The sequence below is a fragment of the Pseudopodoces humilis genome, chromosome 4 (genome assembly GCF_049639895.1).
Source record: "Pseudopodoces humilis isolate 2021_Gansu_Grassland_sample_001 chromosome 4, ASM4963989v1, whole genome shotgun sequence".
NCBI lineage: Eukaryota > Metazoa > Chordata > Aves > Passeriformes > Paridae > Pseudopodoces > Pseudopodoces humilis.
The window spans coordinates 20,513,601-20,652,517 of record NC_142203.1 but is presented as its reverse complement, the minus strand read 5'-3'; the positions used below and the strand labels follow the sequence as shown (position 1 = coordinate 20,652,517).

Genomic DNA, 138,917 nt, shown 5'->3' with positions numbered 1-138,917 from the left:
GGGAATAACTGGGAATAACTGTCCCACCGCATACACTGTTTGACCTTGTCTTTGCTGCCCTTGATCTTTCTGCAGGGTTTCTTTGGTTTGTGAATACACAAGGCGAAAGCTGGACCTTAGTGAGGTTAAGACTGAAATGTCCCTACTGATCTCCTTAAGATCTGGTGTTCTCCCTGCTGGGAATCACTTGAAGTTCTTGATTCTCCTCTTGAGCTTTTGTGTCTTTTAACAGTGTAAAGAGTAAAAACACACTACAGAATCTTGGGAAAATGTGAAATGCAAAAATACATAAATATTGGCATTTAGTAGTGAGATTCTAAACAGATGACCACTTTGTGCAACCTTTTGTTTCAAAAAAGCTTGCTTTATTCATGTCTTCAGTACCCTGAGTTTCATTATTTGTAGCTTGAAGGTTAGATATTTGGTTTTCTATTTTTCTTTTTTTCCTTTTTTGGTACAGTTTTCATTTGGTGAAAGACATTTTGTGACAGCTAATGTTGCTGTCACATCTCCTGTACAGTGCAGAACATTGCCTTTCACTTCAGTGATCTGATATAACCTCTTACTTGGTGAGGGAAATATATACTGACAGTATATATCCTTTTTCACAAGATATTAGTAGAGATGTTTTCATTTATTAAATTCAGGTTTTATTTGGCTTTTGGTGTTATTTTGGTTCCAGCTGAAAGTATCATAACTAGTTGATTCTAAAGTAAAAGTCAACTGTTATTAGATCCTTCAGGTTTGCAAATTAACAATGAACAGACTTTTAAAATTTCCATTCAATTACAGGGTTTTACATTCATTTCACGTAACTGAGTGTCGTGGTTTTAAACCAATAACTAAGAAAATTACTTATTTCTTGCTGTGAGATATGGATTAGAACAAGAGCAAAACAGGCATAAAACTTAAAAGGGAAAAAAAAGAAAGTTTATTGACAAACTACAATAAGAACACCAGAATAAACTTCCAGAAAAACCTTTTAATCCCCTGTCTACCCACTATTCCCTTGTTCACATGACAAAAGAGACAAAACCTTTGGAACTTTGATGGTTAAAACAGTCCCAATTCTTGCTACAGTCTTTTCACCAGTCTTTATAGAGAAACAGAAGTTTCTTCCTGTTAATTTATGGAGTTTCTCACAAGAAAAACTATTTTTGTTATAGTTTTCCATTGCTCTAATGTTAGCTGCCCAGAGCTGCTGTTATTAGAGCCCACTCCTCCCATTTTCACATCACTCTCAAGTGTGTATGGGCCATGAGTCTAGGGATGGGATTTTTAAGGATAAGTTATTCAAAGGCAAAAAGTCTTCTTCATCTGTTTCTGTGAGCATCACTAGAAAACAGTTTTCTCATTGCCTCTCAAGGCTTCAAATCTTCCAGCACTTCACTGTACCATAATTACTCTACTTTTTTACTCAAAATTTACACTTTGAACACTCTATTCCTCCCTATTTACTGTCATGAATTAAAGGAGTGTTTTCAAGACCTTATTGTCCATTTCCATAGTTTTAACAGAAAGATATTTCAGCTTAATTAAAGCATCTTCTTAATTCTCTACCTTTTCTGAAGCTCCTTTTCTTTCCTGTCACTGGTAGTTTATAAAGTCTCTTTTCATGTTGATCACTCTCTTTTCTCTGTCTGGATAAAAAGATTAATCCGCAAGTCTCATCTGGGAAATGAAAGAGTTAAAATCTTGCCCAGGCTGTTGTAGGTAGTTCTGTGGCCTCGGCCGGTGCAGGAGCTGGAGCCGTCTGCGATGGAAAGCTCCTCATGGCTGCTCTGAAGAGTGTAGTCGCCGCGCCCAGCCCGCTGCAGGTCCAGAGCCCCTCTCCTTCTTCACTCAGCAGTCTCCAGTGAATCCAGCCACAGCAAAAAACCTGCAGCCGAGCCAGAGATCGGCTCGGCCCGGCCCGGCCGGAGCCCGGAGAAAACCCCCTCCACAGGGCCCGCATCCCCCGGCCGGGAGACGCTGGGCCCAGCCCAGTCCCCGCCCGGCCGCATGGGCTGGGCAGGGAACGGGAGGCCTGAAGCTCTGCCGCCCTTCCCAGCCAGGAAACAAAGAGAACCAAGAGAGCTCTGGTTTTACACTTTAAGGTAGGGTTCACAAGTTGATCCCACTTTTCAATGGCCTAAACTGCTGTCAATTCTCAGCAATGACCGATAATTGGTCAGGAGAAAAGACGCCAGGCAGATCCCAGCAACTTAAACTTTCTTAAAGGTAAAGTAACTCCATGACACTGAGATTAAAGTTACTTTTGAAGAAAATTATGAAAGGGCTGCTAGATAGTACATTAACTTTCCTCTCCTTCCCCATGTGTTTATAAAATACTCTGTGATCCCTGATGCCTGAGGATGCTGAGCTGGACTCTTATCTCTTGAGAGAGACAGGCAGGTCTGCCCATCACTTTCCAGCAGGTTGCTCTCAGGATACAGCACCACAGGAGAGCTGGGAGAGCCAGAAGGGCTGCTCTGGCATGGAGCTGCTGTGCAAAATATCCACTGGTGGATTCCACAGTGCATGGCTGAGAGTGATCTTGTTTGGCAAGTAGAAGTCCTGTCCTGCTGCAAATGCTAAATAGTGATGGTTTCCAGATGCATGAGTCAGTTTTCACATGTCATCAGTTTCATGTGCACAGGGTACTTTTTGTGACACGGTGCAGAAGTCAATATCCTGGAAATGAGCAAGCCTGGCTCTCTCCACTGGTACAAAGATGCCGTCTGGTTGGTCAGTTCTTTGTGTAGACATGGGAAACTCCATCTGGCCTTGGAGAAGTTCTGCTGACAGCTCACCTGCTGGCACTGAACTCTGACTGGGCTGCTGATGCAGCCTATATTTCAAGCCTGTTACTTATAATTCACATGACCAGCTGTTGCAAAATTCATTATGCAGTATTATCTACCAGAATGTATTTGTCCTTTATATGTAAATTCTGAATTATTTAGTAAGCTTATTTATTCTTTATAAACTGTGAATTTCATGTTGAGCATAAAAACACATGCTATTCTTCTTTAGTTTACTCTGAAATGTAAAGTCACATGTAAATAAATATGCAGACTCCATATTTACATAATGAATTGTAATACTGCCAGTCTATTCCAATAAAGAATATTCTTTTATAAGCTTTGAACTCTCTGGGGTATTTCAGATGGCATGTGGTTTCCATACCAAGCTTAAAAGGGTGACACTCTATACATGTCCCTAAGACACTTATCTGAGGTATAATGAAATCACTTTACTTTTCATGTTTATATCAAGAGCTTGGATATGTATGTTACCAAATTCAGTATCAACATATCTTCATAAATCTATTGCATACAGACATTCATATTTAGGCCTTTAAAATGGCCTGAGATACTCAAGGGCTAGCCTAGGGAGAAAAAAAAAAAAAAAAAAAAAAAAAGTGCTTTTATGCTATTATTTCAACCTCTTACCTCTTTAAGGTTGCACATGGCTAGGTTTTAACCTCTTAGGAGGATGATTGAGCTTTTGACAGAGGATTGGTTTTTCCTTATGCCTGTACACAGACTTAAGCAGATGGCCTTTCAAGTGTTGGGAGAGAAAACCACAAAACACAAAAGCCCATTGTTCTTTCCAGTTGCAGTGGAACTAACAATTTTATTCTCGAATGCATACACCCCTCCTTATCTCACAGCAATTTTGTAAGGTAGTCCTGTATTTTGTTCTTTTGCCAGAGTTTTCATGATATGCAACTGACAAGTTGTTTCTTTTTCTGGTTGCTACATTTCATTATCAGAGTTCGCATTCATACATAGAAATGCAGGGTTTCTGAACTGTCAGGCATACTTGCATTTACAGTATTAATATTAGCTTTTTTTTATAATGTTTTTATTCCACAAGTCGGGAAGAGATATAAAGAGCAATCAAATGAAGGAGTGTTCATCTGTGTGTTAATGCACATCCATTCTGCCATTCAATGGCATATTCATAATGTTCTAGAAACATAAAATTTAACAATTTTTTTAAAAAAGGTGCTAAGACAAATGAAGTGTTTCAGCCTGATGGTAGATTCTCTGTTGGCTGTTATATGCTGAGTAGAAATGGCATTCCAGTTATTGATTTTGAGTGGAACAAACAAACAAAAAAACAAGGCTTGAAAAAAGCTATTAAAATTGCTGTCTTTCTCATCACTTGAACACCTGTATGTCAGCTATTTTTTCTTTATAGGGTAATAAAGTGTGTTTTTATAGGAGAGAATGGTCTTGAAATGACCTCCATTTTATAAACAAAAAATCGTAAGATTTTTTAACATAGTTGTGAACAGGAAATAAAATGTACACACGCACATTTCAAAACATATTAAAGGGTGCTGGTTGTTCCAGCACCAGACTTCATCTGTTTTGCAACTAAAGAAAATAGTTTTTTACCAGATTTAAAAACAAAGCACACACAATTTCCTTGTTTAAAGATTGTTAAGAGTGTAAAGTGTCACTGTGTTTTATGAACACTGTGACTTTCCTGAAACAGCATGTGGGTTTGTAGTGTACACTGTTTAATCTGCCCAAGAGCAATATTGCTTTCTCGTGACTCTTCTTCTACCACATATTGTACACTCCACCTCAATGGACTGATTTTATTTACTGCTGAGTCAATATTTACCACTCTGCTACTGCATGCAGTAGTTTTAATCCCTGTCTGAGCAACTGAATGGTACCAGGAGCTTTTTAAAGCTTTAGGCTTTAATCCTGTCACAATCATCGAGTTGCTAGTGAAAGTTAAGGATGCTCAACACCCCAAAGTACTAGAATGCCTTGGTTATTATTGTTTATTACTTGTATTGCAATAGCACTGGAGGACTTGATTAAGCAACGGGGAAATACTTTGAGGCAGGGTATATATAAAACCTAGAAGCTGCTTTTTTTCCACAGTGTTTTTCTAAACCCATGGAACAAGTTGTTGGATTATTTTTTTCACTGCATGTGTGAACAGACGGGGTCCAGTTATACCAGATGCATACACCTGAGAAGGAGCCAAACGAAAGAGGAAATATGAGGGAAATGACATTAAAACAGCCATCAAGAAGCTGGTGTCCTCTGCTTTGATAAGCTAAATAATTTTATATATAGAGACTCCAGACAGGCCTGTTTCAGTCTTTCTTCTGCAAATCAGTATATGGCTTCTTAAGCAGTTTATTCTGACAAGTTCTCAGCAGTGATTTAAAAGCACAAAACCTGCTTCAGCTATATAGATATTAAAATACCAACAGGACAAATGAAAAACAGCTGTTCAAGTCTTTCTTCTGTAAATACAGGTAGCTCACATGTAAAAAATTTTATCACCTTGGAGTAGACTGTCAGCTGTGCTGTAAAGACACTGTCCTTAAACACATTTTGGAAGAAGAGAAAAAAATTTAACTTCTGCAATTCCAGTGTCTTATTCTGTATGTTAACTGCAGAATTTCCATTGCAAAGACCACTGTGACTCAGTAGCACTGCTAAATAAATAGTAGTGCTGTAATTAATCTAATGTATAGGAATTGTTGCTTGCATTTAATATCAAGTACATCATATCTATTTTTTCTGGGGGACTTTGCAAAGAAAAAAGGTAACAAATACAGTCATGTGGTAAGATAGAAGCATGGTATATATTCTGGTTTGCATTTTCAGCTTACTCTATATTCTTTCTAAATAAAAATAGAGAGCCCCAGTCTTGCCCCAGGAAGAGAGAGAAATAAAATTGATAGCAATCCTATACAATCTATAATTAGAGCCTGTGTTTAAATATACTATTCTAGAGAGGAAAATAATTAATCAGGCAACTAAATAAATAAATAATCAGCATTAGAAAGCCTAAAACTGGCAGTTCCATCTGGAAAATTGTTTCCTGCTCTTGAGGTCCACAGAAACATCAACCAGTCCTATTTACCTCATTGCAAGTAAATGTGTGCCTCTGTCTGTATGGCTTTTTGTGTAAGAGAAACAGACCATGAATCCCCACCAATGCATGCTATTTGGCATGTTTTCAGCATGCATAGCGATCAGCAACGATTACTTGAAATATGGAGAGATGTGAATGCTTAATTATGTAACTGCTAGATGATTCAAACAATGCATGAACCCTTGGATGACAAGATTTTCATCATTCTAAGAATTCAGAGTACTTTTATATTACATAAAAAATACTATCTAACATAAAATATAATTTTTCACAAGATGCAGCGCTACAGTTTTTGCATTAATACCAAGTGACTATTTGACAGAACAATATTTAATTACTTTAATGTGCTATATAATAAGCAACAGAAAATGCAAAACAAAATGTGAAAACTGTTAAAATCATCAATTTAGGTTTTACCATAGGTAAGATTCATTGTGACAAAGGTAATTTTCCATTGAATGATTGATGTACATGTAAATAAAAATAACTGTTCTCAGGAAAGTTCCAGTTAGTATTATGTCTTGGTTTCTGTACTGCTTGTGCAGTTTTAAAACTGTCATCTTCAATAACTTACAAAACTGTTAGGAAAAGCAAGGTTCCAACCAAAAACATTAAAACCCCCAAGAACTCTTTAACAGAGGACATAAATATTTCTTGGGGAAAAAAAACCCCAACAAATTAATTTCTCACATTTCATTATCTGTGACTTCCATGTTAATTCTAAACTTGTTTTATATCTGACTTTCAATTTATGGACCTCCAAATTCAATGCTATCACAGAACTCTTTTTTTATGAAGCTCCTTTTCACAAGGACCATAAAACCATTTTAAATTTGGGAAAAAGTAATTGTTATCAGGGTGTTTTGCATAATATTCTACCAAAAATAATCTGAATTTGAAGAAATTTAAAGTTTCATAAAAGAGAGAAAAATTACTAGATATGCTGCCCAATTTTATATTGCTTACTTGTCCAACAACAGGAAGGAAAATGGAAAGTAAGGAGTAATGCAAATCATTAACTAAATATATCAGCTGTCAGTTTTATTACATTTTGAGAAATCTAATAAGAAAAATATCTACAAATAGCTTCATTTGTTCCCAAGACAAGTGATCTAATTTTGGCCAAGTGTGCATTTTATTCATCGATGGCAAAAAGTGGGAGATGGATCTGGAAATTTTTCAAACCCTTTCATAGATACTAAATATACAAAAAATAAGAACCTGATCATCTTTTATGTAAATTGGAAAAGTGATGTCTGATTTGGTGTGTGAAATTGATGGATATAGAAGTACATAAATATTGGTGGAACAATTTACCCCTCAATATATCTGTGCATTTGCTAATGGAGTGTTTTCAGAAGCTCACTTGTGCCCTCTGAAGATGTTATTTGGTTGCCCGTTAATTGCAAATATTTAGCAAAAGCTGCCCTAAGAGCATCTCGCAAGAGAAAGCAGACAGGACTAAATTAACTAAGCAGAGATCGAAGTGTGTCATTTCTCACTCATTACCACTGTTAAGTGAAATATGTGGGCCCATGGCCCAAGATGCTTGGGACACTAAATTTATTCACAGGTGCCCTTATTAGGATGTAAGTTTTTACAGACTTACCTTCTAGTGCTTTTTTGATAGGTGCCACTGCAGCAGGAGGCAGCTGCATAACCTGCCTGTCATGTCTGTTCAGGCTCATGTGCAGCTTCATTTGTTGCTTCTTTCAATCTCTTTACAAATGTGCCTTGGGCACAGGACAAATCTGGTGGTCTGTAGACTGATACAAGTCAGATTATTTTACAGTTAGCGGCTCTCCATTAAAAGATGCCTTTTAACACTTCCCTGCCTCTACATAAAAGAGTGCAAATGCACATGCTGAGCACCTGAAGATTGTGTAAATACATGTCTCCAGTAATGTCATTGCTCATTCATACACTTCTCTGACTTTGCAGTAAATGCATCACACAATAAAATGTCTGTTGTGCTGTAGTAAACAAGCTGTGTGCAAATCAGGGTAATCTGAGGATAAACCTTTACAAGCTACCTATGGACTCATCACCTTTGCTCATATCAGCACACACTTTTTCACATACACTGTTTTCATAATTTTACGCCTGAGAAGGACACACAAAATCGACACACATAGCTACTTTTTCTCTGCTTCATAGTTTTGGGTAGCAGCACCATAATAAAGACCTCTGCTATACATGATCACACAGATACACAACAGGAAAATCAGTGTCAGATGCAGCTCAATCTACCAAAAATTCTAAAATGTGCAACATTGTGTAATATGGTGCAGCTGAAACCTATATTAACTGCAGTATTTGTGTTGTTTGCCTGTTACGTGGCTTTTCTACCACCATTGAATAGACACAGTACTGCTGCTTTTGTCATTTTTTCTTTTCATGAGGATGTCACCTCAGTTGGCCTGAACCTGCATGAGATAAATTCCTTCCAGCCTATTTCCCACTCTTCACTGAAGTGAATGCTGATTTTTTTACTGTTCTCAGTAGGAAGTCTATTGAGACATCTTTTTGTTTTATCTCACAGAAGTTCTTATATAGTCTTTGGGTTGCAGTGTTGCAACATGGAACATCAAATTCCTCTGTGCTTCAGATGATACTAGTAATGGGAAATTACAGGGTGTGATTATTTTAGGTCTGTTCAGCAAGGTACTTCCAAGTCCTCAAATACAAGTTCTGCTGGTTTCAGCAGTTAAACCATGACACAAGTTTATATATGCACAGAATTACTACTATTACAAAAATACAATTTTCTATATTAGTTTTATATTTTAGATTTTATTATTTTTCTCCACTGAATTTTCAGTCTTTACAAGAGGAATATGGGTATCTTTTAAGTTCCTGAGGAAGCAGGGCCATAGCTGGACTCACAGTTCAAATGGGACTCCACAGCAGATGGGAGAGACTTGGATGTCATCCAGGGAGGATAGGCCATCGGCTCCCAGACTGTTCCACTGTGCTTCATACTTCAGGGCTGGTTCAGCCTGGGCAAGGGGGGCCCTTGGGAGCAACCTAAGAGCAACTGTTAGTGCCTATGAGGGACTGTCAGAAACAGGGATCTTCTCAGTGGGGCACAGTGAACAGGTGAGGGGCAGGAGAGGCTGAGACTGGCCATTTGGAAACCTTTCCTCAGGAGGGCAGATGAGCAGCAGCTCAGACTATCCAGGGGTTTGCAGGCTCCCTCCCTCCCTGTGCAGCTTGTTCTGGCCCCGTACCTGACACTGCCAGCAGCAATGCTGGGCACCTCCTGAGCTCTCTCCTCATCTGGATTATCTTGTGGTACTGTGGTCCTTTGAACCTAGTTGTTGTTCACTCCTAACATTGGTGAGCCTATCCTTGACATCAAAAGAAAAATATTTAACTTTGCATTTTCATATTATGGTCTTCTATTTGGCAAGCATTTTCTATATTTACCAACTTGAAAACGCTGAAGAACCCATCCAACAGTGTGTTTGATGGATCAGATCCCCAAGGGGTACTTCTCTATTCTGCTTCTCTCGTCTTCTTCTCTCTTCTCACTTCTTATCTTTTCTGATCACTGCAGTTGCTGACTCCTTTTTCTATGTGAGAGCTAGTAGAAACAGATTTCTACCCTTGTTCCACCTACTGTTTACTTTGCTGTTAGATGTTCTTCCTTCATATTGCCCATGAAGGAAAGGGAAGAAATGCAGTTTTTTCCTGAAAGACTTCAATTAAAAAGCTTGTGTTCCTCTGTAACAGTACCACACAGTGTTGTGCACTTAAATTTAATCTCAATGTTTTTAATTAAATTGGCTCAATTTTTTACTTTTTTTTTTTTTTTGCCGTCTTTTTAAAATAAATCTTTCTGGCTACTATTTGATGTAGCAATGTGTCTGATCAACTTAGGCCATAGTGTGCTCCAGCCAAACCATCTGTAGAATTTCTTATCAGACCCTCTGGAATTTGTCAAGGTTGCTGAGACATAAATTGTTCTAAAATAAGAAAGAAGAGGCTGAGAAACAGAAAAACATAACCAGATAACAGGGCGGTAAGACACCTGGACTGTGACCAATCATATAGCCTGAGAATTGCGTGCTGAACGCATGGACATGATAGAGGCACCAATCAAGTAGTGCATGATCATGTGAACAGTAGTTTTAGAATCTAGAAATAAGTGCATAATGTGGCTTCTGTAAAATCATATTTGTTCATTCAGAGGTCCTGAGCTCCCACAATGTGATGTTAATTAACAGCTCTCCTGGAGATGGTCTATATTTTAAGGCACAGCTCTGCATAGCCAAGCTATGATCCTTTGACAAAGGCTAAACTCAAAGGAAAAGCTGCTTGTTCTTTTATTATTGCACTTCCCAGAAAACAGTGTAGTGGTTAGTGTCTGTGAATATATGTTTCTCAATTAACTCTTCTAACCTCCACTTTATTTTAAGAATCATGACCAACTATGATGAGCTGTTAGTAGACACATCTATTATAATATTTTATCTATGACAAATGCAGATTTATGGTATGCTGTGATATGATTCATTATTAGAATTTCTGCCAATGTAATTTCATCCTAATGACACAATATCATAACATCATCTTTGCTGGAATGTACACACTTCAGGGTTCAGCTTCAGCATGTCCAGAAATTCATTTGTCCACTTTATTAATTTTTACAGGTTCATACTTCACATATTTTTCTTCCCTCTTTTAAAATTGGTTGTACCATGTGACCTCCATAGATTTTTATCAAGCCTGCTGTAATACTTGCACCGACATAATTTTATTACCTTGAGTAGAAAGTCATCAGTGATATGTATGTCGAATTGAGCTGGTAATAAGAGGCCCATTGTATACTTTCCTGGCTGGTTACTGGGACTTAAAGAGTTTCTGCAATGTCCTATCTTTTGCTGCAAATTCATTCCTCATTCTTTCTGAGACTGGATGATCTAGGGAAATTACTTAGGTATAAGTAATCTATTTGACAATTGTCGAATACTTTTCAAAGAATTCATCTTATTAGATGCCTCACCAATCTTTAATTCCAAGTTTGTATCCTATTATTGAATCACAGAGTACTACCTGGGAGAAAAAGACCCAGTCCCTGTAATTTGGGAGGCATACCCACTTATGCCACCTTTCAAATGGATACTGTGAATTTCTAATTTGCTTCTGTCATGAAGAATATCTCAAAAGGAATTTAATTTTATTATCTCCAAGCACCACAGTGTACTTACTGTACTTGTTGTATCTTTTCTCTCTAACATTTCTAGCCAACTTCATTATTTCAGCTAAGACTCCCAGAAAGCTTAATACATGTTAGTCTGTATCTTCTACCTGTCTTTTCCGCACTTTGAATTCTTGATTTCAATTGCAGTATAATATAAAGTAGTATAATTAATATAAATATGATGAAAATAATGAAGTGTGTTTGAATAATTATTTTAAATTCAGTTTTAAAAGAATTGTCAGAGAACTCCCCTCCTTGTTGCAGTCTGGTGTGAAATCTTTTTTTTCAAAAGAAGGTTTCCCTAGGAATGTAGTTATCCTTATGTTCTGCTTACTGTCTATAAAGCCTCACTGATTGCATTCTCATCCTTGTTTGTTAAAAACTCCAGAAATATTCAAGAAAATGGATAGCTTCTGTGAGTTTTCTTTCTCCTTGGATCCAGCTTGTTTAAAACCTTGTGGCCTTTTCCCCACAATTTTGCAGCATTTTAAGTTTCAAGCCTTCTAATTCAGAATCACAGAATAGTTAGGGTTGTAATGGTCCTTTAGAGACCATTACATTAGGTTGTAATGTAACCTTTAGAGATCAACTAGTCTGACCCTCACAAATTTCATTACTTTTCATCCCATCCCAGAGAATCATCAGGTTGGAAAAGAACTTTGAGATCATCAAGTTCAACCCATGACCTAACTACCAGGTCTTGGTCTTGGAAAGAAAATTATGCCAGCAGGTCCTTTGGGATTCACTGCTCCCACTGATATCAAAGCTGCCTCTGATTCTCCAGAGAATATTCTCATTCCTGAAGTGTCTGTCCAACACCACGTTCTGATTTACCAGACAATGCTGTAAAATGCAAACACACGTCCAGGGTGTTCCTTAAGCAGTGAATTACCCTACAGTAGTGACATAGTCCCTGCCTCCTCTGTCCTTATGATATTTTTAATTGTTTTGCTGTCCTGGCATCTACAGTACTGTATAATACACCCTCCTTTCCTCTTCCCTATCCCTCTTACACAGCCTCATGACTAAAATCAGCTACACTAAAATCACTACTACATTTGGTGTCCACATAAAGACAGCTCTATTTAGGTGTGTAAGTACAATCCATCACACCATTTAGCCTCTGCACGGTTTGATGTCTATACAGGAATCCATCATTCTTCTAAGAAAATCCCTGTTGTTACTTGTTGCAAAGCAAGAGGGTTTTTGTAGACTGGCTGAAATCATGTTAAAGTTGCAGGTGAAAGATAATAGATGCCATGTCCTTGCCCTAGGAAGTACATTGCAGGGCCATCATATCTACATTATGTCAAGGCTTCTACTGACATAAATATGTTAGGCATTGATCTTGCCTACTACATTATCTATCAAGCAGATGGTAAAGTAACACAAATACATTGACACTACCACAACAATTTACTGTGCAAGGCAATGAACTACACATTTCGGTTATTTAGAACTGCTCAAAACTTTTGCTAGAATGCAAAATTTCTTGAAGAAAAAAGAAACCAGTCCAATCTAAGGAAAATAATTTGATCAGGGTCTGGAAAAGCATTAAAATCAGGGTATTAAGAAGGAAACTGTCTGCTCAGCAAAATAATAATATTCCTAAAATTAATAAGGGAGTTTATTTTTATTTCCTCTGATTGCCAGCTACTGGAAGAAAGTATGTTTTACCTGACAGTACTTTCTTTTATGTAAAACAATCCTTTGTAGGGGACAGAAATCCATGGACTTCAATTTTAACTTGTTTAAATGTCTGCTGCCATTAAGGATATTGCTGGCATTATGAAAGGTTAGCAAGTATATGCCAGAGTAAGCACAATGATCAGAACCAAAGCAAAAACAGAATTCCAGGACCCAAGATGCAGAGGTAACTAAGGGGAATATTTATGCGTTATGCACCATTGCTAACATTTTGTCTAAAAAATATCCTAGTTGTTTATGTGGATCCATTTAACAATTCAGCCTTAACCAGTAGAATAAATACAAACTATCAGAATGGCCATGATAGATGCTGTATATCATGGAGTGTAAGACAGGGACAAGAAGCAGTAACTAATAGCAGGTTTGAGACATCTACACAGTTAGATGCAAAGCAAGAGAAGTGAGTTGGAGCATCCAAGAAAGGTCCTGTCCAGGACCAGGAAGCACCCTGACTCAATCCACTTACTGCACCCTTGCTAGCACAGAGGCAAAAATTATCTCCTTTGCTGTACACTGTGCTAAGGCACAGTTTTGTTCAAAGTTCCTTCTGCTGGAAATGAATGTCTCATTAATGCAGCTTTCTTTCCATGTCATATACTATTGTCTTCTCTTACTACACAGGATGAACTGTTGTTTCCTCAATTGGCCCTCTAACATTTTACTGTGATACGTCTCCAACTATAGGATACATATCACAGTAGGACATGTTGTCTAGTCTAGTCTTAGAGTAGCATGGCAGATATTCAGATACACTATTTAATACTAGTTTAGTGTTTGATCTATAGATCAAATCCAGGAAAACAGCGCTGCATGAATGCTGCTTTGGAAGAAGAAAGCTTTTCTGACTTACTGTATTCTTCCACATCTTTCAATCATTTTCTTAAACAGTCTAAAGAGGAAAAATCCTCACATTTTATGGAATAATTTTGTTACTTTCTTGTTCTTTACAAGAAGACTCAGCTGAATCTCCTGTGCTATTGCTGTCACCTGAGGCTTTTACTCCACCTGCTGCAGTCATGTCTGGAAGACTGTATTTGTAGAACCAGAAAAAACAAATCCTATAGAATATATTGTACATCCAGTCTGTGAAACTGCCCAACCTGAGCAGTGGCAAGATTTTGCAAAGCACATGGACATGAGTAAAGTTGCCTGACATTTCCCCTTTGCATTGTCGTATTTTCCAAATGACCAAAACATCTTGGATTTAAAGAGAGAGGTACTTCTGCTCTTCTTGAGAGGTGCATTCTTTTAACCAATAAATCATCTCTGTTAGTTCCATATGCCCTTCTGATAGAAGAAAAAAGAGCACAAGCTGAATGTTATATTGCAGGACAGGTACAGTTTAGACTTCTTTCATCCATCCTTAAAAGCTTCTTAATTCACTGTTCATTAAGGGCAGAAGTAATTCAGTGATTTTACTGGGGGAGTTAAAGAACAGGCAACCGTTTCTAGACAAGTGGAACCTGTCTCCTTTGACCACCTAGGGTAGGGCATACAATTACTGACAATGGAACAAGAAACACTAAAAAATACTGTAATTATGGCATTTGACCAGCTTTCCAACCAGAGATCTGTGAAACTTGGCACCCAAGTCATAATTTTCTTATGGCTTTGAAATGATTTGCTGAATGCAAAGCTTTAAAATTGAGTGGAAAAGGAGGTTCATTCTGACATCTCTAAATGCCCTGTAAAGGTACAGCTGATTGGAACATTGACTTCTAGAGGTCTTAAATAAAAACTCAAAGATTTCCATCAGTATTCTGAATAGTGCACCTTTTTCTCTCCCTGTAACAAGCCACATCTACATCAGCAGCACAAGCAGAGAAAGTGAATTCTCTGAATTCCAAGAGACACGTAACGTACAGGAGTCTCCACTGGGTAGTCCTGGAAACAGAAGCTTTATGGTTTAATTCTAAAGCTATAAAGCTCTGGAGAACACATTGACCCTTGCCTACCTTTACTACTTCATAGGCAATCTCTCATCTACCTATTTCAATCTCCATCACTGAAGTTGACCTGTTTTGTTTTACATCTGCTCTTTGTATTTCCAACTGCATTTTACAGTTTGTCCTGGGGTGACTTTATGATACTGGTATCCCCAATCGTCTGGTTTATGTTATATATTAAGTTCTGCACCTTTAAGACTGGCTTTGAGAGCAAGAGAGGGGGAAGAAGAAGCGCGCAGTTTGTGTTAAGGAAAAACATCACTCCCACACATCTCGCTCCTGGACTGTGGTGTCTGCAGCACGGACAGACAGCGGGACAGAGCTTCTCTCTGGCTTTTAGTTAGTTTTAGCTAGCTGAGGCAGAGGAGTTCACTGGACCTTTGTTTGTTTTTTTCCCAATTTTCTTGGATCTGTGCAAGCCTGCTCTGGACTCAACACCCAGCCAAACCCCGGGAGCTCACGCCTGTGGCCCACCGGGGCCTGGGCCTCGGCACTTTCCAGCGCCGGAGGGACTGATAAGGGACTGAGCGAGCCGAGCTACACCACATGAAAAGGACTTTTCTTCCTAGACTTGCCATCCCATCGAACAGCAAGAGGTTTTATTATTTAATATTACTCAATTTCTGTTAAATAAACAGCTTTTTCCACTTCTCTCTAAGGAATTTTTTTTCTTTTCCCGGACCAGTTAGTGGGGAGGGGCATTTCCCTGGGGAAATCCCCATTTGGAGTTTTCCTTCCTAATTTGCCCTAAACTAAGACACAGTTACAAAATATACACAGCATAACAAGATTATACAATTACAACTACACTTGTCTCTATACAGTGCATAGGTTTTAATTTTTGAATATGACTTTAGTTAAGGACTTTGAAATTTGTATGAAGGTCTCAGTTACCTCTTACTGTAATGTGCTCCAAGTCATCTGAGTTGCAATTACAGGCTGCAACTACAGGCTTAGTGATTGGAATTAACTGTTATTAGCCCTGTGTCATGAGTGAAGCCATGATGTCAGAAGCCATTTGAAGTTACCAAACTTTCAAATCAGTGAAGTAATGACTGTTTGAAAATGTGTTTACACCTTAAAAATATTTGGTTTTTTCTTCTATGAAAAAAGCAAATGAACGTGAGTGATCTGTCACATGATTTATTTCACTTACCTCAGATGTTCAGTCTAAGCTGTTTCAAAAGAAGATGACTCATGTGACCTCATGGAATAACTTTATGAAGTTCCATGTGACTTTCTTATGCAACATGAGAGATCTACTTGCAACAGACAAAACCAAAAGGAACTGAGAAGGCAGTTTTTACAAGCATAAAAGCAACCAGACTCATTAGCTGAATTTGGCTACCAAACTATAATTCAGTGTATTTTTCCAGACTGATTTCTTCACATCTTTTGCAACCTGCCCATAACAGTGAAACAAAGAATTGAGTATGCAAAGGTTTTCCAACTCAGCAAAGCCTTGTGAGTTTTGTGCTGGCAGGGAGCACAGCCCAAGCAGCAGCCTGGCAGGTTATTTCACAGCACACTGTGGCACAGGTGAGATGAACACTGCAGCAGCAGAGCAACGGGAAAGCAAGAGTGGCAGCTTGCAAAAGGAAGGGTGACAGGAAAAAAACACAAGTGAAGCTGCCATGAAGAGTTATTTTTAGCTGGCAATACCTGCATATATTGTCATATGCTCTTCCAGTATATTAGGACTGTACTCATCCCAGGGCTGGCCCACACCAAGACAGCAACTGGTGACCAAGGCCAACATCTGCATTTTTTCTGGTCTTTCACTTTTTCATTGACAATAGAGAGCTGAATGGAAAGCTGGACATTTTCCCCCTCCTCATTTTTTCCATCAGCATTCTTATGCCAGCATCAGTGTCTGGCTGGTCACAGGGTAAACCTAGTCTATCTATCTGAGAGGAAAACAGAGAAAGGAAAATGCAGAGTGGCTGTGTGGGCACATGGGGACTTGTGTTAGCACCAGGCAAGATGGGGAGCATGGGAAGGTGGGCAAGATCATCACCTTCACCAGCTCTGACAATTTATGTGCACCTTCAAGTTGTTTGTTGCATTTAGAAATATGCTGCAATTTTTAAAGTTTGCCGAATATATGCAGGCTTGAACAACACGCTCATTTGAGCTTGATGGAAATTGGCTGGAGGCAGCCTGCAGCAGCATTGTCTAACACCTGCTACCCTGCCAGCACTCACCAATTTCTGAGCTGGAACAAGTGAACATTGTTTCATGAGAATCAAATATGTCCATGTTTGTTTACAGTTCTCGCTAGGAGAAGGAATTGTTAATCCACCAGTAAAACTGACTACTTGATCAGGGACTAATATCTGCAGAGCCATTGGCTTCTACCCACCAAATGCAGAATGCTGAACTCCCAGCACAGGTAGACTGCAAACAGCCATACAAGCACTACAGTTTTTATTAAATTCATTTGCAAGTGGATATCTTTCTGTATAATTAGAAACATTTTATAGTAACAAATGCAACCAAAATGTTCAAAAGCTGCCTCTCAATAATGTCTGCTGGCATAACTGTATTTGTGCCAAAGGCTTAGGGCTCTGCTAGTTTATCTGTGTGAAGTAAACACTGTAAAATGCACTTGCAAGTGATGAATGGTAACACAATTACCACAAGTGTGCAGCTGCAGACCAACTTTTGGCCTCCTCAAGGTTTCTCTCTTCAAAGTGAGGCTAACATAAGCCACCTAGGCTAACCTGGGTGAAACTTGAAAAGCAATGTTCCAGTTTGTAGTGTTACTTGTCCTAGTCCAGTACTTCCCATATTCCTAGAAGAAAAATATAACAGTATAAGTACCTTTGTATAACTTCACTGAAATTAATTCCAATGCAGATTCGCTAGAAGGTTTCAACGTTTTAAGACCAAGTAAAGCAATAAGGTCCTACCCATATTATTCTCTTCACTATTATTTTTTTCAAAATGGCTGGTAATCATCCTGAAGGGAGAAAGAGACAGAACACTTCCTGGTATTAACAATGTGTGAAAACATGTAAGCCAGTGGTTTTGAGATGCAGTAGTTACCTTGCAAAGTCACACCCTGATTATTTCATTGTAACTCATCTGTGCTGTTATGCCAAAAAAGAAAAGTGTATGTTCAGGAGACAGCATGAGACAGCTGGGATGGAATGTTATTTTGAGCTATTTTCTCACACAAAAATAGTTCCTTACTGCACATTCTTATAGGGTATCTGCAAGTTGTGGGGGCAAATTTCAATGGAAAAACATTATTATCTCCTAAATCCTGTGATTCTGGTAAATAAATAAGGCTATGGAAAGTAACTCTTTCATTGGCAAATACGTAGAAGAGAGGTGCTAAAGAACAAGCTCTGCAGAGGACTTTTCATCAAGAAGAATAAAGGCATAATACTGCTGCAAAGAATTTTGGACAAGATTGCACAGATTTTAATTCTTAGTTCAACAGAAAAAAAACACAAAGGAAGAATAAGCAACAAACTGTGTTTCTATTGCTGCTGCTGTTTCTTTATTTTATATAAAGGATATTTCCAAACCCCTTGTGGGAGGAGAAGGATAGAGATAGTGCTGAAGGTGGTCTTGTCCTGATAAATTGCAGCTGTGTTGATTACCAAAGAGTGGGAACAGCCTTGTCCTCACAGCTGTGTCCAACAAGGATGGGAGTTATGGAAGAGTGGGTTAGTTGGTCAGGAGTTGGAGTCAGTTGGCCATGCTGTGAGGAGGACCAAGTGTGTTGGATGCCATAGCAGGGCTGAGATGCGTGCCGAGAGTCCATCTACCACCCCAGTCCTGCTTTAGGATTTATCTGTAGCACGGATTTTTGGGGATACTGTTTCAAAACAGTGCTTCCAGTTCCAAAACTGATCTGTTAGACTCTTATAATTTGGCTTCAAGCATTTGATCTTGCTCAGTCTGAGTCTGTGCCAAAACCAAAGAATCCCACCTGGCCTGTAACTCTGAGTTATTAAAAGGTTCAGTGCCCATCTAGGTATCAACTCCCACCGCAAGACAGGGGTCTTGCTGTGAGCGTTGCGCACCTAGGGCAACTCTCACATCTAATTACCATTTTCCTATAACCAACAGCTCACCTGGATAAATGTTCCAGATATCAGAAGCTTCGCCAGTCTACATTTCCTGTGGCTTACCTGGAGCATCAGCTCTGGGTGCCAAATTCGGGTCCAGACCCCTTCTGCGGCTTCCCTTGCTGCTCTCTAGTCCTGCAGAGCTCTGCTCCCCCCATCCATTGCCCAATGGGTTTGTTACACACACATCGAGGTCTAGCAGATGTCATTGCTGGAGCAGATACAATACAAAGCATATCCTTAAAAAACTTCATCCTAGTATTTTTACTGTACCCATACCTAGCATATTTAAACACTTCTGATTCCATAGTGCACTTCATCTTATTGGCCATCATCATACTACCTTTAAAGTCCATCAGTGGAAGCACTGTTTTGAGACAGCATCCCCAAAAATCCATGCTACAGATAAATCCTAAAGCAGGACTGGGGTAGCAGACCATCTCAGCCCAACTACAGCATCCAGCACACTTGGTCCTCCTCACAGCACGGCCAACTGACTCCAACTCCTCCTTGACCAACTAACCCTACTCTTCTATAACTCTATAACTTCTATAACACAGCTGTGAGGACAAGGCTGTTCCCATTCTTTGGTAATCAACACAGCTGCAATTTATCAGGGGCAAGACTACCTTCAGCACTATATCCTTCTCCTCCCACAGCCCCCAGTAGTAATTAAAATAGCTGAAATGAATTATCCTTTTCTCAAGTCATTTGCTGTCAGTATTTACAAAGCAGTGACTTATGAATGACAGACAAATCCGAAGACTTTAAACATGATGAGTAATGTCTGAAGCACATAGGTTCAGCAGATTGGGAGACAACATTATGCACCGTATATAATTGCTACACTGTTCTTGCCATGTAATCAGATTTTTAGTACTGGATGGTTAAATCCTTGTCACTGTTTTTTTTTGATTCCTTCGTTCTATTCTTTTCTTTTGGTTTTTTTTGGTTGTGGTTTTTTTTTTTTTGTGTGTGTTCTGTTTCAGTTTTTTGTTTGTTTGTTTTGTTTTGCTTGTTTTAGTTTCTATTTTTTGTTCCCTGAAATGCAATCCTTAGCTGCCCAAGCAAACAGCTAAGATGGGGTACTTTACTCCCATCCTTTGTGTTGCAAATCTGTTATAGTACAGCATCTTCTAGAATAGAGACAGTCAAGGCAATTTTTTCCCTTAAGTCTCACAGTATCTCTGTGCATGTGTAAAAATACAGTACCTCCAGCAATAGTCACCAAGTCCTTGGTGGGAAGTTGGGGAAGATTATTCTGGGCAGCTTTCTTATCTCACTAAAACATTCTTTTTCCTTCAAAAAGGCCTGTCTTGGGAAACAAGTGGGCTGACAAATCAGGTTGGTATATGCTTAGGTCAAACAAAAAGCAAGCTCTTCCCCAAAACTCAACAGTTCCTGGTTTTGAGACGCCTCCACACTTCTCCTACACTGAGCTCTATTTCCACCCTGAGTGGTATTTACCAACATTGCTCTGCAGCCCCCATATCTAACATACTGTCTTCCATATTGCACGTGGGCACATGTGTTCGCACATGTTGCCGGCTTAGAAGGTGCTTTGTGGGTACCATTCTGCTATACAAACACCAAGATGTTTGTCTGTCTTCTGTTGTGAGGCAATGAGGCAGAATCACACAACAAACATAAGCATCATCCTTCTTTTTCATGGCAGCCTTTGTACAAGCATCTCTCAGCTCACCTGTCTCCAAACTTGCTCCCCCTGGTGTTGCCGCTGAAGATGAATAGATCACACGGACACAGGTCGAGGTGTGGTGAAAGGAAGAGAGAGTTTATTTTTCCTCCCAGGATTTATAGACTTCTTACCATGGCCAGGGATTGGATGGTCAGGGTAACACTTTCTCACTGCACTGGCCATGAGAAATGGCCATCACAAGACGTGTAACAGAAAGAATGTACACATATCTATGTTTACAGTTACTGTCCTGGGAAAGTCCTTAGAAAACTATGTTAGCAAGCTCAGAAGCTGAGTTTTCAGGGCGACACCCTGGCTCACATTTCTCAGTGCCAGTCAGCTCTGCAGGTCCATCTGTGGTGCCCTGAGGCAGCAGTTTAGCTCAGCATGGCTTCCAAACTCCCAGATCCCACCACAGTTATGCAGACTGTGCCCCTCGCTGACACCACTGACTGTGCAGTAAGACAGCTCAGGCAGCCCCTCCAGCTTGGACAAGGACAGGGATGGACAGGAAACATGAACCACAGATACCTGAATTCAACATTTGTGAGCTGCCATGGAAGAACATTCTATACGAGGACACAAAGAAAACAAAAGAAAAAATATAATGTATCCAGCAGGATTTCAAATTACTTATGCTGGTATTTGAAACTCTGAGTCAAACCAGGCAGTAGAAACATGTGACTTGGAATTAAACTGGGTAAAGCTGCCTGGAAACTACACCTGCTATTTGAATATGCTTCTTTGAGAACTGCTATCCTGACAGCTTTTTCATATCTCTCAAAATAAATGTATATTAAATTTGAAGTTCTTGGCAGGTAAGTGATTTTTGGTGACTTGTAGCAGTGGGAAATTTAATTTGTTCTTACTCAGTAAGGGCTAGCCCTAAAATAAAATAAATACTAAATCCTAGAATAAAAGAGAAACAGTTTATATAAAGATGCAGAAATTGGAAATGCAGAAGAATGGTACTTTCCACAAAATTTAATGGATTTTCCACACTAAGTGAGTCACTAGACACGTGACCATTTATTATCCCAAAAAGGGAACAGTGCAGTACATCAAATGTATTAAGTGCAAGCAAGAAGCTCCCAGTCACACCATCATTCAGGTCTGTGAATTTACAAATTGCAAACATTGGTCCAAGGAGATGCTGCAAATTTCTCAGGTTTCTAATATGATGGTGGATGTGTTAATTTGCACTCAAGTCTGCACATTAAATACTCAAGCTATTCATGCATTAAAAAGACAGTGTGAACATAAATACCTATTAGCCCGCAAAGGATTATCAAGATCTGCCATAAAATGTATTTTACTTTTCATCTTAGACTTAAATACTCAGTCATTTTTCCTCTTAAATGCCTCTTTATTCAAACAAGATGTTTTGGCTAAAAAATAATGCTTCCGATATTTAAAAATTAGTATTTAGTCTCAGATTTGTAGTTCTTTGGCCCTTAGTGGGAGAAGATGCTTTGAAACAACACAGGTATAGCAAACGCTAGCTCTGTTTAAAAAAATTAAAATGCTAAGGCTCAGCTGGCTTTTAATCCCTTCTACTGTTGTTGGTGGTTCAGAACAGCAGTGTTTTGCTAACAGGAACCCTCTGCCCTCAAGCCTAGCTTTTAGTCATGGTCAGGTTATCCTAGTCTGACTTCGTGTTTCCATTTTCCTTCAGTTTCACCTGACTCATTTTGCTCTTCAGATATACACATATGGAGAAAAGCATCCTCTCTCTGCTGAACCTCTCCACATTCACTGCCACATTCACCCCCTTCCTTGGCAACAAAACTACTTCACACCAAGTTACTGTTACATTTATTTTAGGCACCTATATGCAGACCTATTTTCTTCTTTTGTGTGGTCCAGAACAGATTACAATGGTTTACTTTTTTTTGTAAGCTGATTATACTTAGCAGAGCAGATAAAAAATTCAAGTCTTTGAAGACATGTGGAAAGCTGTGAAGGCATATCCAGGCTGCTGCTGGTAGCCCTGCCTGGGGATCCTTCCCAGTAATATGGAACCAGGAAAGTAGTAATTAATACTTCTTGTCCTGCCCACTACAGCTGTGATCCTTCTAATAATAGGCCTAAATAAGCTGTTTGTAGGTTATAACAATTTACCTCATGATGTGGCTTTCAGTTTAATAAAAAATTTTCAGCCTTCCCCACCACCCACATTAGTATCCCTGTCCTAAATTAGGTGGCCTGTAATACCAAGAAATAGATAGCTTTATAATTTAGAATTTGCATAGTGGCATTTTCCCTTTTACCTAGGATTTTTTTTCCTGTTTCTCTGGTTTTTTTTTTGTTTGTTTGTTTTGTTTAATTTACAATGCATAAGTATATAGCCAGCTTCAGAATCAGTGGTCTCTGATTTTGTTTTTCATATCTTGTGAGGAAAATGTATTTTAATAGCTACACAAGAAAATTAGTGTATGTGTACCTTGAGCTACAAATATAAAAGTACAGTACAAAAACATACAACTTAAAAGCAAAACTACGCAAATATTTTGCATGAATCTAATACCAGGAGGCCTGAATTACATCAAATGGCCCTGATGATTGTAAATACGCAAACACAATACAGTTTATTTTGGATACAGAACAGAAAACAGGAAATAATACAACCGGCCCACTCATCTGCTGATGCTAATTTCAGGAGAGGATCTCATTTGTGGAAATTTACTGGCTGCTGTATTTCAATAGATTTCTAATGTAAACTGCAACAACTTTGGAGCTGAATTTCATTGTACTGTGTAGTGAACTCCAACAGATTCAGCTTATTAACATATCTACCTTAATGATCACAGTATGACTTCCATTTTGTCTTGTGCTGCAGAAACTCTCCTGGAGTTGTGTAAGCCCAGGAGAGGGCATAAGGAATCTATAGCATGGGAAGTCCTGAACACCTACTCTGCAGCACTTGGAATAAAACATCAATTTAAGTGGTAAGACGATTACTTAACAACCATAAGTTTGACGCAGAGCGGGGCGCTGTCCCCTCCAGGCCTGAGCTATTTGTCGGTCTCTCGGCGGTGCCGGTACCCTTGAGGTGAGAGCGGTGGCAGGGGCGAGCAGGAGTTCCCGGTTCCTGGTTCCCCGTTCCCGGTTCCCCGTTCCCGGTTCCCGGTTCCCCGTTCCTGGCGGGATGAGGCTCACCCTGTCCCGGTCTCGGTCCCGGTTCTGGTCCCGGTCCCGGTCCCGGCACTGCCCGGGAAGGCCCAGCGGCTCCGCGCGACCGCCGCGTGCCGGCAGCGCCGCCTGCCGGTCGCTCCTCGCTGCGCAGCGCGAGCGGCTGGCATTGGCACCGCCCCAGTGGGCGGGGCTCCACCTGCGTTTCGGGCGCTCCCATTGGATGAGTCCCGGGAAGGGGCGGTGGCGCTTCCTCACGTGAGCGGGGCCGCGCTCTCTCCTCCCCGCTGGTGCCCCCTGGCGGTGGGCGGCCTCGCGGTCTCGCCACGCCGGCATGGAGGGGAGCAGCGGCGGGGCGGATCCGGGCCCAGCCACGGCCCCGGGCGGGGAGGGCGAGGGCTGCGAGGGGCTGTGGGAGCTGCCGGTGGAGCGCTGCGAGAGGCGGCCCGTGTGCGGGCGCTGCAGGTGACGCGGGCGTGGGGCCGCGGAGGTGCCGTGGGGCCAGTGGGTCCCGCCCCGCTCGCTGTGAGGCGGCGCTGAGGCCCCTGGCGGGCGCGGGTCGGTGTCTCGGTAGGGACTGGGTCGTCCTCAGTGACCCCCTCACGGAGCGAGTCGGTGTGAGCTGGGTTGCGCTCGCCCTGTGCGCCTTCCAGCGCATCTCACAGTCATGGAACGGGTCAGGCTGGGAGGGATGGCAAGGGGTCGGTCATCTGGTCCTGTGGCCGTGCTGCAGCAGGGCCATCCCACACGGCAAAGGATTGCACCTAGATGGTTCTTGGATATTCCCAGTGACGGAGACTCCACAACCTCTCTGGACAATCCGTGCCAGACAAAGTAGAGATGTTCTTCCTCGTGTTCAGGTGGAACTTCATGTGCATCAGTTTGTGCCTGTTGTCCTGCAGCCGTCATATCCTAAAGGCGTGTACACACCTCTTGTGTAGCAAAACCACGACTTAACTCTGAATTAACTTAACATGAATTAACTCTGTTGTCCGAGGAGTGGGTAAATATGGTGGGGAATACCTAGAGGCTCAACTTAAAGAGGGTGCTACACCTTTTCTCTGTATGGTCACCTTCGAAAAGCAAAGAGGATGGGGGAGATTTGTCCCCTCAGTGCCATGCAGTGAGGCATGTGGGGCTTCAGTATGGCAGTATTTGGTGCTTTGTCAAAAGTAAATGAGAAACTTCAGCTAGTTTTGAAATCCATTCAAGCGCTGGTTAATACAACTTGTTAATTCAGGTATCTTTTTGAAGCAGGCAGTGACTTACAGAAATACCTCACAACCTGATTTTATGCTTATGTAGGTATGTCCTTTTAGTGAAGTGAGTGCAGGTTCCTGAACTGAAATGTCTGTGCATAACTGTCAAGGAAAAAAGGCTTCTCAGCACCTCTACTCATTCATCTGTTCCTGGTCATTGTGTGAATTGAGTGGAAAGGCATGTGATTTTGCTAACTGTGTAGTTGTAGTGTCTTTCAAGGGTCAGAGTTTGGGAGCTTATTGCGGGTGAGTTTCCTCTATGTAAGTTGTAATAAAAAGTATGTATTGTGCATGTCATATTTTTTGTAAGTGATCACTATTGGAAAAAGTAGTCATAAGCAATAGTTGATGCTCAGAAATGAAAACCAAGCAGATGAGTGACACTTGCCTTTTGTTGCGCTCTTTTTCTCCAGTGACTTACAGCCCAAAAAACTTCTCGAGCTGGATGTGGTTTTGTATCTAATGCCCCCTAGTAAATATAGGGTTTTTTTTGGGATGTGAATTTCTCCAGTCTTGCTTAAACCCATGTAAATTCCATGTATCAGCAACATCTGACTAGTAAAGACACAGCATAGGCCTACAAACCACAGTGGGGAAGAATTGCCTTTTAGTTTATTTTGTCTGTGGCTTTCACCTTCCTCCCTTGCACATTCCAGGTGTGAGCAAGCCAGCTGGAGATTTATACCTTGGTTTATGTCATTCCTTACTGAGCATTTTAATGTTGAGTTATTTTAAAATGCCTGTTGAGTACTGCTGTTATTGTATGTTTTGTTAGTGTGCTTCACAATATCTACTTTAGTTCCTTCAATTTTGAACAGATTCTCAGATGAGTCCTGTACAAAAATGGTTTCTAGAATAGGTATCTCTCTGTTTTCTTTCATAGTAAACGTGATGCAAAGTATTTATTCAGCTTTTCATTACCATGAGGAGTATTACAACACCAGCTTTCTAAAGAGCTGTGGATGAATTATGTCTCTTGTGAGGAGCATGGGAACAGTGAGCACAGAAACGGAAAGAAATGTAGGGGCAGAGAAACCAAGGAGGTGAAAAGACCACAGAGCTACTTTTTAAGAAAATTGTTGTTTTGGTTTTTTTTTGTGGTGGTGACAATGCAAGAATAAATTGTAGTACATTCAGTGCATTTTTTTGCACTATATCCCCTCCATGGTATTCTTCAGGATTATAGCTAAATTTTGCTTTTCATTGATCATTGCATTCTATGTAATGTGACTTGGAGTCAAAGTGGGTAAGGCTAAGGTGCCTCCTGGGAAACAATATTACTCTTAACAGTATCATATTGGTTGGGGCCAGGTATATTTAATTGACTTCCTCAATTTTCTGCACTCCAGATTTTTGTTGTAAGGTACCTTAATGGATGTGATTTAGGTCTTAATTCAGTACAAAAGCATGGAAGATTGGGTTCTCTTTAGTATCATTTGGTGATTCCTCAGAGGAGCTGACTGCAGGTTCTGATTTTTTTTTAGATATGCCAAGATAGCTGATTGACAACTTGCTAACAAGTGCTCAGTCAGTCAAGATGTGAAATAGAAATGTGGGAGTAAGGTACATAAATTTCCCTTTTGGATAATGTGAATGACACTTGAGTGTCCTGAAGGAACAGGATGTTTCTAAGTGTTACATGTTTGAGACTTTATATTGCCTGTGGGGCTGATGGGGAAAACATTAGCATTTGGAATAGCTTGTGATGGAGAATTTGAATGAAATAATGTAATACAATTTTACATTTTGAAGGTTTGTTTATGTAAGTGCCAGTTAAAAGGAAAAGTGTAAAATGATCCTGCTTATGTTTGGTGTTTGAGATGGCAAGGAGCTGATGCAAATGAGGTATGTGCAGTTGACTGTTTTATTATTTGGGGGAGAATTTAATACATAGTCTGTTTGCCTAAACCAAAAGGTTAATGATGATAAACTTTGAATTGATAACTTCTTAAGGTTTGCATAGCTAACTAAAGTATTCTACTTGCTTTCAGAAGTTCAAGCCCCACACCCAAACATTTAAATAGGAGAATAGCTTAATATAGTTTCCAAGTTGCTGTTAGCTAGAAAAACAAAATAAGCAGGCCCCACAACTGAAGTAACGTAGGACAACAATTCGATTTTGTGGTGTGACACTGATAGCAATTTAACATTTTGAAATTGTGTCTTTCTGTGGGTCAAATTTCACTGTTTTCTAGATACATGGTGTTCTGTTAGGGAAAAAGCTTTTCAGTAGTTCAAGGCCCATGAATACACAATTGACTTCTTGCCACAAATCTTGACTGTACATGTGTGGAAAATTCCATTGTTATAGGAGAACTTCTGGGAAATATTTTCAGGAGAAATTATGACTTTAAACTGTGAGTATTATGTGTCATCTCTGGACATTGCTAGGTCTCTTGTAGGCCATCACAAATATGCACTGGTAACAGTCCTGTATATTTGCAGGACAGGTTTATGTTGTGAAGTTGGGTTAACAACAACTGGTTTCTCAGTTCTACTATTATATATACTGTGTTGCTGTATATGTATTTCAAGGGTGGGGGGCCTCTTGAGATCATCTTGAGTCCAGACCCCTGCTGAAGCAGAGCCAGCTAGAGAAGGTTGCCCAGGACTGTGTCCAGATGGGTTTTGAATATCTCCAAGGATGGAGACTCCACAACCGTTCTGGGAATTTCTTCCAGTGTTTGACTCCATTTGTGTTTAGATGGAGTTTCATAGTTTAGTTGTGTGTTTTGCCTCCTGCCCTGATACTGGGTGCTCTTCAGAAGAGCCTGGCTTCATCTTCATTCCCTCCCATCAGTCATTTATATATAGGTATAACATCCTCCTTAGCCTTCTCTTTTCCAGGACAAAGAGTCCAAGTTCTCAGCCTCTTCTCATACAAAAAGCTCCAGTCCCTTAGTCATCTTTAGCTGTGTGCTGGACCTACTCCAGTAAGCTTGTTATTTTCTGGGAAGCTCAGATTTGGACCCAACACTCCAGATGTGTCCTTAGTAGTGTCGAGTAGAGAGGAAGGATCACCTCTCTTGACCTCCAGGCAGTGGTGTTAAATGCAGCCCAGTTTCCTATTGATGGCCTTTGTGTCCAGGGCAGGGACAGTTTGCTGGCTCATGATTAGCCTTTCTGCCATTTCCTTCTCTACAGAGTTGTTTTCCAGCTAGCTCTTCGGTTCCAAAGAGTGTATTGGTGCCTGGGGCTTTTACTCTTATGCAGGACTTTGCATTTACCTGTGTTGAAACTTCATGAGGTTCCTTCAAGCCCATTTCTCCAGCCTGTAAAGGTCTGTCCTGCCAGAAGCCAATATTCGCAGATAGGGTTCTTCTAGATATGTACTGTCTAAGTTACCCTAGAAGGGAACACGTGGGTTGAACCCAGCTCAAACCTTTTGCACTTTTTGAAGTTAATTTTGTGTTTGTTCAGCTTTTGTACTATGCTAAGACGTGTGAATATTTTTTCCATGCTGGTCTGGCTGGGTCAGGGAGATAATAGTCTCTATTGATTTTCTTAGTGGAGGCCATTTACACAAACAATTGATCTACAGAGCAGTTTATCTAAAGCAAAGGCCACCCTCCAGTCCCCTTTGTGTTGAAATAAGTCCAGCTTCCTTTGTGATAGCCAGGGTAACTTCCTACATTTTTTTCTGAACTTTTTCCTGAAAGGGTTCATTTATTATCTTTCACACCTTTGGATGGCCACACTGCCATGTATTAGCCACCCCTATAAGCTATGAGCTTACTGAGGGTGCCAGCATACAGGTCAGTTATGAAGAGCTTAAATGGTGTTGGCCTCAGTGTCAATGTCTGGGCTACTTCACTAGCAGCTTGCCTCCCTCCAGCTGGACTTTATCCCACTGGTCATGTCCTCAGCACCTGGCTGTTGAGCCAGTTCTTCTCACTATCACTTTATTCAGATGGTACTTTATCAGCTTGTCTAGGAGGATGAGATACTATTAAAAACGAGATTCACTTAATAAATTATAAAAAGTTTAATATAAACAAAAGACAATTAGGAGACAAAAGAAATAAAGCAAAGGGTTAAAATGGCCTGGTGCCCTGGCGGGTTGCCAGGAACACACCTGGTATCTTGGGAATACTCTTTTTATCCCCTCCTGCTGTAAAGGTTTAATGCATATTCAAAGCATGTCCCCTGCCTAGTTCTGCCTTCTTAGAATACGCTTTTGCACAATTTTTATTTTCTGCTGGTCAGCACTATTTTTGCTGGTCATCATTATTCTTGCTGATGAGCATTATTTTGGAGTTTGGTTTCCTTTCTTCTGCAAAGGAAGGTTTCCTTTCTTCTGGTCATTGTTGATAACAGTCCGGGCCCGTCATCCTTCCTTTGAGGGCGGCTGGGCTTCATATCTTCCGCTGATAACAGTTTGGGCTCTATTGTTCTCCTGATAACAGCTTGGGCCCCACTGTCTTTGCCCTCTGGGGTTTTTTTGCTTTGTACCTAGGAAATTCTTCTAAGCTTCAAACTTGTTAACAAGAAAAAAAGTACATACATAGCTAAAAAGTATTTAACATATAATATTCATCTTAATACTTGCGAAAGCCAATATCACAATATAATTTATAACAATACTGTCAGAAGAATTACCAAAGCTGAGGTGAGCATTTACTGCTTTCCTCTCATCCACCAAGGTAGTCACCTCATTATAGAGGACCATCAAAGTTGATCAAATAGGATTTTTCCCTTTGTAGATACATCCAACTACTCTCAATACCCTTTTTTTCTTTTGTTTGTTTAAAAATTATTTCCATGAGGATTTTCTCATCTTTCTCCCCAGGGTTTGATGTAAGGCTGACTGACCTACACTTGCCTGGACCTTTTTGCAAAGAGGAGTGACATTTGCCTTTTTTCAGACCTCAGCAACCTCTCTTGTTATCTGGATATCATCGAAACTGTCCTTGTAATAGTGTCAATCAGCTCCCTTAACGTGCAAGAATGCTCCAAAAAGGATCCATCGCATGGCAAGACTGAGTGACGGTAGCAGCACTGCTGTGATTCCCCTGCAGATCATGGTGAAGCCATGTGAAGTGGGCTGTCCACCCACAGCTCATGGAAATCCGTGGTGGAGCAGTGCTCCATCTGCAGTTCTTGGAGAACTCCACACCAGAGCAGGTGGATGCCCAAAGGAGGCTGTGGTCTTGTGGGAAGTATGGCTGGAGTAGACCCCTGGTAGGACCTGTGGACCCATAGGGCAAGGAACCTGCATGGGAGCAGGTTTGTTGGTACGACTTGAGACCTTGTGGAAGGGACCTACACTGGTTCCAGTTCATGAAAAACTGCAGCCAGGGGTAGGAGTTGTGTTGGAGAAGTTCATGGAGGACTGTCTCCTGTGGGAAGGGACACTGGATCGAGGGAAGACTGTGAGGAGTCCTCCCCTGACAACACTGCTGGGGAAGAGTGGGTGGAGAAACGGAGTGAAGTTGAGGCTGGGAAGAAAGGAGGTGTGAGGGGAAGGTGCTTTTAGGATTTGTGTTTTGTTCTTGTTACTCTACTCTGATTAATAATAAATTAAACCCATTTCTCTAAGTTGGGTGTTCGCCTGCTAAGGTAGTTGGTGAGTAATCTCTCCCTGTCCTTGTCTCGTCCCATTAATCTTTCATTATATTTTCTCCCCTGTTCAGCTGAGGAGGGAAGTGCTAGAGACTTTGGGGGGCATGTGGCACCTATCCAGGGTCAATCCACCGCAGATAGTAAAGAGACAATGACAAATATGAGATCTGTCAGAAGAGCACAAGTAGCTGGTGATAAAATTTAGTTCTGAGATGAGGCAGTAACTGCTAGAGATAGTAATCTTTTGTAAGCATGAATCTGGCCTTTCAGTTCTTAATCACAGTCAAAGGTAGTGTTACAAAGATGTTATGTAGTACAGTTTATATGGCTATCTCTAGATTGTCTGCAGCATCAGCATTTGTGGAGAAAGATGTTTTGGTAAGTAGTTGTATTTTGCAGATACGTCTAACAGAGTATATGTGAAAAGTGATTCTGTTGATGAAATTAAGTCTTATATTTGCTTTTAGATTTTTGTGGAAGGACTTCTAAGTAGCACAGCTCCAGTCTGAGGCTAGGGAAGAAGGGATTGCCTAGAAGGGAAGCATGGAAGAGAGGAGCTAGTTTTTTTAAAGGAGTTGTCTTTTAACAGGAGAGCAGGTGAATTGTTCTGTGTATGGCACTATAGCTGAAGGGATCAGAAATTACTTACCTCTTAATAGATTTTTGGCCTATGGAACTAAATTTTCTTTCTTGTAACCATTTATTACTTTTCAAAAAATACGGTGCCTTTGCAAGTCTGTTGTATCCTTGTGTTGACCCAGTAATTGCTTGCATAGGTTTTCCAAAGTGTCCAAGTGTATTTTCATTAGAAGATGCTCAAGAAGATTTGAGGAATGTTAAGAGGGTGTCCTGAAATTAGTTTATGGTAAAAAAGATGCAGAATTTACCAATTATAGATTAAGATGTAACTTGTTTGAAATTGATCAACTACAATCTGGTGATCTGTACCACATTTTAAGCAGAATAGCTACAGGTAAGTGGAAAAATTATCAATGATTAGATTGGAAGTTCAATGACTTTTATAATCTTAATAAGCTTCTGGTAATGTTCCTTTAAATGATTGTAGTTTGCTTTCTAAATTCTGTATCTTCTATTGGGTAGACTTATAAATATCAAGCTAAACATTGTTTATTTTTGTTCTGTGTTTAACAGTTACTGTATATGCAGTAGTTTCTCATGCTGCTGTTTCTTTGGTCCGTATTGCCAATAATGAACGGTGCCAGGGGTGTTGGTGAATTCAAGATTTTGTGACTTCACTGTTACTTATTTCTGCTGCACTAAATTTCAAGGCATTTATTAATTTCCTTCTATATTGTGAGCAGCTTAATGAGTAGAGACTTTTTTAGGCTGCTTTTGTGCCTCAGCTGACTTGGTTAGCATACTTTTTGATCTGTTATCATTAAAAAAAGGAAAAAGAATTTGTCAGGACAGCCACTTCGGGCTGTGGATAACTATGGGCTAATAGAAGCACATCCAAAGACAAGAACTACAGCAGAGAATAATCTTGTTAATTAAAACAATGTAGTACCTTTGATTGGCTTCTGTTCAGTAATTACAACAAGTACACCTTTTCCTTGGAGATGATAGTGTATTGTAAAAGAGGTCAAAAAATGTTTCAACATTGATCAAGCCTCCCAAGTTTAATTGTAAGGAATACTAAAAATACCAGTGGTTATTTTCCTAGATTTGGTTTTGATTTTTGTAAACAGGACAAAGCAAAAACTTAAAAAAAGGTGAATTTTACTTTCCATTCAGTGGAAGTTACAAAAGTAGCTGAAGACTGTTATCCATATAGCCAAATAAGAATTAGTTTAAGTGCAGCAAACCCAGTGATTTTTTATGTAATTTCTGTGGCTCGTGTCTGATATTGGCATAGATAAATTTTGGCACAGTGCTGTTTCTTTTGAGGAGAGCCAGCCCTGACATATCCCTGAGTTTTTTATTATGTAATGTATTCAAGAGGTTGTGTGAGCATCCTGTTACTAATTGGTCTTACTTCAGTCAGATTATTTTCAGTTACCTGTTGTTTGTTTTTACTTTTTTTTTCCTTTTTTTCCATTTTCCGTCAGTTTCAGATTTGTTTTTAAAAAGCTTTCCTATCATTTCAGGTGTATCACTCAAATCTTGCTTTGTTGAAACATGATGCCTAGAATTTTTTTTAATTTATTATTAAATACTATTTTATTTAATATTCTTAATAATATTATTATTTATTATTTTTAGTTTTAAAATTAATATTATTTTATTATTCCTTTCAGCTGTGGTGTTTGTTGGAGTCTTCTCTCTTCCTTTTAGTGACTGTATGTCATTCCACCTCCCAAATCTCCCATTCACATTTATCTCTTGCAATGCACCTGCATGTCCCTTCCTAGTTTTTTTTAATATCAAATATTGTTCTGAGCACTGGATTCAGTTTTCACTTGGCACTTTTATAACTTTACCAGAGTTGTACTTTTGCTGTGCAAGCTCTGCTGAAGTGTTCTTCATCAAAGTCTGTAATGCTTTTTGCTTGGAATAAATAATCCCAGTTAAGACTCGTAGATCTCTCAGCCTACTAGTTGTCTGTGTTGCTACTGGAAGCATACCTCTCTTTTGGCTTGCAAGACATAGTTAACAGATTTTTCTTCCCTCCAACTTTCTACATACAATTTCTGAGTTACACCAATTATGCCTATGATATATAGTAAAAATTTATTTTAAAATTCTTATGCTCAGTTCTTAAATCTATTTAGTACATCAATATGGAAGACTGCAAACTGTCTCTAACATATGATTTTTAATCTCAAATTTAGTTTCATGGAAATGTCCAGCTGTATTAGTTATGTGAAGGGAAACGTGTCCTTGCAGTTCTTGATTTTTGTTTCCCCATGAACACGTAAAGAAAATGTACCAAATGAGTCCTGGAGGCCTCATCCTGTGGTTCTTCCAGCACAAAGTAGTAAACAGAAGGTCATGAACTTTTTTACCTAGTGAATAGTCAAATACTTACTGTGGCTTATCTTTATTTCTTTCCACATGTTTTCCTTAGTTTTTATATATTAATAATTGATAATGCAATTTTTTGAGAGTTTTTTCTTTCTTTTTTTTCCTTTTTTAAAGCACTCAATCAACTAGAAGTATTAAATAAAATTGAGTATGCATGCATACTATATTGGAAGAAGCACCTTTTAGTGCACACTTTTGTGTGAATTGGCAGTATCAGCTTATACAACCTTACAATATTTATTATAAAATACTTTTATTTTCTTATGGTATTATGGAAATTCTTGCTTGTGTTTCTGTTCAGCATTTTAGCATTTCTGTTTATTCCAAAAGAACAGTTTAATGAAATTGAAACTAGGTGAATTGTACACTAGGGAGAGAATAAGTGGGTTTAATTGGAATGAATATGAAATGTTCAGGAATTCAATATTTTGATGCTTATGTCATATAGTGGAAAGAAAATGTTCCTTATCTAAAAAGCACCTAGAGTTTATAGGTTAATTAAGGATGCCAAACAGTCTGAGGAAATCTACTGCCGGAAAAGTTAGTAAGTTCTAAGGCTAGTTTTGTTAACAGTGGGTTATTTTCTTAACAGCTGTAAGAAGGTAAATCAAGACAGTGATAATTTATAAAAGGATGATCGAAGAAAAAGTGATTTAGTGGTTCTTAGGATTTGCTGTGTGTATGAAACAGTAGCAGTCCAACTCAGTTTTACAATGTGTGGAACTTGTTTTTCCTGGTGTTTTTGAATTCAATATTACACTTAAGCAATTTAAGAACAAGCCCCCTTTCCCCCCTCCTCCCCCCTCCCCTTGCCCCTCGGTTTATTAGAATTTTTGGTTAGAACCTTTAGAAATTCTGTTAGAATTTTCAACAGATGAAGTTGTGAGGCTCTAAAATCATTAGAGTTTAAATTTATTTGTTGTTTTTCATAGAAGGGCTTGTTAATTGTACTTTCTAATAGGAAATTACTTCATTAAAATACCAAAGAAGGATCAGTGAATTCCAATTGTGCTGATTCTTCTGGAGATCAAAGTCAAATTCTCCTTGAGCATCAAAGTTCCTTTAAAAGCCTTAATGCATGAAAAGCAGGCAGCTAATACTGTAATATTCAGTTGATTTTAAGTGCCTTTTAGAATATGTCATCGCCAAGTAGGTTAAAAAGTAACCTCTATTGTACAACAAGCCTAGTTACACCTATAGCTGCTTCATGCCTTACAAAACAAACAGGGATGTTGATGAATATGTGCTTTAAATTCAAGTAGTTTTAAAGATAAAGATATCTAGGCACCCAAATGTCTTGGATCTTAGGTCTTTAAAACTGCTTCACTAATGTCTTTGGTGTTTATAGCGGTACAGTGGATATAATCTGTCAAACTCTATAACTAAAGTTGGTTACGCTTTAATGTAATTCTGTTCTGAGCCACTGCTTTAATTTTGTATTCTGTTCATATTGGCAAATGCAGATTTTGTAACTGTTGGGAGAAGGGCTGGGGAGAAATTTTTTTAGGGCACTATCAGAGGACTAATGAAGTTGGGTACCACTAAAACAAATGCGGGTGGGGGACAAATGGAAGAGCAGCACACCCACCTTCTTTGACAGACTGGTTAATGAATTTAAGAATATCTAACCATGATGACATGTTCTGGTTCTGGTGTAAGAGGTGGTTATATTTGTCTGAATGTAAGAATATTAAGGGAGCGTTTGAGAGTTTGCTACAAAAGTCAGACTGGGAAGATAGAGACTTGGGAATGGGTCTACAAAATAAACAAAATAAAGAGAGCTTCCTGGGCTGTTGAGCTCCAGCAATTTATAGTTCAAAGTAGGAGAAATCTTTGGTGTGAGTTTATGCTGTGGGCAGAGCTATTGAACATGCTCCCAGTGCCCAGGTGGGTGGTGTGGAAGGCATGCACAGCCAGCTTGCAGGTGTCAGCCATGTGGAGGGAGCAATTGCTGTAATGCAGGAGGTTAAAGCTGCCATTTAGAGAAACACTGACAGCTGTCTATTTACAAGGAACCTCACAAAATTCAGCACATTCAAATCTCAGTGCTGAACAAGCCCTTGTATCACTGTCAGCCCTGGCCTGCAAGGGAGCCACTCTGCATCAGAGGTGGGCAGCAGGGTAAGTGTGGGCCAGTAGCATCCCCAGGTGCGAGAAGAGGCCCTGTCCTGTTTGTTTCAATCAGAATGTAACTGTGTCTCAGCTTCACAAAAAACCAAATTACGCGTTTTGAGAGTGGTTAAATGCTAGAGCTGGTTGCCTGGTGAGACTCTGGTAGGCTAAGATCAGTTGGCTCAAGGCCTTTGAAATTATGCCTACTTTGAGTCCAAAGCTGTTCAATTCTGAATTATTTTATGAGTCTGTTTATGGCTTTGTACTGCTATGCTCTGTTTAAATTAATACCAGTGGCCTCCTAGACCAAGCTATAATATTTTATGAGTGCAAAATAAGCTATTTTCTATTGTGATCCTTCTTGTTCCTGTCAATCTCTTAATGAGGTACTCAAGTACAGTCTTGTTTTTTGTTAACTTTCATAAGCATGCTTGCTAAATATATGTTACATGAGTAATAAAATAGTGTTTCCAAGGTACATAAGAAAGTTTCATCTATGCAATGGACTTCCAACTTTCTTATTTGAAGGAAAGCATTATTGTGTATTTTTTCCTATGACATGAAGCCTGTAAAGCACTTTGAGTGGTCAAAATCAGTGTGGTTGTGAGGTTTGGTGTGGTGACTGCTATATTAAGCGTTAAAAAGCACTTGTGCTGAATTGATTGTTTACCTTAAAAGCAGCATCTCCCGGTATCTGGAAGAAGCTTTAGAGTGGCTTAATTCGATGACTGGTTAAATAAATGTTCTGTGTTCAGTAAAAATCAAGTGAAGTTGATTTTTATTTAAAAAAAAAAAGACTTTTTACTGGTAAATTACAGGTACACTGTTTTAAAATACATTATTCTGTTGCTTTATACCAGGAAACTGACTGATTGATTAGTATGATGCTCGATCAGAATCAGTGTATTTGAAGGGCTGCTATTCAGAAAAAGGACACTAGAGCGCAGTGTAGCATTTAAAATGCTCTTACAGCAGAGCGGCATCAGCAGTCTGAACAGAACATTGTTGCACACGGCCTTTTTTGTATGGTTTTGTAATGTTGAGTTATACTGAAGTTTTCTGAGTGTATAAACACAACTCCATTCTTCTACCATCTATGGCAGAAATTAATATTATACTCGAATACTTTAATTGAAGATTGTATTTCATATTTAACTATTTTCCTAATAGAGGTTATTCATCATATAAAGCTCCATTAACTGCATTTTTTCTTGCATTCAGTTGAATATAAACGAAATAATCTTTCTTTTAACAGGAGAATATATTTTTTAAAGGAGTTTTGTCTGATAGAAATTACCTACTTTTATGTTTACGCTAAAGATAACTTAGGGAATTCTGCTGTGTGTTCTGTTTTACCATAATAAATTATAATAATACCTTCATTTAATAGTTTGGTTATTTTTTAGTTTTTGAAAGGAATGAAGGTTAAATTCATAGCTGGAAGTGACAGGATATAGCATTGTTGTGTGGATTGAGAGACACAAGAACTTAGCTGTTTTAACTTCTGAAAGATGTGTGGGCACTGAACCTGCTTTTATTAAAAACCAATGATAGAATTTCCTTGATTTCATTTGGTGCAGAAGGGAGCTTTTAATTTTAACTCCCTTTTCATCTGCTTGTTTCAAACTAGGATTCAGACTTGGTGTTGTTATTAAAAAATAAAGTATACATTTCAATAGTTTCTGTGTTTAAAGCACTATATGATGAAGTTGCACAGGAGACTTAAATTTCAAATGTGAAAAGACCTATTGCTTTTGTGGTGATAGAAAGGGTGGCTTTATTGAAATTTGATCGGTGCTTTTTAAAGACATTGTTTGTTGCTCATATTATTCAAACTTAGAACTGAATAAACCCTATAAGCTGTTATATAGAAATTTGCTGTTAGAAGTTTTTATTCTTACCTGCATAGGGTTTTGCAATGTTACCCATAATGACAAGTTGTAATCATCCTTTTTTGATCAAGAAACAAACAACAACAACAAAACACAGTGCAGGAAGATTTTAGGTAAATTTAACTTGAGATTTATAGACTGCATTTACACAGCTTCAGTTGCTGTTTGAACCCTCACTGCAACTGAAATGTACTGTCAGTGGCTCCTGTTAGCAGTGTCTTAATCTCAGTTTCCCTGTCTCACTGCAGTGTTAATTATGAACCTCTATTATACATGGGGTGCTAAAGAACCTGTGTTCCCTGACACCAAGCTACCAGACTGAGAAGAGGGTGAGTCAGCCACAGTTTCTGAGAGTCATCTGTGGAGGAGCTATTTGTGCAGGCATGCAAGGGATTACCAGTCCTACCAGACCCAAGGTGCTGGTGCTGTATTGTTGGGATTTTTTTATTTTTATTTTTTTGCCCTCTTTCTTGCTTGGATTGGTGGGTTCCTCTTTTCCCTGTGAAATTCTGAACTTTTTCATGAGACATTTTCGTTACATTTTTCAGCTTTTTTCTTTTCTTGTGGTAGCATCTAAACTTGTGAAACAGATTGGGAATTATAAGATGGCAATGTAAAATGTGAGTTTAACTTCTTAATGTCTTAATGGCACACTTTAAATGCCATTACAGCTTCACCTTCTTCAACAAATTTAAAGCTCTGCTAGCTGTCTGGCATCAAGCTTGTCAGGGTGCCAGGTATTTTGCCAGAGTGTGGAGCCAAGATGCATGAAAATGTCAACAATCTCAGGCTCATTAGTTTTTGGCTTTCCTGGCCTTTCTGTAATGACTGCTGTGCTGCATAAGCTAAATGCTATTTTATTTATTTACTCCTATTAGTTCCAGTGGAAACCACAGCCAACTTTAATGTAAACAGTTAAGCTGTTGAAAGAATGTTCTCCTATTGGTTTGTTAATTTAAGTTATTTACAAAGAAAGCTGCCTGCCAAAGTCTGCTTCCCTGTAATAAGTTCAGAAAATGATACAGTGTGGATATTTTGTTCTTTTCTTCTTTGTACCTTTTCTCTTCTAAAGCACTATAAGGTGTTTGTTGTATTGGATATGTTTTGATTAGGCTTGTAAAGCTGCCATGAACATTCCAGGCTGAAAAAAAAAAAAATCCCCCATCTAACTTGTTTGTCCTTTATTTGTGATTTAATTGGTCAGGCAGAAAGGTTATTTGCCTTGGGAAATGGACACATGAGAACAGAGCACAACTTAAAAACCTCTAATAAGGTTCACGCTGCCTTTGTCCACATTTTTGAATGTATTGATTTTTGTCTGTATATCTTCAGCATAAAAATATGCAAAAGATCACTCATTAAGGATAGTATGCTCTTATAGAATCCATATGCATGCTCTACTAAAGAACCTGCTAATTTTGTTGGGTAACCTGTTGCTTCCTGTTGTAGTGTTAAAGTCTAAAGGAAATGTCCTAATTAGTTTAAAATTCTTCCAATGTAATTGCATGTCACTGCAGTGTTATAAACATGAAAGCCACTTCACCCATAATTGGTAATTCTCTAGATACTATGTCTTCGATATGTGCTGCTACTCATCGTCCTGATGGTGAGGATAAAATCTCTTGTACTATTCATTTAGTATTGAGAACCACTGTGAAAAATACGGTAATACAAAATAATAGAAGTTTGTAATGGTACATAAGCTATCAGATACTTGGAAGGAAAGATACTTTTCTTCAGTAATTTTAGATATTTTTATAAATACACATTTTCTAAAGACAAATATATGTATGTTTATTTGCCTGATTTTTGAAGAACTGCACTAACTAATACAATTTTTCAAAACATAAGAAGGTGTTCCTTAATGAGAAGTCAGAGCTTGTCATGAGCTAAGTGACTGCTTCTGTCCCTTACTTCTGAAAAGTTGCCCTTTACATCTTAAATCTAGGAAGAATAAGATCTTGTAATCTTTGTTAGTGAGGCTTTTCAAATGTATTTCTACAGTTGTTCAAATCCAGACCAGTTGAACTTCAGTGGAAATCATTACAAGCTGATAGTTGTTTGGTGCTAAAAGAAGAAATGAGTTGATAATGTAAATCCCATTTCTAGTAGCTGGCTGTCAACTGCTGAAAACTCAGCTGTTTTTGAGATAGGTTTGTTGCCTTTTTTTTTCCCAGTAAGAGCTCAGGATATAATCTCTGAAATATATTAGGTTGCTCTGAAAGTAAATGTTAAAATGGAAGCACATATAGCCTCTACTCTTGTTTTCAACACTTGAGCTTTATGTTCTCCTGCTGAGTGTAGAAGCTAGATAATGGTCTATTGCTTCTTTTTTTTAGTGATTTGTGCCAGTAAACGATACTCAGAGCAAATGGGTCAAACATGAGGTTCTATGGTGGAGAGCTAAACAATGAATAACAAGTGCCTGGGGATCATCATTAATTCAGGGCACCTGTAGATGATGTTTATGGCTGATAGAAATAGTAGTTTTGTGATTTTCTGAACGAAAAAGCGTATCTTCATGCTTTAGTAGCTTTTGACGATGGACAGCTTTTTTACTGCTGTGAATTTCTCCCCCACCCATTAAGTGATGCAACATAACTGTTCATGAAACAGATGTAAATAGGTGTTTCTTTTTGTCCTTAGTCTCTGCTGGTATTCCTTGATAGCTCTGTGAATTAGCTACCTTAACCTTTGTTCAGGCTTTCTGAAATCCAGTGCTCTGGCAGAGGCCCAAGATTGTTTCAAATTTAAAAGAAAGCAAAGTTTTCAAATTGATTGACTATGACAGAAAATCAGGGTTTTGCATGAGAGGCTGTAGTTAGAGTGGAAAACAGGAAGAAGGGCAAGGGATCTATCTTCTCACCATACCATATCGGAGAAGGAGAACTGCTGAGAGTTGGTGCCAAGAAATCTGAGTGCTGAGAAATAGTTCTGTGATCTCCTAACTGCTTACTAGTAGTGCATGCTTTGTTGAGAGGCAGGGAGATGACTCTGTCTCCCTGTCCCCCTTCTGTACCTCTTAAGGTATCTTTCTGTGCCTCTTCTCTGAAGTGTCTCTGATCCTATCCCATTGCCTTCTGCCATTGCTGCATCCCTTGACCCTGTTAGTTCCAGTGGGATACTAGGTTGGCTCAAAGACAGTTTTTGTTTAAAAATACTGCATTGCTTTTTGAATACCTCTGTTGTATATCATGCCTCTTTATGCTGTGACCACGTTTGCTGTGTTGATAGTACCTCATGGCAAAAAGAACAGATGCTATGTTTTATCAACCACAGAACTATCAGGAAAGTGCCCTGAAAATGAACTTGTTGAACACAATGGTAACCTCTATTTAATTGGTTGATTTTATGGTCTTGTTGGTTTTGAAATTTGTGATACTGCCTTAAATGTCTTCTGGTACAAAATGCTAAATTTAATCTGGCATATTTTAATGAATTTAATATTTACTACTCTAGTGGCTTTCTCTGGAGCTAGATGGAAAATTTTGGAACCTGTACCAGAATACATTACAGATTTAATGTGTAAAAGGAGAAAGATCTATAAGTTAAAACAGATAAAATTAGGTTTAAATTAGATTTTAGGAATAAATTCTTTGCTGTAAGGGTAGTGAGGCACTGGAAGGGTTGTCCCAGAGGAGCTGTGGGTGACCTGTCTCTGGAAGTGTTCAAAGCCAGAACCTGATCTACTGGAAGGTGTTCCTAACCATGTTTGGGGAGGTGGAATGAGATAATCTTGAAAATCTTTTCCAATTTGGGCCACTCTGCTGTTGTTCCATTGATACTGTTGATCTAAATTAGTGTTTCTAGGAGGACGGGTTTTTTTCCTGGCTGGTACTCTGGAGCAGTAGAAGGAAGAAGTTGATAGTGGTATGGTATTATATGAAGTCCTGATATTCAAACTCAGGGCCTCAAGCTCTTTAGCACAGTGCACATTTGATGCGTATTGGAAAATTATCTGCAAAATGGAGAGACACCAAATGACTCCACAGCTCTCTCATGATAGCATGAGAGCTCTGGTAGAACTTTTTCTGTGAATTAGAACAAGCATTCTAGATTCCTGATCAGCTGAGTTAGTTTATTTCTGTGTTCTGTTGCTTGAAGTTGCTGACTTTATTAAGTTGAAAAGGTTACAAAAGCTTTTGTGCATGATAACTAAATTCTCTTTAAATAGTTGCCTTTTTATGCCTTTATAAAGGCAATTTGTTTGCAAAATAGATGCTTTTTATTGTTGGGTAACATGCAAACAAGTTTTTTTCCCATTATTGTGTGTAATCTTTTCTTTGAAAAGAAGATTTTTCACTGTGATTTGTATTAGATGTTTTTCCTGTGCATACACATTTAAGTGTATATTTTTATTCAGGGATCAAAGATATGTTCCATTAAATTCACTGGTTGCACCATTAAGAAGCTAAAATTCTGAAACAAACCCTTACACCTCTTTGATTTATTTATAACTTTTTGTGGGAAGAAAAACTTTTGCAATATGCTTTTTGTTTTGTTTGTTTTTTTCTTTGCCAGGAAGCTGGTGTTACACAGATTACCAAGTGGAAAGGGAAGTGCTCTATTGTTGTTCTTGATACTCCCTTCACCTGTGTTTCTGATACTGTGTTTTATGTGGCTATTGACTCTTAATGAAATTTATAAGGATTTAATTTTAAATTTTTATGCCTCATGACCAGTGAGTTTCTAAGTCTTTTGAGAGAGATGGGAGCTGGAACACAGTAAAGTCAGAGTAGTCTTCTATGCCTGATTTTTCTCAGGAAACCTCATTACAACTGAGGCTTGAAATTTTGCTTGAGTAATGAGTGTCCAAAATAAGAATCCTAGACAGTGCCAATGACATGAGAAATTACTCCAGGTATTTTTGACTGGCTTCTCCAGCACTCAGAGTGCGTGCCAGAGGTTTGTGTAGTGTCATAATAATGTTCCATGTTTAATTTCATCCATTCTTAGGGATACTTTTCAACTGATCTGTGTTTTTACTACCCTGCATTAAACTGCTGTTTTCACAGGACTGCTTATTGAAAGTTTGTACCATTGAATGTTTTGTCACATTAAGGTCAGAGTGTGTTTTTTTTCTAAATGTTGAGTTAGGATTATTTCTTCCTAAATACATAACTTTATATGTACCTATGTATAAGATCTACTTATATATAGTATAATTTACTCTTTCTTTTATGTTCCTTCTATAGCTATAGTGGTTAAGGTGGAGAATGCAAAATGTCATCTTAAATCAATTTTTAGTTTGTGTTTGTCCTCTTAACATAAATGTAGCAAAAATAACATTAGTTTTCAAATTTTTAAGCATAAATGGGATTCTCCTTTTAAACTTCACACACACAGCTTTGTAAAACTCCTGAATGTTGTTTTAATGCAGGGGTGTAATGGACTTGTGTCAGTATAAGACATACTTAAAAGCCTTAGTATAAAATAAACATATCGTAACTTTGTGGCTTTTCTTCAGATTTCTCTGGTGGGTTTTGACCTTGAAACCCTTGGTGTTTTGATAAAAACAGTAGAGAAATATAATTTACTTGAAGCAGCCATTACTGTTTTGGCAGGCATGTTTCTTTGAAAATACAGTCTGAGGCCTGACCTTGGCAATACGTGTTTGAACATGAGTATGTTGCTACAAGTGTTAGTAGTTAAAAAATATCAGCTTTTTCCTTATTTAAGTATTGGAAGCATTGTTTCTAAATGTGTGCTTGGCACACTCAACTTCTGTATGTTTCCATACAAATGTCTACAAATGCTGAGCATAAAACTGTAACTGTTAGTTTTTGCTTACTCATGGTTTAAATCCTTGAATAACCTACCTGTAGTTTTCTGAGTATGGGTGTACAATTACACTCACTTGCATTCACAGAATGATGCTTGTTCTCAGAAGAAGGCTTTGGACATATAGCAAGGTAAAATTTAGTTCTGAAGCAAGTGAGAACATGTTTGCAGTAAAATAATATAGAGACTTGGAAAGAGTTTCAGAATTAGCTCACTCTTTTCCAGACTACAACATATTTACTTTTAGATTATCTCTGCCCAGTAACTGGTAATCACAGTAAACCTGACACCACAGTCCGCTGTCCAAATTCAGTTCTGCTGGGAAAGATAGACCTAATGTTATTCTGAGTATCATTAATTTTGATATAAATAATGGAAGGAAAGCTATAAAGTCAGTACATGTACATGGATGTCTTTCGTATGGAGCACTCTTGCAAGATATGGAATGATGATTTTTTTCTTTTAGTTATGCCATTGTGATGGGTTACTTCATCATAAGTTTTTAGACTAGGAAAGCTTTATTGGAAAACAGGTAAGAATCCACTGGATAGCTTTGAGTTGTACTGGAATTGCATACCAGATGAATAATGCAACAAAAATTATCCTCCTTAAAATCCTAATCCCCACCCACAAACCTTTTCATTAATATTCTGAACACTACTGCTCCTGCCAAGAGCTGATTGCTACTTTGATATCCAGAAATGAGAAAGCTGATGTTCAGTGTTAAAGAAATTCCTGGTCCTGCCCCTTCTCTTCTGTAGCATCAGTATCAGTAGAGCAATACTAAAGCAGTATCTTTAAACAAAAGAAAATGCCTTTTCTGGCCAGGTGGCCTTTCTCAGAGCAAAGCCAGCTTTTGTAGGGGTGGAACAGTATTTGGTTTATTCTGCAGTGCTTCCAGTCCCACAGATGTAGACTGGTAATGGTTTCATGAAGGAATAATGTTGTTTTTTTTTTGTCTCACATATAACTGTTAGGTTCCAAAGTAAAATTACAGAAGTAAGTCTTGTGCCCTCAGGATGGGTTTGTAAAAGTATGTATTCAACATAATTAGGTACCTAATTGGGTGCTTGAAGTTAGGTGATGTATATGCATATGTAAGTAATAAAATTACATTGGAAAATTCTTTATTTATCATAGTCTGTGCTTTTCTCCCTACAGCTCAAATTATAGGCAGAATTTATTTTGCAGCTATTTGAAAATACTTACTTTCCAGGTAATTTCCTTCTTTTGTTTGGATTTGCTTATTTTATTCTCTGTGAGATTAACAAAGCTTAAAAAACTATCTGTGAAAAATCCAAACCACTATGGAAAATACAAAATACATATACCAAAGGGAGACTTGAAAGTAAGTAAGTTATACCTAGTGAAATTTGTTATAATTAAACACCCTGAGGTCAGAAATCACTGGAAGCTGTTTTTGTGTGCTTATAAGAGGTAATGAGCAGTGTGGCTTATGCAATTGAAGTCAACAGCTAACTTTTGGAACTGCTTGCTTTAGTAGATTTTCATGCCTTCATCTCTCTTCAACAGAAAATGCCAGTATGGGGAGAACTTTAACAACTTACCTTGTAAGTGAAACCAGCTGTTGGAGTGAACCAGCTATTGGGGAGAAACCAAGGAATCACACTTGGTACACACGCTTGAGTTTCTGATAAACCTGATGATCAAAAAGAGGATGAAGTTTGACTTAACAATCAGGGCACAGCTAACAAATAGCCTCCATGCTATTTGCTGCTTCTAGGTTGTTATCAAAACAGAGATTTCTGTTTACTCACATGTGAGTAACACTACTCCATGTTTTGGAAAAGGTAAAGGGATTGCACTGGAGAACAACCCATTGGACCTGGAAGTGAGGTTGTTTTCAGTTCATTCATGGTGGAGGTCTCTTGGGTAGCCCACTGAATAGTCAGGTTACTGAGTGCTTAATTTTAGGCCCAATGCCTGGCCATTAATACAGCAGAATGTGCCAAATTTATGCAGCATTAGCAACAGGAAAATGCCAGTACTAGAAGGAAAAACAGACAGCATGCTACTCAAACAGTACATCAAAAGAGTGTATCAGAATAATTTCCTGTTTGTTATTCAGCCAATTTATTGTCTGTGAGCCTTTTAGTCTAAATATTTAACATTAGTTTTTCTGGTGCTTATTTTGAGAAGTACCAATTCCTTGTCTTGCATCAATATTCCCTCCATCCTCACTTTGTATTTAGACTGGTGTTGGGTAACCATTAACTCTATATCCTGCGCAGACGGGAATAGCCTCTGTGCCTCAGTAGTTGACGCTTGAAGTACAGGTTTTAAATTAGCACAGCCTGTCAACTGATAAAGAGGAGCTTATCAGTTCTTACTGCCTTTTTATAATGCTGCCATTTACTATTAAATACTAGTGTTTGAATGGGGAACAGTTGTATTAGTGTGGATCACTGTAACATTACTTAGTCCACCTGTGCATGCTCTTGTGAACAAGCAAATTCATTCTCAGTCAGGCTCTTAATGAATTTAATCCGAACCTTTCTTCAGAATTCACTTATTTGAATCACATCTGCTGCCGTGATTCATTGCTTACTGTCTCTCCTATGTGGTCAATGTATGTAACAATGTAACAATATAAATAAATGTAACAATAAAGATTACAGGGAGGATTCAGGTGAGATTCTGCTGCAAGTCCCTATCACTGCTGAAAATACTGATTTTGTGTTTTTTAAGTGTATAGACTTTTGTTTGCAGAGATGGTGTGCTTTTTAATTGGTGAATACAGGTAGTTTCACTGTTAAGAAAATTCTTCATTTTTCTGAGTAGTTGAATAACATGCAAGGATGTAGAGTGACATCTGCGTGTGCATGTGCACGTGAATGTGTTTTTCTGGAGTGACAGTCCAATTTTTTTGTGAATAACTTCAAACTTCTATTTATTCTTGCTCATTCAGCACATCAGTTTCATAATAATGAAGCAATAAAATCACGGACAAAGGACTCCTGAACTATTTAAAGTTAAGGAGGATATGTTTATTATGGCCGGGTGACATGCTGGAGTCATTTCCCAAAGATGTGTGCGCCCCTCACTGCCCGTTATTCTCAATTTATTCCCCAAAGTATTATGTATGCATGGCATTGTGCAGTATGCCTATACATATTCGTTGCCTGACTCCGCCTGCTCTCATCTCATATGGTAATAAGCTCCACACCCCTCTGGGCATGCTCAATTCTTCTTTTAATATGGGTCTGGGTCTGGGTTTTTAATGAAATATTTATTTTTCCTTGGGCTTGAACTTTTTGACCGTGTCCTGCTGGCAGTTTTCTTGGACACAGTTCAGATCCCTTGCTTGCAGGTGTAGACGTGTTCTTTTCCACAATAGTCCATCCTTCCTGTCTCCTACAAATACAGCTTAAGACAAGCAGAATATATGTCCTTGGGCTATTCATATCATTTTGGCAATCATTGACTACTTTACATTTTTCCTACAAGCGAAAGATATGTAACCTTGCTTTTAATGAACTACACCTAATAATCATTACCTACCTATATCGCTCCTACCTTAAATTTTCTTATGATTCTTTTACCTTGAATTTTTAAAGTTGCTCCTATTCTAGTTAAAATCTTAATTTCCTTATTTTCTTAACTCACTAAGCATAAGTTAATTTCTTTAGATACTGTTCTTCAGCTAGTCATTTCAAAAGCTTGAGGCAGTACACCAAAGAATTTTAAATATTTTTTTCTGACTTAGGTTAAATGTTCCTGATAAGGATTTTTCTGTTTTCATTCTACATGTCTGTTACATATTTCATCATAGATGGAATTATAAAAAATTAAAATACAGCATGTCTGGGGTTTATTGTGTGTACTTCTAAAATGTTATATTCCAATAAATTATTATAAATATTATCTAAATTGTAAATACTGTATGTTTTCTTATAGCTCATCATATTGTTGAAACTAACTTGTTAGGAAAGCAGTAACAGACTTATCTAATGAGGGTATGGATACTAGTAAACTGCTTATCTTGAAGATGACAGAAGAATTTTTAGAGTGCTTTAACCCTATTATCTGGAATTATCCAAACACTATTCTCAAAATACTGTTTCAATGAAAGCCTTGCCTCTTTATTTTTAAAAGTGAAAGGAGTTTCAAACATAAAATTATGTGATGTTTAATGCAATGTGGTTGGGGAAGTTCTTGGGGAATGTGATATGAATTTGTGCAATGCATTTATATCTTCTTTCACAAACTGCTGATTGTTTTTATTGTTCTTTTACTCCCTTTTTCCATGTAGCCGTCCTCAGAAGGTGTGTTTGTGTCCTTTCCTGCCTGTACATCCGCTAAAGGTCTCCACCTGCTTGTATATAATTCAGCATCCAGCAGAGGTGAGTAAGGCTGTGGTAACTGTGCGATTTGAGCTCAAATCCTAATGCAGCAAGTGGCAGGCAGGAGAAAACAGCTGTGCTGACAACTGATTGTCATGCTCTGACCCCAGCCATCAGCTGAATACCACAGTACTTGCTGAGGGATGAGAAGCAGAGGGAGAAAAGGTAAAACTTTCTGTGAGAGAGATAAGAACAGTTTAATAAATTAAACAAAGTGAAATATAGTAGTAGTAGTACTACTACTACTAGTCCTACTACTGCTGCTGTTAATAATAATAATAGCAAGTGATGCACGATACAGTGCTCACCAGCCGCTGGTGCCCAGCCCATCCCTGAGCTGCAATTGACAGGTCCTGAACATACCCAGTTTAAATACTGGGCATGGTATTCTATGGTGTGAAATATCCACGTTTAGCCAGTTGGAGTTGTCTGACCTGGACATGCTCCCTCAAGATTTCTTGAGCAGCTCCTCCCTGGTTGAGCGTGAGACACTTGAGAAGTCCTTGGCTTAGGGTAAATGCTACTTAACACACTGATGTTTTCATTGTTGCTATCAACATTATTCTCATCCTGGATGCAAAGCACAGCATTTTATCAGCTACTGGGAAAAATTAATTATATCCCAGCCAAAACCGGTGGAGTAATGATTTTTCCTTTTAAACTTTGTGACTGAATGCCAGTTCATCTGAGTTGCTATATTTATTGTTCAATTTTTCTGAATTATTGTATCTTCTGAAATCACACCTTATTTCTGTAATTTCATGTATGTAAGGTGTCTCAACTCTATAGTGCTACTAGAATTGAAATCTACTTGCTTTTGTATAAATTGTAAGAATGAAATAACATTATTTAATAACATTAAATAAAGACAAAGAGTGTGATTTGTGGGGTATCCTGTGCAAGGCCAGGAGTTGGACTCTAAGATCCTTATAGGTCCCTTCCAACTCAGTATATTCTGTGATTCTGTAATTCTATGAACACAATGTCTCACAGACATGCTTAGACTTGATCCATAGAGAAATGTATTTTGATTAAAGCAGTGATCTTTAATTGATGTTAATGTTCTGTTAAAAATATGAATTAAGCTATTCATCTTAGTAATGACCATAGCTATTTCCCCAATGAAAAACTACAGTTCAGCTTCAGAACAATATGTTTTGGTTTACCAATAAGAGAACATATATTGATGTTTTTCTCTTTGGTTGACAGTGGCCTATGGAGGTGGACCATAAGGTGTTTAAGGTGTTTGAAAATTGTACCACAGTTAGACAGATCTGGGTAGATGGTGGGTCTACAAATTATAGACTGTGGAATTCAGAAAACTGTACTCTCATGTTCCTCTGTTTGCTTGACATTACGCAGTTTCTCAGTCAACATACAAAGAGTCATTTCCTGAAGGAATTGCTGAATACAAAAAAATACAATTAAAAAAAATAAATTTATATTGCCAGGAAATAAAACAGAAGCCATGACATATTTGGGGCCTAAATGGGAAAACTGATTTTTAACGGACTGTGTATAATAGGAATACTCTTCCATGTTAGTTCTTATTTCAAAAGAACCTAAACATATGCTGAAGTCACTTTCTGTGAAAAAGAGGTTTAAAAATGTACCAGAGAGATTGAATTGGCATTTCGATTGTGTTGAATGTGAGGAAAAAGACACAACTTTGGGGGTTCAAATAAACTAGGGTGTTTATTAAGGGAAAAGAACAAGGGGAGAAAGGGATAATGGGTGAGGGAGAAAAAAGAAAAGAAATTAAAAAAAGTCCCGGGTCTGAGGATTGAGGAATCCTCTGGCCGAACCGGCGTTTTTGGTCCCAAAGCAAGAACTCAGCGGCACTGCAGTGAATGCAGCTAATCTGCACTCAAATTTATATAAGAAGTCTCTAAAAGAGATGTAGACCGAAGTCTGCAGTGTCGGGTCCTCAGCTGCAGCTAATCCACAGTTAAAGGGCACTTCTTCGAACTTCACAGGTCCTTTTATAATCTCTGTCCCCTCAGCTTGTTGCTGGCAGTCCCACCCCTATAGCTGATTGGTGCCGGTAACATCTTCTCCTCCAACAGTTTGCTGTTGTTGGGGTAACTGAGGTTTTGGAGGGAAAGTTCCTCATTAGTATTCACCGTTGCCGTGGTGTCAAGTTACAAGTCTTCTGGGGCAGGTTAAAATTCTTTGTAAGATGCTGCTGGTGAGGGGGTTTGCTTTGAAAACCTTGAAAGTAACTAACTTAAAAGGGATTATTAAACTTACAAACAATGCATCAATAGCAACAAACAAATGAGTAAGGGTCTACAAAAATAGGGATAATGCTTATTACAGTTAAACATTCAACTGGAACACACAAAAAACACAACCAGTACAATTCTGCAATGAACAACTTCTAAACAACAACAACAAACAATTCCACATGCAAAAGCCAATCTAAGGTTTTATAGATAACAATTCCCCCCTTTTTGTCTTATTTCAATCATTGGCTTTTGCATTCAGGTAAATGTAGATAACTCTTCTTTGTTGGTATTCAATTGTTTAAATTTGGTGTAAACTTGCTGAACCTTTATATTCTTTCTTTCTTTCCTTTTTAATTGGTGGAGATTCATAATTTTCTGGGCAGTCTGGGTAGATGGTTGATTTATTTGAAGATTTTGAATAGTGGGTATACTTTGTACAACTGAGATAATTAAACGAGTAAAACATGGGATTAAGCAGGGGAGAAACAAGAGACTAACTAGGGATATTCCAAAAATAATTAAGGCTTTCTTCCACCACTCTCCAGAGAACATATTTTTCCACCATTCAGATGTGGTGAGTGGATACCATTTTTGAACCGGGACATGCGTAAGCTTTCTGATGTTTTGGGTGATTTTGGTAATAGCTTCTCCATCTTCCTCAGTGTATCTTTTTCCTTTTCTCCAAATACATTCTTCTCCAAGAACAGTGTCTTTCAATAGCCAATCCTCTTGATCTCTAGGAGTTTGGGAGGGAGGATTGTTTAGTTTAAGTAGTTCGAGGGGTCCAATAGTGATCCCTCGCCAAGGCCAGGTTTCTGATGTTAAAGTCCCTCCACAAACCCAACAATTTGTTATATTTAGATTTCTGCTAATTCGTTCTGCTAAATCAATAAATAAATTTTTATCAGTAACTAATGGGTTGTCTTCCTTTTGGTTTTCCTTTTCAGTTATCACAACTTCTTGGATCAAATCAAGTTCATAAGTTCTTCTTTTCAACAAATCTTCCTTTTTGGTTATATAATTAAAATTGAAACATAGCCAATTTTCTTGATCAGGGCATTCTCCATTTCTTTTCTGTTTCGAATTTCCAATATTTCTGCCAATCCAGTATTTTTTGCCTGATTCTGAGCACGTACTCAGTGCTGTTATATTATAACAAGAGGGATTTACATAAGTATGTGCCCGGAATGAGTGCTTAATAAAGTAGGAGTTTCCTTTTGTCAGGTACACTGTATGATAGCACGGATAGCATTTTACGCTGGCTCTGACAAGGGGGAACCACAGGATCCAGAGGAAGAGTATGAGGAATAGGGCGCACTTACTCTTCCCTTGCTCAGGGGTCCACGGGAAGGTCGAAGTGCCGTGGTAATCTTTGATGGACTTCACAGGTTCTCTGGTCCTTCTTCTGGGTTCAGACCCCACGGTGGTTATGGGAGTGTACTTAGACGCAGGAAAGTCCCACCTGAAGCTGGCCTTGGTTTTATTAATATTGTTTTCCTTAGATGAATTTAGAAAAGAGACAGTTACTGGAGAGGAAAGTTTGTTACACTGGGAAATGATACTTTTACTGATAGAGAAATTAAATTCTGGAATTTTTAATAACTCTTTAAATAATAAGTACAACAACTGTTAGATACTCTTACAAAACAATAAGAGAATGACAATTGATACGATAACTACAAGGATAACAAAAGGTTAATAGAGGAGCCTTATTGAAGAGAGTGGTTCATGGTGGTTTTTCATCATCCTGCGGTGGTGTTACTGGACCTTTCACTCGTTTGGCGTGGGTCCAACCTTTCTCTTGCGTCCGGATGGCTGTCTCTGTAGTCAACTGAACTTGGAATGGACCTTCCCATAATGGAGTTAAGGACTTTTCTTTCCATGTTTTGATAAGTACCCAGTCTCCGGGGGAGATGTTATGTAGACTGAAGTCTAAAGGAGGATTCTGGGATAAGAGACCTCTTTCCCTTAAGTCTTTTAGATTCTGGGCAATCACCTGAACATATTTTTGCACGTTCACATTCCCACATTCTTTAGCAGTGACTTCATTTGGGGTGATTAAGTAGGGTAATCCATATAACATTTCATAAGGCGAGCAGCCTAAGTCTGCTCTGGGTTAGGTTCGGATTCTAAGAAGGGCAAGAGGTAAGCACTTTGTCCAAGTCCACTTAGTCTCTAACATTAATTTGGTTAATGTTGTTTTGATGGTCTGGTTCATGCGCTCTACCCTCCCCGAACTTTGAGGATGCCAGGGTGTATGTAATTTCCAAGTTATTCCTAATTGCTGAGCCAATTGCTGCAATACTAATGATGTAAAATGGGTACCTCGATCAGAATCAATTTTATTTATAATTCCATATCTTGGGACTATCTGTTCTAGGATTACCTTACTCACTGTTTGAGCAGTAGCATTGACAGTTGGAAATGCTTCAACCCAGTGGGTAAGGTGATCTACAATTACTAATAAATACTTCCATCTTTGGACCTGGGGCATTTCTGTGAAATCAATTTGAATACATTGGAAGGGTCTAACTGCAATTTCGATTCCCCCAGGTCTCGTTTTCCTCATTAATTTCCTATTGACTTTTTGGCATGTTATACAACCTTTGGTGACTTGGTTAGCTAATTCATAGATTCCCTGACATCCAAAAGTTCGAAGAAAGTGGTCTGCCAAAGCTTTAGATCCCCAATGTGTGGATTGGTGGAGATTCCATAGTATTTCTCGAGTAAGTTCTTTATTTAACATCTGGCGGCCATCAGGGAGATGCCACCGTCCCTCTGGATCTTCTTTCCCACCCAGGGATAAGAGCTTTTGTTTTTCACTGTCTTTAAAAATAGGGATAGGAAGGGTGTTTGGTATGCTCTTAGATGTATCTTTTTGATGGAAACTGTATACTTCCACTTCTCCTTCAAGAGCAGCCTCTTTCGCAGCGTGGTCTGCCAGGATGTTTCCTCTGGCTTCTTTAGAATTCCCTCTTTGATGACCTGGAACATGCACTATTGCAATTTCTTCAGGTAACTTAAGTGCTTCTAGAATTTTTAATATGAGTTCTTTGTGTAGAATGTCTTTGCCTTTTGATGTCAAAAACCCTCTTTCAGCCCAAATTTTCCCAAACGTGTGGGCTACTCCATATGCATATTTAGAATCTGTATAAATGGTCCCAGTAGCTCCGTCCAGTCTGCGCAATGCCTTTTCTAAGGCATATAACTCGCATACCTGGGCAGACCAGGAAGGTGGTAATTTTCCTTTTTCTAACACACATAGCTGTTTTCCATTTATTATGGAGTAGCCAGAGCACCTCTTTCCATTTACTACTCTGGATGATCCATCGATAAACAGGATTTCTCCTTTATCTAATGGACTCTCCAGGAGATCTTCTCGAATTTTTGTTTGTAAATTTATAATATCTATACAATTGTGCATGAGATCCTGTTTTTGGGGAGTTCCATATAAAAACTGTGCAGGATTGGTATGTGTGGTTGTTTTCAAGGTCACATTGGTGGTATGAATGAGTGTGCTCTCATATTGTATGATACGGGAGTCTGTTAGCCATTCGGCTGCTCATTGTTTAAGAATAGTCTGGATGGAATGTGGAGTGTATACTATCAGATTTCCCCCAAAAGTAAGTTTTTGGCTCTCTGTTACCAGGATGGCTGCTGCAGCAATTGACTGAATGCATGTTGGCCATCCTCGGGACACAGGGTCCATTAATTTGGACAAGTAGGCTACCGGTTTACGGATTCCCGCACACTCTTGGGCCAAGACTCCGTAGGCAATTCCTTTCTCCACATTAACATACAGGTGAAAATCCTTTTCTAGAGAAGGAAGGGATAAAACTGGGGCTCGAATCAATTTTTGCTTCAAATTCTCTAAATTTTTATTATCTTTTTGAGTCCAACTAATAGGTTCTGATTCAGTTAACTTTTCATATAAAAATTTGACACTTTGGGTATATTCCTCAATCCATAATCTACAATATCCAATTAAGCCTAATAATTGTCTGACCTCCCTCTTTGTTTGTGGAGGTTGTAAATTTAGAATTCCTTCTATCCTTTCGGTACTCAATTTTCTGGTACCGTGACTAATTATGTGTCCTAAATATTTTACTTCTTGTTGAACAAATTGAAGTTTAGATTTGGACACTCTTAGTCCATTCCTTCCTAGAAAATTCAGTAATTGAATAGTGCTCAATTTCACAGTGGACTCTTGCTCTCCAGAGAGTAGCAAGTCATCTACATACTGTGTTACCTGTATTCCTGAAGGTGGAGAAAAGGAACTTAACAGGCTCTCCAAGGCTTGACCGAAGAGTGTGGGAGATTCCGTATACCCTTGGGGTAGCCGGGTCCAGGTGAGCTGCTGTTTCCTCCCTGTGTCTGGATCTTCCCAGGTGAAGGCAAACAGGTGTCTGTAACGAGAATCTAAAGGGCATGACCAAAATGCATCTTTCAGATCAATTACTGAGAACCAAGAGTGCGAAGGGGGTAACTTACTCAACAAAGTGTAAGGGTTTTGAACTAATGGGTATGCAGCTTGCACTCTTTTATTTACTTCACGTAAATCTTGAACTAGCCTGTAGGTATTGTCAGGCTTTTTGATGGCTAGAATGGGGGTATTGTATGCGGAAGTGCATGGTTCTAATATATTATCATGCAATAGTTCAATTATGATGGGTTTTAGCCCATATCTTTTGGTCTTGGAAAGAGGATACTGGGGTACTTTTACTGGTTTAATGTCTGGAAGGAGATTAATTACAATGGGTGTAATATCCATTTTACCTCTGTTACCTGGTCGGGCCCACACTATAGGATTGATCAGTTCTTCATCTTGTGTGGATAAAGTAAACAATTTGACTTTCATCTGTCCCGCTTGGGGAACCACTCCAACTTTCAAAGGTATCTGGAGATCCCGGCCAAGTAAGTTGTTACCTGCTTGAGGTAAAAAGAGCAGATCTCCTTCTCTGGTTAATCCGTTGCCTTTTATAGTAACATTCTTAATGATGGGAACAGGGAAGGATTCTCCTTTAGCACCACAAATATTTAAAGTGTCTTTGCTTATTGTACATCCATTTGGTTTCTCAACCACACAAGTTCTCTCTGCTCCTGTGTCCACTAAAAATTCCATCAATTGCTCTTGGGGTCCTATTCTTAATTTTATCAAGGGCTCTTGGAGATGATTCTTGTGCCCCAAGAGGAAGAGCCCCTGACCTCTTCAGTCTTCCAAGGGTTGATTCTCCACTTGGAGAATCTCTAGGTCTTTCAATTTCTTGAAACAGCGGGATTGTGTATGACCTTCTTTCTTACAATAAAAACAAATGGGTTTCTTTAATTGAATATTCTCTCCATCCTGCTTAGTTTGTTTAGGAGTTTGGACAGCAGCCATAATCTTAGCTTTAGCTTTCATTTTCTCTTCATCTCGCCGGACATAAACTTTCTGTGCTTCAGCCAGTAACTCATCTAAATCTTTCTCTGGCCATCGATCTAATTTCTCTAATTTTCGTTTTATGTCAGGCCAGGAATGCAACACAAAGTGGACTTTTAGCATTGTCTTTCCCCCTTCACTGTTTAGATCTATTTCTGAATACAATTGGATGTTATTCCTCAAGCGAGTCATCCAAGCACTTGGGCTTTCATCTTTTTCTTGTTCACCACAAAAGGCTTTTCTCATATTATTAACTCTGGGGACTGCTTCTTTTATTCCTCTTACAATTAAGGTTCTGTAATCTGCCATGCTTCTCCTTCCTTGATCTGAATTTGGGTCCCAATCTGGATCTATTAATGGTAATTTGTTCTCTCCAATTGGTCCTACATTATTTTCTCTATCCCATATATTAATTCCTGCAGTCCGAATCATTTTTCTCTCCTCTGGAGAGAAAAGGGTTTGCATGATTGAATTTAATTCCTTCCAAGTGTAAATATTAGGGCCTAAGAACTGGTCGAATTGTTCTGATAGACCCACTGGATCACTTAATAGCACCTTCATTTCCTTTTTAAAATCCCTTACTTCTGAAGAGGTGAGAGGTACATTCACATACCCTATTCCACCTTGCACTCCCCCCATTGGAACTTCCCTGAGGGGTAGCATCTTCGGTTCAGCTCTACTACCAAAACAGGTGGAACATTCCTGTGTTGTAAGAGTTTTTCTTCGAGTGAAGAAGGCTGGTCCTTCCTGACTGGAAGGAATTTCTGATACAGTTGCATTTTTACTTTGGTTGGAGAAGGATGGTAGATCACAGGTCCCTTCTACTATCTTACTTTCATTTTCAATTTCTACAGTCCTCCTGGTTGGATGAGTGGTTGAAGCTTCTAATGACTCAGCTGCAATTGCAGCTGATTCATTAGAAGGTGCAGTAGGAGGGAGGAAATTTAATGGGTCCCACTTAGGTTGGTTGAATTTCTTTTTAGTGTCTTTATCATTGGTCATTACAGGGAGGATTTGGTTTGTTTTATCTGTCTCTTTTTCTTTGTCTACATTCCAATATTTATACCAAATTTCTGCATATTGTAATTCAATTGAATTTACATTTGATTTATTTAGAATATAATTGTAAAGTTCTTTACAAATCCACATCTCGGTAGAGCCATGTTTCTGCCAACGAAGACCTCCCTGTTTCAATTTTTTCTTTGGCCATTTAAACATGCAATATTCAATCATAAGCTGTGGATCTTTATCTTTAGTAAGTTGGTGTTCCTCCCATTGCTTTAACATGATTCCCAGGGGACTCTCAGGGAAGATATTGTATTTTTGTAACTGCTTGTTCTTACTATTCTTTTGTCCCATTTTGATATTAAGAGGAACAAAAGAATTAAATATATATTTATCAAGAAATATTGAATTAACTTAAGTATATATATAATAAACTAAATAGAAAAGCTGTATATAACAATAGTGAGAAATATTAAACTTTGGGAATCAATATGGAGTACTGTGGGAATAACAAAAACTCAGAACAGCTGACTTCTTGTGAGAGGAAATATGGTCCCCTCTTCACAGAAGCTGGGAGAAACCAATATAACCCTCTAGAGAAACAGCTGACAATTCAAAGGAAAATAGTGGCCACACCCACTACAATAAACAAAATAAGTCTCCCGTGCGTACTGATTTAAAATGGTGGCTCTGCCCACCTAAGATACTGGACACTCCAAATGATTAAAATATAAATATTAAAAGAAAAATAATCAATAATATTACAAAATACAAAATTGGTATTTTAGTATTAAAAAGAACAGCGCACAATAATACAATAGTCCAATAAATGATACTATTTGTAGCAACTGAAAGAATAAAGGTACTGGCTAACACTGACCATAAAAGTCCAATTAAAAATAGATCACACATATACAACTTTCAAGTTACTTACAATAGTGGCACTGCCCACCAGTAATTAACAACTGTCTAAATAAAATATACTTTAAATAATTAAATAAATGGTTCAAGTAAATAATATAAATAAATAAAATCTAATACTCCACAATAATATTTATAATATAATATATAATATCCGCAATACTCTAATAGTAGTGAGCAAGTTCTAGACTTCGCACATTTCGGGGCACAATCATAACCTTAAAATAGGGCTCACACCGCCCCCCTCAAAATGGTCCCTCCTCCCGTTGAAGAGTGACAGCCTTTGATCCCCTCTCCCTCTCAGAGCCCCATGGGGAGGAATGGATCTCTCACTGCACTCTCCACTTCATGAACCTGTCACTCGCTCCTCACTCACACTGAGGTTGGCCACCCCTCACACTCACACTCTGCACACAGGTCCCACTGGGAGTTCACCCTTTAAAACTTAACCAAAAGGAAGTAGCCCTTTAAAAAGGGTTTTCCCTAACTTAAGGTCCCTTATATAAGGGATTCGGTCTCACTTACCTGAGTTCCTGCGTTGGGGAAGGTCCTCTCTTCCTCAGTGTAATCCGATTATGGCCCAAAATTCCAAAACCAAAAAGAAAAAGGTAGAATGGCCAAAAGGATTTCCCGGCCAACGCACCAAAAAGTTGTGAGGAAAAAGACACAACTTTGGGGGTTCAAATAAACTAGGGTGTTTATTAAGGGAAAAGAACAAGGGGAGAAAGGGATAATGGGTGAGGGAGAAAAAAGAAAAGAAATTAAAAAAAGTCCCGGGTCTGAGGATTGAGGAATCCTCTGGCCGAACCGGCGTTTTTGGTCCCAAAGCAAGAACTCAGCGGCACTGCAGTGAATGCAGCTAATCTGCACTCAAATTTATATAAGAAGTCTCTAAAAGAGATGTAGACCGAAGTCTGCAGTGTCGGGTCCTCAGCTGCAGCTAATCCACAGTTAAAGGGCACTTCTTCGAACTTCACAGGTCCTTTTATAATCTCTGTCCCCTCAGCTTGTTGCTGGCAGTCCCACCCCTATAGCTGATTGGTGCCGGTAACATCTTCTCCTCCAACAGTTTGCTGTTGTTGGGGTAACTGAGGTTTTGGAGGGAAAGTTCCTCATTAGTATTCACCGTTGCCGTGGTGTCAAGTTACAAGTCTTCTGGGGCAGGTTAAAATTCTTTGTAAGATGCTGCTGGTGAGGGGGTTTGCTTTGAAAACCTTGAAAGTAACTAACTTAAAAGGGATTATTAAACTTACAAACAATGCATCAATAGCAACAAACAAATGAGTAAGGGTCTACAAAAATAGGGATAATGCTTATTACAGTTAAACATTCAACTGGAACACACAAAAAACACAACCAGTACAATTCTGCAATGAACAACTTCTAAACAACAACAACAAACAATTCCACATGCAAAAGCCAATCTAAGGTTTTATAGATAACATTGAATTTCCTGTTTCATGGTGGAGGGTATTAGAAAAAGTTTGCAGATGTTTCTAGATTTAATACACCACTCCTGTGTCTGTCTGGAAGGCTATCTACAATTTTTTATTATTTAGCGATCACAACAGCTGTCTGTCAAAATGGGATGCAAATTTTTCCATTACTCTGTATTTCATAATGATAATTCATACAATAAACTACCATTGGAAGACCACTATGATAACTATCCAACCATATGAGGGCCCTTGGCTTAACAGAGATGAGTCCTATTAAATGGTGAGAAGCTAAGAACACCATACAATGATCTTATCTTAGATGGTCACAGGTGGTTCTTTTGCATAACTGCAGAGGCATAGGTGACAAAAGGTAAATTCCTTTTGCTTCTAGCTGTTCATATTAAAAACCTAATCAGTCTTGAAGGCAGATGAACCTTCTGGACTGTGTCTGATCATTGCATTACAGATACGCTCTAACAGTACATTTCAAAAATATCCTTTTAAACTAACCATGTAGAGAATGTGTTTCCCCTGCTGCACATCAGTGCTAACTGTCATCCCCCATGTGCTTCATTATTGTCTTTGGAAGTCTGCAGAGCACTGAAGTAAGCCTTCTTACTATAGTCAAATGGTGCTCTTGAGGCAAGATAGTAATGTAGAAGGTCAGGAGAAACATTTCCTGCACTCTGATTAATGTGACTAATGTCTTCACATTCACACTATCCAGAGGCCAAGCTGCCAGATATACCTGTGCACGTATCAGGTATTGTGAAGGGGAGAGGAATCACTTACTGCAGAACAGCGGATCAGATGTGAGAAATAGTGCTGTCAAACTTCCATTTTGTTTAATAGCTGCATGAATTACTTAAATTTTTATTTTTGAAGGAATCCAAGGATAATACAGCATTCCATGTCAGGGTGTAAATACTTGTTTTCTGATTGGTGTTATTATACCATTGCTCATCATGAGAATAATTGAAAAGCTAAAAATATAGAAACCCAGCATCAGGATTAGTGCAAAGGTGATGAAGTTATTTGCTCAGTCTGATTAATTTTTCTTCTTTTCATATAGGTAAATATATATATAAGTAAATAAAATAATTTTGTCATTTTTCCTTTTTCATTCCTGCTGTTATGATCCATAGGTCAGTGGCATAGCTAGGTTTTTGTTTTCTTTGCCTTTGATTATTCTTGAAGTGATTGCAAGTAGGATGTAGGCCATTATGTACTTTTCAAAACCTGAGTGATGTGTGTAACTCAGAGCCCCAAAGCGTAGCAGAGGGTATGTGTTAAACTTTCTTGTTCCCTGCCTTTCTTTCTGAATTTTCTGTGTTAACCATCTGAGAAGAAAATTTAGCAAAAGAGGACTGTGTGTATTTAATGATTCTGTATATTGATCTAATGCAAGTAATTTGCTTTGAGTTGCTCATTATAATACCTATTCCATATAGTACTTCTTAGTGAACAGTAAGAAACGTGAGGGGGAAATTCTTTCTGCTTGCCCTAAAAATTCATAGGCAAACATGAAAGAAATATATACTCGCTGGCTTTAATAAATATTTTTATTTGTTTGACCTGTTATTTCATTGTAGATGGATAATGCTTTGGTAACCAAAATTACCATAAACTGCCAGAAAACAGAAAAACACAATGGAAAAGTAAATTGCCTTGAGTCTGGCAGGAAGTTAGGTTTTCACGCTGCAGCTCTCAGAGATCTGTGCCTCCAGTGTTTGGACTACTGCTGAGCAGTGCTCACACAGCAGCAGAGCTGTGCCTCCAAGACTGCCTTGAAACGCCAGAAGCCTGGGGATGGGCAAGAGATTGGAGGGAATTTAGCCAGACTAGCTGAGTCTGGATGACCCAGGGGGATATTCCATACCATATGACAATACAGTAAGAGCTGGGGGAGGTGGGTGGCATCTCTCTCTGAGGCTTGTGTAGGAACTGCTACATGTGCTGAGGCCCCATTTCTCATGAAGTGGCTGCACTTTGCCTGTTAATAGGAAATGGAGAATTAAAATATATTTATTTTCCTTTGCTTCTGCCCATGGCCTTTTCAACCCACAAGTTCATTTACATTTATTTCCCCACCCTGTTCCACTGAGAATGGAGAGTGGCTGGTGGGTGCCAGGAAGCAAACCAGGGTCAGCCCACCATGTAAGTCCTTTAGTCCTATTTCTAGCTATGTACTTCAGTGTTCAAGTAATGAATAAACAAAGAAATACAAATGACTGTTAGGACACTGAGAAGAACAAAGGAGAGTAACTCCTTGCTTTCAAACCGAAAATTGCTGGTATGATAATGTTACCTATAGAATGGATAAATATAAATGTTTTAATGAGGAAAATTATAAACAAATAAAACCTTTTTAACTTAAGTTTGACTTAGAACTTTTCAAAATTCTGTTCTCAATTCCTTTCAGCTTTGCAGTTTATGCTGTAGCTTATTTTTTTTTTAGATTGGAAAATTCCATTTTCTATGTTGGTAAGAGAATGTATTTCTTTGGATATGAAAGATAATTTTCAAGTACGGATATGACATTGGAGGGAGCAGTTGAATAACTCTCTCCTGACTGATGACAGCTCTTTTGGTTTTGCTTATCAGAGACAAATAGCTGATTTTCTTCCAGGTCCTTTATTACCACTTCTTAAATTCTTATGAAGAATTTGACTACTGAATTGGAATGTTATTTAATTATGATAAAATAAAGACAAGCAATATTGTACCACTGACAATGGCTTATTTGCTGAGGTAGAAGAAATTGATGGCAATTTGAAGGATATTTCTCCCTCCCATTGCTGGCACTTCACTCCCAAATTACTTTGATCATCATCTGTCTGTTGAAGATACCATGCTGCTGCCATGAAAAATGGTGGTGGATGTAGCAGCACAACTGCTCCTTCAACTCCATGACGTTTTATTTACAGAGGATCAGGAGATAAGGTTCAGAAAAAACAAAATTAATAAAAAGTTTAGGCAACAGTAATAAGTGTTCAGAAAACTAATAGTACTAATTAATAGTACTTTGGGAGCAAGACAATGTGAGAGTGCAGGTAGCTGCACATTGATATTTATGGAAGTAACATATACCAAGAATGAGTTAATCAGGGCCTCACAAGTTCACAAACACTGTATTGTTCAGATACGACTCTTAAATCAAAAGGCAGACCAAACCCTTCCTCCTTACCCCTGCATCTCATTAATTAATCCTGTGGTTTAGGGACTGATGTTTGGATGTTCATTGTCTGAATCATGAGGCATTCAGGTTGAGAATATTGTAAGAACTCATTTATTTTACTGTGTTTAGAGTTTTCATGATGCTTACTTGACATGTAGTGTCTTACCTCCCGCTAGATTCAGCTAATAACCTTCCTTTGCTCATCTTATGAGAAGTAAAGAAACTGAAACTTCCATTTTTTGTGCTGGCTTGCTGTCATCATTAAGTGCAAGATAAAACCATGCTGCTTCCTTGATGGGAAAACAAAATTTGACATCCCACAAACTGAAGCTTAAATTGTACTAATTATTGTCTAGACAAAAGTTCATTGCCAGCTCTGCTAAATGAAGCACGGAAATACATTGCTCTGAGGAGTAGATGTTTTGTTTCAGCTGTCATTACTTCCTTCTTTCTCCATTTTCTGAAGTCCTGCTTCAACACAGCTCTCTTTAATGCTCTTTGAAGAATGAAGAGCCCCCTGCTCCCCACCCAGGTGTGGTGGCCACCTTCCTCATCTGTGGCACAAAGAAGTATACAGGTGTCTGATTACTCTGAAATGAAATGACAGCAGAATGTTTGTGTTTCACACTCTCTGTTCTCATGCAGCCCACGCTCTTTTTAATCATCTATTTGTAGAAATCGAGCCCTTCTCTAGTTTTCTAATGATCCTAATACTATTACGTTAATGCTAATGCATTCTTTTGCCCACTGTTTATTATTCTGTGATTTTTCTCTGAAAATTTTCTTTGTTACCGCTTTTTTATACTGATAGCCTATTTTTTATTATGATGATCATAGATTGGTTGAGACTAAATTCAGTATTGTCAATCAAAACAATACAACTTGAATCATCAAGATTGTTTTTTTCCCCTGAAGGTTTTTTGTCCTGTTACCTGCTAAAATTTTTTCTCTATTTGTAGTCAACAGAATTTGATAGAAAATAAAAACATTAACAATTCATAGAAGCTTTTCTTGAATTTGTTTAAAAGTAACTTTTCTTTTTTTACAGGAAAGTCGAGTGTTAAGAACAGTACCTTTGCTAGCGGCTTGTCTCCCTCCAGATAAATGTAAAATTTTGGTTGGTCGACGTTTTAATGAAGGCAGGTGAGCAGGATTGCTTGTGCATTTTCTGGTTCTCTGTGCGTTATAGGAATATATCTTTCAGTGTCTTTTTTAATAGCCAACAGTGTTCTTAATTTTTATTTAAAATGTGTACACTCACTTTGATATAACCTTCTGATTTCCAGAGGTAGTCAGAAACACTTGATACTGTTTGTTTAGGTTATATTCTCAGTTCTGTGCTCTTGCAGTGTTCAGATGGCTACTTTCAGACTCTTAGCTGTTTCCAGTTATGGAAATTCTTTCCTAGTACTAGGTCTATCTTGCTATTCTGTTTTGTTCTTTTTTGATTTACTTTATCTGACTAACCATTTGGTGTCACTGAAGTAAAACTAATAATTTTTACTCAAGTGTGGGAATTTAAGAAAGCAGCCTTGTGGTGAGAAACTCTTAAAATTTGAGAAAAATATATCACTTTCTTCTTCCTCTTAAAATTAATCATAAGAAAGTATAGTTTTCAAAAATTTTTGTATTTTTTTTTTTTTTTTTAATATTCTGAGACCTTGGAAAATATTGCTTTCCCATACAGCATCTTTAATCTTCATTAGATGAAGCTAAATCTTAGAAACCAGGACTTGGTACAAATGCCAATGAAGTTTTAGTACATACATTTTCAGTAAAGCAAATAGAAATTGTGAATACTTACGAAGGAAATTGTATTATCAAACTGAGTCGAATCCGTAGAGGAAACTCTCTGTAGAGTTCAGTGTACAAAAATGTTGAAAGGTAATACAGAATGAGGCTTGCAAACTAGAAAACATTAAAAATACATTGCTTTTCTTTCAGTCTTCTGTGACAGTATCTCTAATAATTACCTTAAAGGTTATAGGCTGCATGGAAATTTTACTCCCTTCATGTTAACCCTGAAAATGAGGCTGATACACATCAGGTAGAACAGTCAATACAGTCTGTGCCTAGTAAATTTTTGAATTCTTTTAGAATTGATGATTACAGTATTAAAGCTGCTTCAACATCCAGATATATTTCTCTAAACTGGAAGATCCTCTTTAGGTCAAAACCTGTTGTAGAATATTGCAGCTTCAGATTCTGTTAGATTTTTTTGCTATGAACCATGCTGGATGTGGTGATAGAAATGAACATTTTCATTATGTTAATATGAATTTTGGTGATCTGTCTTACTCAGGTGTGGGGCTAAAACTTAACACTTCGAGCATCTACAGTGTGTCTTGTACTGTGGATGTGAGACTGTAGAAATTGGAAGTGCTCAGCCATTGAGCCCACCTTCTTGGGAAGAGGAAGGAAGAGTGTTGGAGAAGAGTTATGTTCCAGCTTTGCAATGTGTTATTTCTACATGTTTTTTCTTCTTAGCTATAAATGCATTTTGTCAGCGTTTTAGCAATATTCCTTCCTTGTAAAACAAAGGAACAGGCATTTTTTAGACCTGTAGAAACATCTCAGTGTTTACTGTAAATGAGAAGGGCTGTACTGGTCCCTGATCTTCTATTAGGGTGAAAGTCTCTGCTGCTGAGACTTCTAAAGCCTCACAAATTGCAGTGCTTCATCTTACATTTTATGACATATTAAACTATACAGGACTTGTTTGTGTTCTGGATTTCTTAAAAGCTATGCTGTCTATAAGCAGTTTGGTACCTATTGTACGGGCAGCTTAATCAACCTTGCCCCCTGTGGGGCAAGACTTCTGTCTTTGCTATTTTGAATGCTTGAATGTTACAGAATGCTTGCTGATACATTTTAGAAGTATCATTGTTTTGAAGCACATTAAGGCCATGCCTTTGCTTTTTGTTGACGTTGTCTGATACTATTTGTGTCCTTTGCTGCTGCCACCAGAAGGGCGTGGTTTGGAAGGGTATAAACCAGTATAACTCAAAATCTGTGCTGTCACTGACCTTGTGTGTATACACTGCCTGCAGATGGAGGAATGATGTGGTGTACACATTCTTTCTCTGCATACATGTAGAACCCTACCATGTGGCAGACCTGGCTAAGTGATAATCTGGATGATTGCCCGTACTCTTATAAATAGTCAATAGAATGGTAGTGGAAATATTTGTATTATTGGGGGATCCAGCAGCTCTTGGCAACAGCTCTGAAAACTTAGTACAGTTCAAGGGAACCTTTGTGAGCATAAGTAATTGTCATTATGGATTTGAGTGAAAGCTAAGCCATATGCAGCAGCTGATTTTCTTTGGAAGTTTCCATCACAGCAGCTCTAGCAGTGGCATGCCAACCACCAGACTGACAGCTGTGTAGCTGGCAGAGGCCTGCTTTTAAGGGGACGTGTACATAACATCTGTTCTTATTAGGGTAAATTTTGGGAGGAAACCTCTGAATGGGGTCCCTCTAGAAAAGCAAATTCAAGTGGCCCCTCCCCTAACTGGTTCAGGAAAATATTTTCTTGCAGAAAACTGGAAAAAACTGTTTATTTAACAAGCAAAGTATATACAAGCATTAAAAAAAAAAAAATGTTGAACAATTAAACCTCTCACAGTTCTGAAGAGATGGAAAATTCAGAAATTCCTTGTTGTGGGATGTTGGCTCGCTCAGTCTCTTATCAGTCACTCCAGCGCTGGGATGCAGCATCCCAGCCCTGGTGGGACCCACGTGAGAGCTCCTGGTGTTTGTCTGGGTTTTCAGTTCAGAGCAGGTTTGAACAGTTCCAAGAAAAAGAAGAACCACTGTCCAGGGAACTTCTCTGCCTCAGCTAGCTAAAAACTAACTAAAAGCACAGGAGAGCTCTGTCCCACTGTCTGTCTGTGCTGCAGACAGCACAATGCAGGAGCAGCATGTGGGGGAGTGAGTGCAATTTCTGAAAAGAAACTCCACACTTCTTCTTTCTCCTCTTTGCTCTCTGAACCATCTTAAAGGTGCAGCACTTAATATCCAGTATAAACAGAATAGACAACTGGGGATACAAGCATCAAGTCACCCCAGGACACCATCTCAGCTGGGTAGCTCTCAGTGCCCATCGCTTGAAGGGGAAGGCAAGTTTGCTGTCGAAGTGCATCTTGGTTATTTTTCCTATGGTTTGTAATTGGCATCCAAAATGTATGAGGAGAACAAAGGGATTTTATAAGGACCTCCAGAACTGCATCCTACAGAATAACTGGCTTGACCTGAATGAAAGTGTAACATTTAGATGTCCAGTGGTTATGACAGTAAGACTGAAAATCAGGATTTTAACTTTCTTTGGTGTCTGGATAAAAGAGTAAACATAAAGCACTTTTTTTGTTTTGTTTAGAATTTCTTTAGTCACTTCCTTCTTGGGTACACTTTTTTCATGTGGTTTAAAACTGACACACAAATTGTGCAGATTACATTTACCTTATTCTTGGTTTGCCTATTTTGCAAAAATGTTAAAGAAACAACTTTGGAAAATCATGCCAGAACTAGAGATCTTCAACATATAATTGGCTCTGTAAATGTAAAGATGAGAAGGGATTAATCCAATTTTTTTGAGAGCTAATATGTGATTTTTCTTAGTCTTTGCAATTCTTCCTGCAGTCTGGCATTTTAATTCTACTGGAAATATGAGGTGTTTGCATGGTAACTTTGCTTATCAGATAGCATTTCTCAAATAAAAGACCAATTCCATTGGTTATCTGGGTATTTTACCCCAAATACTTAGACTTTAACTCTGACTTTCTTTTTCGGTATTGATTACATTAATGTCAGACATTGGGATTTCTTTGATGTATTAAAATGATTAAGCTAGAAGTGAACAGTTTGGCATGAGTACTTAGAGCATGGTGGTATTGTACAAGTAACACTTTTGTGAGTTGTTATTATTTGCTATTTTCCTTCAATGATAGTTGAAAGTTATTAGTACATGTGATATGGTGAGCAGGGGCAGTTGAAATATGCAGAAGTGCTGGGGAGAACAGAGTGGTAGCTAGGGCATCTGTTGTCTCAATTCAGTGAAGTGATTACTTACTCCTGAACACAGAGTTAAGGTATAATTTATATAGCTGGATATATACTATGCAGTATGGTTTTTTGAAACTGCAATTACCAAAGTGTTCACATTTGAAAGATGTCTATTAAAATGCTCTCTACAAAGATACAGAACTTCAAAAAAGTGGAATGTAGCAGGGGGGGCAAAAAAAAAGTGCTAATGTCTTTTCCCTGCAGTGTTTGTAGACTTCTATCTAACAACTGCAGTATATTTGAGCACAGAATCACAGAATGACTAGATTGGAAGAGACCTTCAAGATCATCAAGTCCAACTGATGCCCTTATACCTCAAATAAACTATGGCATCAAGTGCCATATCCAGTCTTTTTTTAAACACATCCAGGGATGGTGACTCTACCACCTCCCAGGCAGACCATTCCAGTATTTTGTCACTCTTTCAATGAAGAACTTTTTCCTAATGTCCAACCTAAATTTCCCCTGGTGCAACTTAAGGCTGTGTCCTCTCGTTCTGTAAGTTGCTGTCTGGTGAAAGAGACTGACCCCTACCTGACTGCAACCTCCTTTCAGGGAGTTGTAGAGAGTGATGAGGTCACCTCTGAGTCTCCTTTTCTCCAGGCTAAAAAACCCCAGCTCCCTCAGCTGTTCCTCACAGGGCTTGTGTTCCCAGCCCCTCACCAGCCTCGTTGCCTCCTCTGGATGTGCTCAAGTGTCTCAACGTCCTTTCCAAACTGAGGGGCCAGGACTGGACACAGCACTGCAGGTGTGGCCTCACCAGTGCCCAGTACAGGAGGAGAATGACCTCCCTGCTCCTGCTGGCCACACCATTCCTGATATAGGCCAGGGGCCATTGGCCTTCTTGGCCACCTGGGCACAGGGCTGGCTTGTGTTCAGCTGCTGTCACCAGCACCCCCAGGTCCCTTTCTGCCTGGGCAATGTCCAGCCACACCATCTCCAGCCTGTAGCACTGCAGGGGGTTGTGGCCAAAATGCAGGACTCAGCACTTGGACTTACTAAACTTCATCCCATTGGACTCTGCCCATATATCCAACCATTCCAGGTCTCTCTACAGAGCCCTCCTCTCTACTAACAGATCAACACATGCTCTCAGCTTAGTGTCATCTGCAAATTTACTAATGAAAGACTCAATATCCTCATCAATACAAATATTGAACAGAACAGGCCCCAGCACAGACCCCTGAGGGACACCACTGGTGACTGTCCACAGCTGGATGCAGCACCACTCACCACCACTCTCTGGGCTCAGCCAGTTCTTAACCCAGCAAAGCATGCTCCTGTCCAAGCTGTGGTCTGCCAGCTTCTCCAGGAGTTTACCGTGGGAGACAGTGTCAAAGGCCTTGCTGAAGTCCAAATAGACAACACCCACAGCCTTTCCTGCATCCACCAGGAGGGTCACCTGGTCATAAAAGGAGATCAGGTTGGTCAAACATGACCTACCCCTCCTAAACCGGTGCTGGCTGGGTCTGATACCCTGGCCAGCCTGTAAGTGCTGCATGATGACACTCAGTATAAACTGTTCCATAACCTCACCAGGTACTGAGGTCAGGCTGACTGGCCTATAATTACCAGGATCCTCCTTCCCACCATTTTTGTGCATGGGTTTGTGTCCAGTCATCTGGAACCTCACCAGTGAGCTAGGGCTGTTGGTAAATGATGGAAAGCCACTTTGCAAGCTCATCTGCCAGCTGCCTTATCACCCTGGGGCCATAGATTTATGAACACCCAAGAGGCTCAGCAGTTCTTTGACTGCCTCCTCCATATTAACAGGGGGACCGTTCTGTTCCCTGACACCATCTACCAACCCAGGAGGACAACTGTCCTGAAGGCAAGTTGCTTTTCCTATAAAGACTGAGGCAAAGAAGGCATTAAGCACTTCTTTCTCCTCATCTGCAGCTACTAAGTTCCCTCCGTTTTTCCAGTAAAGAGCAAAGGTTGGTCTTACCCTTTCTTTTACCATTAATATATTTATAAAAACATTTTTTATTGTATTTTACAGCAGTATATTTGCTATTCACTATGAATTTGTTAGGGCAAAACCAGCTATAGTTGTTATGCAACAGAGTCTCTTATTCATGAATAAAATACAATTTATTGAATTCATGCTTGTTTTGGGCTACAAATAAAACGTCCCTAATTGTTCTTGTATAATAATACTGTTTCACTCAGTGGTAATTTTGGGCATATATTGAACAGAGATAACAACTGTGTCTAATATCTAATATGTAAAAAAATTCAATTATTTTGATGCTACAGTTTTATAAACAACCTTGACACTACAGTTTTTAAGTTCCATTTTATATTTTGTGACTGGATGGGGTGATTTTGCCTTTATTCTGCTTTTCTGAAAAGGTAATCTAATCCTCAAGCCTTACCTCCTTGCAAATATTGACATGTTGGTGATTCTGGATGCTATGATAAATTTTTAGATTCTAATGAAGGAACACTTACAAGACAACAGACGCAAATATTTCTACATTCACCACCCTCTTATTTAGGACAATGTGGGGACAATTGCAAATTTATCTGTATTGCTCCCTAAAATCAAACCACAGAAAGTACTGGATTCTGCACCTGGGATGGGACAACTCTGTCATCAGACAACATCTGGGCTGTGTGTACACTGGGGAATACACTGGGGAATGAGATGCTGGAGAGCAGCACCACGAAAGGGGACTTGGGGGTCCTGGTTGATGGTGAATTGTGTATGAGTCAGCAGTGCCATGGCAGCCAGGACGGCCACCATGTCCTGGGGTCCATTAGGCACAGTGTCACAGCCAGGCGAGGGAGGGGATTGTCCTGCTCTGCTCTGCACTGGGGTGGCCTCACTTTGAATATTTTGTGAAGTGCTGGTCACAGTATAAATGACATTGATCTGTTAGTGAGTGTTCAAAGGAGAGCAATGAAGGTGGTGAAGGACTTCAAGGGGAAGCCATGTGAGGAGTGGCTGAGGTCACTTGGTCTGTTCAGCTTGGAGAAGAGGAGACTGAGGGGAGACTTCACTGCAGTTACAACTTCTTGTGAGGGAAAGAGGAGGGGCAGATCCCTATCTCTCCTTTCTTGTAACCAGCAACAGGACCCAGGGGAATTACCTGAAGTTGTGCCAGGGGATGTTTAGGTTAGATACCAGGTTAAGGTTTTTCACCCTGAAGGTGCTTGTATGCTGGAACAGGCTCCCTAGGGAAGTGGTCACAGCACCAAGCCTGTCTGAGTTCAATAAGCATTTGGTCAGTACTCTCAGGCACATGGTGTGACTCTTGGGGTGTCCTGGACAAGGACAGGAATTGAGTCAATGATACTTGCAATTCAGCATATTCTATTATTTTATGGTTCTATGATTCCATGAAATCTCAAAATATTTTCCAGCCTTCCTGCAGTTCAGTAGTTTAGATCAAAAATTAAATGGACCGCTTGTGAAAATTTGTAACTTTACTTTCAAAGTAACAAAATGCAGCTTATTTATTTTGATTTTATAAAGCTGTTTAAGGTAATTGTATACAATAGATAGGGCACTTTCTAGTGCTTGTTCACAAAGAAGAGTTCTTACTATGTCAAGTATCAACTAATTGAGTTTTGCCACTTACCAAATGTGAAACTGTTTACAGGTAATGGTTCTTTATTCAGGTAACATTTTTTGTGCTTTTTTTTGTGTGCTTTGGTGTCATTATGCTATCAAACTAAATTCACACATTTTTGCCCCTTACCTCAAGCAAGAATGACTAGATGCAGGCAGAGATCATCAGCCTGTCACAGCTTTTGTTCTGTGTGTGAGAGTAATTAGTGCTGGTTAACTGAATATGTGCTAATTTTCAACTGAAACTGTACTTCACCATATCAAATTTCAGATTTCTGAATGTAATTTAGATAACATTCTCTCTGAATGTTATAGACTTAAGCTTTGCAGTGAGTCCATAGCAGCTCCTTTCTGCCACTCCATCCTACTCACACTTTCCCTCAGTGTGTGTTCTCTCCACATGCTGCAGTGCCTTTCTAGGCATATTCACAGGGAACAGACAGTAACTCTTGTAGCTTTCTCTCTACCAAAACCTTGACATGAGCCCAACATGGCATATGCTACGTATGGGAAGACCACCTCACTTGCTACAACTGCCTGAAATGAGGTTATAGTGAGGTGGCTGTTGGTTTCTTCTCTGAACTAACAAGCAACAGACAGAACAAGAAGAAATGGATCTCAAGATGTGCTTCAGTGGGAGATTTAGATTGGACAATTCCTTCACCAAAAGGACTATCAGGCAGTGGAGCAGGCTGCCCAAGAAAGTGGTTGAGTCACCATCCTGGGAGGTGTTTAAAAGACATGTAGATAGGGAGTTTGGAGATACGGTTTAGTGGTGGACTTGGCAGTGTAAGTGTCCAGTTGGACTTGATTTTTGAGGTCCTTTCCAATGTAAACAGTTCTATGATGGTCCTTGTGCTAACATTTCTGTTCTAAAAGATTACACTTTACTTACAGAAAAAGTAGATAAGTGATAAAGAAGTAGGATAAAACAGGCACTCTTGCTGGATATCTCTTATGCTTCAGTCCTGATCCTAAGAGCCTCTTTCTGAATGTGGAAATGACAGAGGGTAGTTACCTTTATTTTTTATCTGTTTTATTACCTGACGAGAATTACTGCCTTACAGGAATTACAGCAGTCCACAGTCTTCCAAGCATAGAAGTTCTGACAGAGGCAAAGGCACCTACCTATAACTAAGGTGAAATAGTAAAAATGATAAGAAAAACTGAGAAGTCCTCATTATCCTAATGGTTTTCTACAAGTAGAATGTTACATCTGTTCTTTATTAGTAGTATTGTTTGCTACTGAATGGCAGTGTTGTATTTTTAAAATTTGAATGCTTGCCTTTCACAGTGGATCCATGTTGGATTAAAATCACTTAGAGAGTTTGAGAGCAACTGAGTACACGTGTAATGAAAATGTTTATACCATAGTACAAAAATGGTATTATGTTTAAATTAAATTAAATTTCAAGAGCATACATCCCAGAAATAATGATATGCTTCTTAAGTACGATCATGAGAATGTATAAATCTTCTGTGACAAAGTGTTTGGGTATTCAGACATGAATGAAACATCTGAATAGTTTTGCTTAGCAGAGATTGTTGTTACGCTAAATGGATTATAAAGGCCTGCAATACCTACTGCATACCCAAACTAAAGCTGATTTATATGAGAAGCAGGTAATGCAAGTATTTCTCTTATGGAGCTCAAGACTGTAGTTGTATCTTACAGCCTAACATTTAAATTGTGTCATCTGTTTGAGCTTTACATTAGCTGCTGGCCATGTCAAGCAGATAAAAAAAGGAAATTATTGTCTTCAGACTGATCTTACTTTTCATTACTGCAATAAAAATCTTACCTGGATTGAAGTAAATTCCTGCAACAGTAAATGATACAACTTGCTTTCTCTTGGGAATTCCAGCATTTTCTGAAGTCTCCAAGTCTTGAAGTATTGCAAAGGGGCAATGAAAGAATTAGATATGTCATAGTGTCCATATAAAGGATTTTTTTTTTCAGTGTTTCTAGAGGATATTCCTTCCATTACTTGAAATCATTCTGTTTTGAGGATAAGAGCAGCTGAAGGCCATCATTGGCTCTTGATATTCATTACATATGTATTATAGAATTACAGAATACCAGCATGGAAGAAGACTTCAAGGATCATTTGGTCCAATTTTTTTTAGCAAAAACACGGTCTAGACAAGATGGCTAAACCTGTTCAGCCAAATCTTAGGTGTCCAGTGTTGGGGCAGTCATGGGAGTAACACTTGGTGGGAATTAAAGGGATGAAAGGACTAGGAAGAGGAAAGACTAGGAGAGTTGATATTGTTAATCCTGGAAAAGAGATGAGCTAATTGCAGCCTTCTAGTACAGAAAGGGAGCCTACCAGACAGTAGTGGCAGTAGTGACAGAATGGGGGGGAGTGGATTCAAACTGAAAGAAGGTAAGTTTAGATTAAATATTAAGAAGAAATTCTTTACTTTGAGGGTGGTGCAGCACTGGGACAGATTGCTCAGAGAAGCCGTGGATGCCCCATCTCTGGATATGCTCAAGGCCAGGTTGGATGGGGCTCTGAGCAACCTGGTGTAGTGGGAGGTGTCCCAGCTTGTGGCAAAGAGGTTGGAATAGGATGATGTTTAAGGTCCCTTCCAACCCAAGCCATTCTGTGATTTTGTGATGATTCTATGATCCTTGGATTGGTATGCCCTGAATTGGTTTTCATCTGAATTGTACTTTGAAGACTAAAATGTCAGTTGTGGTTCATAATATGAACTTAAAGTGCTTCATAATCAATATGGGTTTGGATTAGTTTTAAGAATTCATTTTTTTAATCTTCTAAAAGTGTTAATGATTTAAAATCTGTCTCAGAATAGTTTGGTCTTTGAAGACTTGGGTTCTCAAGGCAAACATGAAAATAATGACTAGGTTTAAGCCTTGAGTACTAGATACCATGAAATGAGATGGCACCTTGCTTTTGATTTTATGTAGCAAGATTATTTTTAATAACTAAACTGCTACCAAATTACTATAGTGTAAGTAAGACTTAAAAAAATAGTGGACAGAGAAGTTTCCATGCACTTCTATTTGCCCTAGGCAAGCGCAGGCTTATTTTACAGATTTCTGGTTTCTATTTACAATTCTTTTCCTGTTCGTTTTGGAAAAATGGATCATTATGTTTTGGTTTTGTTTGTTTGTTTGTGTGTTTGTTCTTTGTACTAAGTGATGTTGACAGTAATGAAACACATAATGTTGAATCAGTCTGGACTGTTTGCTGGAGGGAGGAAGCTGGCAGTGAGGGAGGTCAGATGGTGGAATACTATCTCCAGGCTTATTGGTACACTGAATTCCATTTCACTTTGATTTCACATACATCCTCTATGGTCCCATTTGAGTCTTAATCTCAGGATCAAAATGTCTTGCACAGGAGTGCCTGCCTGAGCTTGACATTCTTAAAACTGTATTTTCACATGCTTCCTTGGAGAGTGATAATGGAGCGCAGGTTTAGGTACACCTTGTATATATCAACTCAAAATCCATTATGAACCATTTATTTCTTCCCTAGTCCTCCCTACTCCTACCACTGCTTCCCCCTACAAATACACATAATTCTTGCTTGATGTTTGGAGAAGTAGTGCAGATGCCCTGTTTCTGGAATTAAAAAGCTCCAGGTGACAGTGACAACAGGAATTCCTGGGTATGAGCTTACATATTTACAGTGTGCCTATGTCTGTGTCCATAATATTGCACCTAGTGGATCTTCATTGGTATCATGAAGAGCCCACTTTATTTGCTGGCTGTTGTTAATCCCATCCAGAGACACCTAAGATGTACTGGCTTCTGTTTCCACTTCACACGCTGTTTCAACTACGTGTAGCTCTTCTCATTTTACAGAACCCGATACTCCTTATAACCACTGAGCTAATATGTAGAATTAATTTCTTATTTGATGTCACATGCTTTGGACAGTCAGCCCTTGCTTTATATTTCTTTATGCTTTCTGATTGAATCAGTTCTGAAGACTCTGTGATGATACTGCTGAAATGAGTTCCAGACAAGTAGTGCAGTCTTCGTTAAAAGACTAGCCTTTTTGTGGGTTCTACCCTACTAGTCTGCTTGACTGCTACACTCTGGTGAGACCCCATCTGGAGTACTGTGTCCAGCTCTGGAGCCCTTAACACAGTAAAGATATGACCATGGACATGTTGGAATGAGTCCAGAGGAAGGCCTTGAAGATGATCAGAGGGCTGGACACACCTCTTACGGGAAAGGCTGAGAACTGAAATTGTTCGGTCTGGAGAAGAGAAGGCTCCAAAGGAGACCTTACTGAAACTTTTCTGTATCTAAAGGGGGTTTCAAGAAAGATAGAGAGGGGCTTTCACAAGGTCTAGGACAAGGGAGATGGTTTTAAACTGGAAGAGTAGTAGGTTTAGGTTGGATACTAGGAATAAATTCTTCACCCTGGTGGGGGTGAGGCATGGAAACAGGTTGACTACAGAAGCTGTGGCTGCCCCATCTCTGGAGTGTTCAAGGCTGTAGCGCTAAATGGGGTACAAAGAGACCCCCTTTATGTGTCCAAAGGAGATCACTTTATTGCAGAAATCACTCCCTTTTATACCTTTAATCTCAACCAGACAGAACCAGAATTTACCAGAGGAAGGGCACCCATTGGCTGGCTCAGCTGCAGTGCTGCTGTCCACGAGTCATAGCCACCTCTCACCCCCCAAACCAACTTCCAACCTCCTGCCTGCAGCTGTGCCTTCCCACAGGGCCTTCTGGTGAGCATAAGCCTTAACAACTTCAGCAAATATATAACCTCATATTCCACACAATGCAGACTAGTTTAGGCTTGGTTTTTGAGACCTGGAATACTATTTAAGTGATAATGTCTTTCACAGACTTTTATAGACTTAAGACAGTGATGTCCTGCAAAAACGTCAGGAGTTTCCATGTACATTAACTGTACACTTAATAGACAGTAGTTACTCCTTTGTTACCACTGACAAATGTGGATGCCTACAGGAAGGAAGCAGAGATAAAAGTATGGGAATTATAACTGTAGCAGTTAGTATAAGTAGTAATTAAAAAAAAACAAACAAAAAACCCAAAAAGCAGTGGAAATGATAACATTTTCAAAAGTTTCTGGTAGGTGTGGGCCATGAATTGCTAATATTCTCTATATATAGAAGGTTAAAAATGGGATAATTGTAGTAATTTTATGCCAAGTGCTTGAACAATTTTTTTAGAATACATATATTAAAATTTTTGTAAACAATTCCAGATGTCTTTGGCTCCAGTCGAGATTAGAATAGTGATTGAGCATTGGAAAATATATGATACATTGCTTTATGCAGCTTTCATTGATTACTTCTGTGGTTGTTTTTCGAATGTCCCCACTTAGGAGCTGGGGGAAAACCAACAACTTCGGAGGTGTTGGAAGGAGAAAGTGATAGATGAGAGAGGGACATTTTAAGTAAAATTTGGTGGAGATGGGTGGGAGATATCTGGAAGTATGTGTATGCCATGAAAACTTTCAATAATTAATTTAATTTTATGTTTCTGTGCCTTGAAGGTATCCTGAATTAGCAACTGTGTGCAGAAATCCCAATACTCTAATTTTGTATCCTGGAGCTGAAGCAACCAATTTGGAAGAAGTTGCAGTGATGTCTTCTAGTCCATCTGTTATGATCATCATCGATGGAACATGGAGTCAGGCTAAAGATATATTTTACAAAAATTCTCTCTTCCGCCTTCCCAAGCAGGTGAGTTATAAATTGTAAAATAAAAATTCTGAATTTGTCTAATAGATGCTTGCTTCTGGTGTGTCAGATGGGAATGGTTTTCTGAGGATGCAACCAGCTAACAAGAGAAAGACAGCTTTAGCAATTATTTAAGTCATCTGTTAGATTTAAGAAAGATGATTGTGAATATTGAGGGTTTCCACTTTTTCAATTATTTGTTTTTGAGTTAGTGTATGTAACTTCTTAGTGAATCATTCTTTTGCTAAATTGAAAAGTAATTTGTGTAGAAAATTTTAGTGCCTTAAGATGTTCGAATACATAGATTGAAATAAGTGCTTCTTGATTAAAATAAGCATTTCTTTCCCCCTGCATAAATATTTTACATTGCAGAAATAGGAAAGCTGAAAGTTGAGTTTTGTATCCTCTTAGGAAAGGGTCACACTCTTCTCATATGTGTTCTCCACCATATTTAAAACTCTGTCTCAGGTAGCATGTGATAAATACTGTCCATTTGATTGTATGAACAATAATTTTGTATCTATATCTTAAGTATTTTCATCAGACTAGGATTGTTTGTCTACGTTTCTTTTTTTGGCAAAACTGCCATTTTTATTCAGGGATATTACTGAAAGTGTATTTTAGAAAAAGTATTAATACCAGCAGTTTTACTAATGTAAAAAATAATTCCTTTCATCATCGGATCATAATTGGCATCCCTAAGGCTGTTAAAATGTTTATTTTATTAAAGTAGTGGAAAGCAAACTTATGGATCATTTTATACACAAGTAATACTTTTAAAATTATTAAATCCTGCCTAAGGCAAATTTGAACTGATAAAGACTTTGAAGTGATAGAACAAGTAAAAATATACTAAGATACTACACCAAAAAACTCTAGGAAAATTGAAAATTGAACAATAGTATTGACTATGATGCATGAAGCCTTATTTAAGAAAATTAATAAATATATAAATAATGTATATTTTAAAAAATCCATAATAACCAGTTTTTTACTTACTTTTGATTTATTTTACTATTGCATTAAATTTCACCAAGATATGAAAATGTATCTGTGCACTACAAGAAATTAAAAAAACATTTCATATTTACAAAAGAATGTGTTTCTACCATAGGAGGTTATTACACCACAAAGACTAGATATAAATCACATCTACATGAGATTTTATAGAAACCTAATTTGCCCATAATTATTTTCTGTATGCGAAGATGTTTTGTACAGAATTTCATAGCTGTAGGAGCAAATACTGGTGTGGGATGTTAACCCTCTGTACATGAACATATGTAAAAACATGTAAAGACATGACAGCCCAGAGAGATAGTTTTCTGGATTGAAGTTGATAACTTCTGTAACTGTGTACCTTCCCCCCCTGCAAGTGGGCACATCTGTACAGGGTGTAAGACTTTGTAGAAGGGAACAACTGGATATGGTTTGTCATGAGGGTGAGTCACAGACTTCTTTTCTGAGAAAGTTCAGGGGTATTGAATTATGAAACAGTGATGCAAAGGATAATAATTGAAGCTCTAGGGAAAATCATCAGCAGACAGCAGGAATATAAAAAACATTATTGGGAGACTTGCTTCTTTGTGCATATTGTAATTCTGTATTGCATCAATTGTAATCTTTAAGGGTTGCAGTTATTAATCGACACTCTACTTCTTATCTGGTCCTTTTTTTCAAGGGAAGATGTATTCTGCCATCCCTACCCTATTTTTTTATTAATTTTTTCTTAAACTGTGGTAGATGGTTTCATCCATCTGCTAAACATACCAGAGCTAAAATCAATGGTTGTTTTTTTTTTTTGTTTTATATGCCACTTGATGCTTTCTATTATTCAAATCACATGGACATGTTATAATGACATTGTTGAGTTCCCAAATACGAAAATAGCTTCCTGCAGGAAAAAACGTTTTCCCATGTTGAAGTGTGACCTGGCTGACTCCAGTCTCTTAGATCAAGTTTAAAGGTTACATTCAGTGGTTTGACTGTTACTTCAGCTTTATTTGTGCTGGCCTGTGCTAAGTCAGAACTTGTGCTGTAGCTGCAAGCAGTCACCTGTGAGACAGGTAAGGCTCAGTGAAGGCACCGGCTGAGTGCAGAGCAGTGCAAAGGCTGTGTTGGAGCACTGTGTGCATGTTCTACTAAGTGCATGTTCTACTAAGTGTGGTCATTTTGTGTTGAAATGAGCTTGAGGCACCTGTGCAACCCCCTAGAATTTCGAAATGGTTACAATTATCAGTAATGTAGGAGAAGGTTATTATAAAACTGTCTGTGAGTAAACACCAGCACTGTTAGGGGCTAAACTTTATTCACCCTGTGAGTGTTCTGTTTCATCTCTCTCACTGAGCTAGACATCATGGCCAACACTGTAGGGTTCTTATGGCTTTTCAGTATTCCTATATTATTTCTTGTTTTCTACATCATAGTGCATATTTAAATACTCTGTAAATGGTTCTCTATTTGGAAAGAGTTTTTGCTGATCGTGTCTTGAAACTTTGGATTGATATTGCAGTTTTGTGAGATGGAAGTGAGTAGAATATCCCTGTATTTGAAATTCAAGAAGGTGGGCTTTGGCCCCAGACAGTGAGGTGGATATGACAAAAGCTATATAGAGGGGATGTTAAATGTGAAAAGGATGTGATACCTGCGGGCATATGTGTAATATAAAAAGAAACTGGAATTACTCAATGAATGGTGATTTAAGCTCTTAATCAATATTCTGGAGGCAGAAAAGAGCTATTTTAGTAATGACAAGGTTAGCAATTTTTAATTGCAAGACATACTACAAAGACATAATAGATTGGAGTCATTGAAAGGAATATTTAATTGTATTACTTTACAGCTTTGCTGATTTTGGGCTATACAAACTGCTGTGTTGAATGATTTTCAAGATACTGTGGGATGTTTTAATAAACTTAGCTGTTGTTTTAAATTACTATTAAAATATTGAGATCTCCAATCAAAGCTCTTTTAATTAACAGCTCAGTCAGCAGAGCATTTTTCTTTGAAAAAAATGTTAAAAGAAATTTAAATTGTGCTCTTTGAGAAAGCCCCAGAGGAAATATAGATATATGAATAACATATTTAACTTAATCAGAAAGATGTAAATTTATGTCTTGATCCAGAATCATTCTTACTATCTGGATATTTTTCATAAATTGCAAAGCATGAGCTTGGATAAACTTTATAGCAGAAACATATAAGGCACTGGGCTTAAGGTGACTTTAGAGAATCACAGAATCAATGACCTTTGAGGTCATTGAGTCCAACCTAGGACAGAACACCACCATGATAACTTGGTGGCACTGATACCAAACACCACATCCAGTATTTCTTTGAAAGTCTTTTCACCTTCAGGGACAGGGACTCCACTGCATCTCTGAGCAGCCCATTCCAGTGCCCAATCACCCATTCTGTAAAAAAATTCCTCCTAATGTTCAGCCTAAACCTCCCATAGAGCAGCTTAAACTTAAACTTAACTAGAGCAACTTAAACTGTGTCCTCTTGTCCTATTTTTAATTGTGTGGGAGAAGAAACTGCACCCCACCTGGCTACAATCTCCTTTCAGGGAGTTATACAGGGTAATAAGGTCTCCCTTGAGCTGCATCTTCTCCAGGCTAAATGCGCCCAGTTCCCTCAGCTGTTCCTCATATGACTTTAATAACCTTTAATATGATTATTACATTGATTAAGTAGGGTACTTCCTGAACTGGCACCCTCTGGAGAAGCACATTATCCCAGAATGTTTTGCATAGCCACAGCTGAGGGAGAGGTCACACTCCGCAGGCTTTCCTGCAACAGTTGCTGTTGCAGAAGAAATATAGAGAAGGTATTCAGTTACCTTGGAGGAGCTGATGCAATTAATTGGAAGAACTAGCCATTTGGCACAGTTCTTGTGGTGATGTATTGTTTGAAGTTTGATTGTGTGAAGCAATCATAGGCCACTGTGGGTGAAGCTGCTTCTGTTTATGAGGAGATAAGTAGAGCATAGTGGGGAGAGATTACTGAACCCCCTCTTTTGGCCTTCTACTCCTTCAGCACCAAATAAGTATTGAAAAATTACTTACGGTGTATGGTATGTTATATATGGTGTTTTCATGCCATGAAAGCCGCATAAAAAGTCAGCAATCTATCCCAAGTGCTTACTGTTGTATTGGAAGTAGGTAATACAGAAATCATTTTTATGGATAAGTATTTCTGGATCACTATTGTCAGTCCAGGAATCTGCTATCCCAAACCTGAGTGAATTATTTTTATCACCTGATACTGTTTTCCTTTTTTAAAAACCCAGTGAAAATCTTTAGGTCATCATGCTTATGCTGAATAATTGTAGAAAATAAATATCAATCTCTTTAAAGTATTGCAAAGTGCTACACAGTTGGTTGTTGGCTTTGTTGGCTGTTTTTTGGAAGGGATGAGAAGTAAAGTTTACAGGCACTTTCTGGATAGTGTGGTTTACTTATTTCTTATTATTTTTGCATCTTCCTGGTTTATGGCTGCCCAAGGTTCAGCCAGGTCAGGACAGGAGGGTCCCTGCCTGGCCTGCATCTTCCTCCTTCCCCACTCTTGGGGTGGGTTGAGGTTATCTTGCTGTGGCACTGAGGGAGAGCTGGGTTCCAGGGCTAAATGTTGTGGGACTTGAGGAAGCATGTAATTGTTCTGACGCTTTGATAGGCTTTGCACTGAGTTCTGTGCCCACTGGAGGGGAGATTGGTCATCTTTTAGATGCAGGCTTTGAACCCCTTGTTTGTTGTATGTGTTTGTCCCCACCCGGGACCTCCAAGATCTCTGCTTGTCTCAGGGTACTGTGCTTTTTTTCTGTGTGAAGCCATATCCATGAGTCCTGCTGGCATGCATCTGTCCTTGCTCACCAGTCATCTCATCTGGCTCACCCCTGTGGGGGGGACAGCAGACCCTTGTCTTGTCTGCCCTGCTGGCCGTGACTCAGCCCTTGGGGTAGCCCGGTGCCCTTTGGGCTCACTGGCTCTGATTCAGGGCTCAGCAGAGGTTTTGCAGTTCTTGGATCCTGTTTTTTTTCTGGTGTCCCATGCTCCCTCCTCAGAGGAGAGGGGTTTTGGATCAAGAACAATGCATATCAATGTGCACAGTGACACTGAGCAGTGGCGGCACTGGGAGCTGCACCATGCCATGTTGAAGCCAAGGGGACTGTCCCTGTCTGGGTTCTGGAGCAGCTCTCACCACCTCAGTGTCATCACATTTCATTTTGAGAATTTTGAGGGGTGGGGAGAATTCATATTCTGGTATTCAGGTAACAATAAATAGTTTTAAGTGAATGTGGAATGGTGCATGAAAACTGTATCTCCCTGTAATTTTAAGCTAAGGCATCATCATCAATTTAGCCAACAGTCAAGAAAAATTCAATTTTAGACAGTCAGGAACGGGGCATAAAGTGTAGTTCACTGTTAATTTTTTTGCTTTTTCTTCCTATGTTGTGTGTAACATTTACAACTAATAATCTGTAATGCCTTGACATTTTGTAGTGACAAACTACTTTGTAAACTCAGAAAACTATAAAATCTAGAAATTTTTGTAGAAAATACAGAAAACTATAAAATATTTTCATCAAGTTAGTGTTCCAGTTTTAATGTTACCATTTGCACAGATTGTTTAACTTTTTGTTTCTGCCTTAACTCACTATTAGAATGAATGGGGTATCTGCTTGTGCAGGAGTGGGCTTGGTTTAAGATTGGGGGAACCTTTATATTCATTGTGACTTTTTAATTCTTTGTTGATGCACTCTTCTGCTAATTAACGGGCATAATTATGTCAACAGCATTGTGCCAACATATCATCCTATTTATGCATTAATCACAGAATTGCTGTTATTCGTATATTCCATAACTTATTTTCTTTTCCCATCATGCCTTCACAATTTCTGACACATCTGTTTTGTTTTCCTTATACTTAGTTTGTTACATGAAAATTGGTATCATCAGCTGAAATCTGTCTTCTTACAGCAAATTTTTAACCTTTTGGCTTTACTGTTCAGTTCAGTTTGCACTGTATGCTTAAATCTGCTTGACTAGTCATGAGCATTTGTGAATGTATGCTTGTATTGTCAAGCACTCGTTCTGAAGCAAGTTGATATTTTCCTATCCAGTTTAAGGTTATGCTTGGGATCTCTCTTCTCTCTCCTTTCTTACTCTTCTCTCCCTGAGGTGGAATTTATTTTCTAACCGGCTTTCTTGGAGCCCAAGATGTCATTTTTAAAGAGTTTAACTGATCTGTCTGCAGTCTTGCTTGAGCTTTTCAAAAATAAGAGGCAGCTTTGAGATCGAGAAATCATCAGTAAATCTGACTTACTGTAACTTCTCTTCTCTAAGAGAAGTTATATAACTGTATATTTCTGTATATTTCTTGTCCTGCAAGAGAATTCAGAGTTCCAAATACCATATTGAGAATATATGGCAGAACCATCCAGAAATTGCAAGAATGTATGTGTACAGACTTTGATTGTTTTTCAGAGGTTTTGACAAACACTATCTATACCATCATTTTAGTGAATATTTGGAGGATTTGAAGGGTAGAGTTTTTTCTCAATATCAAGAGCATCTATTAGCAGTAACCCTTGTAGAAAAACAACCTTTAATAGTCAGAAATTATTTCAACTGATGCAAAGCAGGCTTTCTATATGAGCATTTTTAGTGAGGGCCTTGTAATTTAAAATTACAATTATAATTTTGTTGATCTATTCACCTGTCTGTCGATCTGTTCACCTATCTGCATCAGAAAAGTGCTAATCTCTTGTGGTAGACTGCATGATGTGCATATAAGGTCATGCATGATTTTTCTAAGGAGGAAAAGTCATTCCTCCAATGCTCTAAACTTCCAGGACAATTGATGCAAAGGAAGTTCTTTAAATAAAGATAAAGTATCCAGAATGATCTTTTGGCCACAAAATTTATGTTCAGCTGTAGAACTGTCAGTTTTCTGAGGACAGTTGTCATGTCAATGCCTTCTTACCCAGTCAACAGTGAAGACTCAGAAAGTCTTAACATCACAGTTTAAGATTATCACAGTCCCTGATCATTGCATGAGTACTGCATATCGTTGGCTTTGTTTATACTTGTCCTTTCACATATCTAGGTACCCTGCAGTAATACCTATACCAAATAACTTGGTGGAAAATCTGATTAAGGAAGTCCAAGGATATACATGCAGTATTGTTCTAGCTCAAAGCAACAGTTGAAAACAAGTAATATATCTTAAAAGTTTACTGAAGCTGGCCACCCACATGCTTCATGGCTCCTTCAGAAGCAATCTGACTGAAGCAGTGTGCAGAGGTCACTTTTTACAGATCCTTCAGCAAATACCCTCAACAGAACTAAATGTCGTAAGAAGAAATGCTGTCTTGTATAAAAAATGCTAAACAAGGCTTCAGTAAGAGGTCTGTTTTCAAAGTAATTGTAATTTTATTTTATGGTTTGTAGATAAATTGTTAGTGGAGCCTGCACGGAATCCATGTTGTTCAGCACATTCTGAAGTAATACTGAAGGTATACTAGTTAAGTGACAAAATGTTATCCTGACATTAAGTTATTGAAAGTGGTAGTGATAACTCTGTGGAGAGTTGTAAAAGGAGTGAAGTTCAGTAACTGGACATTAGTACTGCACAGGAAATTCCCTGTAGATAAAAGTTAATGAAAACATATTATTTTTTTTTAATTTTTTTTTTTAATCTCTTAACTGGGGAATTTACTTGTCAGAAATGAGATTTTGGGATTGTAATAATAAATTTGATGGAAACCTCAATTCAGTGCCCAAGAGCTAGATGGACATCTGCTTGTTTGAATGCATGCATGTTCCCCCAGAGATGCCCTATTAAAAAAAGTGCACAAAAATTCACAAACAACTGAAAGAGAGCTCAGGGATCTTACTGCATGATCTGTGTACCTTTTGGACTTTTCATACACAGAAGACAATATTTCCAATCCTAAACCAGATTTCGAATTGTTAAAATTGTCATCTACTTAGGCAATACCATTGATGATGAGATTTTTTTCTCCTTTGAAATCTGCACCAAATGTACCTTGAACACTTCTTGTACTAATACAGACTGAAAAACATTGTTGGTCCAGTACAGAAATTCTTTTAATTGTTAATTGGACCTGCGATTCCAATTTGTTGACTTTCTGTTTCCTAGTAGTAATCAAATATGATGACAGATTGTACAAGACTCTCTCTTAATGAGCAGTCTTTGTAGGTTTACTTCTATCACATGTAAAGTAATACCTGTAAAGCCCCCCAAAAATGGCTTGACAAGCCTCTTAAAGGGGCTCACAGTTTTTCACCTACTTGGAGTTAGACACATGAGAGAAATGCTGACAAGATATCCTCAAGAAGTTAAAAAACAAAAAAAGCTTTACTGGCGACTTCAGAAAAGCAGAGATCTCAGGCAAAAGTTTAAAGCAACATACAATCAACATAAAACATTTCACATAAAACACAAAGCATTACCCTGATGCCCCATTCAACTTAGCAGGCTGCAAGCCCATCTGATTTTAAGTTTCTCAAAACAAGAAGAGCAAATTAGAAGAAAGACAGAAAAGAACATACACTCCTGGTTTCCATGGTGTTCAACTAATAGGAAGTCCAACAGGAAGTAGAGTCAAGACCTGCTCTTGCCTTGTGTCCTGGCTATACTACATCCTTTCCTGCACCCTTTCCCCAGTTGGGACTTCCCTCATCTGGCCACTCTGGGGCAAGACTGGGGCTCCAGAGGCAGGTGTGGGGTATTGCCTCTGTTGTGCCGGGGACTGGTGGCCACTGTAGGACTGGGACATGAGATTGGGGTGTGGTGTGTGGTTCAGGGCATCACCTCACCAAAGGTAAGGTCCAGCCTGCCCTTTTCTCCATGTGTGCCCAAAACGTTCCAGCCAGCAATCCACCCAGTCTCTTGGATACCCTCTCCAGCATTTATTTGTACGTGAGTTCATTGCAGCTTACCTTACCTGCTTTTTACTGTTTGGTGGTTAGTTCAAATTCTTCTGTAATGTATACAAAAATTTCTCTTGCAAATTTTAGAACCATAGGATGGTTTGAGTTGGAAGCTACCTTAAAAATCATCTAGTTCCAACCGTGTCTACAATGGAGGGACTACGTCAGTGGACAGGGAAAAGGCTGCAGGTGTCGTCTATCTGGACTCTTGTGGAGCTTTTGACAGGGTCCTTCACAACATCCTTCTCTCTAAATTAGAGAGAGATGGATTGGATAGGTAGACTGTTAGATGGATGAGGAAGTGGGTGAATGGTCACATCCAGAGGTTTGCGGCTCAGTGAGGGCCAGTGTCTCAGTGTTCCAGTGGGAATCAGTGGCAAGTGGTGCCCCCAGTGATCTCTACTGGGAGCAGTGTTATTTAATATCTTCAGTAATGACACAGACAAACGGATCCAGTGCACCCACAGCAGATTTGGAGATGACTCCAAGCTGAGTGGTGGGATGACACTCCGGAAGGATGGGACCTGGACGAGCTCAAGAAGTGGACCTGTGGAAGCCTCATGAGGTTCAGCAAGGCCAAGTGGAGGGGGCTGGATTAATGACCCCTAAAAAGTCCCTTCCAATTAAACTATTCTATGATTCTATGAAAATAAATAAATGAAAAACCCTTTTTATGTCTTCCTATATATGATGGGCTTTCAGCTCAGGTATCCTAGCTAATTTTTTCCCAGTGCAGTTAAACATTTTCTTTAATTCAGTTTCCCCCATTTTTCCAATTGTATTTAGGTATTCTTCATTACACAGTTTGATGGGCTTGAAATGAACTAGAAAAAAATGCAATCTGCTAGTAAGTGAGGTAAATGCTACAATATGCTTTCTTAAACATTTTTTTAAAGCTGTTTGTTCATATTTATATGATATCCTAGGAATCTTGTGGTAAAATGCATCATCATAAAGCTGTTAAAATAGGTTGTGCATTCATCGCTGATTAAAGGTAAACATAATGGTTTTGAGGCAAGACCTTCAGGGTGATTTATGAACTTGTTTGTGGAAATAAACTGCAAAGTTTCAAGGTACCACACAAATGTTCTTACTCAGCACTGCATTTGTCAAAGGGTCATTCCTGCTGAGTTTATTTACTCCCTTCTGTCTGACCTTTTTATGACATTCCCTCTCTGTGCATAAGATGGGCACAGTCTGCTAAACATCTATTTGCAAACAATATAATCAGGTTGTTAATAATGCTTACTGTTAAATTAAAATACTGTAGTAGTACAAAAACACCCTCAAAATGCTTCACTGTCTTCAGTACAAAGGGAAAGTGTACAAAAGGTGTTACTGATGACAAGAAACTGTGGTCTTTGACCTCATAAACTGGTTAATAAAAGCACTGCTGCGACTTCATAGTTGATGTGCTGTCTTCTGAAAAGGCCCTATAAATTTGAAATGTCAAGGTTATATGCTGTCTAGAACTCCAGTCAATGGAAGAGAACTTTAGCAATTTGTCAGGCAGGGGGAGCTTTACTTATTCTCAGCTTCTGAGAAATGTGGCCCAAATCTGTTACAGTTTGGAAGATGGTATGATTAAATATTTATGAAACACTTAGGCATTTCTGTTTCTTTTTAATTGTTCACTGGCCATCTTGTAATATGCCTGAGTAGTTGTCAACACAAGCTGGTCTTTGAGATTCCAGAGTTTTGATCTTTTGCCAAAGTCAGTCACATCAACATCTGTTTTAGGAATTCTTTGCCAACTTACCTTGTTGCTCTTGTCAAAACTTCATGCTGTGCAAAGTGAGTAGCACTTACTGGATTGTGTTTGTAGTTTCTGTGTTGCCTCTGCTGGGTGAGTATGGGTTCACAGATGGTATAGGATGCCTGAGAGTAAGTCTTATCAAGTAGCTTGCTTAAAACTCTGTCATCATAGGGATTCTTTGGGAGAGCCTCTTAACCCTCTTCTGCAGGAATTAGTGAAGGGATGTGGCAGCTATTCTCAGGACCTCACTGAGCATTAAGAAAGAAAGGAACTGGAGTATGGAAAGCAAGGTACAAACTCTTGCCACTCTTTTTATTTAAAAGAAAAGAAGTTAAAAACCCCCATTCCTCTAGGGGTCCATCTGGTTTTCAGTTGAAGTGGTGCTACTGGCGTTACTAGGTAGGAGAGTCGCATGGGCTTCCCCTGAAGGGTTACATGCTAGACAGGAAGTCATAAAATGCCACCTGGTTTGAAGCAAATTTTATGGCAGATGTGATGAAATGCAAAAGTGTCAAAAGGTGTAGGACAACGAATTGTAGTTGGCTCTAGGGTCTTCTCTCAGCAATTCAATTTGCAGAAATACCAGAACAATTAATACAAAATTAATGCATAATTTAATTTGCTCAGCTATGCACCATGCATGGCTGGACAAATGCTGAATTTATTTTTTTTTATTTTTATGTTAATGATGGATAAAGTCATGAATGAGTTGGTGGAGAAACCGTAATGGTTTGAGGTGCATTAAATAGTTATATCATGCTTTTTAACAATAAGTGGGGTTTATGATGTAGTCCTCTGGTATATTAAGATAATAGAACTTTATCTGGGAATTTGCCATTTTCAAGCCTAGAATGAGTAGAACTTTGTTTCTGAAAGCATGTTCAAAAATCAAGAATTTCACTGCTGGAGCAAGCGATTACTCTAAAGTGTAATCTGCCATTTGGGTAAATTCCTTCTAGAGAAAGGTAAAACTTCCTTCTAATGTAGTTAGTGCCCATAGACACAAGTCTAATACATTTTATGTTGTATAGCCAACTGTCTTAACACCTTGAGAGTGAATTACAATTAATTTAAGAGCAGAAATATAAAACCATTCATCTTCACACAGAAACCACCCGGATGTGAAGAAAAAGAAAAATTCCAAGTCAGTATTGTCACCTGGCTGTATCTTAGTTGACTCTGATTCTGATTGCTCTCTGAATTAATTTTTTTAATAAATCTCCTATCCAATGAGCTCAGGAGATGCAGAGAAAAATACTTTTCTCTCATCTCCACAGTTATGAGACTTTGGCAGGTGATTTTATGAGGGTCAAATAAGTGGTACAAAGTCATAAATAAATTTTTTTACAGTCTTCTTTTATCGTTATGCTTTCCTTTCTCTGTTTTTATTTGTTACAGTTTGTGATTTGCATGAGAGAAATTCAATACTAAATTTTACCATGGAGCCTAAATAAATGAACAATGCTCAGATTAATTCTGCAAGGGAAAGAAATATGACCATGAATAAAGAGTGCAGGAGGCAAATCAGAATCCAAGGCAACAAGGGCCAGCCACAATGGTTACAGCAGGGAAAACTGTAGTAAGGCTGGTCCTGGAAACTATGCATTCTACCATCCATCTGTACTCATGGAAGAAAGATGCTGAATTTTCACTGACTTGTTCCAAACATATTTCTTATCTGTGTATGACACTGGTGACTATACTAATAATCCCACAGGATAGCCCAGTTATCCTTAGAGTGAAGAAGGCTCTGTGAGCCTTGATAGTAAATTTTTGTTTGTGCATTATATTTGTTTTGTTTTTTTCCAATTGTGCAATTTTTGGTGTAGCAAGAAAACTTCTTTTCATTAAGTAACCTATCTGGTGTATGATGACTTTTAAGATAAATATAATCATTAACAGCTGTTACATGTTGTGAAGTGTTTGATGTGCTCAGTTTTTAGCTTCTGTCTCATTACAACCAAAACATAAAAAAAATCCTTTGAACTCTAGACCACAAAATGTTTATGCTAGGACTGTCAGATATTGCTGTTTAAGAGAACTGTCATGTCAAAGGGGGAGAAATGGGAATTATTTTGGGTCAAGACTGCAGGCACAGTTGAAGTATGGTGCTGAGCAATCAACAGCATTTTGTCCTTCTGACATTTAGGTTAATTTGAATGACATTGGTCATTGACATTTTTCTGGTTATAAGTATCTATTTATTACCTCTCAATACAGTGACATTTTCTTCTTGATTTGAAAGGTGTGAGATGATTTGCAAGATGTCAGAAGTGTATACTTCTTTATTCTTGGTGTCGTGTTCCACTGTGCGGAGCTGCGAGGAGTTCTTTTAATAATGATGGTCAGGAATGAAATTAAGCCAAACAAAGCAAACATTGCATCTAAGAACTGTTTATTGCTAATGAGAGAGAAAGATAAAAGGGACTTACTCTACCAAAGAGGGCTAGAGAAGATAGAGCAAGAGGAAGAAAATGGGATAGAGGAGAGAGGGAGACTGAGGGAGGCAAGTCTCAAAAAGCAAGTCTCCAAAAAGCCCCTTGAATCACCAAGCCTCAAAAACAAAAGCACAGCCCCAAGCCAAAAGCCCACACTCAAAAAACAAGTTCAGAAAGCCCCCAAAGAGTCAAAAGGCAAAGGACAGAACAGACACACAGAGCTTCTGGTGCAGTTACTTTTTATGCTCCTCCCAAAGTCTGCCTGCTGACAGGAGACCACTGGCCCAGTCTGATGTCCCACTGCAGTCCATCAGTAAAGACCTTTTGCCATCTGACTGGAGAGTGTCTCTGGGGTCCAGTGTCTTTGGTGTTCCCATGCTGACTGCCTGTCCCGTGGGAGACATGAACTGGTTGTCATGTCACCCCAGAGACAAGGCTTTCCTGCATCTTTTCCTAGCTGCCTCCTGGACATGGCACATGTGCAACCTCTCCCCCACATGCCTCTGACAGCTATTGTTGAGGCATAACAAAACTGAATTGGCTCCTCACACTTGGGCAGAAGCTCTGCTTTTATTATTTTTCCTTTTCTTTCATAATTGTTGTCAAACCCTTTAACAAATGTCTGAATATCCAGGTGCTAGAACAACTCAGGAGCACTTGAAAATTTTGTACCATTGTATCCATGCTGATATTCTCATGGGATATGAATATTTTGTAAAAAGTAAACTTGAAAAATATTTCATTTGGATTGAATCAGCTTTCAAATAGCTAGATTAATTGAAGACTGTTTTTATTCTTTAACTCTTTCTTTTCATGTTCTCTTCTGCCCTTTCCAAAATTATTCCTGGGAGCTTCTGCTGCTTTTCCCTTGTCCAAGGAAGAGCCTGCTGCTATTCACATACAGTAAGAAAACAAGAAATTACACAAAGCAAAAATAATTAGTAGGTTCCAAAGAACAGTGTCATTGCATTGATGCTTCATTTTGACACTGAAGTATTTAATTTTCATTTTCAATTTTCTGATATTTGCAGGTAATTATAGTTAAATGGCTGTGACAATACATGTAATTAATTTTTCTTCCTTCATTTCATGACCCCATTCTCTACATTCATACTCCGCTCACTGACTGAATTTACTTGCAGCACTTTCCTGTTTTATTAATTATTAAAAGAATAGTGCTGCATAAAATATTGAACTGTTGGCTGACATTAATTTTTTAAATGTAAGCAGAGCAAGAGAGATACTACTGGAAATAATTTCTAGATCTTTTTCTTCTCTAAATACAAAAAAATTAGAATGCCTGGAAATTAACTGGAAATGGGTAGTCATTTTACGAAGTGGTATGAATAGCTTATATTGTTGTGTTTCACAGCTGCAGGATCATGTCTGGGCAGGCTACAGTTACCAGGAACCGACATGGGACGGGCTTCTACTCAGGAAACCATTTATTCAACACAGGAACAAACTCAGCTTAGATCCAGAGACAGACAGCCCCAAACAGAGGCAGGGTGATGGGTTTTGAGGTTGAGAACCAGGGTGGAGTTCCAGGTCAGGGACCACTAGGAACACAGCAAGGGAGAAACCCCAGAGGCTCCAACCCAAGCACAACTCCCTGGACAGCCACCCCATGAGGGGTCTGGGGTGCAATTTCTTCCAGGGCTCACAGGGCACATCCCATGAGGCTGGAATGGGGGTCCTCCAATGAGGATGGAATTATCTCTTGCCCATGCCTCTCACTTTAGCAATGTTTATCTGAAACTGAATCTTTGCCTCCCCTGGGTGGGGGCAACCTCACGTTGTATGACTTGTACTTAAATATAATTATTTTTCCATAACTTAATGGCAGTATTAAATTATTTCATTCCTTAGTTGTAGGTCAAATCATGCAATTTCAGAAACAGAGACCATAACCAGATGGTATTTCAATTATTTTTTGCAGAATGCATAGTCCAGATATTCCTAGGTTAGTCCTATCTTCTGTAGTGTTTTACCTGTGAGGATTTTCCTTTCCTCACACTTCTACCGTTTGTTAGCTCTCAGTTGTTTGGACATTTGGATCTGCCTCATGCTGTGTTCTTTTACGCAAGTTAAAACTGTTCCTTTTAGGTTAGAACTACAGCCCTTGGACTTAGTTTCAGTTACCTGTTTTAACTGAAGGCCAACCTATTCTGCATCCTTTAAGGATAGCAAGGCCTCCTGTTTTTTTGTTTGTTTGTGTTTTTTTTTTTGTTTCATTTTTTGTTTGTTTGGGTTTGTTTAATTTTTTTTAATGGGGTTGTTTTAGGGTTTTTTTTTTCTTCTTGTGCTTGTAAATATTCATACAAGAAACAAAGGAGAATATACATGTCCCTTGGGATTAGTACTGGGGCCACTACGGAGAGGACACTACAAATAGCAGATGTTTATCATTCTGTACCTCACAGAGTGATTGCATATGGCTTCTGTGCTCTTTTCTCTTGAAAACACACTTGCCTGCTTGTCCCTGAATGTCCCTGTCCCACACAGCCTGGTAACACCAGGGAGCTTGCTGAGGCTGCCCTTGATGCTGCGGTCCCTGTCACCAACAGAGGTGTTGAACAGTATTGGCCCCAGTACTGACCCTGGGGGGTCACAGCTGGCCACAGGTCTCCATGAACAAGGAACTGTTTCCCACAACTCTTTCCATGCAGCCATCCAGGCAGTTTTCCACCAAGTGGTCTGTCCATCCAACCCATGTCTCTCCAATTTAGAGACAAGGAGATCATGTGAAACAGTGTCCAAAGCTTTGCATAAGTGGAGGTAGACAATGTCAACTGCTCTGCCCTTATCCACCAGTGCTGTAGCTCCATCACAGAAGGTATGATTTCCCCTCTGTAAAGCCATGCTGGCTCTTTCCAATCACCTCTTTGTCGTCCATGTGCCTTAGCATGGTTTCCAGGAGAATCTGCTTCATAAGCTTGCCTGGCACAGAGATGAGACTTCTCTGTAGATCCCTCCATCTTCTGCTTTCTGTTTTTTCAAAAATGGGGTTTGTGTTTCCCTTTTTCCAGTCATCAAAGTCTTTAAAGTCATGCCCTCATGGACTGAGGGTTTTGTGACAGGTATTTACTTTTGCAGACTGTCCATTTGTGACAGTTGCATGGTAGTTATTCCCTCCAGTATTTTAGAAAGAGAGTGCTCTTAAGATGTCACTTTAAATTAAAGCCAAGGTTTTGAACAAGATAACTTATTTATATTCTTGATTTAAATTTCAGTAGCATGCTGAGACTAAATTTACTCAGCCTGTCTTCTCTGGCACAAAGGTAATTTTGCTTAACTGCATGAAATTTCTGTAAGATACAGAAAACTGTTTTGGCTTACAGGTAAAAGGTGCTTGTGCAAACTAGATACCGAGTGAAAGATCTTCTGTAACTGTCACCCATCTTCTGTCTGAGGCTGTTTTTGCAATAGCTTCCAGAGAATGCTCTTACTGCCCAGCACCTTAAAAGCAATTTTTTTCTTAACTTCTAGAAGGATGGGCAAGATGTGGTTGTACTCTTTCTGAGATTGTTTTGTGCCTTTTGTGTTAAAGAAATGGCTAATTTTTTTTTTTTTTCTGAAAGGTATTTATTAAAGTAGAACATATGACCAGTAAATAGTGTCTGTGTTAAGCAGGAGGGCAGATAGTACTTTCTTCCTTCATTCTTGAAAAGTTAAGCAAATTAATTCCCAAGCTGACGTTAAGATTTTCAAAAGGCACTATCAACATAAAGAGGAAGGGATCTTAAGTATTTTTACAGAAGCTGCAGAAAAATATATTTATTATGCCTCTGCCTGTTTTGAGATGCCTGTAGTGGTATTACAGAAAACGGAACAGGCAAGAATTGTTTCGTGTGCCCTCTGAGACAGATGTACTAACTTTTTTGCCTTCTTGGTGATGCATTTTTTTCCAAGTATAATTTTCCACAGTGTTGGGCTCTGTGTGGAGCATAAGTTGGTGAGTGTAAAGCTGGTAAGAGTAATGATGAAGAAATTGGCATAGGAAAGGTAGAAAGGTATTAAGGAGTAGACTGAGGAGAGCACTTAGAGCTTTCTGCTAGACTTCCAGCTCTATTATTTAAAATAAAAGCAGAAATCAGTTTCTTGTCTTTGCTGACTTAAATTTTTAAAATTTCAAACAGCAAGTCTTTGACCCCATCAAGGCAACATTTTTCCTCCCATCAATTTTGAACAGCTGAACAAGATCAGCTGGGTCTTCAGTTGCTTGAAGCATGTCCAAGGAAGGCTCAGGAAGAAAAACTCTGCCCCAAGAAACACCGATGGGTCACTATTTTTACTGTGGTTCAAATCCTTTGTAGATTCTCAAAGGCTGTAGCATTTGCTAAGGGAATGGTGTGTTGGCAGATAAGCCACTGTTAAGTTTGTGTAACAGTTTGTGAGAATTGCTGAAATTCAGGCTTTTGAAAATGGGAATCTTGAGCTACAGATAGAAATGAAACTTTATTTTATATGTTGCTTCATACTTCTGGTGGCTTAAAAGAAGTCCCCAAATTCCTTCGCACTTACAGAGAATAGATACACTAATTTCAGTGTCTTGGCTGAATTCCAAGACAGTTGGAAGACAGTAATTGCATTCAGTTTATCTAAATTTCTCTGTAGTTGAGTTGATTGAGATAGTTTCCATCTTCTTTCTTACATTATTTTGGTTAGCAGTATTAAACTGGCTGCTGTTTTTTCAACTTGTCATTTCTGTATTTTGTTAGAAACTGATACTATTCTGAAGTGTGCATATGATTTGCAAATTACTTTGAAGCAAAAACAAACAAATTGATGTATTGTGGTATCTATCATTTTATGGGAAGTGCTTATAAAACAATCATGATTGTTGTTTTGAAATGTACTTAAGTGGGGTATTTGTGTATATTCATTCTGAGATTTTGAAATCTGGTGTAAGAGGTAGTGTGATTTTGTTTAAATTAACTGTACATGAATATTTCTGTAAATCTGAACTAAACTTTTTCAGCTGGATTTGAGATACACAGATGACAGATAAAGAATTAATCCATACAGGTAATGCAGAAACTTGGATGAGATTGTGCAAGACACTATCTGAAATTATTAACTGCACAAAAGGCAATGCAGATTTACACCTCTAGGTGAAAAATGAAAGAAGTCTTCTTCCTACCCAATGAAGTCTGAGGACAAGTAAAAATTTCCTCTGTCTAGGCATTTTTTTTCCCAATAAGATATCTTCCTGTTTCTGATGCATTTATTAATTATACTATTTTGTTTTGGTTTCCGTATTGTTTCTGCTTTGTTTTACCATTCAGTTTATGCTCTGAGTGGGTAGAATATTGTGTGTTTTACTGATTCAGTAAATGTACCTAGTTTCAGATGGGAATTTTGGTGAGACTGTCCAATTTGCAGTAGACAAAGACTACCCTGGCTGTATTTCAGGTGACATTTATATAGATGCTGTGCTGCTTTAAAGGGTAGGATAAAATGCATGATGATAGAAGCCTAAGAGACAAAGTGTAGCCATCAGCTGTATTGATTCTTCCTCTGATCTCCATGGTACCACTCTCTATGGTATTTTAATCTTATCCCAGGGATTATGTAATTTTTCAGAAAAATGGATGGGAACACTTGTTTCCATCCTTTCTTCTCATGAAAGAAGAAACTTCATTGCTATTGCTGCTGTTGCTATTAGTACTAGAAAGTTGCCCTTCTATGCACTGTCTGTAGTTTGAGAGCTGCAGTTACACACGTTTTGGCTCCATAGTTCAGCGGCACAGTGCAAGCCCCTTTTCTTTATAGAGGTTCTCTTGCAATCATTGATAAGTTTTCTTTCTCTGGAATGTTGATTAACTCAAATGTTTTTCAGCATTAATGAAGTCCACAAACCAGCAAACAGAACTGTTCCCAACTCCTAGAAAAAAAGCCTTAAGGTGCTGTCCAAGGAGGGGGAAGTCAGTGGGCCTGCAGGTACTCCATCAGAGCTTTCAGCCTCTGGAGATATATTTCATGATGAATGCAGCTGTCAGCTGTTGAGAAAAAAATGTGAATATATGTCTGCTTTGCTGCTCAGGACATGTGTTGGAGAAGTGAATTTAGAAGAGGACTGAATTTACCCTGTTTTTTGATACCTCTTTAGGAGTTTCTGAGTAGGGACCATAAGTTTCTTCCAGCACAGATTTCTGTATACTTCAGATAACTAAGCTTCCTACTCTGTTATGATGAAGATCTCTACATGTTCACAGAGAAGGCATAAAACTAAACAAAACCTGCAGGAAGAACAAATGAAAATACTATCTTCTTTTTCTTTTCCTTACATATACTGATGTCTAAATTCTACATTTTTTTTCTCCAAAGTTATTTTATTCTCTTCTGGTTTTCCCATTCCAAATTGAAGAGGGTAGTTGAGAAAGGCTTAATTTTTCTGTATTTTCCTATATTTGAGTAAATTGAGTTTTTATACCTAACTTGTCTTTTCCAGAATGCCTTTTTCTCTTTTCTTGTTGACTTATTTTAAATTTTATTATTTTTAATTTCCATTAAATTGGGATAGGTAAGGCAGTGGAATTTCATCTCTATTCATTTATGTCTTTTTAGCAGTCTGGAGTTTTCCTTTTATAAATGAGATACCTTGAACTTTAAAGAATGGGTAATTGTATGTGAGAGAGATGAAGGAAAATGAAATATTTCAAATAAAAGGAAAAATGAGAAAAGTAAAGGAGGAAAGTATTGAATAAAGTGAGGAATGGTGAAAGACTTCAGGCAGGCAAAATAGGAACAGTATTATGGCCATGGAGATCATTCACTCATTTTTCAAGAAGAAGAAAAATAAAAGACAATTGATAGGATGAGTTTTAAAAAAAAAGAAAATAAATTTGTTCTTTTATAAGGATTTATCTGGGCTTTTTGTACTTCACTACAATATTTTTGGAAAAAGAACTGAGAATTTTTGATTAAAAGTTCTGACAATGTCAGTAAAACATTATTTGTTTTGCAAATTACATTTTAGATATATGTGGAGATGGAAATCTTAGGAATAAAGAAAAATACCTGAATTTTCACACAGAGACAAGTAGGGTATATTCTATTTAAAACTACTGTTTAAGAACCTGATAAAAGCTTTTGGAGCTGTTGATTGAATTAAATTTCCTTTTCTTAAAAATTTTTAATTTGCATGATTGTGTAAAGTGTTTATCACTTCAGGCAGAGACAGTAAATTATTTTCAGACATGATTTTGTTAAGCAAATAATTCTAATCAGTGACCTAATACTTTATGTGGATAAATACAGTTTCTGGAAGTGTTACATTCAAAACTTTGACAAATAATATTTTGCCAAGATATAAAGTGTTAATGACTATATGGCCATTGTGTGTGTTTAGAGCATTCAGTAAAAAAAACATAAGTGAATTAATTCTATTTCTGTTATAGTATATCTATGGCAACTGAAATCAGTTGCTAAAATTTCACTTAGTCTTTCTCTAACAAAAAATTGTATTTCCTTTGCATGTTCGTACAGTAACAAACGTGCAGGTTTTGTTTGTGATGGTGATTCATGTGTATTACCCTGAACTAGTAGCATGGGAAACAAAACAGGAAAAAGGAAAGAAGACAAGTGAACACAGAGGGAAAGGGGATGTGTTTTGTTTGGTGTAGAGAATAGCTATCTTCTTTGCTATCCTTTCCAGTTTATTTTACTATAGTTTGCTATTTTTCAGGTGCAGTTAAAACCCAGTATTTCAAGTCAATATGTAATTCGAACACAACCAACAAACACCTGTCTGTCTACTCTTGAATGTGCAGCTGTTGCTCTTTCCATAATGGAAAAAAATAAGAGTATACAAGAGGTATGTAAATTTAAATACCTTAGTTTTTCTTTTATGAATGGCAGAGGGGCAGCAGAGGTACTTAGCCAGTAATGTAAAATTTGATAGTTAAAATCTTAATGACATTTGTAATAGTTTTGTTGCATAGCAAACTAAAACAAGAATGAAGTAATGGAAACCATTTTTCATTTATTAACTCTAGTGTGTTCAGATTACTGTGACTCTTTCATGTTGTGCTCCAAAAATGAACGTGACAAAGTTATCTTTGACTCTCAAAAACCTAATTCATTTTGTGACAGGAGATAAGAGTATGTTACTGCATGAAAATAAGTAAATTGTTTCCTCCAAAAACTAGACAGCAGAGATGCTCTGAATTGCCCCTCATAGCTATCTTGAAGATTAAATGCTTTTTAAAGCCTGGTCCCCTGATCTCCTACACTCCTCAGCCATGGAATGTAACCCACTGGGTTATGTCTGCCTACCAGCCAGCTCACAATTCTCACATGTCACTGGAGGAATTTGGGACTTAATAGTTCTTGAGTTTAAGTTTATCCCAGGTCAGAGAATACTAATTGGACATTAGCCTTTCCTTGTACATTGTGATCCCACTAGTCTGTGATAGAAGAGGTCAGTAAGAAAATGTCCTTTTTAATCTTTTGTTGCTGGCATTAGTAATATCTATTTAATGAGCCCTCTGAAAAACATCTACAAGTACTTTTACACCACAGAGCTAAGTCTGCAGTTTAATTGTGTGCCCAGAATAGGCAAGTGAATGATCTGTGAAAAGAGATTTAAATCTAAATTTTAAGTTTTTAATTTAAATCTACATCAATGTACCCACTACATGATAGTCTTCACCCTGGGATGCTCTTACCACTGTCCATCAGCTAGTTAATATTTTCATACTCAACAGGTGCTCCCCCAAAAAAATTGCCTAGATCAAAAATTGCTCCTGCAGCTGGGATAATATATAGTATGCCACCTCTGTGCCTCTGTGACACTAGATTCACCTTAATATTAAATGAATTGGACTTAAACCCAGACTTGGACAAAGTGTGTGGACACATAAGGAAATACGGCTCAGAAAGTGGAACTCCAAATAAAGATGGTTTTCAAGAAACTTGTGTGTATATGTGAGGTTTTATATTTACCTTTTTCTTTGTTGTGCTAGGACAACGTATTTTTCCTTCACTAGGACTTCTTTCTTACAGTGAATGTTTAGTTAATGTCTGTAGTTACCATCCTATATTCTGATTCACCCCTACCACTGAGAATTGGTCCAGCCTACTTTCCAAAGACAAAAATACGGTTTTCTCTAAGCATTGTAGTAGCCAAGAGCTGCATTCATGCATTTTTTTATTCTCTCTCTGACCTGATACCCAGTATGTCACTTAATTTTCCTTTGTGCTTTTAAGAGTCATATTTTTCTCAGTAGAATCTCAGCTCCTGCTGACTGCAGTTACATACATGATTGCTTTACACATCTGCACATGGGCCCCCTGTGACTCAGTCAGGCAACCTGATAATGAAGAGTGTACAATTAGGAACCACTTGAGATAAATTTGGTTTGTGCGGCTTCATTAATCCTATACAATACCTCTGGGCAGAAGCATGGACATAGTTGAGTCTCCAGGATAGCAGTCCAGATGCCTTGATCATAAGTCCCTCCTTTCTTTCTAAAACCCTGCATCAAGGGATTTTTGTCCAAGCACAAACAGCTTAGTTATTGTGACGTATTTTATTGCAGCTTGTTGACCGAGTCACAGTAATTGATTGTAGTCCACTGCTAAGGTCAAGTCAAAGCCATAACTTAAGTAATGTGGCTAGGGCTAAAGTCAGGATTGAGTGGTTCCAAGAAAGGAGTGAGGGATGGCACCAGGTAGGTGGTGTATGACTGCTCTGTGGTTCTTTTTAGTACATCTTCCATTCAGCTGTGCCCTTTGTGTCTGCAAAGGTTATATTTTAACAACGTTTATCATCAAAATTGTATTTTATTAGCATTTTTAAGTAGTCATTGAATTTAAAACTGCTGTAATAATTGATGTTTCTAAAATACCTTACTAAAAGCTTGTTTTTTTTTTTGTCCCTGACTCTTTCATGTTTCTGCAGACTATACTGCATCCACTTCAAGCTTTGTGCTCTTTCCAACTTCAGCATGGTGCCCAGATCCATCACAGCAAGGAGCATCTTCTCAAAAATGGCTTATATGACAAGCCCATGCCAAAGAATAAGCGCAAACTCAGAAGAATGGAGCTTCTGGTGAATAATGTTAAAATATAAGAAAACTGTACTGATTGTACAGTGGGATTTATTTGCAGCTAGCAAATGAATATGAATCTGGATTTGATCCAAACAGTTGACTATACTGTAGTAAAACAACTTTTAGGCCCTTCATAGGCAAGAGTTTATCTACCAATGTGACAAACAGTAATGGACAAGCTTTTTCATTTTTGCAGTAAGCCAGGTGCCTTTGTTCAGATGATGGAGGAGCATTCTCATTTCCTGTAGAGAAGAGGAAGAAAACTGAACATTATTTAGGCTTATGTTATCACTTGAGTGTCAGATATGATCCTCAATGTGACTGGATGAATTTATTTTGGAGAGACTATTATCAGTACAAAAAGACAAGAAATATGAATATGGATGTGATGGAATGGTAAGGCTTCAGCAGCTAGAATTATGTTGAATTTCTACTGAGCTTTTTAGCTTCAGTATCTAATTACAGTGGGCTTTCAAATGATAACTCCTTATATTCTTTAGTTCAGATGAACATAAGGCATGTTACTTGTACAGTTCTTTCTAACTTGGAGATTTTTATTTCTTATATGATTAGGACTCCTTTTTGTAAATTTACATATATTTTCCAGTGCAGTCAGGTTTCATTTCTCTCAGACTTAATTTTTAAATTAAATATGCATATGTTTTTATGAGAAACTGAACAATTCTGACTTACAAAAAGAAAAGTAGGAAGAGTGATTTTTGGAATTACAACTCAGGTGCTTTGCTTTTCCTTGAGCAAAAAACTAGTCTTCCACAGATGAGGAAATCTCGTAGATGTAAATACATCATACTCATACTCTGACATACAATGATAATGTTGCTGGAGGAATTGAACAAGCCCGGTGTAAATTGCTCTGTAAGAAGTATGATGCAATGACAAATTATTATGTCTGGTCACAAGCAACTAACATAATTATAGATCTTCTAGAATTAATGTGTTTAGTTTTTCACTTCTAACAGTACTTCTTTCTAATGGGAATTGCTAGAAGCAGAAGAATTAGGAATTTTTATGGGCTTTCTGAAATAACATTTTATGATCTGAGGGAAAAGTAAAGTGAAGGTTCTGATAATCCTTTTTTCTACATAAATGCCTCCTGCATTTAAGAGATTAAAATGCTTAATGTTTGTCTTTACTGTGAGTTCCACTGTAGGTAACAACATGAAGCTAATTGGGTACTAATTAGTCTTAGAAAAATAATTTTGTCTTTCATTTATGATCTGTAAGACAAATTACAGAAGTGAGGTGGGGGCGAGATGAGGGGATGTGTAGGCAACTAACCAATATTTTACTGAAAGCTTTTCTGCAATTAATAAGAGGGGTCAAAATGAGGTCAGAGATTAGCTGAGAAGTTTTAGTTAACCCTGAGCTAATAGTGACCTTTTGTTTAGGCATGGATAAACAATATAATTTGGCTATGCTAGCAAAGCTTATATAACCTTTTTCTCTTCTCCCAGTCTAGATAAATCCAGTATCTGTCATTAAATTCAGCAAAGCTGAATTGGTTTTGACAAATCTGAAGCAAACCAGTCTCATATGATTAATGATAGAGTAGATGCACTTTTGTTCACGTTGGAACAGAGAAAGGGCATGTTTATTCCTGTAGCACACCAATCTCCAGGCTAACTTGGAGTCTGAAGTGGCAATCTTTTGCAATTTGTGTGTGCAACCTTGTGTGTGATGCTGTGTCCAGTTCCAGGGTTGATATGGCTCCTGCTGGGCTGGTAATCTTCCTTCCCTCTGCCCTGGGACATGGTCAATAATTCCTTGAGGAAACATGGGTATCAATTAAGCTTTATTGTTAATGTCATATTCACATATATGTTTGATGTTCATGTTTAATGTTGCATATGTTAATTTAATTTACCTTATTTTTAATTCATCTCGAGCAACAGTGTATCTTTTGACCTACATTATGAAATTTATTTTCCTAAGCAGAAGATTAAGTGTGTCTTTAAGTAATATGTGAGTTTATATTATAGAGAACAGAGAGAAATTTGTATTATAGCCTGGGATTCATAGCCATCTGCAAAATGCCTTAGAATTACAGGATCAGAGAAATAGTTGCCTTAATTGAGTTATAATCCTACATTAAATATTCCTGTGCGTGCAGTCTGTGCAGAGTTTTCATGTTTTTCAGCAAAGGACAAATTCTGCACAGCTTACAATAAGCACTTTTTAGCTTGTTGATTCCTCTTGTTCTTTTAATTTTGCTCCTGTGGATAACAGGATTTTGTGGGATTGCATGCTGGATGCATAGAAGCCTTTAATTGCTAATTTCCTCCGCTGTACAATACTAGATCAATCAATATGCAACAGTTACTGAAGAAATTAAAAACAATGCATTGCAAACCTCCAGGCATTTTATTTTTTTGAGTTTTTTGTATGTCCCAGCTCAGCTATAATGTAGTGAACATTTAGGTGAAGCACAGCAGTCAAATGAAATCTGTTTCAGATTTGTTCGAAGCTATTAAACACAAAACAAAATATTTTTTAGGTGGAACTTGCATGATTTAAAAAATATGCACAGTGTAAGAGGAAGAATTTAGAAAGTCTGCTTTCAGGCTTTTAGATTCAGAGTTTTATGATAAATACATTACCTCAAAGAAATTAATACTCTGAAGTCCAAACTCTCTTGACAGAAGCTGTGTGTGATGAAGTAGCACTCTTCGTAAGCAATTTCATTGGAATGATTTTAATTTGCAATTTTACTTTGCTGTAATGGTAAATCTGTTTCATTTTTCCTTTACCAAAAGATTAATGAGTGAAACCTACCAGTCTAACAAGATATTGATTAAAAAGGAAGGAATGTGTTTGCTTCTCATGTTTGGTCCTTTGTCCTTGTCCACTTGTACTTCCAAATACTGCTACCAAAATGAAATCTGCCTTCTATGTGTCCCCATGTCATGTGATGGGACACTGGTGGCATGGATAGCAAGCTTTTGAACAGATGCAAATATTTTTCAAAGGTGAGCATTGTTAATTCACTATATTTTCATAGTCTGTAGGACTAAGTCTATGAAAAAAGACAAAGATGGAAATGTTTTGAAATAAGAACACCTCCCTTTTTGCTTAGAAAGCTTTCATATTAAAGAGATGCTCAGGACAAACATAAAAGTATTTTTCTTCAAGATTCTACTTTTGTTGCCTCATAACCCCATGCTACCAATAAATCACTCTTCTATTAGTTTTTCTTGAGATGAAAAGGAAACTTTTCAACTGACTTCAAAAGAGGCAAAAATTATTTTAAGACCAAGGGCTTTATTCTCAACTGCTACATTAGATAAAAAATTTGCTTATGTTGCATTATTTTCTACAACTTCTTTGCTTCTTTTGAAATTTAATTAAAAACTGGACTTTTAAAAAGGGATAGTTGTTCATGTTTTTCTCTTTATGTTTGTATGTTTTATGTCTATATACAGAATGCATATAAATTATATATTTGTTTCTGCCTCAAAGCAATAAAATACTAATTTACTTGGTGTGTGCCACTGCATCTCTACAGAACTGAATTTGTTCACATGTCCTGATATTACAAACCCTAGTCCTTTTTTGTGTCTTTTTAACATCATTCAATCAATTAATGAAGAGATGTGGCTTTGCGGATGCTATTTGAAGAAAAAGGGTTTTGTTATCCGTTATATTTGTTATCCATTGAAACCTGCATGAAGACTAAATTTCTGTGGCAATTTCTCAAGCCATTTCAGTTTCAGAGCTCTGTTCTCTCTTCCTGCAGTGATAGCTAACTCATGTTCGTTACCACACAAACATGCACATCTTTCCACACTGAAACACCACCGGAGGGCTGCATCTCCAGCTCTGTGTCCTAGTAGGTACAATGAGATAACCATTCTGTTTCTCACCCACACTTTCTCTGTCCCCAAATTGCTATAATCAAGTTAAAAAACAAAACTGAACCAAAACACTAGAACTGTTTCTGTTCTTATGCAGCCGTTTCTTATCTCCCTTCTACAAAAATTGCACTTTAGGGACTTTCATATTGTCTTGCTTATGAGGTTTGCTTCTTGTATTCCAGTTCACAATCCTTCCAGATTCTCAGCCCTGAGAGCTGCAGCTTTTTTCTCATATGGACAGATAACAGAGGAAAATAAAAAGGAGAGAAGAGTCTGTGTTTTAAGTAGGATAAGAGACTATTGTGGTTTAGATCAAGGCAGCAGCCAAGCCCCAGGCAGCCGCTTGTTCACTACCCTACTAGCAGGATCAGGAAGTGAACTGGAAGGGTAAAAGTAAAAAAAAGTCATGGATTGAGGTAAAGACACTTAAATAGGTAAAGCAAAGGTTGTGCACAATAGCAAAGCAAAATACAGTCCTAATTCACTGTTTCCCATGGGCAGGCAAGTGTTCAGCCGTCTCCAGGAGAGCAGGACCTCATCATGTGTAACAGTGACTTAGGAAAACAAATGCCATTACTCTGAGAGTCCCTTTCTTCCTTCTTCCACTAGTTTTATGTGTCAAGCAGAATGCCATGCATTCCTTTTCCCAACTGGGGTCACCTGTCCCAGCTGTGTCTCCTCCCAGCCTCTCAGGTACCACCACCAACCTCACCAGGGTGGAAATACAAAAGCAGAACAGGCCTTGGCTCTGTGTAAGCCCGGCTCAGCAATAACAAAAACATCTCTGTGTTATCAGCCCTGTGTCCAGCACAAATCCCAGACAGAGGCCCATATACTGTGAAGGAAATAAACTCTACTACAGCCAAAAGGAGTACAGAGATTTAGGTAAAAGTTGGTTTTGTTGCTAGGGTATGTCTGCTATAAAGCTTGATACTTGTCACTATGGCTTGGTAATACCCTGATTTCCCCGTTTATGAGGTTAGCTGCATTGCTTAATGGCTTAATATTTATTAAATATTTCTTTGAATCCCATTGTATTTCCTAAAAGATGTTAACTACTTTTGTATGTGAGAAGGTACTTCTGTCTTTGAGCAGCCAAAGAATTGCTGTACCAGTGGGACCATGGAAGCAGTAACTGAGAGCCTCAGAAGCTGTAACAGAAAGATTCTTTAAGACTTGAAAACTACGAGAGAAGAATAAAGAGAGATATCTCCATATAGAGATATCTATCTCTATATATAGAGAGATAGATATCAGTCTATAAAGAGAGATATCAAAGAGAATATACAAAATATTTAAAGCATATAAAGACATACCAACTTTGTGTATTAGTGGAAGAGAATAACAAAAATATTTTGTAAATTAATAATATATAAACCTTTTGCTGCTTATATACATGAATGGAAATATAGATAATGTATTTATAAAATGCATTTTATGGTTAGAAGCTTATCATTTTAAAAATGCATTTTAAAAGGAAAATTAAATTTCTATGAAACAAAAGTCTTGCTTCTAGTTAACTGTTTTCCTTTTATTGCTGACTCATATATATATGTATATGTATATAAAACGCATAGATAAAAGTAATAATAAATTTCTAGTGGGATTTTTGTATGTTCTTTTTAAGATATTTTAAGGTAGATATACTGAGAAATGGGTCATATACTTGTTGTGATTAAGCATTTGCAGAATTGAGGTCAAATACATTACTTTTGATTTTTTCCATAATTACCAGCAGAAGGTAATGAAGAAAAAATTATACTGTTCTATATTAATGCTTCAGTTTATGGTGCTTCATTATACTTGAAGTAGTCCTCTAAGGGATTTTAAGTTCATCCAAAATCAAGTTCCCTATTTTTTCAGGGATTAGATAGGATGTTTTCAGTCAGTGCTAGATGTGCTGGTATATGCCAACTGTGGAGTCAGTATTGTGGGAAATACTGGGTTTAGATGAAAAGTTAATTAATGTAATTTTCTCTAGAAAGATTATGTGGATTTTCTTTTTCACAGCAAATGAAATTCCACAGAGTAGTGCCTGGTTTTTGATGTTTTTATTGTGGGAGTTTAATAGAGCTGTACATAACTGGAATCTTCCTGGTCATTCTGTTTCATTCTGAAATATATCAATAATTGATTAGTTAAAGGTCCTGGTAGTCAGGTATTTGCCAAAAACATTGAAGTTATGGTCTGTGACCCTTGCCTTATCCAAAGACATTTTCTTTCAGTTCTTGGAGTAGGCATTTGTATCAGATAAAATATGTACTTCAGTTATCTTGAAACTGTTGTGAGATTATCATTCTCTTGGCTTTGTTCACCTGTGTCCTGCCAGACAGACAACAGTTCTCCCCTCTGGGGAGCACTTGCCTCCCTGTGATCAGTGAGTTTCTTTAGCCAAGCAGGCTGAACCTACACCTCTGCCTGCAAAACTAAATCTTCCCTGCCTCTCTGTTCAGACAAGAGTCATGTTTCCTTTTGACTCTGTTGTCACTGTGGAATCACAGATGATATTTTGCAGAGCTATTCTGGTATTGCTATTCTGTTGGGGCATAATGTGCTTTTGATATGAGAAAAATGAACATCAGTTTCTGTTGCAGTTACTGTTTACTAGGGTTTTATCCAAAATGGAAAAGATAAAATGTCAGTATTGTCTGATAATAAAGGACAAAGTATGAAAGCAAACTTTTAAGGGCCAGATTTTACACTTTATCTAGGAGCTCCTAACAGGAGGTCCTTGCTTATATGCCCTTCTCAAGATGCAAGGAAAATCACAGCTCTTCTGTTGCAGAGAATAGAAGAACAGTTCTGTCTTTCTATCTGTAGAGGCATGTATCACTTCAAAGCTGGGGGAAAGGGGCATGACTATAGTGTAGCTCAAAACTGTAATGCTGAATATCACTGCTTTAAAAGTGAATCTGCGTGGATGCAGCCTCTTCTTTAGGATATGTCCTCTTTGAAGTTTTTAAGGACATCAAGGGAAATTTAAGTGTACTTAATAATCAAGCCAGAAACATTCACTTACCTGTCAGTGTTGTTGACCTCAGACATAAATTGCTCTAAATTGTAGTTGTTTTCATGTGTATATGATAAGATAGTAGTAAGTCAAAGGGATAATGAAGTTTGAGAAGAAGGAATTGAGTATTTCTGGTTCTGTTTTTAAAGGTAGTTCTAAAATTCAGAAGCAGAGGACAAACTGCTAGAGGAATTGAATTAGATGTATGAGTTACAGAATGAGTTTCTGACTTTTTAATTTGCATCTGCTCTTCCTAGCACCTTGAAATCAGGAAAAATTGTAATGTGAATTTGATAACATTTTAGAGAACTGATTCAGTCTACATCTTTATATTCTGTTGAAATAAATTATTTTCTTTTGAAGGTCTTGTGCTGCCCTTTTCAGAAATACGAATTTTTCCTTCATGAAGTTTTGGATTATATTCTAGTGATTTGGATTAAATTCACTGCAAGTTTTACAGTTAGCAGATTTTTAGTTTATGGGTTTTTTTGCCCATTAAATACTGAATATATTCTGTCTCCAGAATTACTCAAGCAACCACAGAAGCTGGAAACCTAGTTGCATATGTTTTCAGCTTGTATGGTGAAATACTGTTGTCATGAAATAATTGTATAAATTTTGTCTTTCAACAGGTGATTTTCATTATAAGTTCATCTAAAATTACAATCTATTTTGAGACAATTGCTACTTCCAAAAAGCAGATGTTTAGCAAGTAGGTACTTATACCACATTTTATCTATATCAAAATGTTACTAATATTTGCCTATTTGTATTTCTTCACTAATTCTTAGGAACTTTGTCATCTGCCCAACAGATTATTCATCTTTCAGTGTAAGGTTCTATTCCTGATGTGTGGCAGGTAATCCATGAACATAAATAAATTCTTCGTACACTACTTCTTTCTTGGGAGAAAAATGTAGTGCTTTTGATTAACAATGGAATGTAATAAAGGGGAAAAAATAAAATATGACAGGGGTGTTCTTCTGAGTGATTCTTCCAGTTAAGCTGGTGATTTCTACAGGGGAATGCCTCATGAATAATTCAGCTAAGATGGAAGCAAGTGCTTTGCTGGCCAATGACTCAATGAAGAAATCATGTTGGAATCAAAGCATTGTATGTAAAATGCATGATACTCTTAATGCTAATGTTTAAGTATTAATAAGTTTTGTCCTGTAGGATAGCTAGAGTGCAGTAGGGTTGAACCCTAAACAGGATTTGTGTGTATCACTTTTGAAGCTGTCACAAATGCTCTGTTTTAAAATGGAACCAAGTGGCAGGTTGCTTGTTTAACATAGCAGCTGGCTCCAGTTCTCAGGCAAGCTGAACTGGTTTCCAAAAGAGAGCCAAAATTTTACAGATAGCTATGGAAGCTCTAGTGAAGAACTAGGTAGTCCACTCTGTGTTGCTCTGCTTCCTGAAGAGTTAAATTTGTTTGAGTAAACAATCTGAGCAGCAACACAAGCAAGCTTTAATAGAAACATCTTTTAAAAATTATCTATGGTAGCTCATGTAAGAAATGCATAGTAAATACCAACTGTTATGTTTTAATTTTTAATTTAATCTTTAAATAAATATATTTGTAGTGCAAATATGCCTTGTTGTGAATGCAGTCAGCGGATGCTTGAGTTATACAGAGGATAATGACTTTTATCTGAGAATTGAAAGAGGTTTCTTAATTTCTGCATTTTCACTGTGGTGCCAAAACCTGCTAACTTGCTTCTTATGCTTAAAAGGAGTTTTTGAGGAATTAATGGATTGGTTTTGCCACACCTATTTGTTTGTTTCGTTAGTGCTGTTTGGTAAGGCTGGAGTTCATGCTGCAGCAACAGTGTGTGTTGGAGGCCTCCCTGAGGAATGTACGGCTGGAGACTGTGCCTTTTGCTTCTGGTTTACCTTCACTGTAGCATTGCACACTGGCATAAGGACTCCACTGCAGCATGTAAAGTTTGTTCAAACATCCCAGAGCTGAAAATGTGTTATAATGTGCAGTGGCAAACAAAATTTCACTGCAATATCTGGATAGTTACTGAAGAAGCTCTTTTCCCCTTCTTAGCAATGTTATCCCAGAAGTCCTGCCAACATCACTGACGGGCTCAGTCTTGGCCCAGCAGTGGGTCCATCTTGGAGCCAGCTGGAATTGACTGTCTGACATGAGTGGAAGCTTCTGGCACCTTACTTACTACAGAAGCTATCCCTGCTGCATCTCCCTTTTCCCCTCATAAGCTTGTCCCAGAACTGCAGAACTGTGTGCTTGCACTGCTGACAGCATAGCTGCAGGACAAGGTTTCCAGGCCCAGGGCAGCACACACAAGAAACAAAGACCAAGATCAAGGAAAATAATTGCAGCTTTAAGGAGTACAGGGACAGCTGAATAGTGGCAGCTCTGTTGGGGCACCCCTGGTATCTTTGTGCTGCAAGAATGGTGGGCAGACCCTTACTCAAAATAGCCCACAGATGTTCCAGGAAGGATTCCATTATTAGAATTTCAGAGGAAGACACCCCCACAAATCCTGGGACCATGTCAGTGTGACCCAAGAGGAAAAAGACCTTCCTAACTTTCCTAACCTTCCTAACTGCAGACACAGGGCACCAGTTGTGTGGTGCTGCAAGAGGAGCGGGTAGTAAGTTACCCACAATGACCCAGGGGCCATGCTCGGTGCTCCAGAGGAAGATGAAAATCTCCCAGGTGCCTGTCTGCCTCAGTGCAAAATTCCTTCCTAACACCAGAGCTGCCCATTCCCTGAACGTGTGAGCAAGCCCTGACCAGGCCCCTCTCCTGCCAAGCCAGAAGCAGCTGAGTAGCTCATGAGCTGAACACAATGTGCCATCAGCCTGGAGGAGTCTAGCATAGCCCTTCCCCATTGGGACCCCAGGAGAACCCTCAGCACAGGGCTCGGGCATTGCATCCAGCCAGACTTCTTCCCTTGGGCTCATGTGAGCAGAGGGCATCACCCTAGGACTTGCTGTGACTCAATCCTAGCAGTCATCTCCTGGTCTGCTCGTGCTGCGCATAAAGCTAGGGAGTGTGGGAAACAGCCTGTCCAGCCTCGTACCCCTGCAGAGTCACCTGCCCAAACAATGGCCATGGGTTCTGCAGGAGAAGGCAGGCATGCCTCATGCACATGGAGAGCTGCTACCCTTCCATGCAACACTGCAAGCAACAGACCGTGGCACAGGTCACTGCATTCAAGACCAGCGTAAGAAGTATGTGGAATTATTGGAGTGAGTCCAGAGGAGTGCCATGAAAATTACTGGAGAGCTGGAAAACCTCTGCTGTGAAGACAGACTGAGAGCTGGGGCTGTTCGGTCTGAGGAAGGAAAAACCTTCAAGTAAGGTGACGGCATCAGGCACAGCACCAGGCACAGCACCAGGCACAGCATTGCCAGCCAGATGATGGATGGGATTGTGCTGCTCTGGTCTGAGTGGGAGCTGCCTCACTTCAAGTGCTGGGGGCAGCTTTGGGTGCCACAATGTAAAAAAGACATTGAGCTGTTAGAGAGTGTCCCAAGGAGGGCAGCCAAGACTGTCAAAGGTCTCAAGGGCAAGACTTACAAGGAGAAGCTGAGGTCACCTGTCATGTTCAACCTAGAGAAAGCTGCAGGAGATCTCATTGTGTTTTACAACTTCCATAGGGATGGCAGTGGACCGTAGGTGCTGAGGTCTCCTATCAGAGATAGGATAAGATCCTATCAGAGACAGTGATAAGATACAAGGAAATGGAATGAAGCTGCTGGCTGGACTCCAGGGAAAAGTCCTTCCCTGAGAGGGTGGTCAGTCACTGGAACATGTTGCCCAGGGAGGTGGTCATCATGTCAACAAGCCTGACAGACTTCAAAAGGTGCCCGGATGACAGGTTTTCTAAGCGGCCCTGCAAGGCCCAGGTATTTGGACCCAATGATCCTTAAAAGGGTCCCTTCCAACTTCAGGTGTACTACAGTTATATTATTATAGTACACATCTAAGGTAATTGGTTGAAGTACCACTAAAAACTGTTTCCCCCCATTACTTGGCAAAGTAACAGCTTTCTGTTTTTAAACAAAATGACAATTTTTACTTTGCAGCTTTTGTTATGAATAGAATTAATTGTGTGTAGCTCTTGCATACTGTCCTTGTCTTTTGCAGTGTGGCTTCTAGGATATAATAGGTTTAATTAAACCTACTCAGTTTGACAAAACATATATTAATGATGCTCTGAAATGCCAGAGATTTTGCATTTAATGGCACTTACAGCATATTGACACACAAAGCAGTTGTGACATGTTTATATTTCAGTGTTCCTTTAATCAAAACTCTGTTTTAATAAAAAATGACACAGTATTTACGATGCTGTGATACATAGATCATTGATTATTAAGGATGACATCATTTCAGGAAAGTAGATGTACTAGCTCTGAAATGTAATGACAGTTTTAGAAGGATTATCTGTACTTCAGGGTCCCTATGGCTTTTGATTTCCTTTCAGTTAATTAACTTTAAAATATTAATTTCAGATAGCAGGTCAGATTCAACTGAATTTTGCAGCAAACAAACCTCAGAAATATGGGTTAAACCAAAATAGGTCGCTATATTTTGGTCCTTAAATCTCAAATTGTACACGGTTGAGTTGGGGTATCTCACGCAGGGCCAAAAGTTTGGCTCGGTGATCCTGATGGGTCCCTTCCAACTCAACCTATTTTATAATTCTATGATTGTATGATTTTTAGTTAATGATATAGGCAAAAATATTTCAGGAAACATTGTAGAGTAGTGGTATTTCTTGATGAGTGCGATGCAGATGCAGTAACTGGTCAGGTGTGTGCACAAGCTGTGATGTAGTTAATGTTAAACATGGTTACAGTGTAAAGTAAACATGGTTACATCCTGTGGTTGTGCTTTTCAACCCAGTGAGCTGTCCATTTAGCCTCAAATGCTCAGTGGAGCAGCCTTTAAGCTTGCTCCTGCAGTAGTACAACCAGCTAATTTCAGTATTAAAAATGGTATTTTTACTGGTGCTTTTTCGTGTTCACTTAATAGGTTTTTGTCTCTCTTTGAAACAGAAATCAGGTCTGCAGTCTTGCTAGAGGTTTCTCATTCAAGTGACAATTTATCCTTGGCAAAATTGTAATTCTCATAAATTGCAAACATAGTTTATGCTTTACAAAAATGTGAGAAACTACAGATCCCTTCAGGAGCACTTAGATTTTGCAACTCTTTCATATTCCTTTGTTGTCCTTTCCTTGATTTTCAACATCTCCTTTATGCTAGGAATTACATTCTAACCTCCTTTGTGTCTCTCTTGACTTGCCCTCTTCCCAAATTAGAGCATATGCCAAACCACTTGTCTGAAAGGCTGCATTTAAATACATTTCCTTTGGCTTTTGTCTGACAAGTTGCCAAAAAAGGGAGTACTACTTTTCCCCAACTAATAGATTAACATATTCTTTCTCTTGTTTTTATATGCCTAGCTTTTGATTGGCCAGACTCGAGAATTACTTCTCTGAGTCTCTGGAGTTTAATTGCATGTAAATTAGTTCTTTCATTTGCCTGAATGTGCTAACCAATTTCTATTAACATTGCTTTCAAAGATCCATTTTCTTTGCTCCAAAGACCTCATATCTCAATGGAAGTTTACAGTATTTTCTGTTTCATATGACTGTATCTTAAACTAAAACAACACAAAATTGGTGCTGCCATGGCATCAGTTTCGTACAAACTGGTTTGCTTAAATTTGCTCTTGAGGTAGTTCTCACTAATTTTCCCATTTGGGACCTCTTTGGCCTTCATGTATGTTAACTGACAGTTTATCAGAGGGTGATTTTCTGTAAAGCGCTTGCCAGACTATAAAAGAGAAGAGCCAGCTCAAAATTTGTGAAGTGTGTTATAGGTGATGTCTGTGGGTGAGATGGTAAGGTCATGTTAGTGTGTATTTGTCTTATGTAAACTCTGTCCCTTGGTGATCACTGGTACACAGCAGGCCTTGGCTTTGGGCTGTGTCTGCTCTCCTTGGTGAGGAAACTCTAGTGTTGAAAACAAGCTCCACACATGCTGGAACCAAAGCTTCTCTTTTCCAGTGGGACACAACTGGTGCATTCTGCAGGGGCCCATGTCTGCTGTGGTGGAGATGCAGCTGGTGTGCACAGTGCTCAGTGCATTTAGGCAGAGAGGTGTAAATACTCACCAAAGTCCTGCAGAGCTTATCCTGTCTGTTCAGTGTGATCAGAGGAAGCCTAAGCCCTCCTGGTGTCACCTCCCTGAGCTCAGTGAGCTCTGTGCAGGTCACACCCACTGTGGTAGGAAATACCTGATCCTGCTATGTGTGCAACAGGACCCAGGTACTGCAGGGCACAAATGATGTGTGAGGACATGAACTGCTCCCCCTTATTTTCCTCTTGGATCTTTGTAAAGCCTCTTTGACATTGAGACAAAGACTGTGATGGCCCGAGGAAAGATATGTTAAGGCATTCTCTGGAACATAATTTTATTTTAAATAAAATTTTACTGCATCAGAAGTGACTATAGTGTGTCAAAACCAATGTTATTCCTTCTGTGGTAAAGAGTTTAAACACAGTCAATATTTAGTAATTAGTGAGACTGTATTTTTTTTTAATTTGCCTTAGTGTTAATATTCAGTCTAGTACAAACATACCATCTTTCATTGAAAGAAAACTTGGGCTCTGATTTCTCAAAGATCCCAAGGGAAGATCATACTTTTTAGCATTAATCCTGCTAAAAGTAATGTAAACTAGTAATTTGATTTAATTTGTAGCTGTGGGTAATAGACATGCAGCCTTCTGATGTTTGCTTAGTTTTTGTTGATGTTATTGTATAAGCAATTTTTCAGATGAAGGGAAATATTTACCTAAAAGTTGACTATGCATGACAGTGCTAATGTTATCAAACCAGTGCCTGTTGTGAATTCCCTTAAACTTTGTAGGAGTTAGTTCAAGAAAAGCTTAAAAATTTGTGAAAAGTCTCTAAGACCTGTCAGTGGACCTGTCTAAAACTAAATGGATAGAATGTAGTAGAATGTACTAAATCTGATCATCAGGAGATGTAAAGTCTACTTATTTTCCATGTTTCACTATTTGCTTCTAAAATGTTTCTCTTTGTGACAGTTCATTAATGTAATCCGCTCTTGTCAGTGACTAAAGGAATTCCTTTTTCCTTGTCTTTTTTTTTTTTGTAGATCTAGACGGCCTTAAGTGGCAACATAAAGTATTGTTTTAATAGTCTTTGGAAACTGTGGCTACTTGCTTGTGCTTGAGGTATACTCAAGTAAAAAACCCGAGTTCAAGGTGTGTATTTTAAGTGTCCTGCTCATAGGAATGTTGAAAACAAATTTTGATTTTTCAAATGAGTCGCCTGTTGGTAAAAGGAGTGAGAAATAGCAAATGAATTGATTTGCCTCTGAGGGAATGACTCTTTTCTGGTGATAGAATGCATTGTTTAGTCCATATTATTTAGGAAATAGCAGTATGGCACTGGGGAACATAGAGATGTTTGAGAAGCAAAATCAGTTCACGGGAAATACGTTAGTGAGAAATCAGTAAATTTGCAGCTGGGAGGGAAGGAAAATAGCTAGAAAAAGAGAGAACATTGAAAAATGTTGTTAGTGGTTTAGAGAGAGAAAGTACAAATATAACAATGGGAATCTCAATGAATTTGGAAGTTGATTTTCTAAATTGTAGGTTGTATTTGCATATATAAAACTGCATAAACTGTTTTGTGTTTGTGTGAAATATTGTGTGTAGTTACAGAAAGAGAGGAGAATGTTTGTAGTTTGTCACCAAATTGTGCATAAATGAAAACTAAAATTTTGCTTTGAGTTCTCAAGGATGTTTCTTCAGCCTCTAGTTCTATAGTTTTTAGTGTAAGAAAAATCCCTTTACAGGGGCTGTGGTGCACTGTTGGATGAACTTTATTTTTAATATATTTTCAAACACAATGCATTAGTGGAAACCCTAGAGAATTGCTTTGCTCACACCAGAAACTCCTTGATATTGCTGTGAATGCAAAAGGAGTTACACACAGAAAGTACAATTTTGGAGTTTGTCTCAAATGCCATCCTCTTTTTTTTAATAATAATATTTAATTATGTCTGCCTTCTCATTCTGAAAATGATGTAATAGTGGAGTTTGATAGCTGCTTTCCATTTTCTAACTTCAGTGAGGATAATTGGAGGGGAACAGGGTCATAGAGCCTTCACTAAAGGTAAACCTACTGTGCCTTTCATGTCCAGCTACATTTTTCACTGAGCCACGGACAGAAACCTGTGAGGTATCTTCGGGTTTGGGTTCAGATTTTGTTAGATACTAGTTCTTGCAAGGAGATTTGGGTGCCTGGGACTCCTCTGAAAATCCATGTGTCAGACAGTACTGCAACCAGTGTGCAGCTTTATTTCAGCTAAAGCTCAGCAGTGGGGTCTAAACTAAAATGCACACACAAGTGTCTTGGATAAAGGAGGGGGCCACCAAGCAGCAGCAGCTGTTGGAGATACTTATCAGTGGGGAGCAAGGTCTGAGACCATTACTCCAAAGGCCATATGTAGGATAAGTGTGGGAAAAACCCCCCAAACCTTTAAAATCTTGAAGCTATATACACATTTTAAAAATTTCTGAATAGTTATGTAAGATAATAGAGCTATTATCCCCATAGAGGTATTTTCCCCCATAGAGCTAAGGGGGGAAACCATATCTGTAAGGCTGCTTAGGATTTTGAATTACTTTTTGGAATGAATCAGGAAAATTTTGACACCTTGCTATTTCAAGAAAACTAACAATGGTTTTTTTTGTGTCTAATAGAAAGAATACATCTTGTCTGAGGAAAACATTTGTATTTTGGCTTTTGTTTTCTGGTTTTTTTTTAACCTCTGTTTATAATTCAATCCATGTTCTTCACACAAGAGCTATTTTACTGAGGCAACTTTACTAGGACCCGGTAGAGTTCATACATAGCTTGTAAACAACTTTTTTTGTCTTTGTAAACCCTTCAAACTGAAATTTTTTTCATGGTTGGATAGAACTGCACATTGCAGGATCAGCCATTAGACCTGAAGACAGACTAATCAAATGTTTGCCTTTTGCTACATGATATTAAGACTTAAATTCTATCTCACCTAAAGTTCATGCAATTCTAGGCATCAGTCAGTTAGACAAAGGAAAAACAGGTCAATTTTATTAGACCCCCTGACTCAGGCAGTTGATTATACTGAGAAAACACAGGACTCGGTGCTTTAGGGGAGGGTTTGCTTTTGTAATTGACTAACTGCTGCCTCCTGCTCTGTTGACCTTCACTAATTTGTAGTGTTGTCTATCATTCCTTATCTGCAGTCAAATGGGAAGGTTCATATGTAAACATCAACATTGTTAAGGTCATGGGGGACTGCATCTCTCTCTGTAGCCAGTTAATTTTTAATTGTGTATACAGCCAGGCTGCAGGCTTTATGCCACTTGGTTCTGCATATCTGTCTGAAGATCTGCAGCCTTTGTCAGACTGTCACTGTTTTAATAATAAAGAAATGAATAATGTAAACAGCTATGGATCATTTAAAACCTTCAAGAGTGTCTTCTGGTACAGTGTTTGTGCTGCCACAGCATTACAGGAGGGTAGCATCCCCTGGGAATCAGCTCTGTCCAAACTCACAGGACACCCTGGTGTGCCCTGGGTGGTGTGGTGCTTTGTCAGTTATTTATTTATTATTTATCCTGTTGTGGTTGCTGTGGAACTCTTTCCCTTTGAGGTATCAGTGTAGGGACTGAAACTGAGAAAAAACTTCGCAAAACTTCTCCTTCAAAAGGTTGCATAAATACTCTCATGTGGTTTTTACCAAAGTTTCCCAGTATGTCTACACAAAGTAGAAAAGTGTGCAAATTATTTCAATGGCCTGGCAAGTTTCCGACATTTTTAGAAAAATATTTATTTATTCTTATTACCAATGCAGCATTTACATATTTGCAATTTTTAAATACATTGTCAATCCTATTAGTTAGATATATGGGGACAAAAGTACTCTAGGACCACTGTTGCTTGCTACTTTCCATAGTATCACATTTCTGCTACAGAATTCTTGTATTTTTCTGCCTCTTGTTTTTTTTATTACCTCTAAATTGTTATGAAGTTTCAGTTCTGTTGTGATATATTCCATATTCTGATGTATTTTAACACTAACTATTTTTGGTTGTGACCGTATTAAATGTCCTTATTCTAATTTAATCTCTTTGTTCAACATAGCAAGCTTTCTATTTCAGCAAATGATTCTTCTTCCTTTGATGTTTCTTCCCTTCAGATGTTTGTATCCAATTACTTTCTTTTCCCCTTACTTCACCTTGGCTAAGGTGGCATACATGATAGTCTTTAAGATTGTTTCCCAAATTTGTCCTCAAATTCATCCTCTATGCTCTTATGCTGATACTGCTTAGCCTAAAGATATTTTTTTCAGTTGTCTAGCTAAATACAAGAAGTCTTGCTGATATCATTTTGCTAGCAGATGACTGTTCCTTCTCTGCCTTGTAATGAAATGGAGGACCTATACATAATCTTTTGCTTCCCTGCTGTATGTTCTTGTGAGCTGTCCCATCACAATTTGCATTTAATTATCAGTATTCTGAATTATTTTGTATGCAAAGGTTCTAGTTTGATGGGTTTTTCAGGTTGATTTGCAATGTAATTTGTTTTTATCCCAAAGCTTCCTTGCTTTTGAAACAGTACATGTATGCATACATAACCCCCATAGGCATTGTATTAGTCAGGAATAAAATTGACACATTTTCTTCCTTCTAAAGATTATTAATGAGAATACTAAATAAGTGTGTTATTTCTAACTGAGATTTAAGCAAGAAGTACATAACCAAAGGGAATGGACGCTTCAAGGTCTGGTTGTGAAGCAGTCTTGAACGTTTGGAAAGGTGATGAGTGCATTAATGAACAATCAGCAGATTCACTTTGGCAAAAGTCAGTGAAAGTGTTTTTAATGACAGTGACCTACCTGATCCTCCCTCCAGCACCGCTTCTTCAAAATGATCTTCAGAAAACAGTGCTAACATGTACAGAATGCTGAGAAGCATTAAACCCCCTCCTGCATGTCGTGATGACTAATTGAAAGGAACAGCTTGATGAATTTTCTAGTTCAGTTGTCTGGCTTCTGCAGAGAAACTGCATTTCTGAAACACGGCAAGCTGAGACCAAAAAGTTGTTGCCTCTAGCAGTGGATCTTTGATCTGGCCCTGAGTGATGTTGCATAGCTGTGAATTTCTCAAGGAATGAATGATGAAATAAATGATGAAATGATGAAACATCAGTTTTGGGCTGTATTACTTGCAGGCCAAGATGATGAAGCAGAAAAATTATCAGTGTACATATTTAACCCTGCAGCTGTGTTACATTACATTTCCTTGAGTCCATGCTCATGTTAATTCCTTGCATTGTTTTCTTCAGAACAGTGCTGTATGTGTGTTTGTGAACCCTAAGAGTGATGTGTCTTCTTCAGTGTGACCAAGTGTCACTCCTGCCTGCCAAGCAAGTGTAGATGAAAGAATGGAAACTAACTGGTGCTCTTGGGAAACTTCAGCAAATACTGTCCTCCTGTGTCAAATTTCTACATTGTAAGAGTCCTAAAAAAGAGAAAGCATTCCACAGTTCTCTGTGAGCTCAGGAGGTGGTGGCAAGATCATCAATGAAGGATGGTGTAAATTCCTCATACAGCTAGTGGAGAGAAAGAAAATCCTCCAAATCTTTGTGTCCTGACAGTTGTGTATAAATTGCTTGTACTTTCTTGGATGTTATTTTCCTACAACAGCCAGATATTTATCTCCCTGCCTTAGTAACATTGCTATAGTGATGTGCAGATTAAGAGTGAAAGGAAATGAAAGCAAGGTCAGCCCTCAAATGACAAACCCTTCTGTTACTACAAGCCCTTTTTTTTCCCAGACAGAAGGGAAGGCTTTTTTCCCCTTAAACTATGCTTCATCTTAATGACAAGTGACTGAAACAGAGTGAAGCAGAGAGATGGATAATGGGGGTAGTTCAATTTGGTCTTTATTTCCAAGTTTTGATCAAAAACTGACTAAAAGATCTGAGGGGAAACGGTTTGTTGTTCTGTTTAATTTAACTTTTAAAAAATAGTAATTACAGTTTTTAAGAACCTTGTCATAACACCCTGAACTTAGGAAATATTTTGACAGAACTGGGTACAGTATTAGTTCAGTTTGTAAAGAAATAATAAATTATTTACACAGTTCATATAATCAAGAATAATTTCAAAGTGTTTTGCAAATAACAGTGGCTTGTATACACAGTGCATGGCATAGGCCAAAAGACATAAGACACCATCTTTGAAAATTACTTTGAAATTGCTGATAAACAAAATTGCCTTTATTAGATAGCAGGGCAAAGGTGGCAGAAGCTAGGGGAAGAGCTCAGCTGGAACAGAAGAGTCAGGAGTTTCTCAAGAGACTGGTGTCAGGACTGGGAGGCAGGAGTGACATATACTTCTAGATAAACCTCCTAAGCCCACTTTTCTGATTCTTATCATGTTGATTTATTAATTTCCCCATCTGATGTTGATTGTTGGTGCTGATTTTCCCATCTTACTGTCTAAGATACGAGGAATTTCAGGAGAGAACATTTTAACAATCTTCATGTTTTTGAGCCAGAGATCCCCAGCCTCTTTTACACAGAGACAAACACTGAAGCAGCACACTGGATAAGACATCATCATAACTCAGAAAATAAAAACCTGCAACAACTGAAAATTTGAAGGGAGATTATGAGTGTGAAAGGGAAACTTCAAATGTACAAGCAATTTTTATTGCAATGTGCTGTTTTTATGTAAGTGTTGTCCATCTTGGCTGCAAGTCAGTATAACACAGTACAATGAAATAGTGCCTCTTGTTTATAAACCCAGAGATTAAGTCTACTGCTCTGCTTCTCTGGCCTTCTCATCCATCAGCAGAGGTTTTGAATAGAGAATGCAGCCACAGTCTTATCTGAGGTATTTGGATTTTCTGAGAGTGTGATACTTTTTTTCACAATGCCAGAACATACCGATATGGTGAAGACTTGTGTTGAGGAGGTATTAGATACCTCCTTAGATGGCTGTAGTTATACATGAAATTGTACTTTCCACTCTCCTTGGGCCTGTTATTAACTAAGTATGATGCTTTCTTTAGGTCAAATATTTAACTATGACCTGCTCATTGTCCAACAGAGTCAAGTGGCGCTGATAAGTAGGGTGATTTGTTATCATGTTCTCAGTTTCTGTTGACTTTGGTTGACTTTGAGGGCTGCTTAAAACTTGGTATTTTGGAGGTGCAGGACAGATTTTTTTCTTATTTATTCCAGTTTTATGAGTAGAATCCTACAATTATTAGTTTAAATCTGAGTTAGCAATATAAAATTCCGGTATTTATCCTAAGCATTTTCTCTTCAGTTCAATTTTCATGTTTCAGCAGATAGATAGGTAGAAGCAGCAACCCTACAAATTCCTGTTTAAAAAGGCCCCAAATCCTTTTCATTTCCATCTACTTTAGGGTCATAGTCCCATGTAAACAGGATGCAGAATTTCAAAGGCTTCACCTTCTCTGCTCTAATGTGCTGGTCACCCAAAGACATTTCCTTAATTCTTACCAGCTATCTCCAGAATAAGGATGACTATGGCATGTTAGCTTACTTAGAAGCTGAGGTCATGATAGTAATCAAATGAAAAAATGTGCATGTAAACAACCTTCTCTTCCTCACCACAAACCTGTATCCAGCCTGTGTTGTTTGAATGACCAGTTTTACCCCATAGCGTTGGTAAAATAATCCATGATTTCTTCTTTTAGCTCCTTGACTTCCCCCATGAAGGTTAGACTTTACAGGATGTGGCAGATCTTGGCAGAACAGAGATCCCCCTGGTTCAGTGCTGACATCTTGATGGGGGTGTGCAGTGCCTGTCCCACCCTCCACTGGACCTGGCGCTTTCCTTCTGTGCTCCATCCAAATTCCTGGACTTTTCCTCTGCATCCAAACTGCGGAGATCGAAAATACGAGGTTGTTCTTCAGTCATTACTACTGGTGAAAAACACAATTAGTAAAGTACCTGTTTGGATTGGGATTAAAGGAGAACCTGTTTCCTGTCTGTTTACTGGGTGAGGAGGGCAGATGGGAGCCAGCCCGGTGCAGTGCAGTGGGGTTGATGAGCCAGGAGGTGGCAGCTGAAGCACTCCTTTGCACTTGGAGCAAAATCCAGCAGTAAGAGCGAGAAACGGCCTGTAAATAGCGCAAACCCTGCCTCCCTGCATAGGAAAATGCTGTACTTCATTAACGCTATGCTAAGCAGAAAGGTCCTAATGGATTCTTATGTAAAAGTCCTAGTGTGCTTTTATGCAGTCACCTCAAGCAGTCCTCTCAGCCTTTGCATTAATTCTGAGTATTGTTGTGCAGTGGCATTCACAATTAATTCACAGCTTGGAAAAAAGTGCTTCTTTGCCACTTCATGGCCGTGTCTTTTCTGACTGACTTGAAAATTCCTAGATAAATTCTGAGTTTTGGAGGATGTAGAGCCTGTTTTAATTTCTTTCCAGAGGCCAATATCTAGATTTGTTGCACTTGGAGTGCCACAGGTAGTCAAAATATAATGTTCCAAATGGCAGTGATTTTAATGTTGCCAGTTTGGTTTAAGTGGTGTCAACACATCTTTCACATGACTAGCAATCTAGTCTATATGTAGATAAATAGGCCCAAAATGTCTATTAAATTTGCAAGGTAACATGAGTAAGGAGCAATCAAAACACAATTCCTGAGGTAGCCCCTGGCTCTTTTATCCCTTGCTGAGCAGAGGTTTGATATTAGAGGGTGTTGTCAACCAGCCAGTTGATCTTATAGATCATCTATATAGATCATATAGATGATCTGGTGATGGCTCTTTCAGATGCTTGGGTTAAGTGGTTAGAAAACAACAAGCTACAGCTGGCCTGACTTCTTTTTATGGAAAGAAATTACACAGACAGCTGGAATAATAGTTTTTTAAAGCATTTTTCACTCTTGCTAAGATGCAACAGCTAGCTGGGGATTCCTAGTTTTGACTAAATGTTCATAACAAGCAGTCCTTCAACTTCAGTTTTTTAAGTGACAGGTTTTACAGCAAGTGAAAAATACACTTTTATTCCCTATTAAACTCGAAGTGACCAAAACCAACCAACCCAAGAAAGAAAAATAAACAAGCAATGTCCCCCTCTAAAAACCAAACCAAAACCAGACACCACCCCCTCCCTGCCAAACCCCACCAAAGAACAACCAACCAAAAACCAAGCACCAAACCAAGCAAACAGAAGTCCTGATGTCTGAAATGGAATCTGTGCTTCTCCACTGGTCTGAAGGATGTCACAGTGCTTATAGGGTAAAGGGCTTTTGTCCTTTTTGTCCTGTAAGGTCCTGAGTGCTTGCAGCTTCAGGTCCTGTCCCTGTACACAGATTGAAGATGTGTTTAAATATTTTATATGTTAGAGTAAGATCTCTTTTTGGCATACTTGTGTGCTGATGACACACCTGTGCTGCCTTGTTGTGTACACTGAAATGAATGCAACGACTGCAATGCACATTTGGAGAGTTCTAGCACTCAATCAGGCATCTTTCAACAGCAAAATCTTGGAGGTTACTACAGGAATGATTCAGTTCTGGAATGACGGGGCGGGTGCATAGCAAATGTTATTCACTCCATATTACGTTTCATAATCAACATACTTTTTTAAAGTATTTTTCTACTTGGTGAATATTGGTAACAGAATAAATACTTCTATATGAAACATCTTTTAAAGATATACAGAACAGCACCTGTGTAATACTGCAGAAAATTCGTGAATCTTGCCTTCAGTACATCTTTCTTTGAAGTGTTCTCCCCTCCACTAAGCTCACCCCTTGCTTCCTCCACTCTCGAGTCTAATGGGAAAAAACCCAAAAAAGTCCTTAGCCTAGCTGAGAATGTCCTGATGTCCCAGCAGGATGCGACTTCAGTGCAGCATCCATCAGCTGTGCTTTGTGCAGAAGCTGATTTCCCATCAAAACCACTGGACAGGGAAAGAAAATCCTGCACCGCTCCTCACATCCCATACAGCCTGCTCTTTTCTGGTGCTGAAGTGGGACTTGTATGTGCACCACAGAGTTTCCAGGGATGAACTCTAGCTCCAAGGCACTATTCCTGAGCTGCTGGAGACCGTGTCTGTGCTGTTGCAGCTTTGGTGTGCAAGAGAAGCGGATTGAAACAAGGACGTCACCTGGGGGCACTATTGTAGCCAGATACTCGTGTCTCGTTTCATTTGCATTTGAAAGTTTACAGCAGCAGAGTGTATGTCTGGTAAAGCTGCTCTTTATCAGAAGATTTCTTTTAGCTCGACTTCTGGTTATAATTTTAAATGATCTGTGCCCCTGAGTAGAAAAACAACAGCAAAATTAATAATAAAGAAACTTAATTTCCTAGGTTGCTTACTGTTGAAGTTTAGTTTACTTTATTTGATGAGCCAAACCTTATTTTATCTTTAAAAATTTCCTGCAAAACAGTAACCAGTTCTCTGTGAATTCTGCCAAAGCAAATATTCACATAATTTTATCTTGTGAGGTAAGCTGATATTCCATAACCTTTGTTTCTAAATATGCTTTCTATGTCAAAAAGTCTGTATCCTAGATGAGTTTCCAATATCCATGCCTTGTTGCAAGAGACAAAAAATGCTCTGAGAGCATTTATTCCACTCCTTTCTGGAGCCTACCCTCACACCAAACAGATATATGTATGTAAAACCCTTTTTGGTTTTATTTTGTAGTAGGGAAGGGGAAATAACAGAGAAGAAAAACAGTTCTGCTTACGTTTGTGGCATAAAAATGTGCTGTGATAGATTTGTAATGAAATAGTAAATAGGTAAATTAAAACTGTTGACAAAACAGAACTCATGCTGTTTGTGATATCTCATATGCCTATTGTGAGAGTCACTGAAATTGTGAGAGTCATCTTATACATATCTTATATTTGGAAAAGCCAGGTAATTTTCATGCTAAAATGTATCTATGCAAAAGTCTCATTCTTTTTTCTTCTGTAGAAACGTCCTAAATCAACAATGAAAATATACCAAATAGTATGTCATGGAAGACTACTTTGAAAAGGAAGGTACTGAAAGTGTTAGCTAGGCAGGGGCTTCCACTGTTCCTGCGAGCAATTTTGTCATTCTGCAAAGAAGGATTTTAAGAGTGTTAAATTAGTGAGTAAATTTTTCCTGCATGACTTATTACTTGTGGCCTTTTGTAGTATCCCTTCAGCAACTGCTGCATGACATGACCTTTTCAGCATAATTATCAGTCTTGGACATATGGATGATGCAGAGTTATAAATGTGGTTTCTGGGAGAGAAATGACCAATTCAAGAGGACTGTTCCAAAATCAGGTTTTGATACGGGTGCTTTGGAACACATCTGATATTTGAGCACTGTATTTTCCTTGAAGGACATGCTTATTAAACTTATTACAGTGGTTTTCTGATACTCCCCTGTGACATTTCTGGCATGCATCTATGAAGCTTCAGATATTACAGTAGACCACCATATCATTGAAGTCAGTGACAAAACTTCTGTTAATTTCAATGGTAAAAGGTTAAGACCTGGGTATCTGGGTGAATTTCTGGACTGATTTAGCATTCTGCTTTTTTTACCCTTGAAGGATCATGCACAAAAAAACCCCTGCAAACCAAACCAAATCAAACCAAACCAATTTAATTTCTACCATTCTGCATTAATTGATTTACGTAGAAACTAACAATGTGTCCATGTGAGTTTATGTGTTACATTCCTGGCACTGATTGGCAGATTTTACACTCTCAGATTTTACACTCTCTTCCCAAACTTTCAGGCAGATATGAACAAGCAAAGAAAGATTGCAAATTATGGTCTGATTGGGATGAGACAGGACAACATCATGACCCAGTGTTTGTGATACTGGAAAGAAGAGTAAGATACTTAATGAATCACCTCACTTTAACCTTTGATTTCTAAAAGCACGAGGTTTGTACATGGTAACAGTGACCTAAGTGCTGCTTTTTGAACGTGTTATAAGTAGTTCCTGGATAAATGTGATACATTTCTGATAAATCACATAGTTTCTTGGTGTATTTCTTTTTCTCATTTTCTGCTTTATGACTATCCTGCAGGACTCCAGATTTCCACTGTGACTCAGTTAGTGTCATTAGCACCTGTTTTAGAGCCTGGAACCTGTCCAGGGCAGGATTTTATTTCATAGCAGGTGCTTCATCACATGGCTGTGAAATCTGGGTTGTGAACAGTGAAGAAATTCTCATTGTGTGTGTTCCTAAAACTTTGACTTAGCCATTTGTGTAGACAAATAACACTCCTCTTTACTCATTGACTTCAAATCACTCATCTCAGAGGTCTGTTAAGGCTCTCACTGAACAACAAGATGGTCCCTCAGCTGAGGCCTGTCCCTGCTTGGTGTAGGGACCTGCTGTTTTGGGAAATAAGACTCTCTAAGAAATGAAGTGAGCTTCTTTTGAGAAGCACAGGTTAGGGAATCCAGTGGCTTCTGCCCTAGGTCTAGCTTTTCTGCTGTTGATCTCTGCTGAATGATGTCACCTGTAATTGACTCACTGCTTACAGAAGGGAGTTCCCAGTCAGCTCCTTCTACATTGTGTTATGTAAAAGGATGTGAAAATGAGAAAACCTGCTTTTGATTTTTTTTTTTTTTTGTTTATACACTCTGCCAGTGATGTGAAAAGGAGCAGACCTGCCATGAGTTTGTGTTCTGTTGCCCAAAATACCTGAGACTCCCCAGTCCCAGTTTAAAAGAGAAGTTCAAGTAAAAAAATCAGTGAGTACCTGACAAATTTTCTGGTGTCATGAGGTGAAACCCATAGAGAGGCAGTCATGCATTACTGAAAATGTATAAAATGATCAAGTACAGCATAGGATTTGTTTAAAGAATCACTTGTTATAAACTTTTATTGAAAATTCCTTGATTTGACCAGAACTGCTCCCGGAGGTCACTTTCAAAAATCTTGCCAGAAGTACCAGATTTGAAAGCAGACATCCGATTCAAACATTTTGCAGCTCATAAATGGAGCTATCTCCCTAAGAAGAGAATAATTTCCATAGGGACTTGCTATAGTTTGAGGCACTATTTGAATTTTGGCAATGCTGGGATGCTTGATAGTTTTGGCTCTTCCCTGTTTAAATGATGCATACAGAGCAATTAGTTCTACAGCAACAAATCAACATTTTCACTGGATAGACAGTGGTAGAGATGCACCAGAAATCTAGGAAACTACATCCATTTGAAATCCCTAAATTATGAACTTTTTGGGAACCTGAACTCTAGTTAATCTTATAGGGAGGTTTCCTGCCCATTTTCTCTACCTTTTCTTGTGCTGAAATGAGTTCTGCAGTTCAGATGCTGATGTGGGCTGGTGATAGAAATACTGCTGAAGTCCAGTGAAGAAAGGAGGAGATGCTGGGGAAAGACTAGAGTAAGAGTGAGAGGGGGTTGGATAGAACTGTGCTGCAATATAAAGGGGAATTTGAGGAGAAAGACTAGAGAAAGACATAGAAACAGATAAAGCAAATTGATCTTTGAACTTCAACATGGTGGCAAAACCAGATTCAAACAGATCTATTTAAAAAAAAAAAACAAAAAATGAGAGGAAACAACTCTGCTATTTTTAAAAATTTATCTTTTCTTTAGATTTTCTTTTGTTTTTTCTCTTTTTCATTCTGTTTTTCTCAGAACTATGTGAATATATCATCAGGTTTTGGATTTTGACATTCTAATCCCGCAAATCTATCTCTCAGCTAAGCATTAACTACTCATTGAATTATCTTTAAAGAAATTCACAAGTGTATACAGGACTGTAAAAAAAAAAATCCAGAAGATTTCAAAGTGATAAAACGTTCTACTCTCTAGATCATATTATATGGGAAAGAAAATTGAACACTTGGACAAACTTAAGAATTTATAATGAATTTATGTGTTTTATGACAGCGTTACTAACTTGTTATGAGGTTTTATTTATTTCATGTATATCACATACCACAGAATGAAATCATAGAATATCCTGAGTTAGAGGGGACCCACAAGGACAATTTAATCCAGCACCTGCTTCTCCTTGGGACAGTACAGTCCCAAGAATCAAGTGCCTGAGAGCACTGTCCAAGTGCTTCCTGAGCTCTGTCAGGCTGGTGCTGTGACACTTCCCTGGGGAGCCTGTTCCAGTAACCAGCCACCCTCTGGGTTAAAAACCTTTTCCTGCTATCAAACCTAAACCTCCCCTGACACAACTTCAGGCCATTCCCTCCCATCCTGTCGCTGTCACCACAGAGCAGAGATCAGTGCCTGCCCCTCCTCTTCCCCTCCCAAGGAAGCTGTCACTGCAGTGAGGTCTCCCCTCAGTCTCCTCCAGGCTGAACAGACCAAGTGCCCTCAGCCACTCCTCACACGGCTCCCCCCCAAGGCCCTTCACCATCCTCATGGCCCTCCTTGGACACTCCCTAACACCTCAATGTCTTTTTTGTGTTGTGGCACCCAGACCTGTCCCCAGCACTCGAGGTGAGGCTGCCCCAGCTCAGAGCAGAGCAGGACAATCCCCTCCCTTGCCCGGCTGTGATGCTGGGCCTGATGCACCCCAGGACACCGGGGCCCTCCTGCCTGCCAGGGCACTGCTGGCTCAGGGTCAGCTTGTCATTGACCAGGAAACCCAGGGTCCTTTCCATGCAGTTTCAAGTAATTTAAAATAAAGAGTGCCTCTCCTGTAAGAAATTTGAAAAATAATGTTACATTTATTCACTAACCAGAAAAAAATTGTAGATCATGCTATATTGAAAAACGTGCCTGAGAGCAGCTGTCCTGGTGGTCAGATGCAAATTTTCAACTAGCTTTTTCCCCTTACCATGAGACTGAGAAAGGAGAAATTAAATGAATATAAATTATAATGTGTTCAGTTGAAAACAAATGGTTTAACTACGGACAGAGTACCAGTCAAAAAACTCATTTTTCTACATCCTAAAGCTTCAAAGAAAAATATAAAGCTGGGACCTCTGTATATGTAGATGAAGCTGAAAATGTGGTAAGTGGAAGTAATGAAATTATTCTATCGTGTCCTATAATGCTTAGTGCCAATATGGCCACTGGAATTTTTTTTTAAATGTTTTTAACTTTTTTTGGGTTTAGCTAATTTGTTGTTAACAAGCGTATGTTGTAATCTGTACTTTTAAAGATGGCACAAAGAATGGAAAGGACAAAGAAAGTAATTGAGTTTGAGATGCTTGTGGCTATGGGTTCTGATAGGTGGAGAAGGCTATATAAAATTTTGTTTAAACATGGAGAGGCTACAACATAAAGAGTACAGTGATTTTGTGTGGGTATTTTGAGGAATGTGTGAGACTGAATAGCTCATAGTCCAAACTTTACAGTCTGTTCAAGTGAAGCAACAGTCCAGCTTCAGGAGTGAGGCAATAGAGCTCAGTTTAATGGAGCAGTTGAGTGACTTTCTATTTGAGAAAGGGCTTTGCCAGCATCAGCCTCTTTGATCTAAAACAACATCCAATCCAAACAGTTTCCATGTACCTGAGAATTCTCTGTTATAGTAATAGGACCACTGATGGTTGTACTGCAAGGTACGTCTGGCTGCTTTATATTGTTACTTAAAATAAAGGAAGTCTGAGCAGTTTAAACACTTCACAAACACAAAATTAACAAGGTCTTAATTTCCCCAGTCATAGATGCTGCACTGATTGTACACTGACAGGAAACAACCATCCTTTTTCCACACGGGAAAAGATATCAGGCAGACATGAAGGATCCTCCTCTCAGTCTATGGTACCAAATCTGCATCACAAAATTAAAAATTTTGAGCCTCCCTGCTGCTATTTAATACTTGGACTGTGTTTGTGCTAGGGATGTCACCTTGTGAGGTCTGAAGGGCTTGTGCTCAGGGTTACACATGCAGTCCTTGTGTGCTGCAGAATGCTCCAGACTTGTACACATAAGTCATAAAAAGGCACAGACAGCAAAGCTTAGCACAAGCTAAGCAACCACAACTGTGGTTGCTGTTTTCTCATGCAGAGCCCCGAGAGAGTCTGGGCACAGAATAACTAATTGGCAGAGTGCTCTCCCAAACCTAATACAAGTCTTTTCCCGTGGGTAACTTTGCTGTTTTAGAAGTAGTACCTGAATTCTGCCTGAAAATTTTCATGGGGGCTCCTTTTTGGTGTGGTAACACTTAAAATGACGCATGAGAGAAAAGTTTTGTTTGCTTTATTTCCTGACATCCCTCTGTGGGAACTGCTATGAATGTAGCTCATTCTACTAAGCCAAATTTTCCTGCCCCTGCTGAAACCCTTTGGTAGGAGGTTGCATCTAATATATGATGTGAATACTGCTTTTACCCACATCTCTTTTCAGGTTTCCACTTCATACCACTCCTTCTTTACTGTCTTGTTGGGCTTGCTAACCTTTTTCATTCTTAAGGTAACCTAGATAGAAAGAATTATTTCTGGCTTTGAGCCCTTAGAAAACAATTTCTGAACTTTTCAGCACGAATGTGAGGAAGTGGAACAGCAGCATATGAAATCCTTTATGGGCTAGATCTTGACAGATAGTATTATCTTGCAGAAAGAAATGAGTGTGCTCGCTACCATAATGTGCTGCTGTCTCTGCCCCAAATTCTATTTTTATTTCTGTTCTCCTTAGCAGAACAGAACAATAATAAAACATTAATTTTACTCTTTTTTTAAAATTTTTTTTTATTTGAATTATTTTCTAGCCTAACTCCAAAGAGCAGGCTGCAAGTCGAGAGGAGGTCTTTGTAGAATAGCACCTGCTGATCCTCTGTGAGGCAGCCTTACCTGTCCTGAATCTGCTAGATCTCTTGGCAGTGCTACCTTATTCCTGCCAGGTGAAAAGTGGGCTGTTTGCAATTACATCCTTTTTTACAATTACAGCCAAATTTACTTGTTTCCTGGCCCAAGGTTTTATTTTGCCAAGTCTTCTGTTTCCTTGGTTATAAGCTTGACTCAAGCTTAAAAAAAACTGCATCACAGTTGAATTTTACAGTCAAAAGCACTGAAGAAGCTGCCCCTGGCTGAGCCATGGTCACAGAAAAGGTGGGAGCAGAGCACCTGGGGACACCCTTGCTGCCTCCAGACTGGAAAGGGAAATGGGTGTAGAGGAAGACATCACTGCACAGACACAGCAGTGCTCATTGTGTTGGTGCCTTGCAGCCTGTCCACCTGAGATGACGCGTCACTTGGATGGAGCTGCTGGCTCTGTCCTCAAAATGCCAAGCAGAGAGTACTGTGAACTCCTTTTTGTTTTCACAGTAGGGAAAATGTTTGGAGTGATAAAAGACATCTTCCCACAGCTAGATCACGTGGAGTCACACAGACTTCTACACTCACCCCCTTCAGAGAGCCAGAGAACCACTGGGTGGGTCAGATTGGGCTGGGCTGGGAAGGACCACACGGGGTCATCTGGGCCAACCTCCCTGCTCAAACAGGGTCAAACCAGAGCACATGGCACAGGATTGTGTCCAGGGGGTTTCTGGATTTCCCCAGAGAGAGAGAGAGAGACTCCACACCTCTCTGGGCACTGTTCAGTGGCTGGTGACTCTCACAAGTCTCTGAAGTTTTCCATGAGGTTCTGAGCACTAATGGGCCAAATGCCACTAAACTCCTGTTCATTTAAGCAAAATGCATATCCTTGCACAAATGGATTAAGTTTCTCGGCCTAGTTAAGTTCCAGGAATCATGATAATGTTATCATTATAAAAGATGTAAACCATGAGGAAAATAGGTGGGAAAAGGAGAAGCATTTTTGTGCAAAAATTGGTATGTAGAGGCAAATTTCAGTTGGAAGCTATTCCACTTTATCCACAAGGGAATGAATAGGATAAGTTGCACCTAATATTTTTTTCAAATAAAGATAGTAATTAAATTTTAGCATCAGATAACACCACATTGTATGCACTGAGGAAAACTTGTCTTCCAGTACCAAGTAATGATTTCATTAGAATTGCATTTGGAGAATGTTCATTATCAAGTATTTTCCTTCATGATTTGTGTAAAACATTCTTGCTCTAGAAAGTTTCTTTTCAGATTCAGGCAGGTTTTTTGAAAAGATGTTCTCTTTTTTTTCTTTAATCTGTCCCTATGTGTGTCATCTAGCTAACAGTCTCTACTGAGAAGGTCACAATGTGCAATGGGATCTCCCATAATCAAATACCTGCAGTCCTGTAGCGCTGTGCTAAATGTGGAAAAGAAAAATATAGTAATTTTTTTTATTGCTGTTGGTTTTGGTTTTTTTGGTTTTGTTTCCAGCAAATGATAAATAGTTGCTCTAGGGGTAGTAAAAGCAGGCACAACAGAATAGGAATTTTGTTGGTACTGGAAAAAGACCCAGGAGGCTTTGGGGTGTTTCTTGGAGCAGAGGATGCAATTGCATTAAGGCAGGGCTTCATCAGCTGACCATGATGTGGAGATAACAGATATGTGAGAAAAATCGGAGCTGAATACTCTAAAACTTACCTTGAACTGAACTTCTATTTCTTCTACTTCTTAACCAAAGTGGTTATGATATCTATTGACACTGCATATTAAATTAATCTCCATGAATTTCAGTTATTCTTCATACTATCCTACAATTTGTCCTCAAATTCACAGATTGAATTAGGTTTTTTTTGTCCATACATTTGTCTACATCTTTCTTTCTTCCACAGAAACTTTGCAGGTCAATGCAGCAACTGTGGGATACCTACAAGTAAATAAAAAATAATACAATGCACCAGCTGCTAAGGATCTTTAACAGCTGGTTGGGCCAAAGTGTGATCAGAAAAAGTAACTTAGTTTGAGGTAGTGGGAAAGGGAAAATGTAAGTATTTAGCCAGGATCATACATCAGGATCTTTCTCTCTATTTCTCTATCTCTCTATCTTGCAGAGTTTTGCCTGGCTCAGGATATTGACTGGAGTGATGAAGGAACTATCCTTTAGCCATTCTTTGAATAAAACACTGATTGTGGTTGAACAAGGATGATTTTGATCCAAAATTGTGCTAGAAAATTATACAGCATCTAACATGCTACACTTACATGTTCCTAATCTCTTTCATTGACTTAAATTAAGAGCTGCTTAATTTCCTGACTGATGTCTAATTGTAGTTTGATTCCTTCTTATTTAGGCAGCTTTTGTCCATGTCATTTGTCTATTCCTTTCCACTTGCTCTGTGAAGAATTAAAGAAAAAAGCCCAAACAAACATGAGGGAGAAAACTGTCACTGGCATGGCCTTCCTGTCTTTACTGGGAGCAGCAGGTATTACTGCTACTGATGGGAAAAGGGTGTTCATCAACAGATCCTAGGAGTCTTGAAGAGGAGCCTGTGGTGGACATGTGTCCTCCTTTGGAGACAGACATGCCCTGCCTCTGCTGCCTGCTGCAGCATCAGCTCACATAGTCTGTGTGCAAAAACACTGCTCATCCCTTTGATGTGAGGGAGGGTTGTTCTGAGCCTAGAATGAAATAAAATTGTTTAGAAGGAAATGAAGGGGAAAACAGGAAGAATTAGCTGCGTTGAAGAGTTTTAAATGAGCCCCAGGGCATTGTCACTCCTTTTGTTTACACAGAAGGAGAGGGTGGTGTTGTCTGGAGAGCTGTGCTGTTCACCTCTGAAGGATCTGGTCTCCTGATCTAGAAGATGAAAGGTCTGTGGTTCACTTGGCCCTAAAGACTTTTGCTTCCTGCCTCTGATTTTCTGGCAGCAGAAGGTACAGGGGAGTAAAGCTTTCTGAAGAAGGCTGTTCTCTTCTAGAGAGAAACTTGTAATTGTTTCTGAGGAAAGGATTTAAAAAACTTTCATTATGGGGGACCACTGCAAGAGTGGTTCTGAGTCTTAAGACAGAGGTTACTCTCTGGTGCTCTTTACAATCTTCTGGTTCCTTTCAGTTGTGGTGGTTTTTTATCTGTTTTTTTTTTGTTTGTTTGTTTGTTTGTTTTATTTAGTTTTTGTGTTTGGCTTCTTTGGAAAACTTCAAACAGTGTGGTTTCTCCGAGGAGGAAAGGGAAGTATTTCCTCCTCATGAGGAGCATGTACATGTGAGCATGTATTTCTTTGCTCACAGGCCAGCCCTTTATTTTGAAATAGCTGTGTATAAATACAGGAAAAAGACTTCAAGAACTTCTGCCTTCAGAAAAGAGCTGGTTGTGGAGAAAGAAGCAATCTTCCCTGAGACAATTATTGCTGAGGAGTAATTATTAGCAGCAAGCCCACCAAACTGAAACTGGTGCTGGGATTTCATATCTAGTATAAAACATCTACTGCTGACCGGGTATATCTAATATAAAGTTGGTGTTTAATTCCCATTGAAAAATGTTCCAGACAGACATGTTCTCTCTGAGGGGAAGATAGAAGATGAGTTATATTTTACTCAGCAGATAAAATATTTAATTTTTTCTGAGAGAAAATATTTGTTTCTATAGAAAGAATGGAAGATACTTTTATTTTCCTGTTGTGAAGTAGCTTTACATTAAGGAGAAACCAGTCTGTCCAGCACAGATCACATTGCACACAGAAGGAAAGTTGGTTGTGAGGACTTTGAAAAGCTAAACAAACAAACAAACAGAGCAACAATATGAGTTTTGAAAAAAAAATAGGTATTGCCCCAGTTGCAAATATTCAGCATTATCATCATCATAGTGATCTTTTAAATGAGTGTCTAATATAATTCCATCATTTTTCCAATTCACTGTTTTTGGTCATAAGATAATTCCTTGGGAGTGACCAATGTTTGCACAGCTATACAGACAGTATCATTTTTTATTTGGATTCTCCCTGGGGTAATGCAATATCTTGACCAGAACCATTAGTAATCAATCTAACAGTATTTGTGTCATAATTTTGGCTCACTGCAGAAGTAAAATATTTAAAGAACAATTGTTACAATGGAAACAAATTTAACATCTTCATCAGCGCCCTATTTTAAAATTTATTCTAATTAAAATAATAGAAATATTAAACATGTGAAGGCAAATCTTTATTTTGGATACTATGATCTTTACTCCTTAAGAGTGAGAGAAGATTTTTTTGGATTTATGCCAATGTCACTGAAAGCTGAGCTTGGCTTTGATTGACTCTTCTTTTTTGTCATGTTATAACATTTGTCAAGATTTATAACTTCCTGGTGGAGAGATGAAAGAAGATTGATATTTTTTTCTGATGTCCTCCAGAAGACTGCTTTTACTCTGATTACAAATTTCCCCCCAAAATTCATAATGCTTTGTGAGTTGAAATGGAGCTTCAAATTCTTGGTAATCCAAAATTGTATATTTGGGAGTCAGGGTCCTCAGAATTCCCAGATCTGACTTCCCTGGCAGCAAATTAAGTTGTCCAAGTAGAATATATAACATTTATACATATAAAGTAAGAAGTCTGGGAAAGGCAAAAAAAGTATATAATAAATGACAAAGAGAAATAAAGTCTTGCATGGTCAGTAATTAAAAATAGAAATTACTGCATTTCAATTATTTAAATTATTTAAAACATTCACGATGTTTTAAAGAAATAAGCTAAGCTTTTTAAAATTCTTATTTTAAAGCAACAAAAAGTAGCTTTCTCCCTGCAGACTCAGAAATTTCACCATAACACTCTTGTACAAAACTTGGTACATTGTAGTTTTTATTGGAGGGAATATAAAATTCTCCTTGAAAGAGTTTCAACAAGTCATTTCCTTAGTTGTTCTCTGAAGTATTCTTTATATCTATGAAGATTATTATGAGCCACAAGACTAACATTTTAATTTTTGCCCATTACTGCACCCCTGAGACAAAATGCCATAGCAACAAGGAGAATGGCAGTAAGGTCATACATATGCTCATACCGTGCTTGGCTGGGGGGCTGCTGTTCTATACCAATATTCATTACTAGATCTTACTATTATTTACCTCTGGCATGTGTAGTTCCCTGAGGCCTTGAAACTGAAAAAAAAAAACCTGCTTCTGGCAAGTCTAGTCAATTCACACCTAAGATGTGGTGTTAATAAAGAACTAGCAATTTTTTAAAAAAACTCTATGCAAATTATTCAAATTAGATTTATTTAAAATTATGAGGGAGAGCAGTGAAGTTTTAACGAGCAGCTATGCTGTGTATTATCTGTGCACAAAGCAGATGTAATGATGCATTATAAATGCTGAGAAAATTTAATCAGTGTAGAAAAAAATATAATGAAATGGTTGTTTAAACACTGCAAAGCTAATGCTATAGTAATTAGTTCCCATTGAGCAAGACATGGTGCATATTATCTGGGCTGTGTTTGATTAGTGATCCTACGTATGACATCTTGCCTTTTCTTAACTCTACTTCAATATCATTTAAAAAAAAAATTAATCCAAGCCCCAGTTTAGAATACAAAAACAAGCATGGCAGCACATTCAGTTGTTCTTCCTTTCCTTTTCTGAGACAATCTGCATGAAAGTCTGCTCTGATTTACTGTGGCTATATATGAGGAGGCTGAATGCTGGTGCTTAGAGAAAACATGGTTCTGTGGAGGTCATGTGGGATGTTTTCCCCCTGAAAATAATAGCAGCAATATTACCTGTAATGATACTCATATTTTTCAAAATGTCTTTGTAGAAGGTGGATTGGAATATACTGAAGTTTAGCTATATGTTTTTGCTAAGATTTTTGGATGAGTAAGATATGGATTTCACTACTGGTTTGCCTCTGTTCTTCAGAGCCTGTAGGGACACTCCTTCACTGATAGCTGTATGCCAGTCCCTGAAATGAAAATGTGGAAAATTCTAATCATCAGTTCTTTTACAAACATAAAGCTTAGCTATAAATAAACAAGGGATTCTTATTAATCTTGTCTACTGATAATTATTTTTAGAAGCTGATTAAGGCTTTTGCATTAGGAACTGTCTTAAAGTGATAGTGATTCTGAATTGTGCCTGATGTCTTTTAGTCACATTGGATCATAAATGATAGATGGAACTGAATTATTTTTGTAACCTTCAGTCAATGAGACTTACTCAAGGTTTTAAGATGTGTTCAGCTCTTACTGAACACAGTAAGGAAGGATTTATGGGAATTGAATTAAAAGCCATTAATGGAAAGTTTAGAATCCACTATCTCATAATAATGAGAAGCAGAACAGGAGGAGACTGTTTTGCAAATGTGGCATAACAGCTATCTGTAGGGAAAACAGATGTTGAGAAGAAAAAGTTAGATGCTAAAAAAAAACCCAAACAAAAACCAAAACCAATCAACCAAAAAAAAAAATCCCAAAAAACAAGCACCTCCCTGAAAATATAATTGATAATATAAAAGTACAAGTGGACTACATACCACTACATTGCAAACTCTGCATGCTCAGGTCTTCACAAACACCAGAAGAGTAAAGATTTATTTCTGACTTTCAGTTAGAACCATGCAAACCATGCAGGTATCTGCCTTCTTCTCTTACTGAACAAAAGTAGATAATTGTTATAGAACACGAACCTTGACTGTAATTTGAACTAATAATTTGTGCATAAGACCTAAATTGAAATTGTCAAAGTAAAATCTGTAGATGGCTTTAGAGTTGGTAAGAACTTAATGTGATAAAAAATTGCTAAAAAGAAAAGGTCTTCAGTGAGATATTCCAATTTTTACTTGTGTGAGTACTCAAAAGCACTATCAACTTTGTTAACAGTTGTACTGTAGATTTTGGAGTTGGATCATTTGTGATTAATCACTTTTTTATGTTTTTGTTTGATCACTCAGATTTGTGGACCTGACTTTATATATTTTTTCAATCCTAAAATACATAATAGCATATGTTTGAACACTGCATATATATTGCTCAGGGAAACTGCCTATTCTTTTTGAATCTTTTGGCTAATTTTGCAAAACTCTGATTCCACTCAAAGAAATTAAGAACACTCTATTTCAGAAAGGAGTGGCCAACTGACCTACACTGGTCTAGGTACCAGTTGGTACAATTATAACTGTTGGCATAAGCCTAGAAATGAAAAATGATTTGGGCCTAATTTGAGAAAGGAACAGGTGAAGCTGAAATAATTTAGGATCAAGGAGAAAAGGAGCAAGTGTCAGCTGCTCCAAGAATCATTGGCTTGTATCAGTGCAGCATATGGAAGGGCAAATCATAAGTGCATGATTTCATCATCTCTGTGGTGAAGGCTTTGCCTTCAGAACAACAGTACACAATTTTTGTTGTGGGTTTTTTTGGTTAATAAAGAAGATTGGGTTATGGCTCCTCCAGGAGAATCCTGTAGAGTCAGAAAAGAAGCCAGGACATGGCTTTCCTCCAGAAATGCTTTTTATGTCGTGGAGAGTCTTAAATCAATAGCCTCATAGCTAAACTGAGCTGACAGTGAATCTAACTAGTATTCATTTAAAGAGAAAAAAAAAAATAAAAAATCAGTATGCACTTACCTAGAAAATCTATATACACTTACATAGTTAAAGTGTTTGGTTTTCCTTAATTAGTTCTCATGCTCTGTTTAAAGCTTTGTGTAAAATCTTGAAGTTACTTAATGCCTTCTATCTTTGTGGAAGTAAATATTGTGTCACTGTGATGCATCCTACTTTGTTACACTTTGGATTCACATCTGTAATTGCGGCCATGACATGAAGACACAGGGCAAACCTTATAGGCTGATTTATCTTTGTCAGAGGGGTAGCAATGCTCAGCACCGAAATCCAGGATATACGTGACTCTAAACAGAGCAATTTGTCAAGTATTTCATTGACACAAATTGAAATGAAACTGAGTTCTCAGACTCTGGAGGTCACTTTGCAACAGGAAGAATTCATTATCTGCGTATACACAGAGGAAAACTGTTTCACAATTGAAGTTGATTTGTGAGAGATGTACACACATAAAACTTAAAACTCATAGGTCACACTTTCAAAGTAAACGCAAAGAGCCTACAGGCTCCACTATTCCCTGGCTAATAGCCCATTAGTGCCCCTGAAAATAAAAAAAAAAAAAAGCAGCTGTCATCGTAGTGAGGTTTATCGAGTGTTTCAGACTATTTTTGTGTACAGAAACATACAAATGACCTGCTTCAAATCTTAGATGAGGCAAATGTCTTTTCATGAATGCATATTAGAGTGCTACACACGTAAACATACACAGCATCATAGCCTAAGAAGAATGGTGTTTTTAAAGTTCGTGTACTTTATTTAACTTATGGCCTACTTTCAAAATTTATGAGACGTGCTCCTCTCTTGAAGGTATGCTTACATTCACGGCTATTGCTTCAGAAGCCTGATTAAAATCTTTCCTAGGTTAAAGCACAACTGCCAAGGAAGAAGAAGAAATCTATGCGGAAACAAACTCCACTTTAATTTGCTCAGATATTGTTGGGAGGTGAAAAATGCATGAGAAAAGACAAGGAAAAAGAAGAAGTAATGATAAAATTATGAGGGGTTGAAATACATGTTTAGAGCTGCAGGGAAATTTATATGTGCAGTGTTTTATGGCAGGGGAGCAAAACACTGCTGGTAGGCTAAAACTGTTGTAATGGTTATCTGATCAGCAGTAACATCAGCATGGTCCCAGTGGTAGAGATTTTCCACAGGGGAGGAATATTGCTTTCCATTGCAGCGTTTCAGCAGTACTTAGGCTACCTTTTTTCGAAGGCTGCAAGCTGTCTCTGCTTTTTCTTGCGTGGCCACTCTCTCTGGTTGAGTATGACAGTACTTCACACCCACTTTGCACATGTGTGGGTGGAGGATCCCAGGCAAGGGAGGACCAGAACTCAGGACTGGTATTCCTGCAGTGGCACCTCTTAAAGGCCACTGAAATGATTGTGCAGGTTTGACATTTTCCTACGGGATGAAAGAGAAACAGACTGAGAAATTAGTAATTTGAAAGCAATGAAAATTCACCCTGAAAGGTGGAAATATATTTACTGACTTCTCTATCTAGAAAACGTTTGCTTGAGGGATCCAGTAGACAGATGTGTGGTACCCGGATGTTTTAGACAAATTGAAAAAAATTAAGATATTAGGATCAACATGTATCCTTTTCTATGCTTTGTTTTTCCCCCCTTTATAATAAGTTTCAGAGATGGTAATATTTCAGATAGTACTTTGATAAATATCAGTCTAATGTGCTTGGAAAACTGAGAATGACTTCAGGAGGACCATTCACTGCTCTCAATAAGGGTATTTTCAAGATAAATTGTCTCTTCACTTAGGTTTTTATCTGTCAGAACTTCACTGATATCAGAGACATGACAATGACAAACTTTGCTGTTTGCCTGAGCAGAGGGTGCCATGCTCTGGACACCATAGCCCCTAGAAAATAAGGCAGGCCTGACTGATAACTTCTGTTTCTTGCAAGTGTTTACAGTAGTTTTAGTGATCTACTAAACAGGAGGTATTTGTTGGACTATTTATGTTTAGCATCTGTATAGTGTAAAACCTGGTATTGTAATTTATCTCAAAATTGTTTCCCTGCTAATTCCTTACTTGCAGAAAACTTGTTTATCTGAAGCCTTTCCTGTCAGACACATGTTTTCTGATTGATGTTTGTTACTGGGAAGAAAGCTTCCTTTGACTGCTCTTGTCCTGCTCTGATCCTGCAGATGTCTCTTATTATGATCCTAGTGGGTCTCCTAAAGTTTTTGTGGACTTTGCTCTGAAACACAGACAGGCCAAAGCTCTGGTTTGCATA

General features: G+C 38.5%; 1 protein-coding gene and 1 long non-coding RNA gene across 2 annotated transcripts; one reads left to right on the top strand and one right to left on the bottom strand.

Moving 5' to 3' along the window:
• Positions 1-17,279: 17,279 nt before the first annotated feature.
• LOC148184459 (uncharacterized) lies at positions 17,280-19,333 on the bottom strand. The gene is made up of 3 exons (XR_015772435.1): positions 19,183-19,333; positions 18,903-19,050; positions 17,280-17,551 (listed from the first exon to the last, which is right to left on the bottom strand). It is a non-coding gene; the product is annotated as an uncharacterized LOC148184459 (long non-coding RNA).
• A 4,668-nt stretch (positions 19,334-24,001) lies between these two features.
• DTWD2 (DTW motif tRNA-uridine aminocarboxypropyltransferase 2) lies at positions 24,002-99,722 on the top strand. Its single transcript, XM_014257069.2, has 6 exons — positions 24,002-24,132; positions 47,532-47,622; positions 62,861-62,955; positions 75,967-76,156; positions 96,995-97,123; positions 99,212-99,722. Exons 1-6 carry the CDS (start codon positions 24,002-24,004, stop codon positions 99,380-99,382), a joined length of 807 nt encoding a protein of 268 aa, XP_014112544.1. The 3' UTR covers positions 99,383-99,722.
• The last annotated feature ends 39,195 nt before the right edge of the window (positions 99,723-138,917 follow it).

Bases quoted from the DNA above. Each gene is read 5' to 3' on its own strand.
- DTWD2 (XM_014257069.2), top strand. From the start codon at position 24,002: ATGGAGGGGAGCAGCGGCGGGGCGGATCCGGGCCCAGCCACGGCCCCG. The intron at 62,956-75,966 runs GTGAGCAGGATT...TGTGCCTTGAAG, and splicing joins CGACGTTTTAATGAAGGCAG to GTATCCTGAATTAGCAACTG. The intron at 97,124-99,211 runs GTATGTAAATTT...ATGTTTCTGCAG, and splicing joins AAAATAAGAGTATACAAGAG to ACTATACTGCATCCACTTCA.